Here is a 144,179-nt window from a genome sequence, read left to right as displayed (position 1 = left end):
TGTGCTAGTCAGTTATATATTAAAATAAAGCATAGGGATTGATGACTCATACACACAATGATTTATGTCACAGTTCTTTATCTTCTGGTGGCTTTGTGTATGTGTGTTGTTTGCTTTTTGGCAGTGCTGTGAGTACTTTGAAGCTATCACTGCAGAATGAAATGGCTGATTTCTGGTTCCATCTGAGGTGTACTCAGGAGTTCACTGGTGTGCAAGAATGGACTGCAACCAAGAGAATGAGAGCTTTATCTTTAAATATGCCAGTGATGTGGCAGACAAAGTAATCACTGCTACCCCCACCAATCCTTCTCTGGTGCTTTTGTCTGCCTTGGTCCTCTGCTTTCAACAGCTTTTCTCCAACCCTATTGGAGGTGGAGAAGTTGGTGAAAAACAACAGAGTTAGGAATGGGCAGGAACATCTGTTACTACCTTGTCTCTGGTTTGATAGTTGAGGTTAAAGCTACCTGCTTTTTCTCCAGATTATCGCCTGGAAACCCTCCCTAAATGAAAGTAAAGATAGGACAGCAGCACAGAAAACACTGAAATATAGGGCAGAAACTTATGGATTTTTCATAAAAAGTGATTCAGCAAAATGGTGGAAATTTCAAAGAAACTGCTAGGGTGCAAATAGCACTCTCTGATTTAGTTAATGGTAGGGATGGCCACATCTATAAATTTCAGTTTCTCTTAGTTTCTCTCACCCTCCCCTCCCCAATCCTAAGTTCAGGTCTCTAGTGTTCCATGCATTTTAAAAAATGTTTTCCTGCAAATTCAGCAGCAGATTCTTCCTAAGATACACCTGTTCACATGAAATTTCCCCTCATATTTTTAAGATGTTTATATTGTTTTATTGCGTGCTGTCTCGGGCTCCTTTTGGAGGAAAGGAAGGATATAAATTAAACTGTTATTAGCAGTGTTTCCCAAAATTGGGACTCCAGATCTTTTTGAGCTACAACCCCCATCATCCCTAGCCTGCAGGACCAGTGGTTACGAATGATGGGAATTGTAATCCAAAAACAGCTGGAGACCCAAATTTGGGAAAGATTGACCTAAAGGATATTGCCTGCTCTGCTGTTATTTCTCTCATCTTCTCTCTGTATCCCTGATTGAATTTAGTGTGCTCCTGCACAACTCTTGTTCATTTCAATGGGCAACTTGCAAAGGACAGCTCCCTAATGGCTTGCTCTCAATAGTCCACAGTGCAAACTTTGAATGCTGCATATATTTCTCGTTCGGAATAAGTATGCCACCACCAAGATCATAGGCAGTATGCTTCCAAATACTAGTAGCTAGTCAGCTGCAAGAGAGAACTGTTGCCCTGATGTTCTGTTTTGGGTCTTGCCAGAGGCATCTGGTTGGTCACTGTGAACACAGGATGCTAGACTACACAGGGCTTTGGTTTGATCCAGAAATGGTCTTTCCTATGCCATTGATACATGTTGCTTCTTCATATATATATTTGGTAACATTTATAGGTGTGATATCTCTTGACATTTTGATGTTTAGGTTCTTCATTGTAAAATATCAGCAGCCAATGAAGTGGGGTCAAGGTGTCATCACTTTAAAAACCATGCCAATTCACCTCATGTTTGCTTGAGTTAAACATAATGGGGGAGATTTTAGAAGGCCTGCAGGAGCTACATGTTCTTTCTAACGTGTCACTGGAGCCTTACTGGATTTTTAATATGTTGGCACTATTACTAAATATGTGTATATCTATCTATCATCTATCTCTATCTATCTATCTATCTATCTATCTATCTATCTATCTATCTATCATCATCATCATCATCATTTATCTAGCTATTTATCTATCTATCTATCTGTAAATTTATCTATGTGGATTTGCAAGCCATTCTATGATCTCAACACTTATAGACTCACTTCTGACTCTTATCATACATAAATTACATACTGTACTGAGAGAGTATGAATGGCTCTTTTTAGAATATAAGGATTTTCCAAAGCAGAGTGTAGCTTGGTTAAGTGCATGGTGTAAGACAAATTACTGGTCATAAGGTGTGAAGAAGATTACTGAAGTTAGCTTCAGCTGGAGTGGTGTTAAAAAAAAGATAATTTACAGTGCACACATGCCAATTATCTGTGGAGAAGAAGGCAGGCAATTTACTTGCATGTATAGTTGAGATAGATGCCAGTGACATCAACTCTCACAATTGACTAATGTCTTCAACCTTCGGTGGTATGCTAGAGACATTTGATTCTGAAAGGATGGATGGCCTTGAAATAACGTGGGTTATCTTTAGGAAAGTATCTTTTATTTCATTTGCAGGCTTCAAAGACATCTTTCCATTTTTCATCAGAAGTAAAAAAAAAGAAATGAAAGAGATGAAATCTGGAATGTAGAGGCTGCTTTCAGATCACACACACTTATAAGCCTTCTTCGGGCATTCTACTTGCACTTACAAGCAACACACAAGCTGTACAAATGTGCATACTTCTGACATATTCAGAATTTGCATCATCCGCCATAAATTACTGAAGTGGGGAGCCTCCTGTGTTCCTGGAGGCTCTTGGTGTGATCTAGAACTCTGGAAGATTACCTTATGCATTGCCTATGACAGTGATTTGCAAATCAACCTTCAACTTAGGAATCTGTGCAGACAATTTTCTATCCTATCTCTTGGATAAAAAACTGATACTCATTATAATTCATCTCACCTTTATCCTATCCATTCTCCAGAAAGCTCAAGGCAGCATATATGGTTCACTCTCTCTACTTTATCCTCAAAACATGTGAAGTGGGTTAGTCTCTCCCAATGACATCAAGGGAGCTTCATGACAGAATAGAAACCTGATCCTGAGTCTCTCTGGTCTTAGTCTGACAGTTTGTTGGGTTCTCTGTCTCTGTCTATCTCAGCTGATGAGTGGAGATTAAATCCCAGTGCCTAACCTGCACGATTATGTTTCCTGCTAGGAACAGGGTGGCACTGCCAATGCAGGATAAAAACCTGACCTTTTGCCCATCAGCTGATGTCACCAGTGACATCAGCTGATAGGTGTATGCCCTTGGTTTGGGGAAAACGGCCTGGCAGACCAAGATTGGTCTACAAGTCATTCCCCACCTCTGTACATAAGGTGTATGCACTCTGTAAAGTGTGCATACAAATGTATCTATTTCTGAAAATAACATACAGGAATGTATTATGTTACGGGGAAATGATTTGCAAACTGTGTTATTATTACTAATAACCAGAGCTTTTTCCAGGGGATACTCAAGGATACACAGTACCCTTTTTTTGTTGTTCAGAAGTGTGGCACTTACTATAACAACTTCATGGTCAGTACCAGCACCTATTTTCTAGGTGAAAAAAGCACTGGACTTACAAAGTCTATTAAAAACTTTTCCTTTTGTCTCTTAAAATAATGGTGCTGACCATCTGAAATAACATCACAGCGTTTGCTTCTTTGCAAGCAAATGTTATCCATCGCACATTGCAGCACCCCGCCTCCAACTAATGAGACAATTAGGTCATTGTCTCCTATTATGAGTCCTCTTCCTCCCTGAGAACAACTTTGCTTTCTTGCCTGTATCAAGATTGCATGGCACAATTAAAAGGACATACAAACTGTGGTTTCTCTAAGCACTTTGACTTCATGTGATAATAAGTACCTGCTGCTGTGGATGTTGCAGATGCTGACATTTCCCCATACTTCTTTCCCTGTAGTGTTGAATGCACAGCAAACAATAGATCACACTCTTTTCTCGTTGACTCCAGCTTTCTCTTCCAAAATAACAGTGCCATCTGCCTATGAAAATGTTGGTTTTCTTTACCACAAAAATTAATGAATCGCTTGAGCAGCTTACACATCATAACTCATGAAAGATTAATCTATCTTAGGCGTGTGCTCATAAAATGGTTTTTAAAGCATGCCCTATCATTTGTGTGGAAGTCACTGTGTATCTAAGGCTGCATTCACACTGCAGTTTATTCTGTTTTCTCTAACATTCCCCTAACTCTTCATTTTGGCATTATATTTCACACGATGTAAATGCCACTTCCAGAAATATAGCAGAATATTGCAGAATTTCGGTGTTCATTTATGTGTTATTTACAAAGGTATTTTCCCCCCTAAAAGCAAATAACACAGAAATGAGTGCTAAACTTAGCTCAAATGTTATGCTGAAATTAACTGTTAGGAAAATGGAATAAAACTGTTCTGTGAAGGCAGCCTAAGTTTATATATAAGGCTATGTGTACCAACAAATATTATATACGCACAAGGATATATCCTCAAATTTGGATTGTTGTTGCTTTTATCTAACAAGAAGCTATTTGTGAGGAAGTGGTGAAGATAAGTTTCTAAAAGGTAAACTAAACTTAGTGTTATTAAAGTTATAGAACATTTTTCTTCCCAGGTGCTGTATTCCCTTCTAGGCAAGTTCCCAGGGCCCACATACCAGTGGTGAGTGGAACCAAAATCAAATGTGGGTAGAGTAATAATTGTTAAGTTATTCAAACATTCCTCTCTAACCTTCATCCAAGCAAATTCTAGCCAGGTAAAAGCACTCAAGTGGGGTGCAAAGCAGGGCTGATGAGGGGTGTGAGAAGGTCCGAAAAGAGTCATTAGGGCTCAATATTTACAATTTTTGCACTAGATGAGTTTCACAATCAAAATGCGCTTTTATTTCCATGTACTTTCAAATTCAAAAATTCTGAGAGTTAAAATAATCATATTTAAATGTGTGTGTTTCTTGAGTGACTTATATTTGCTTTATATTTTTTATTATATTTGCTTTGTCACAGATTCAAGAATTTTCAGTTTTCTTGCGCTTTGAACATAAATCTCAGTTGGGATATAGACTAGACTCAAACACAGACTGCCTCTTCATCTACACTGATACATGGTAGACTAGGCTGCTCACTTAGCACATTATCTCACAACTGTTTTGAGAGACAGTATATAAGCTATTTCATCTCTTGGCATGAAAGATCTCCAGTGATATAGCCCTAAACAATTACTACTCAGTACATTAATTTCTTTCAACATACAGCTGCCTGGCCAAAAGCCAGATAGTTAACTTGCCATATGCACACAAAACACCTGATTTGCATACATGCATATTTTGCCTAATTTTGAAAATCTGGTTCTCCGCTTCTTTAGCACAAGCCAAAGCCATAATATACAGTCATGTGTTCTCCTGTAGAGAAAGAATTCCCTTTAAAGCTTAGAGGGATCCCATTCTATTCAATCCAGATCTTCAATAAGACTGCCAAATGCTCCCTCCCAAGCTGAACTATAAGTCTCATTGCAACAATGCAATGTGTACAAAAATAAATGTCAGAATTGTTATAGATTTCCCAATGGTTCATAAAAATTGTAAGCATTGCCAATAAATGTCAACATTTACCAGGTTTCTAATGTTCACTGTAATACACATGATACAATAAGGCCCTGTGTTAATTGTAAGCTTCGTACGCACAATATTTGGATAAACTCGGTTCTGAATGAATGGGAATTGTTTTCATTTCGTGTTCTCATGCCATTGGAGGAGGAATTTATTTAGTCCATTTCTCAAAGCAGTCCAAACCAATCTGAGACTGAAACTTGCTTTCAGAATAAAACACAGTCAGATTATGCATGTTTCCAGATATCAAAATGCAATTTCACTGTACAAACAGTACACACAAAAATGAGGCAGATGTATTGGGAAAACACTGGGGAAAGTGTATTTATGTATAGCTGCATATTTTATGTAAAAAGTGTAAAAAACTATACAAAATCCACACAAAAATGCCCAGTTTGAATGCATATGTTTCATGGATTTTAATAATAATGATAATAATTAATACCAAATGAAATAGGTGGAACAGATTTATGACTGAGTTCCAATTAAACTGAAATATAGTGGTACCTCAGGTTAAGAACTTAATTCGTTCTGGAGGTCCGTTCTTAACCTAAAACTGTTCTAAACCTGCGGTACCACTTTAGCTAATGGGGCCTCCCACTGCCGCTGCGCCGCCACCGCCCGATTTCTGTTCTCATCCTGAAGCAAAGTTCTTAACCCGAGGTACTATTTCTGGGTTAGCGGAGTCTGTAACCTAAAGCGTCTGTAACCTGAAGTGACTGTAACCCAAGGTACCACTGTAGAATGAATTTGGCTTCTCAGTTCATCCATACATGACGCATGGAGGCAATCAACATTTAGATAACCCTGAATAATTTTATTTTATTTTTTTACTGAGAGTCAAGACACGTTTAATAGTAGCAATGGGCGATATTTGTGTGGATTGTCTCCATGTTGCTTGAAAACAATTTATTTTTGAACATAACATTCACAAGTGCTTATTGTGTGATGACCTCAACATTTATGTGCATGCACACACAAACTGCAAAAGATTGCTAAGGCATGAACATTCATGACATGATACAAGTGTTCTATAGTGGGTACTCGCAAAAATTACTACCAGAAAGGTGATGCACACTGTAATCTGGTATCTAATAAATATCCATTGTGTAAATTATTATAAATACACCCAGTGTATTTAGTTACGGCTGCCCTGGTGTCAATCTTCTTTGAATTTCTATTATGTTCTGGATTCACTATATGCTTCAGCTAAATAATTATTAATATTATAGTGATAGGTTTGATGAATTCTAGGACAGAGTGTAAATGTTCAGTTTTGTTTGGTAAAGTGTGGGGTTCCAGATTTGTGTTGCAGTGAGGCAGAACATGAAGCAATGATAAAGGGTTCCCCACCCCCATCAAAGAGAGAGACATATTAATTGTTATGAAAAGAGGTGCAATGTTGTGACAACATTGTACGTTAATTTGTGTTCTGATTAGGTCTGAACCAATTAACTAACAGCTTAATTATGGAGGCCAAAGGCAACACTAATGTTCACAATGCATTGTGATATAGTAACAGAAGAACAGAGAGTAATATCTCTTGAATCAAATGAGTAATTTTGTACTATCTGGAAGAGTGAAAGAGGGACAAAGTTTTATGCAATTATGAGTAATGGGTCTTAAAATAAACAGTCTAATGGGCAACTCTGAACTAGTTTGTCGAAATGATGGAAGGCAGGCCTGATTTTGATGCAATTAAGCATAAATTATTTTCATTGGGATTGCAGTTGGAGATGAATCAGTTTGATAGATTTTTTTCCCCTTTAGGAAAGAAATGTCTAGATTGAGGGGGCTGTAACTCAAATAGTGCTGAACCATAAACCCATAAACCTGTCATCAGTAGACTGTACATATGCATGATGTAAGACTGCAGTGGATAATAAGTTTTCAAATACATAAGAAAGAGCCTGCTGGATCAGGCCAATGGCCCATCTAGTCCAGTATCCTGTTCTCAGTGTGGCCAACCAGTTGCCTATAGGAAGCCTACAAGAAAACCTGAGTGCAGCAGCAGTTTTCTGAAATGCTTAGGATAGATAAGCATACTTGTGTGGAGTCCAATTATGGCAACCTTTAGGTGGTACTGGCAGGAAGATAAGTTGTATTTACACAAATGTATTGCCATGTATACATGGCAGTTTGCCTGACAGCAGGCAACTATGCACATTTCCTGATGAGAATTCTAATTCAAGATATCAGTTCACCTCCATGATGAGCATACTCTCTTGAGGTATAGGTAAGAAGTGTGCATGCACATGAAAATTCATACCAATAACAAACTTAGTCGGTCTCTGAGGTGCTACTGGAAAGAATTTTTTTTTCTTGAGGTAAATATTGTGTCATTGGCTTTGAATTTGTGAACAGGCGTGTTCTAGTTTTGACCTCAAAAGCCCTAAGATAAATAATTGCTAATCTTTTAATGATTGTTGATGTATGAATCCTAGCTATTGGAAATAAGTTTAACAAACCTATAATGAACTGCAGATGCCCACACATGAGGTACTCTTCAATATAATTCTGTGATTTATATAAAAGTGTAGGTGTGTTGCCTTGGCCCTGTGACAACGGATGCCCAGCGCGTGCTGTGGCTCACTGTGGCATACATGAGTGATGTCAGCACAACCTGCGGCATACCTGGGGGGTAGTCCCTTCATTTAAAATTTGTGGGTGCTCGGGCACCCAGACCCAGGACCCTGGACGGTCAGGAGCCCTGTAAAAGTGTCTGAAAATTTGTGCAGGTTCCAGTAATCACTTACCACTCAGGCTGGGTTGGGACTGAGTTGGAACTTCCAAGAGCAAGAGCTGCTATTTAAAGATGGGCTTGAACACTCACACCCCTTTCTTTTGAACAATAACTATTAGGGCCATTCAAATAAAAAATTGATTCTTGGCATAGACTGAGGACTAAACAATTTTATTTTAATGCACATATTATTCAATCTACTATTTCTCAGAAATGTTGTGCATCTGAACATGTGATTATTGCTGTAAAATCACATACAGTTCAAATTACTGCCAAGTCCATCTCCCTCTTGTCATAGATTAGCAACCTTTGGGATGCTGCCTAGACCAGAACAAAGAAACTGCATATGTCATTGTCTGCAGGGGGAAAACTGGCAGCAATGATATATACTGATGGCTCTGGAGGAAGCGGATAGCTACAGGCCTTGCTTGTGCAGAAGCCCCAAATAATCAGTCCCCAAAGCTGTGACAATCTATGAGTCTATTAAGTATCCCTAAACTGAGAAAATTAACCAGCTTTATTCAATGCCTCTGCTCGTATCTTAATCTCAAACACATCCACAATATTCCATCACTACATGTGCACATGGCATTCCCAGACACACATAAACCATATTTCACAATATTTCTGTGCCGGGTTCAGCTCCAGCCATTCAGTGAGAATGCTTTCACTGTGCTCTCTGTGACATGGGAGTCCATGGCTGTTTGTCCTGAAGAACGTCCATGTTCAGAGGCACTATGGTTGCTGAGAAGCAGCAGCCAGAGAGCGCTACTGAGCCCTGCATGAGGATATTTCCCCTGTGTATTTCCTGCACCACCACCCTCCCCACAACCACACTGAGGAGAATCAACTCTGCTGCATTCTGCAGGGAGTGCAAGGGGGATTTTTTTTCTCTCCTGCTGGCAAGTGGAGGACTCAGTCCTGCTGGCTGCAGGGGACTGCTTCACCTGTGCATTCCCTGCACCGTGTTCCTCTGCAGTGCAGTCACACGGAGAAGGAAACACTGTGTTTCCTCCCCTCTCCCACATTAAACATTAGCCTTTCCCGCAAATTGATTTGAGGCTGGACCCAGGTTGGGTTGGGGATTCCTGGAGTTGGCACAACCTGGATTGGGTCACTGGAGCTTCGGCAGCTCTATTGTCCACTATAAACTGTTGTCTGTATGAATACCACTGTATACACAGAACAGGGCTAGGTCAGCCATTGCTAAACTCCCGCTCCCATCATCACTGTCCATTAGTCATTCTTGCTGGGGCTGATGAGAATTGGAATCAACAATATCTGGTGGACCACAAGGTGCAGCAACATATATATATATGCAATATTCTGTTGATATTAGGTTTATGGCATGGAATTTGGTGTCACTGAACTACTTTGAAGCAGCACATTTTGATGTTTACCCATTTATAATTTTAAATCACATGGCAAATCCAGGTATCAAAGCTTTGCAATCACAAGGTGTTAGAATGCCACTGAAGCGGGAAGATTACTTTTGCCATCTTTGAAGTAGCAACAGAAGATGGACATCGCAGCAGTGCTGAAAGTGAGAAAATTGAGAAGCACGTGTAGTGTTTATCAGTCTAGCATCTCAAGCTGTGGTTGACTTTGGTTGCATTTAACAGACAAGTGCTGACAAGCTTTATCAGAGAGACCCTTTGTGTCAGAATTGCTGCTTATCAAAAGGTTTTGTAGCTCCTGGTTGTGATTAAGTGATCTCACATGTTCCTTATGGAGCAACCATATATACACATAATATGCCTAACAATGAAAAGAGAGGCTATCATTCACTATCCTAGCTTATTAGAGAATGTTATGATAGAAGGACTATCAGGAGAGGTTGCTGCTACAGTTCACTAGGTGAAACTGCCAGTAGTAGCTGTGTGTCAGTCAAGGAGGAAATCAGAATTCTTAACTTCACATTTAGTGATGGATGGAGGAGGCGCCAGCACCGTTCAATAAATGGTTGTTAACTGAATGGTCCTGAATGATACCAGGAACAGCTATCCAGTCAACAGTGAAGCACTTACTAACACCCAGATCTCCCTCTACCAGTGTAAAAAAAGTATAAGGATAATAGTTCTCCCTTTGCAACATAATGGCTGTTTGCAGTTTTGCTCAGCAAAACCACTGAAGGCTACTCAAACTTTACCAAGACTCAGCTTTTTCAATGTTATATTTTGAAAATGAGTTATTCTAGAATTTACTTGTTTATTTTTGGTGCAGATAAAGAGAAATGGAAGAATAATTAACATACAATTGCTACACTTTTCATTACTTTTTGATTAACCATCTCTACTCTCTTTGTCACCATAATTCATGGTTTCGGTTAATTACAATTTAATTGTTTTTCTTTTAACAAAGCTTTTGGGTTTGTGTGTTTGTTTTTTTACTGCAAACAAGACATATGTTTCCTTAGTGAAAGTACTTTAAAAAGTAGTGTAATGCATATTTTATATTTTAAAAATTGCAAAACATCTCCCTAAAAAGGTTTCTTTTATTAACTTTATAATTTCTCCTTAAAGGCATAGTTTTCTGCAAACTGCTGTGTTAGATTCTGCAGTTAACTTGTGAGCATCAAGTTACTTACAAATTCAAATTTCAGTTCCAACAGACCAACTAAAGTGAAATAGCGAGCAAGGATGGTTCATATAGATGTTGCCCTTCTAGATCCAGTCTCACATATCCTAACGGTACTGCATGGTGTTTAGCACCCACATGTCACAATTCCATAGAGAGATCAGGACCTAGTGCTATTTTTCTAGAAAAAGAGGTGCCAGTACTCACCATGAACTCCTCCCTCTTTCTTTTAAAATTTCAATTGGCACATGCCTGAGAAGTGCCGAAACTCACCTGAGAGCAGCTGGAACTGAGTTCTGGTGAGTTCCCCCTTTTAAAAAAAACCCTGCCAGGACCTCAACAAGATAGCCTGTTTTATTCTCTAGAAAATCCTTCAATTCAGGAATCTGTTGGAATCTATATGTCTCTAAAAGGTAAAGGTAAAGGGACCCTTGACCATTAGGTCCAGTCATGACCGACTCTGGGGTTGCGGCGCTCATCTCACTTTATTGGCCGAGGGAGCCGGCGTACAGCTTCCGGGTCATGTGGCCAGCATAACTAAGCCGCTTCTGGCGAACCAGAGCAGCGCACAGAAACGCCGTTTATCTTCCCGCTGGAGTGGTACCTATTTATCTACTTGCACTTCGTGTTTTTGAACTACTAGGTTGGCAGGAGCAGGGACCGAGCGATGGGAGCTCAACCCATCACGGGGATTCGAACTGCCGACCTTCTGATCGGCAAGTCCTAGGCTCTGTGGTTTAACCCACAGCACCACCCGCATCCCTATAGGTCTCTAGGAGAGGACAATTTTAATGTGTCCCCCATTCCTGCTATGAGCAAATGATGTTGTAAAGCCAAAACACACCAAGAAGTGGCAATTCCATTTTGAGAACCCTCGCTAAACTACAGTATTAAGGCATGAGATTAAAAATAGCTGCCAGATTTTCCAACTTTTTTCATAGCAGGGCTCTTCTGCTTTTATAACAGCTATGTATCAAAACAATCAAACAGCAGGGATCCTTTTTCTCAGTCAGCAAATCTCTATGCCAGAAAAGAAAAAGTCATCTGCTTATATTTGCCACCTCTGAAGCTGTTAAAGACATGGGAGCCCTACTGGGATGTGGGGCAGCTGGATATCCCCAGAAACCATTTATTATTTAGACCCTTCACAGATGATTAAATAAAATAATGGTCTAATTTGTTTTCAGTGCTACATCTCCCCCGATGCTAATTACATGGATTTTAGCTGAATTAAATATTATTATTTTATATATAAACAGATTTCTCATGGTATGTTTACACATTGCTCCAGCCCACTGTAACAGCCTTCAGATGCCTAGATGCAGAAGCCCATTTTCAGAATTCCTCTTCTGAGCCTGCTTCATGCTCAGCAGTAAAATAAAAGTCTCTATAATCAATTTATGTTTCCTTCAAGCAAATCTTAAAATGCTGATCTCAAGAGGGTTGTCTTTTAAGTGTTGCATTGTGTTGCGCTGTCCTATTAGTCAAATGCTCCCTTTAGATTTGGCATGGCTTTGCCACTAATGATTGCTAGTTAATGGGCAATCACAATAACTGATCACCTGGGCCATTTAGATGGTCTGTTCAGGCTCATCTCCACTATGGGAAAAGATTGTGAAAATGGTTTGAGCAGTCACAATATGAGCTAAAGGTCAGCATACCCAGAACCAGAGACTGAGTTTGGATCTGGATGGTGAAACAGAAATAATTTATTTAAAACCTGACGCTGTATAAAATTGTTCCTTTGGTTTTGGGGTGTATGGGTCTGCCTATCTATGTATTGCTATCTGCATATTTGTAATGTTCAATGTGTATACACTCGTACCTTGGAAGTCGAACAGAATACGTTCGGGAAGACCGTTTGACTTCCAAAATATTAAAAAACCAAATTGCGGCTTCTGATTGGCTGCAGGAAGCTCCTGCAGCCAATCAGAAGCCGTGGAAGCCCTGTTGGACATTTGGGTTCCAAAAGAACGTTTGCAAACTGAAACAAGCACTTCCGGGTTTGCAGCGTTTGGGACTGTATTTATTTTTAAAACCATTATGGAAAGACATACTGGAACTTCCTATTTCTTGAGTCACTAAGAAGTAGGAAGCAAATAGATCTGAGCTGAATTTTTACCTTGGGAATTTTTCAGGATTACACGGCTCCTTTGGAGGTGGGACTCTAAACCCCTAAAAGCACCATTTCTCACTGCAGCTGAAAGCAATCCACAGTTCTTGCATTCCTATTTGATACTGTCATTTTGTTTCCCAAATGATACCAGCCAGTCAGGGAACACATAATGATAACATTATCAAGGAGCTATACAGCCAATCATATTTGGGCGCATGCAGTCACAGTAGTTCTACTTAGTTGCTTTCAGTCTCTGGGAGCTTGTGACCAGGACTTGTAAACAGGAGCACTTGTGAGGGATTGATGAAGGAGACTGAAGAGAGTGAGTTTGTATCTTTTGTATCATTAAGACTGGTTGCTTGTCTGAGCTATTTAAAGGCTTGATTGTGAATTTGTTTTTGGGTGTGGCTGTATACTCTGTTAGACCTCTGCTGCTATGACCCCCCCTTTAAATTGGGCACGGAAGGTGAGGGACTGCCAAGCTGTACCGGCAGCATAGGAAATCATGTCCTCCCTTAAGGAGGGCACATGTTGTGGTGAGACCAAACCCCTATGTTGTGGGTGGGTAAGATTGGTCAGCCACAACACCCGATTGGTAGGTTCCTCAATGCTGGGTTCAATCTGGCCAATGGGGCACAGTCCAAATGGTTTGAGGGACCTTTATATACCCATGCACGTGACCCAGAGCTTCCTCTTTCAGTGTGTGCATTCGGAATGGCAACAACGTGTCCTCTGCACAGCCGAGAAAGAGCAATTTACCCGCATGCAGGAGGACTTGGAAGAGTTGAAGGCAGCTCTTCCTGGACTCAAAATATTTTGGTCGCAGCTGCTGCAGCGATGTGTGTGGTGAGGTAGCTGATGCCCAGCTGCCACTGAGAGGGCCAGGAGGCGCGTCCCGAGCGCAGTGGCCAAGAAGGTTCTGGTGATCCATAACCCGGGCATTAACTTCCATGACGCATCCCTTTACAGGCTTGATGGGATTCATCTGTCTGTAATTGGGAATGATTTGTGGCTGACCTCCATGTCAGCATGGTTAAGCAATTGGTTACAGGTGTGAGTGGTTGGTGGCGGGCACTGGTGATAGGAATAGGAGGAAACTCTCGCCATCCCTATGTGAAGGGTATTCCGTTAAAGGAATCCAGGGACTCAAATGGTTTGTTCAACTCTTGAGAGGGGGTTGTGCCCTTTCCTGAGTCCAGGACGACATCTGGTTGGGGGACATACAGTGGTACCTTGTGTTACATACTCTTCAGGTTATATACGCTTCAGGTTACAGACTCCGCTAACCCAGAAATAGTACTTCAGGTTAAGAACTTTGCTTCAGGATGAGAACAGAAATCGTGCTCCAGCAGCGCAGCAGCAGCAGGAGGCCCCATTAGCTAAAGTGGTGCTTCAGGTTAAGAACAGTTTCAGGTTAAAAATGGACCTCCAGAACGAATTAAATACTTAACCTGAGGTACCACTATAGTCTGTTCCTGACTTTCTGCCTATCCAGGTGTTCAACCTTGGCTGACATATGCTGGAACCCTGAGTGAGCGCTACCTGCATGGCAGGGAGCTAGTCGAACAAGAGCCTATGCAACCACTCACTGTAATCAATAAAGTTGTGGCCTAAATTATGCCAAAAACCAAACTAAAATTTGAGTCAAGTGTGAATTTATTTAGGGGGGAGGTTTCTGGGTCTGAACACCCAAGTGCCAGTCAGTTAACTCTGCAATGGGATCATAATCAGCACCTAAGCATTTCCATCTCTCTCTTTTTTTTAGTTCCCCAGAATTGCCAGTGGTTATTCACAAAAAGTGTGTGTCCACAAACACCACTTTGGCTTAGCCCTAGAAACAATTTAAAATAAGTTTTGGGAAAGTCAAAAAAAAGTTGGGATCTTGCAAATGGGATGGAAATGAAAAGGAAACATGGGCAAAGTTTTGCTCTTCTTTGCTTTTTCTATATGTTTGTGAATCTTGAAACCAGCAGGGTCCTCCCTTCATATTCCATGGCAATAAAATGATAAAAATATAACTGGTACTTTGCACTGTTGGAAGAAAGATGCAGGCCTGCAAGCACCAGTTGCAAAGTGGAAACTGTAGGCCTACAGCTGTTTTGATGTAGCGAAGTTAAAGGGTCAGTCTCTAAAAGGCATTCTGCAGAGGTGGGACTTCATATAAATACAGATATCGATATAGAACCTGCTATTTCCACCTTGATTCAGGTTGGTCGCTGAGTTCAGGTTCACAGCTAAAATGGGTTTCCATCTATAAATAAACAGATGTTGCAAAACTTCACAGTTCTACAATGCTGCCATCCAAAACTATGATAGTAGAGGAGTATACAGTGATAACAGAAGCGGTAGCTTCAGAAGGATCTGCAAATATGCTTATTTGTTTGGTTTTATTTATTTCACACAAATGATATACCATTTATTGTAAAAACAACAACCAGCAACCTCAAAGTGGTTTACAAAAAGAACAAAACAATAAAATTATCAGGACCCCCCCCCCCCAGATAAAAACAACTTGTTCTGGTGCCTTGATGATTTGGTGTGGTTTTTTTTTTTTTAAAAAAAAAGATGGACTAAGTTTTGAAATAAAATGAATGTTTCTCATCTGTGTTTATCTCTTGTGGGAGAGGAGAGACAGTGAATAAAAACATTAAAGTAGATTCAGTTATTGCACAAGGATGCAGTAGGATTTGCTGATGAAAGCAGGTGTTGACACCCAAAGATTGAAGATAAGGCTTGGGTGTTTACCTGCATATGAAAGACAATGATCTTACTAAGTGACAGTGGTAATTTAAAGACTATTCAGGTATATCCTGCCAATGCTTAAGCAGAAACATTCCCGTAATGCACAAATGACAAGACACACCACTAACATGCTGTATTCCAAAGCTGTCTATTGATGCTATCTTTCTTCTGGAATAAATGGCATAGAGAAAACAATGATACCTGAATACCATGTCCAGATAAAAATGGTTATAGGAGCAATGGTGGTCAGTAATTATATATTTAAAAGGGATACCCTGGCTCATCACAGTAGCAGCTACCAATAGTAGGAATTCTGCCCCCAAACTGCTGGGGGTGGGGGTGGGGGGGCCATACCAAAGCTCTGTCTCAGCCCTGCCTCTCTTTTTCACTTTATTCAGGTGACACAGTGGATGTGCTGAAATCCATAATGGGATAAATCAGGGTCAATAAACTTAAACTCAGTCCCAGCAAGATAGAGGTTCTGTCAGAGATGGTTCATTTGTTCAAAATAATAGCGTTCAGTATTTTCCGGATGAAACTGCGCTCCCCCTAAAGGAGTACCATTGTTGTTGGGGGTGGTGAGTATGTATGCAGATGCTCCTTGATTCAGCCTTGTCACTGGAGAATGGGATACTCTTCATATGCCTTACATCAGCTTAGGCTGGTATTCCAACTTCAACCTCTGCTGTACATCAATAGCCTCTCGAACCATGTAGGACTGGCTACTGTAATGTCCTTTTTGTGGAACTGCCTTTGAAGACTCCTTTGAAACATCAGTTAGTTCAAAATACAGCCATCAAGCAATTGACTGAGAACAATTGGTGGGAACATAGCTCACTGGTACTGACAGGACTTCAATGGCTTCTGGTTGATTTCTGAGCACAATTCAAACTATTTCTATGTATTAGGACACACAGGTACTTAAAGGAATGCCTACTCTCATATCAACCTGCTCATGCTTTGAGGTGTCCCTCCAGGTGTCCCTGGCATCTATGGTAACCAGAAAGATGTATGGAAACCAAAGAATGTTTGCGTGCTCAGTGGGGGTCTTCTCTTTGTAGGATTTTTCTTTCTAGAAAGGCCCTCCAAGTGCCAACCTTGTTCAGCTTTTGACACTAGCCAAAGATGTTTATCCAGGCTTCTTATGCTTATTTTTATTTTTGAAAACATATTGTTGCTTCTGCATTTTATGTTGCACTTTCTAATTAGCTTGAGAAGTATATCAATGCATTAAGAGAGTACCCAAAAGGAAACCTCATTAAAATATTAATATTTTAAAAATAAAATATGAGAATTAATTTTATACTTTAAAAAAGTAGTTTTGAAATCATCTTTTTTAAGCAATGCCACCTTTTTGATTAAATTTCCTCTTGAAAAGGCTTCCTTGCTGTAAATATTGAATAATGTACTCAACGAAGAAACAGCCATTATAAAACTGGAAGTTCCTTTATATACTGAAACATAATTAATTTCCTGAGCCAAAAAGCGTTGCCTAGACAAGGAAGCACCCATTCATAACACTACAGATTTCACGAATGAACTCTCTATGCCTGAGAGAAAGGTTATACATGCACATGTCATGCCCTCCGGTACTTTTCTGCAATGTAAATGCAGCAAATGCTTCAAGAGCTATGCAGAACTCAGAACCCACACAAGTAGAAACAGAGCCGACAATTGCTAGGTGTGATATAAGATTATGAACTCTTGATTAGGAAATGCAGATGATAATAGCTCAAGATAATTGGCTTTTTAAAAAAGTGACACCTGCCTCCGCCACCACCAAAGATCCAAGTGTATTGCCTTATTAATTTAAACTTTTGTATTGTAATTTTTAGTCCCATCCTATTTTTCTAATTGTAAATTGTTTTAATTTACATTTATTTTTTTATTTTGGTACCCCACCCTAGGATCTAATGGGGTCTGTTTTTGTTGTTGTTACAGTTTTCATTGTGTCATCATTATCAATTGAATCACATCCAGCATTAATCATATTGCTTATATTTAATTGAACTTAATATTATAAAGCAAGGCTGTGTAGACACCACAAATTTAAAACACATTTAAAGCACACAACTTCCCACAGAGAATCCTGAGGAATGTAGTTTGCCCCTCACAGAGGTACAATTCCCAGTACCCTTAGCAAATTACATATGCAGCCTAAGAATTTTTTGTTGCCTTAGCCTTGTGATTCAGGTCTGTGCCTAAGCAAGTATAATAATGTAGTTCTGTGGAATCAGGAAAGTGGATGTGTGTGTGTGTGTGTGTGTGTGTGTGTGTGTGTGTGTGTGTGTGTAAGTGGCATCTGATCTTCCTACGTGTCCGGTGATATACAGTGTTAATCATTCTCACAGCAAGTTCATTGACATCAATGGAATTAGCTCTACTGATGTCAATGGATCTACTGTGAGTATGAGCTACTTGGAAATACACATACAGAAATGTTCAACTTGCAACCTTCCAGAAAGAAATCTGAGTGTGTCTAATGCTACATACAAGTGTAACCAGAGTGTTTCATTTGTTTTTAGTGACCTCAGATGTTGCATTTTGATGAAATTATGTAAAGCTAATGTTCTCTGCAGGGAACAAATGGATGTACAATCCATTTCTGTGATAATGAAATACAGCAAGACAAACAGAGAGAGAAAATACGTGATCTCGTTTGGGGAACCTCTCTATTGTGCACAATGGTACATCTCCTGCCAAAGAAAAGGCTAGTGCTGTCAAATCTGTTTACCTTATGAGAAATGGGAAACTTTACAGACTGCTAACAGGATTTCCTAGGCCTTCATTTGACTTTGCAAAATAATTTTTGGGGGTGCATTCAAGGCCTCATGACTGTCCCTCTGAGCTCCTCAGCTAGCAAAATTATTCTAATTGTACCTCATGCCTGTGGCCACAAGTTTGTTTATTTCTTCAGTGTATTTGTTTCTTCAGTGTATTTGCATCCTCCCTTTCCATTGTAAAACAACGCAAATGGAAACTCACATAGTATGAAACAATAAGAAAGTGAAGACCTGAAGCAGGTGGTGGAACTTACAGGAGGCTGGGGGAGAGGACCTGCTCCCCTTTGCTTCTGTCATCTTCTGAAGGTGAGAGTGGGCACAGCTCACTGTGGAAAGGCAGCACCTGAATTCACTCTAATAATAATAATAATAATAATAATAATAATAATAATAATAATAATAAATCACAGAGACAAAACATATTAAAGCAATCTTAGGGGCAACTCAAAACAAGCCATCAGAAAGAAACATCTTGGCCAGGGAGAGGACACTTCACTAGACAGAAGTTCCATAGCCTGGGCATGTCAAAAGCTAAGGGCTGCTCCCATTTTCCAGCTAGTTGCATTTCTACTTTTGATGAAAACTTCAGCAGCACTAATTAAAATACAATAGGGAAAGACGCAGACCCTTAGGTCTCCTGGTTGCAAACCATTTAGGGCTTTAAAAGCAGTAAACAGTCTGAAGCAAATTGGAAGTCAGTCACATGCTCTTGGGAACTAGCCGTTGTCAACAGCCTTGCTGGTGAATTCTGGGCCAGCTTGTGTTTGCAAAGACTCTTCAAAAGCAGCCCCTTTTTAAATACATCACAGTCGTCCAGTCTGTGTGTAACTAAAGCATGTCAACTTTGATCCAACCCACACAGAAATGGCCCCAGCTAGCAAACTAGCTTAAGATGAACAAAGATACACACCAGGGCACAGCCACCACTTGGGCAACAAGCAGCAAGGTTGTGTTGAGGATACCACTGGACCTGATCTTTCAAGGGGATTAGTACCTCATTCCAACACAGGTTCAGCCCATATTTCCAGATTAGTCATTTCAGTCTGTGCCTAGAATCAGCATCCCTCCTACAAAGACATCATCACATGTGCACCCCAGGTTCTGAGATGTTGACTTGTTCTTACTCCCAGGCATTACCTATTGCACAGATAGAACATGCCTTAAAGTCTAGTTTCATCCTCACCTTTGCTTGATCTGGGTGCATTCAAAGACATAGTCCTGTCGCTTCCATTGACAGCCCAATCTGCAAATCAGTAAAACAGAAATGAACAAAGTTTTGTATCTAATAAATTCTTGGGGCAGTAATATAAAACACATGCTTGGCCTTCTAGCAAAAAATGAGAGTCGGAGTCCAAAGGCTTTCCCCCATCTTCTGCATTTAGTTTAATTAAATAGTCAATTAAAGCAATTGTAAGTTTCTCTTGCACAGGATCACATTGTTTCAGGGGAAATTATTTCAGACTAATAGTGCAATGTAAGCAGCTCAAATTTAGATGACTGAACTGGATAGGAAATAATTGCTTTATGGGTGGCAACAAATAATATGTCTTAACATGCCATTTAAAATTTCACAGGAATGTTAGCAGATCCTGGCAGTGATGTGTGTACTATTGAGCAATTAAAACTAAACACAAAACCTTGTTTATAAGCAAAAGTGCTATTTCACAATGCTAGCATTTCTGGTGGTTACACCCATCGCTGCGTGTGTTCTCTCTTCAGAGAAATCATGCAGAACAATCCTAAGCATCTTTTACTCACAATTAAGTCCCATTAAGTTTTATGAAATTGCTCCATAGCATGTTAAGGAATGTGTCCTAATTATCCCATATATGCCATTCATATCTGCAGAGTCACAATGCTGTAATAGTTTTCTGAATACATTCACTTAACACCAACTTGTTCGCTAATCTATACTACCTTTGCAAGATATGTAAACTTGAAATTGGATTGTTAAAGATGCTTCTGTGCTGTTATAACTTCCCATTGCTGCCTTGTGAAGTTCTTCATGTGTCTTGATTTGACTAAAGGCATTTTCTTTCCAACCCCAGTTCAACCATAATATAGATGCAGGGCCAGAGTACAGAGGGCTCTCAGCACAGTGCTGCCAAAGGGCTTCGCACCTGGGCTTACCTTTCATATGTAGATCCATAAAATCTATAGACTGAGCCTACTTAGGTTTCGGTAACATGGTGGATGCCTTCCCAGTGCTGAAATGGGTCCAGAGGTCCAGCAAGGAGTGCTGAGTAGCAATGAGTCCCTTCTGTTTGGGGTTTGCAACCCAAATTACAGATGCATATTCTGTTAGACAAGCACAGGGCTAGTATACAGAGAGTTCTTGAACTTCCTAGAGATGACACTCTGTGTGTGGTCACTTCCTTTGCCTCCTCTGGGCAGGAACTCAGCAATAAAGGATATAATCCATCAAATTTCCTTCTGCCTGTGAGGAGACTCTCTCTTTCTACCATGCCTCTAAGCTGACCAGACATGCATGACTAAAGCTCCTTGTAACTTAGAAGTATTTATTGTAACTTTAAAAGTATTTTTTTCTTCATACTACTTTTGTTGTATATGTTGCTTGCATAGAAATGTAAGTAAACTAAAAATGTTTGGTTTGTTCTCTGAAACTGGGGTGAAGAGGGGGAGATCAACAGACCACAAATGTAAGGGATAAAAAAGTAACTGCCTTTAATAAGATGTAAAATTTATAAGTGTCTTACTCTGCTGAAAAGGCTTCACAGTCAGATTACCTTTTGTATTTCTCCCACACATGAGGGATAAGAGGTTTAGATCTAAATCTACATATTTAATCCTCAATCCATCTCCCACATATTAAGAGTCCCAAGGACCCTTGGTCAGTATCTGGCCTGGCCAACCTCTGATGCTGGTCCTGTGTGGATGCCCTACCCTGACCATAATTCAAATTACCTGCTACCATAACCCCCCATGTGTTGAAAGAGTATGTGACAAAGGCTGTTACTTTATGGTCTATCCCTGTCACTGCTCCACTTCCACACATACAGCCTACAGAACCCATACATTTGGATGAGATATTAAGGAGCACTATGCTGATATCCTCCACTCAAGGGAGAACCCTCTATCTGCACAGAATCCCTTTACATGCCAGATGACTATGTGGGGGGACAACATGGTCATTGGACACATCACAAATGGGGCACAGGTCTAGTTTGCAGAGCCCCCAAGCCCCCTTCTTGTGCTCTACCCTTTTGTCATGTGATGGAGAGGTTACCTGAAGCTTCATATTTGTATAAGCAATTACATCAATTTATGTACTAAGCATGACCAAGAGGTACCTGCAGCAAAATGTTGTGAACTTAGGAAAGCTCATCCTAAGTATGCCAGCCAGCCCTGCCCTTTTCTAGGATACCCCATCCCACTCCTCTTTCACCGTCTTTTCATTTTCTCCCTCCAATAGTAAGTCAGCATTCTATGGTCACTGAGCATGCTTAGTCCTCATCAACATGCTCTATGTTCATACTTTTATTCCTCCTGTTAAAGATTTTGTTGTACTTCTGCAAGCCTTCAGGTTCCCCCAGATCTACCAGTACCTACCTTCAAGTGTATGGATGGTGCACATAAAATGAGCTTGCTAGTTACGTGTAGAATGCCAAAGGAAGCTAAACAGATCAGACTCTGATTAGTGCCATTATGGGAGATTGCCCTAGAACCCTCTGTGCTCTACACAGCCATTATGACATTATGAGAACGACTTGTTACAACTAATTCAACCAATTACCTAATTTCTATGTAAAGGAATAGTTGGAGGAGTATGTACTAGGGATATGTACTTTTTAATTAATGTGATAGTTGTAAGTAAAGTAAAGTTGTAATGTGGTCTGAAGAAAAACTAGTTTGTGAGCTGAAGGACAAGGTGTGGCAAGAAATATGTTCTTTAAGTTGTGACATGTTTAGATAATAGGAAATGCAAGAACATCAAGGGTGTGTCACCAGTGGGAAAAGACTCACTGATAGATGCATTGTGCACTACACAATAAAGTTGTTAGCAGCACGAACATGACTGCATATTTGAAAGGCATTTAATTAATCAATATTTATTACTTCTATGCCACTATGTGCTGTGGAACGAGTGACAACAGTGATGTCCACCCATTTTGGCATGGAAGTCTGCTTCTGCAATAGGGCTCCCCATTTTATTTAATTTTATTGACTCTCCCTCTCTCCAGCCCCCCCCCCCCCCCCGTGTGCCCCAAAGTCTGATAGGCCCGCAATCCTCTACAACAGAATTTTGAGTTGCACATGGGTTGTAGGAGCAAAAAAGAAAAAAGAAAAAAAGGAAGAAGCAGTCCCATTGCATGCATGAACATCCAACCTTGCTGCAATGGATCTCAGTCAATGGACCCAATCCATTTTCGCTTGTGCACAGCAGACATGTATACGAGGGTAAACACAGGACTCAATAGTTCTAGTTCCAAACTCCATATGTTGGTGCTGGAACACAGCACATATAGAGCTATTAAGGGGGTTGTGAGGTTTGTATACCTTCTGTTTTATTTGTTTCCCTTTAGTAAGATGCTTAGAGGTTGAATAACTTGCACCAGGCTGAAGAAAGCCAGTCCTCAGTCAAGTGTTTCTCAGGAATGATGCATACTCAAGATCACTTTCACTGTTAAGTGATACCGTGATGTTAAGCGATACCAAGGTTGCCCTCTTGTTTTGTAAATTTGAAACTCATTGGTGTACCTCAAGGCTCCTTGTAGGCTAAAAGAAAACACAGCAGATCCTGCAAGAATTAGGACATTCATGGCCTATGAAGCAGGATTGTATCCCCTATAGAACTGGATTCTGTCCTATTGGGTCTGTAAGTTATTCTTCCATTCCTTGAATGGACTAGAAGGGGAAGGCTGTAGCTGTGGGGTAGAAGCTTTGCAGGCAGAAGGTCCCAGGTTTAATCCCCGGCATGCTCAGGTAGGTCTGGGAGAAATCCCTGTATGAAAACCTTAAGAATTGCTGCCAACCAGAATTGACAATGCTGAGCTAGATGGACCAATGGTCTGGCTCAGTAGAAGGTAGCTTCTTATATTCCCATGTTGTAGTTCTCATTGCAATGTGTCTTGCCTCTTCAGCATGCATTAGAAATTCCCATAGCACTATGACAGTTCACCATTTCCTTCTATCATTTTAATCATGGAAGCAGCAGAAGTCACCAAAGTTCCCATAACTATCATCCGTCTTAGGGATACTTGTCAAGCATTGGAGTCATGTCAATGACTCAAAAGGTAACTTCCCATTGGGATGCCAGAATTCTGTAATAAGCTTGAAAATTTGAAAATAGGCCCCAAACGACTTCAGACATCTGTGTGTGTCCTTTCTCACCGCCACCAGGAAAGTGTTAAGTACTTTATTATAATAGAGCCTCTCTGCAACAGCAAATAAAGAGAAAATAATAGGGGCGTAGCCAGTCTGACATGAAAATGATCATCTGAGAAGCATGTATTGCTTAAACTCATCTTTTGATGTCTTCCTTTTCTCCTGGATTTGTGAGATAAGCTGACAGCCTCAATTACCTTCCTCACAGATCATTGGCAAAGCTTTTGTGAGATAAACACAGAAAAACATGGAACTCAAGAGAAACTTCAGTATTATGAGATAATTTTAGTAGCAGGGATGGTAAATTGGCAGAGCAAAAGGTGGACTAAGTCTTTCAACACAGGGAATCTTTGTAAAGAGAATTCCTTTGTAAGGCTGGGTTCCACCCCACCCCTTGCCACGCTACACACACACACACTTTCTTTTCTCTGTGTTACCATTTTGGGATTTTGTTTCTGAATAAGAAGAAATGTTAGTTTACCACCAGTAACATAAAATAAAAAATGTTGCAGCTACAAGGAAACATCTGAACATCTTATTTCACTAGATTTCAATTACATTAGTTTAAAAAAGTACAGAGCAAGTTTTTTAATAACTTCATAGAGCAGCTATGTTCTAGTGCTGAAGGTTTGAGCTTCAAGTCAACCATGCTGTTGTGTTATTTCAGCAGAGGTGAAAAATGACTTTCTATTATAGCCTGTTTTATTTTCCTCCCTCTGTGCACTTATTTAGATGCCAATTAGGACCACATGCTATTGCTTTTCAAATATTCATTCCAGTTTACAGAATTCTGTTGGGTCACTATTAATCTCTACAATTTCCCATGACAAGAGGTACAAGCCAAGATTTCAGTAAGAACTGACCCTTCCTAAGAGCAAGATGTAATCTGCTGTTACAGTTCTACCCATGGTGAATTAAAATGCATTCTCAGATAGACAGCCATGATGTTCCCCAAATAACTCTGAGAGCTGAAGTTTGTTAAGGATGCCGAGAGTTGTTAGTAGGCCTTATTTCTCTCACAGAACTACAGTTCCCTAGTTCCTTGGAAATAGGTCTTGCCTGTAAACCACTGAGAAAATGTGGGCTGCATCACAGTCTTTTCTGTTATAGTGGGGTTGCCATATTTCCAGAGGTAAAAATCTGGGCAGAGTAAGTTGTTGAGGCCCCTTTGGCCGGCCATTACCGCTGAGACTGAACCCGAGCCTGAACCACCCACACTTGACAAAGCCCAAAACAGAACCAGAGCTGTCTGTGCCAGAGTCAGAGCCTGAACCCGAACCACCTGCATGCACACACAAACATTTTTAACCCCCCCCAATCCAGACATTTGCTTACATTTGCAACCCCCCCATGGGCATGTAGCCCCCCCCCAAAAAAGACATGTCTGGGATTTCCTGGGTGCATGGTAACCCTATGTTATAGTGACTTTTATTGCACTTCATGTTAAATTACAAGATATGCCTCTGTACCTATAAATTAGCATATGCAGATTTTATGCAGATCTGTATCCTCTTTTGATCCGATTTTTTATGATGCATTTCCTCTCTTTAGACAGCCCAATTCAAAATTACCAAAGAAATACCCCAGAAATAAGAATAATAAAAAAGCTCAAGGAAATACTAAGAAAGCTTCAGGAAAGTGGTAAAATTAACATCTGTACAGTGAATAGAAATTAGCATGCTAGTGCTGGTGCTGTGGAACAACAATCTTTAGCCAATGGGAAATTGCACTGGGAGTTTTTTTATAGCATTTTTATAGCTTTTTCCAGATCAGTGTAGATCCAGCCCTGATCAAACATCCCTGTCATCCTCAATGAGTTGGTGGGTAACTGTGTGAAACAGAGAGCCCGATTCTCCTTGTGCAGGCTTGCCATATGATGTAAAAGCCCAAATAAACATGCATCCAAGATCTGGCTTCTCAGGAAAGCCTATTTAGAGTAGGCTAAGGAACTTATTTTTGCTATTGCAGCTTTAGCTAAAATGATGTTAATGTGATTTTCTTTAAAAAGGGGGGGGGGGGTTTAAGCCACCCTGAAAAGCCACCCTGAACATTGTACAAAAAGGTAAAAATATTTTTTTTAAAAAAATCAAACAATTAAATAAACACATGTGAATGTGTGTTACTTCTGTTCAGAGCTTCAGGACCGTATGGCAAGTCTCTCACTGTGATGAGAATTCTTCCCTTTTGTGGCTTTAGCATAAGCAAATATAGAGCCTTGAGTTATGTCATTCAAGCTCATAGGAAACAAGCAAATATGATCCGGAACACAGCACATTCACCACGCTGTTCATTACAAAACCTCTTTCTAGATAATTATATATTCACCAAAAGGGCAAGGTAATTTGAGCATAACTTTTTATTGGTTGTTCCTTTTAAACTTCTACCATTCATATTCAAAGTAACAGTGTGTAGTAACATGAGTTGTCCTTGGAAATCTTTAAGGAGGTTTACAAATAATCATTAATTTTTTGTGCCCATGTTCTGCCTCCTGTTTCAGTGATAGATAGACATGTCATTACCTTTCTAAAATATATTCATGATTTTTAACTGCAAAGGTCATTGCTTTTCTCCTCTCCTGATTTGCAAAGTATTTGCAGTTTGTGCAGCAGCAGATTCACCTTCGCCAAACTTTCATATTACTGGGATATCAAACGAAGTGTACTAATGAATGGACTTTTAAATCCAGATAAATCTGCATCCCTTCAATGGCTCTTTCCCCCCTCATAATACTCTAGCTGAGGGCAGACAAGTATTTACAGAGGCATTCCATGGCACCATCAAGGCACACTCTGCTGCCCCCTTCTGCCATTGAACCAAGGCTTGAAAGAAGCATTCTGTTGTAGTCACTCAAATAGTCTGCAGTGAGTGCTTCGTTGTGGTTTGCGTAAGGTATCTACAACTTCAGTTTGCAAATGGACTCAAAAGGTTTGGCCATTTCTGCTCTAGGTGTTCAAAGAAGGTGCATGGGAACAAAATGTGGAGGAAGCAGGAAGGTGCCCATACATTATCCCCATTCCCAACATCTCATGTTGACCTCTATAGACTGAGACCGAAGGCGTGAAGTGGAATTATTTACTCATTTAGCTGAACATGCTTAGAATTGCCCCCATGATTGGGAACCTTGATTGTTCAGGCTTCCCATTTTTAGGGAGGATTCCTAATATATTTAGTCAAATGTGTGGTGAATCCCATTTTGACCTCAATGTGGTAAGATCTGGAATGGAGCAGGGCTATTTAGGATAGTGTGCTGGTGCCATGGTCTCTCTACACTTTATTCCAACATTTTTTTTAAATTTTCTTTTTCAGCGCCTGTGGAAGGCTTCTCTCCATCTCTCTTTCAGCTAACAGTTTTTCACCTTTGTCCTCCTGGCTGACTGCCACATAGCTGCCACTACTGGCCTTGCAAGTAGCATGGGATGAGCTAACCTGTCTGGGAGATCAGAAAGGGGGATTGTGCTGAAGCAAGAGAAGTACTTGCTATACCTATGTGGCTTCACTACCCTTCCGTCATTCTGCATATCAAAAGCTCTAAGCCATGAAGCCACTTTATGTTGACAGATTACTGCAATGTAATGATGTTTCACCCCTTCTCCTCTTCCCTTCACCTTCCATCCCAAATAAGTATTGTTCTGCCCTTTGTGGTAAGTGCAAATAGCATTCAAGATTTTGTCCATTACATGTCGTTCAACCTGATCTATCCTTCATCTAGGTAGGTCATTGACATGCTCTTGTTCTGTGGTGAAACTGAAGTGCTTTATGAGAGAAATGACCCTCACAGTCTGCAGTTGCTTGTTGCTTTAAGCTTCCATGAACCTTAAAGGTTCATCTTTCAAAATGTGAAATGAGAGCAATGTGGTACCTACTCTCTATCGCTGGAAACTTATTGAGGAAACCCTTATTCTTCTATTGCACTAGCGGTCACAGACCCTATTATTCTCATATAGTGGCAGAAAATCATTGAAACAAAACTCTTCATTGCCCTGCAATGATAAAGAAAAGTGCAATTCATCCCTGAGCCAGTGTATCAATTGTCACAGAGCACTGGCGGTATATGAAATGCTCGCCTGCTGAGCCCTGAGTCATCAGTCTGAACTTTTGCCATCCTCTTACTACAGGCACTTTCCTGGTATTCAGTCATTTGCCATCTTAGTGAGAAATGAGAATCTCAGTCAGTTCCATTGGGGAGGGTCATCAAAACATACAAAAGACACACAAAACAAAGGTGGATAGAAGGCAACAGACATGTACAAAGAATAAAAATATCACTGGAAATAAAATTGCATGTACATTTCTGCATTGTATATTTTCAGGGAGTTATTTGAAGGAATTCCATGCCCAGTTTTATTCATTGATAAAAGAGAAATAGGCATAAATCCAAAGAGATTCAGATCACTGGCAGTATAAACATTGATGTTTCCCTACCATAAAAACTGGTAGTGAATAAAATGAGGCTGAAAGCATGGAATTACTGCCTTATATGGAATCATACCAATGGTCTCTCTAGCAGAGGCATGTACAAAATTTGGATAGATATCAAATCCTGAACCAAATTGGGATGATTTGAAAATATTTGGAGCTTGTACCAATTTAAATGAGATACCTCTGAATTTCTCTAAACACAATTGGAAGCCTCCAAAACATACTGGAGTGCTGTAGGAGGCATATCTGGGCCAAACAGAAATATTTCTCTCAAAGCTTGACTTATAAGTAAAATGCCAGAATGAAAAGATGGTGGAGCACTAATGTAATAATGCCATTTTCATATGAAAATCATAGCTCACAAACTCACAATGAGGGAAGTTTTTTCTTTTTAATTCTCCCCCTCCACTCCCCAATTTTAAATGTGCCCAGCATGAAAACCCCTGGATTTCATATTTTTATGTAATACCAGAGATTTCGTACCTAGGGATAATCTTTATGAAGTAAGCATTCCCATACAAATTGTGAACAGAATAATATTCTTTCATAATCAATCCTTTTATAACCAACCAAAAACCATAAAGATAACCCTTGCAAACAAAAAGAAGAAAAGAAATAAAACCAAAACTTTGCAGATATCCTTTTGAAATATGGCAGGATTCATCCCTGCAGAAGGAGCTACTATGCTGGCAAATTTCATTCAATTCTGCCAAAAGGTTGTTGATCGTTTCATTAAACACACACACACACACACACACAAAAAAAAAACCCTTCAATGAATTCTACCCCACCCTGCAATGCAATCTGCTCCGTATCCTTGGGGATAGACTTAGGGGGGCTGATTTATGGAGTCCTGTAACCTACAATCACCCTCTTGTAACTGCGTTTACAGTGCACAGCAACCAGTCTGAGGCAGAATGAATTAAAAGGAATAAATTTCATTCCTTATTAGCATGAAAATGAATGCCGCATTTTAATACTATATAAGTACCATTTCTTTGAAATAAGGAATATGTGGCAAGCCTGGTCCACTAACACATCTATTCCAGCAGACAGGTTTTAGAAAGACTGATTACCAAGCTCTTGGATTCAAGTTTATAATTATTGCTTATTGTCCTTATTTATTTTTGCTCTTTTTTTCCTGCTAAAAAAAGCTTCAAAAATGTATTTTAAAAGAAAGAAACACAGGATTATAGTCAACTCAGTTCTGCTGAGAGTAGACACATGGAAACCAATAGGCATAAGTTAATTATATGTATCCATTTCAATTGGCCTACTCTAAGTAGGACTACTATTGGATGCATTGGAGACAAAAAATGGCAGAAGTCCGTTTGACTTCTGAAATGTTCAAAAACCAAGGCGCAGCTTTTGATTGGTGCAGACGCCCCGGAAACAATAACCGACAGCCACATTGGATGCTCAGCTTCCAAAAATCTTTTGAAAACCAGAACACTTATTTCCAGGTTTTCAGCATTTGAGAATCAAGGCGTTTGAGAACCAAGGCACCACTGTATTAAACAATCCAAGGTCTTCAGTAGCAGCACACAAACAGTTCCAAGCCAGGACACCAAACTTTTAAATCTGATGAAATTATGAGATGCCTTCTCATCCACCACCTTCTGGTTCTTTTCAGATGCACCAAAGCTGTAGAATCAATGCACAATGAAGAAAAAGTGCAAAATGGTCAAAGGCCTGGAAACGATGCCTTATGAGGAACGGCTAAGGGAGCTGGGCATGTTTAGCCTGGAGAAGAGGAGGTTAAGGGGTGATATGATAGCCATGTTCAAATATATAAAAGGATGTCACATAGAGGAGGAAGAAAGGTTGTTTTCTGCTGCTCCAGAGAAGCGGACATGGAGCAATGGTTCCAAACTACAAGAAAGAAGATTCCACCTAAACATTAGGAAGAATTTCCTGACAGTAAGAGCTGTTCAACAGTGGAATTTGCTGCCAAGGAGTGTGGTGGAGTCTCCTTCTTTGGAGGTCTTTAAGCAGAGGCTTGACAACCATATGTCAGGAGTGCTCTGATGGTGTTTCCTGCTTGGCAGGGGTTTGGACTCGATGGCCCTTGTGGTCTCTTCCAACTCTATGATTCTAAGAACCTGGATGATGTTTGCTCACCCTGTTCCAGCCTATGCAGATTGATTGTTTTTTTATTTGTTGAGTTTATGCGTACCCATGTTTTATGCACAGAGGCTTCTATGTGTGTGCAAATGGGGTTTTGTATGTGTGCAAACGTCTTGCATTTCAGCAAGATACCAGAATATGATCTGCTGCCATTTTCTTAATTTCCCTTTCTGTTACATTTTTAGAATAGCTGAACTTATTGTTGAAGAATGGTTTGGCTATGAACCTTTGAACCTCTACTACAAGAACTTCTACAGAGTCCATAATAAGCAGTCCTATCCTGATGGACTATATATCTCACATCTCGAAATGTTTTTCCCTCCCCATTCTGATTAATTCTGTTTTCTTAGAGTTTTTGAAGGACTAATAAAAGAAAATGGAAAATATATGGGAACTGTTTTTAAGAGACTGCCAACTGGTTGTTTGTATGTCACTGAAAAATATGCTGTATTAACGATGTGCTCAGTATCGACACCAAAGTATCCATGAATCATTCAGCCACAAAAGCAGAACTTTTAAAAATTAGATGTTGTAACATTATTCCAGTATGAAAGGCAACAAAGATTTAGGAAGACACTAAAGAGTCGATTGCATAAAAGTGAGACATTACTGAAAGCCATTCTGCTTTTTTAAAAGCTTTGTGTATAAAAGTGCAGATGTCTTCCAATAACTCAGAGGAAGGGAGAAAATGGTTCTTGTATAATAGGAATGAGCAAAAGTCTGGCATTTAAGATGTTGCTTGATGTGCTGGAAATCAAGCTGAGACACAGTTCAGTTCTCAGCTTGAAAGAATGAGGATACCAAAGTCCCTCACATGCAGATCCTGTGATCTAGCATAGATTCTGACAAAGCGTGTTCTCACTAAAAGGAGAGCACGGGTTGCGGATGGGGCTATACAAGGCACCCCATGATTGCTAGGCAAGTTAAAGCCAGGGCTTGTTTAGATGGGAGGATCTGGTTATCTGGGGAAAGTTGATGTTGCAAACTTAGGGGTGGGGTCAGTGGCTATTTAAGCAAGGTCCACAGCTTTCTCTTTCTCTTTTGCTGTGGACATCGGATCTCATCGGATCTCTGAGTGACTACAGCAGAAGTTTGGGTCGTATACCTTTTCCCTTTGTTTTTCTTCCTCCATTTTCTCCTCTTTCTTTAATTTGTTGCTGAAAGATCCTTCCCCACTTTATTTAATTTTCCTGTTTGTTTTAATTCCCTTTAATTTAGTCGGGGGGGGGGTGCTCGGCCTGGGCCCAGGGGCCGTGTGGGGAGGGCTTCCCTCAATTCCCCTGCCCTCTTGCAGGGTCGATCCCCAGTCAAGGGAACATTTCTTCTCAGTTTGTCCTTGCTTCTCCCTTCCCCACAGGCTTCTGTTGGTGCCGGAGTAGGCCTCCTGGGTGGCTTTCGCGCGATCCCCCCCCCCCCCCGCCGCCTGGGCCTGCAGGTGCCGGGGGCCTCCCTGCGATTTGGCGCTCCCTGGGCCTCCGGAGGCTCCGGAGAGGCCTGCATCGGCCTCCGAAGGCAAGCGGGGCCCCGATTCCCCGTGAGAGCCGGGGGTGCGCGCTTTGTGGGGGGGTGGGCGCGCTCGCGCCGCGACGTGCCGCGGCCTGTGTTTTCGGGCCTTTTTTCCTCCCCCCCTCCCCCCCCCCGCGAAAACGCTATTCAGGGCCTTTGCTTCCCTGCGGCTGGCTGCCTGGCTAGGGGTGGCTTACCTTGCCCTGTAGCAGGCCCTGGGAGGCCGGCCTGGTGTTGCTGGGGGGCTGGGTGCCGCTGGTTGTCCCCAGAGGTGCATTGATTTGAGCGGAGAGCTGTGAGGCCTCCATTTTGCAGCCTCATTAGGCGGGAGCGCCATTTTGATTCCTCTCGGCCACGTGGCGGCCTCTAGCGTTCAGGCCTAGTAATTGCAGGGCCTGGTGGTTGCTTTATCCTAGGCTGAGTATAATTGGTACTACTGCGACCTCTTGTGGCAGTTGATATGTTTGCAGGCAATTAATTTCTTCAATTGCACGCAGCCTGGACGGCTAGTGTAGGTGTGTGTGCTGGTAAAGAGCACAAGGTTGTGGTTTGTTTCCGTATTGGACAGCTTCTGATTTGGTGGCTGGTGCTCTTCCCAGCTGCTCCTGGGTTACCGATCTGTTGCATAATCTGTAAGCAAGGGGTTGCCTCCTGTCTACTGGTGCATCATTTTATAGTCTAGGTCTTAGTTTTAATTAACTATTTAATTCATTCTGCTTCATTTTCTTGCAGATTCTAGCGTCTTAAAGAACTTAGTTGGTTTGTTTTTTTTTTTTTGTTTTTTTTTGTTTTTTTTCCTACTTAATTTTATTTTCTTTTCTTTTCTCACCAGTAGTAGGAATGGCTCCTAAGAAGGCAGCAGGAAGGCCTGTTCCAGCCCGCTCCTCGAAGCGGCCTATAAAAGGCCCATCCCAGGCCTTGCGATCTCCGCAGCCTGGTCAGTCCTTGAAACGCATCCAGGCTATGGTTTCAAGTTTGTCTGGCGACCCGGTGACACTGGCAAGGGTAGAGGCGGAGATGGATGGCCTGCTACACCGTTGCTCGACCCCGTCAACGTCATCAGCATTCCCGCCTCCCCCAGTGGATGTTTCCTCTCCTGCATCATCATCTAGTGAAGAAGGGGAGCCACTGTTAGCCGGAGTTGGCTTACCTGATGCTCCGCAGGTCCAACCTTCGGTGCTGCCTGTATCGCAGGATGCAGTGCCTAGGGGCCGTGGTCGTGCCAGGGTCGGCGCCAGAAGAAGCGCATCGACCCGGGGCCGCGCTGTACGGGGCTCACCTGTACGGCCCCCAGCGCTGGGGCATTCTAATCCAGTTCATTCACAAGTTGTCTCTGTTCAGTCAGCCCCAGGTGCAGTGCAACAGGGTGAAGCGTCAGATTCTTCGATTGAAGACAGTCTTCCTCTTCCTCCAAGGTCCTCTTCCGGTGGGCATCGTCGCCGAAAAAGGGGCTCCAGGAGGCACTCTAAGAAGAGACGGAGGGACACATCGTCCTCCACTTCAGGTACTTCCTCCATCAGCTCTAGCAGTGATGAGGGGGCCCCCCTTAAGCTTTACTGGGGCTACGGGGAGTCGTCGGGGCTGCCAAAGTGGGTTTGGGAGCGTAGGGCAAATTCTCATAGGGCCAGGTATGGCGCCGTACAGGAGTGTCGAGAAGGGGTCCTGGTGCCTGACGTAAGAGTCTCCACCAATTCTGCTAGGGATATTATTCCTGGTGCCCACTTGTCTTCCAAATTGCGGTCTAGGATTCTGGATGGCCGCTACGTGGATATTTTCAGCTTGGCTCCTCCGCTTGATGGTCGGGAGCCGCTGGACAAGGGCCTTTCCGTTCCCAAAAGACGGACAATTGTAGCAAAGGCTGACAGGACTTTTGAACGTTGGATGGATAGTTTCCAGGTTTTTGCTGGTGTGATTTCTGCAGCGTATCCCAAGAGGTCTCTGCACCTCTGGGTTTATCTGTCTATTGTCCGTTCAGCTTTTACGATGGCTGGCGAGACTGCTGCATTATCATATGACCAGAACTTTAGGCGTAGGGCGGCCAAGATACCGACGGCCCGCTGGGACAGGAAGGACTTGGATGTGTGGACCACTTATGTGGCACCACGTATTGAGAAGAAGGCTTCTGAGTTGCAAAAATTCAAGCCTGCCACCCAAAAAGTTGGGCGCAAGTGGTTCTGCTGGGACTTTAATAAGGGCATTTGCCAACGTCAAGCCTGTAAATTCGCACACCTTTGTGACAAATGCTCTGGGAGCCACTCGGCTTCTGCTTGCTCCGCGGCCAGGCGGCCCTTTCGCAGGGGAGGGGGCTCCCAGCAGCCCCCCAAGGTCCCTGCCCAGCCTCCTGTTCCCGGAGCAGGAAAGTGATATCTTTTCTTTGGCCTATACTCCGGTTCGGCTACAGCCGTTACTGGCGTTACTGGAATCTTACCCAGACAGAGAGTCAGCGTCGTATTTGAGTAATGGTTTTTCGCTGGGATTTAGGATCCCAGTGGTCGTGGCCCCTGTAGCCCAGAATCCTAGGAACCAGAAATCCGTTAAGGACATGCCTGGTGTGGCGCGTAAGAAAATTGAAAAGGAGCTGGCTTTACGTCGTATGGCTGGTCCTTTCGCCACCCCCCCTTTCCTAATTTGCACATTTCACCCTTGGGAATAGTTCCCAAGAAGGCCCCGGGGGAGTTTCGCCTAATTCATAACCTCTCTCATCCTAATGGTACGTCGGTTAACGACGTAATTCCCCCGGAGCTCTGTTCGGTGAAGTATGCCTCTCTTGATCATGCGATCAAGATGATAAGGAAGTTTGGGCCTGGTGCCCTATTGGCCAAGTGCGACATTGAGTCGGCTTTTCGTTTGTTGCCAATTCATCCTGAGGATTTCTGGCTGCTGGGTTTTCAGTTTGACGGGGGATTCTATTTTGATAAGGCTATGCCCATGGGCTGCTCGGTAGCTTGTGCGGCTTTTGAGTGTTTCAGCTCATTCCTGGAATGGGCCTTGCGCGACAGAACCGGTTTGGGCGGGGTTACGCATTATTTGGATGACTTTTTACTGGCCTCCGCGAGGGACACGGGGAATTGCGTGGTTCTGCTGCGTGCCTTTGCGTCCCTGGCTGAAGACCTGGGGGTTCCATTAGCGGCAGAGAAAACTGAGGGTCCCACTACGCAACTTACCTATTTGGGTATCTTGTTGGATACCGTGGCCCAAACCTCTAGTTTGCCGCCAGATAAGTTAGTTGCTTTAAGGAAGGTCATTGAAGAACTGCTCCCATTGAGGAAGGTTACCTTGCGACAGCTTCAGTCGTTGCTAGGTCATTTAAACTTTGCTTGCAGGGTGGTGGCGCCGGGGCGCCCGTTCTGCTCTCGCCTGGCCAAACTTACCTCGGGGCTGCAGGCACCGCATCATAGGGTTCGTTTGTCCGCCCAAGTGCAAGCCGACCTCCGTGTGTGGCTGGAATTCCTGGAAGAATTTAATGGCGTATCACTGTGGCAGGACACTTTGAACCTCCACAATGATTTTCAAGTGCATTCGGACGCGGCAGGGTCACTGGGGTTTGGTTTGTTTTGGGACGGCAGGTGGTGTGCTGAACCTTGGCCCCAGGCTTGGTGTGGGGAAGCGATAACTCGAGACCTGACATTTCTTGAGTTTTTCCCCATAGTTGTTGCGGTACACTTGTGGGTCGAGCATTTTAAGGACCATCGGGTTTGTTTTTGGTCCGATAACCAGGCAGTAGTGACTGTTTTAGCTAAGCAGTCATCCCGGTCGTCTAGGGTTTCGGCCTTGCTTCGGGTGTTTGTTTTGCACTGTCTGCGTTTTAATATTGTATTTTCTGCTCGCTTCGTTCCGGGTATTTCTAACGAGATTGCTGATGCTCTGTCCCGTTTTCAGATGGAACGATTCAGGTCATTGGCGCCAGAGGCTCGAGACCGTCCGGAGATTTTCCCGGATCATCTCTGGAACCTTGGCAACACTTAGTTTCACAGGGAGTAGCAGCATCAGTCGCCCCTTCCACGCTAAGGTCCTATAAGAAGGCCTGGGCTGATTTTCTGTCCTTTAATGGCCAATCGGCGGGGGCGGTCATCACCCCTCATTCTACTGCCCAGGTGCTTAAGTATCTGGCACATTTGTTCCAGATGCGCCGGGCGGCTAGGACCCTGCGACTTCACTCGGCAGCAATTTCTTTCTTTAGCAGGGCCACTTTTGACAAGGACCCATGTAGGAAGTTTGTGGTGCGCCGGGCATTGGAGGGATGGGGACGGCTCACCCCATCGAGGACTGTTCCCAGGAGTCCCATCACTTTTGAGTTGCTGATACAGATGCGCAGTAAACTGCGGAGCATCTGTTGGTCCAAGTTTGAGGCCCGTCTATTTTCAGCAGCCTTTTCCTTGGCATTCTTTGGGGCACTGAGGGTAGGCGAGGTGGTCCTGGAGCAAAAACGGGATGGAGGTTCCAGGGGTTTGCTGTTGCAGGACGTGAGCATGTCACAGTCGGACCTGAGGGTGCATATCAGGAATTCGAAGACCGACCAGGTGGGTAGGGGAGCCGTCATTCGGCTCTCGGCAACGGGAGAGAAGGGTCCTTGCCCCGTAAAGGATCTTAAGAGATACTTGTCCTTGCGGCCGGCAGGCGAGGGGCCTTTGTTTATTCATGAAAATGGGCACCCTTTAGTCCGGCATCAGTTCACTAAGGTGATGCGCAAGGTGGTAGTGGCCTGCGGCCGCAAAGCATCGGAATTTGCTCCTCACTCCTTCCGTATTGGTGCCGCAACGACAGCTGCCCATTGGGGTTTGTCTGCAAGGAGGATAAAGGACCTGGGTCGTTGGAGATCGGATGCATTCAAAGTATATGTGAGGAAATAATGGTGGTGTGTGTACTGACATTTTTGTGTTTTAACCCTAGGTCTGGCCGCTATCCGTATTTGGATAGTGGGACACAGCATTGTGCACTGGGCCGCTGTCAGAGCTCGTCAATCTGGTCTGGGAGCTGGCTTGGGCCTTCCGCAGCACGTGCAGGTGTCCTGGATTTCCAGACGAGGGATGCAGTGGAGAGAATTATTGCCTCTCATGCACAGACGGGTCCTCCACGCTGGCCCCCCTACAGCGATAGTGGTGCAGCTGGGGGAGAATGATATGGTTTCCTCTTCCTGCTTTGGGCTGCGTGCTGCCATATTACTGGACTTGAGGGATTTGGCGGCCTTGGTGCCTTCAACCACACTAATTTGGTCGCAGCTGCTGAAACGCCGCATTTGGAGGGGTAGCCCTTGCCCGGCGGCCACCGAAAGAGTTAGGAAGCGGATTAATTCCGCGGCAAGCAAATTGGTGGTTGGTTTGGGCGGATTTGTGATTCCTCACCCTCTGATTTCGTTCAAGGCCTCTGAATTATTCAGGGATGATGGGGTGCATCTTTCCCCGTTGGGGAATGATGTCTGGTTGGATGCAGTGGTGTCCAAGTTGAGGGTGTGGTTTAGTCTGTGAGTGGTTGGCGGCGAGCGTAAAGGGCTCGGGTGGCGGTTAGGCATTGGTTAAAATTGGTTGGTGGAGGGGTATGGATAGGCTGGGCCTGCCCCTCCAATGCTGCACGGGTATTCCGTTAAAGGAATTCTGGAACTTACCATCCCCTTCGTCCAAACCCTTGGTGCAGGGTGCGGGCCGTGTAAGTTCCAAGGAGCATGCGGGGATTAGCTGAGGGTCTGTTTCGCAGCTCCAGTTGACCCTGATCTTGCTCTTCCGCACTGACTACGGAGTCAGGGCTGTCCCCAAGGCGGGGAGGACAGATAGTCTAACCAATGCCTAAGCAACCACTCACAATTTGTATTGATAATAAAGTTGTGGCCAAAATTATGCCAAAAACCTTAAACAAAAATAATGTGTGAAGTTTGAGTTATTGGGTTTGGGGTGTCTTGGGGACCTCAGCACGCAAAGCGTGTTCTCACTAAAAGGAGAGCACGGGTTGCGGATGGGGCTATACAAGGCACCCCATGATTGCTAGGCAAGTTAAAGCCAGGGCTTGTTTAGATGGGAGGATCTGGTTATCTGGGGAAAGTTGATGTTGCAAACTTAGGGGTGGGGTCAGTGGCTATTTAAGCAAGGTCCACAGCTTTCTCTTTCTCTTTTGCTGTGGACATCGGATCTCCCGCCCGCCCTCCCTTGTTGGGCTTCGCTTGACCTTGCTATGCCTGTCATGGGGTCGTTCGCCTTGGTGCGGGGGCCCAGTAGGAATTTACCTCTTGGCTGATTAGTGTGTGCCAATTGGGTTTTGCCTACTGCGTAGCAAATCGTCACAACTTGTAAGGTTGGCGGTTAGGCATTGGTTAAAATTGGTTGGTGGAGGGGTATGGATAGGCTGGGCCTGCCCCTCCAATGCTGCACGGGTATTCCGTTAAAGGAATTCTGGAACTTACCATCCCCTTCGTCCAAACCCTTGGTGCAGGGTGCGGGCCGTGTAAGTTCCAAGGAGCATGCGGGGATTAGCTGAGGGTCTGTTTCGCAGCTCCAGTTGACCCTGATCTTGCTCTTCCGCACTGACTACGGAGTCAGGGCTGTCCCCAAGGCGGGGAGGACAGATAGTCTAACCAATGCCTAAGCAACCACTCACAATTTGTATTGATAATAAAGTTGTGGCCAAAATTATGCCAAAAACCTTAAACAAAAATAATGTGTGAAGTTTGAGTTATTGGGTTTGGGGTGTCTTGGGGACCTCAGCACGCAAAGGATTTGTTAACCCTAAACTTCAAATAAAGTTTTTTGACAATGAAGTTCTCCTTCTGTGCACTAAACTAAACATGAGAATATACATCTAGCCTTCCTTCTGACATCAATGTATGAACCCCATGTTCCCCCTTTGGGCTCATTGGACCATCTAGCTCAGTGTTGCTCTCCAGGTTTTCAGGTGGGGTCTCTCCAAGCCCCACATGGAGATGCCAGGAGTTAAGCCTGGGACCTTCATGCTCTACTATGAAGTTATGCTGCTCCTTCATACAATTGGTTGCTTCTGGTAGCAGGAGTTGCAGAATGTGGTGATATCCAGACACATATTAAGACAGCTCTATGTCTGAGTGAACATTTTTTTTGCTCCAGAGCTTTCCCCACACCCCCCCCTTTAAAGCTGAATTAGAGGAAATGGCTATTCGGGTTTTATGTCGATTACTGTTTGCTCTGATTCAGCTTTAAAGAGTGGGTTTTCATGGGGAAAGCTCTAAAGGAAAACAAACAAACAGGCACTCTGAACTGGAGGTTTAAAGTGTGCACAGTACCAGGAAAGCACATAGGACAGGTAAGTGTGGCTAAGTTTTAAGTTCTACCAAACATTGCAGAAGTAATCTAGATAGGTGGCTGATGTTTCTGGAAGTGACCACGCATCAGATATTAGCGTCCAGATATTAGCATCTGCCAAGAATATATGAAGGCAAGACATGGCCAAACAGCTATTAACACTTTTAACAGTTGGATATGAACACACAAGGATTTCTTTATCAAAATTCCAGGAGGTTCTCTGCCGACACACAGAGCCAAATGGCTATGGGCAGCCTGATCAACACCCCCAGCTAAGTGGTGTACTTCTATTTCTTAATATGAATAAGATTAAAAACTGGTTCAAGAAGTACAAATTGCTGGCTCACAGAAGTCCCAACTGCAGCTACTTGGAGAGGGACACTTTGTCTGACATTACACATGTTGGTAGACATGTAACTGACCTGATGGTTAAGTTATCTTAACAAACTCTAACCTACCTCACTGTAACAAGACTGTAGACTGGAGATGTACTTTATTCCAGCTTCCCTCATTTAATCAAACCTTCTAATATCTGCATCTGTAGGGAGAAGTTCCCAACAGAGTCCAGTTGTTGTTTGTTTCTGATGCTGCCTGGTCTTAAAACAAAATAATCTCTCCCCATTCTTCAACAATATTACTAAATAATTGCAAATGAACAATAACGCTGTCAGTATTCAGGGAGATAAGACAAATGTTAAGTAAATTACACAGAGTAAATGAAAAGCAAGAATAAATACAGTCTCCCTCAGTTGACAGTATCTTGACTTAGTCTACAGTTCGATTGCAATTTAGAGGGAAAGGGCAGGATACATTATTTGGGTATGAGAAATGCTATTTTAAAAAGAGGCAGATTATAGGACTGGTAAATCAAAGTAGCAGTGTTAGAATGAGAAATGGACACATCCAGAGAGATAAATTAATCGTATTCTGGATAATGTTTATTCAATATTGAAACAACAAGACAACAGCAAGAACCCACTGATGGCATATGAATTGATTTGGCTTACTTGACCCAACAAGCTCCCCGCCCTCTCACAAATGTGAACAAACCTCATTGCAGCCAACCACAGACAACCAACCACAACCTGCCTCCAATACCTCTCACTGCCAAGGAAATGTAATAAGTGAATAGAAAGAGAACTGACCCAGTTGAAGCTGACACCAAACCCCACATGTACACTATATAAAAGAATATACGTTTCACCACCCCATCCCTCCTCTTCCCCCACCTTATACTGTACTCAACACTAATGTCTCATAACAAATGTAACTGATCTGTAGAAAAGATTTTAAAATCTGAAAAAGAGACAATGCACATAATTTTGCAAACCAAGAAATTTTTAAATAAAAAATATTTTTTTAAAAAATATTGGAATAACAAGCATAACATCTTTTGATTGTAAAGGATGGTGAACGATGCACATGGTAAGAAATGCTTGAAATGCACGTGTGGTTAATATACACACAAGAGGGCAAAGCAAACTGTATTTGGGACATAAAGCACTGCAGCGTCCATCCACTTTTCTCTTACGATTCTTTTTATTTTCTTATCATGATGAGCACATCCATTTTAAATTGGATCTTAGCATGAGAAACGAATTTAGGAAAGAGTTTGCCTAGCTGCACTTTCCTGTAAGTCTCCACTGTGTTGAATGAAACACCAGAAGATCAGGAGAGCCTAGGCAATTGGGTGGCTCCCTCCAGCACAATGAGAAAATTCAGAATGGATATGATGTGAATGTCCACTGAAGGAATGAAAATAAAGGTAAATGGGTGGGGGATTCCCCCCCCCATAACCATCCAGTTTCCCCTCTTAATTTCCTGTTCTACTGTACTTAGGTTCAAACCCAAACAGGGCAGCTTGTCAGATGCCCAGTGTCCAGCTCAGGGTGGGCCAACAAGGTCCTCGAGGCCTTTTTGGGTGGTCCTCAGCTACTGTACATTTGACCACCACCACCCAGCCCCTGCACTGCCTTCCAAAGCCAGCTAATCGAGGTTCCCTGGTCTAGCTCCTACTTTGTTGGAGTAAGTAGGAGCTAGACCAGGTGCCTTCTTCCTTGACCTACCACTACAGGACTGTCTAGAAACCATCTTGCCTTGAGGCAATGAGGGACCCCACCTGTCACATAACTGAGGTGTAGTAAGCAGCTTGGAAAGTGCAGACAAGAGTATCAGTTTAGGCTATTGATTTGGCTGTGGCAATCATGAAAGACAGCTAGATCAAACAGAAATGTTTTTTGGACCCTAGTTATATATGCATTCTCGCCGCTTCTAATATACCTCAACTCAGAGACTTTGCTTGGTGGAGAGTGAAGTGAAATAAACAAATGCCAGACACTTTTGCACAAGGCCCAGTGAAATGAATTGGAACCAGGCCTTAAACTAGTGCTTAATTCCCACAGATGTTTATAATTTTAACTCTGCCCTAGATTACGAACTGAATTTTATTTTGTGCTGTGATTTCAACATTTGGTATGTACACCACTGTGGAACAATGTAAAATGTGGACTAGAAATGCTCTAATTTCCCCACTAAGAAATGCTCAAGGGTGCGGCAAGTAGCTTTCAGCAGGGATGGCCAACTGATGGGCTGAAGTCAATTTTCACATTTCTGCCACCATGGTCATTACCTGTCAGATTAGTGGTGGCCTCTTCCATACTGCTGCTAACATGGGCAGTGTCAGCTGAATCCAGGCCCCATTCCCAGTACCCAAAAGTTGGCTATCCCTACTTTAAGCATGCATAAGCCATGCCACACAATCATGTTGTCTTAAAGTGCTCCTCCCTCACACAAAGACACCTCAAAATTCAGTGTTTCTGCAGGAGTCTCTGATATGGTTTCTGCTTCGGATATATTTATGTTTGATGCATTCCATTCATTTCCTGGCATGCATTAGTCATTTAAAAACCTGTTCAGAAAGGATACATAAAGTCTCACATTTGTATGTGGGTTGGTTTTTTTTATAATTACAAACCTCTGAGTTCAATTATTTTCCCCTGATCCAATTTCTGTATGACAGCAACCCATACAATAAAAGCAAATTGCCACCATTCCTTTGTGCATTTAATTTTCTATTTCCTTTATTATGGTGTTCATAATTTCATATACATATATATGGGAAATAATACCTGTTTACGAAAATGCAGTGATGTAATATTGTGTGGCTGTTATAAGCACAGCAGCTTTCCATTTTGCTTACTATTTTCAGGATTTCTGTCTAATCGCATAACAATAATTACACTAATTTCCTTTGATACCTTAAAAAAAAAACTTTAGGAACCAAGGAAAAACGCTGAAACAAACAGGTGATATAAATGGACTTTTGCAGCATTAGAAAGCAGCCATCTAGCAATTTCCTATCTATAATTTCCTTACATGCAGAGTATTAAATAGGGACCTCATCTTGGTTTTACCCTTTGAAGAGCTAACAAGAAATCATAGAGTGCAATAAATTCCCCTTATGGAGAATATAAATACATTGGGATGTATTATGCTATGCATTGATTTTTTCGAGACTTTGCTTTAGTGTGCTTATGGTAATTATGTCTGGCTCCAGATCACAAATCAATGGGAACAAAAGTAATTTGATTTCTCTCCCCCCCCCTTTTGTATAAAATTAAAGGGTTTCCCACCCCCAAACAAAATCTTCAGGAAATATAATTTTGTTTCCTTGGCAGCAAATACATGAAACTGTGAACCAATTTGTACTATCCATCCAGGGACAACCTAAGTCATTTTGCTGCCTGAGACAAAACAGCAAGTAGATTCACACACACAAGTAAATGCCTATGCTAGTCCAACTCACTCTTGGGGTAATAGACATGACTAAATTTGGTTCATTGAGCAGGATTCTTCTAAATAGTCACACAAATGAGAGCTAAAACAAGTCCTGCTACTGCAACAGAGTTTTTCCTCCTCTGCTCCCCCCTGTGCATGCCCAATGTGACCAAATCAGCTCTCGGGGTCAGGATAACGCCCCCCCCCCCCCAGAACAGCATGTTGTGGGAGAAGAGGACCATCCATCCATCCATCCAGCTCAGATTTGCCTACACTGACTGACAGTAGCTCTCCAGAATTTCAGTCAGCCATTTCTCCCAGTCTTACCTCAAAATGGCAGGGACTGAGCCTGGGACCTTGTCCATGCAAAGCAGAGGCTCTACCACTGAGCTATGCCTTTCTCAAGTACTTTCTAAGGGTGTATCCAGATTTGTCACTATTTTGTGGGAGGGATTCAAGCAAGCTGAAAAGTTGGGTTTCTGCAGCTCACCTGGATTAAAGGGTTCTGCATCCCTAGTACAACAAATCTGCTGTGAAAGAATTGGGCATTTTGCAGTTTGGAAAGTGATGAGGAAATGCAGTGTCGGTTGAATATGAAACAGAAAGATGTCTAAATGCCCTTTGAAGCAAATTAGGAGGGATGCTTATTGTTCTATAATTGCCCTGCAAACAAATAGGAATGTATGCTTGATAAAGACCAGATAGAATCTCACCTACATGAAAGCTTTGTGCAAGCAAATCAGGACAATTCCTTAATAAACCAGTCAGGGGCCATGAGCTTATCTCCAAACTCCAGCTTTGGGGTTGTTCTCTGCTTTCCACTGTAGTTTACCAATTTGGTCAAAGGTCCATGTTTTATTTCCTACTTAAAGAAAAGTAACCTGTCATATATAAGTAGTTTAGCATAACCCTTTGAAATACTTATATGTGCAGGAATTTTGTCTTATCTGACCATGGAGAACATGAAAGATTAATACTTTTCTGATCACATAGGAAATGTTTGGACATTCAGTAATAAATAGCCTATTTGGACATAATTTATGGCTGTTGGGTCACAATGTAGCATATGGTTCCAATGTAGTACAGAAATTGCACTCAAGTGACCTTTGATGTCTACCGTGCTCAGCTAAAGCCAGCTTGAAAGAAGTTTTTGTAATCTTATTAGAGAGGAACTGGTTTATAAATCTAGCAGCTGCTCTAAATCAAGCAACATAATTGATTTCTAAAGAGTTGGAGGAACACCACAATTAGTAGACAAAATAAAAGGAAAAGATCAGGTACTATGAATGGAGTGGGCCATTATGTTCAGTGCAATAATGTTATAGTTATGCATTTGAAAAGTTAGCTGATTATAATCTTGAGAGCATGTATAATTTCCAAGTAAAGCAGATACTCACTACTGATGGGGATGTACAATGATAAATACAGCTGATGGTTCATTCACAAAATTTGAGTTGCATATTGCAAAACAAATGACAAAATCCATGATCACACTGGCACCAAATTTACCAACTGAAGGGGGAGGGCAAACATCAGATGCATTTTCCAGACTGGGGGTGGGTGGGGGAGGCTTTGTGATCATTTGCTAGATAAGTAAGGGCAAGACTGTTTCTCCTCTAACAGCCATTTCTTAAAGGTTGTACACATCACATGACCATGTTAAAAATTGTTAAAAATTCCTGAGCTCAACCACCTGGAAATAATGCTGAGCCTGTTCTGCATTTCACCTCCTAATCAATACAGTGCAGCCCCTTTTCTATAGAGAATGATGAACCTGCATCCCTCCAAATGTTATCGGATGCCAGTTTTCATCAACAGTATGTTCAATGACCAGGCATGAAAGGAGTTGGATCCAACAACATCTGGTGGGCTACAGGTTCCCCATCGTGCTATAGAACCACCCCACCATGCCCTGTTCAGGTACGCTTTTTTAAAGAAAAAAAATATTTCAAGTGTTAGCAGCACCAGCAGGAATTTAATTTACAGCACTTTCCCTTTCTCCAGTGTTCTTGGCTAGGTTTGCACATACTGCAGTGTCATTCCTGCCACAGTACATGCTTCCCATGTGCAGATCCAACCAGTGTGGTGCTCCTGATTTATCACTTGCATGTAAAAATAGGCTTCATCCTAGGACAACTGATAGAGCAGGTAAACAAACTTCCTCACAGCCATTGGTGCTCTGAACTGCAAACATGGTCTGTACATTCTGAGGTGTTTGCTTCATAATTTTATAGAATTATTATACAGTGAATCAGGATATCAAGGAAAAGGGTGTTGTTCACCCATGTTGGAATTCTGTATTTGCCTAGCTAGCCAGCTCTTGCCCTGTGATAACAGCACTGCTAAGTCTTGCTTGTTCAAAGTACAGTGGTACCTCGGGTTAAGCACTTAATTTGTTCCGGAGGTCCGTTCTTAACCTGAAACTATTCTTAAATTGAAGCACCACTTTAGCTAATAGGGCCTCCTACCAGAGCACGATTTCTGTTCTCATCCTGAAGCAAAGTTCTTAACCTGAGGTACTATTTCTGGGTTAGCGAAGTCTGTAACCTGAAGCGTATGTAACCTGAAGCATATGTAACCCGAGGTACCACTATATTCCTAAATCCCTGACCCTGCCAAAGATCATGTAGGGCAATGAGAGAGCGCCACAGAGCAAAATCTGTTGTGGGCTTTTTGCAAAATAGCCAAATAACTAAGCTGAACATCACTATTTACTCTGGGTAATGTTGGTTTTTCTCCTCCATTCCCAAAATTAGCACTTTCTTAGAGTTAGTGACAATGTGTTGATCAAAGTCAGTCTAAAACATCTCCAGCAGCTTCTGCATTAGCAAATATTTTCAGTGCTTCCTCATGCTGAATTGCTGGTGCATTTTTTAAATATATATATATATATATTCTCTGCAGTCTCTTCAAACCTAATGGGCTTATTCAGGCATGCAATGAAGAGTGACCCTATCAGGCAATTGGCTACAAGGTTACATGAGCAAGCACATGACTCTCCAAACTTGTTTTCCTAGATTGCCTGAAATGGCTTTCTGTAACAGTTGCTTCTCAACATGTTGACACTAGAGTATACTATTCACAGACTTCAATACATGACACCATTTTCATAGATTCAGGTGAGGCAGTAGGGATGCTAGATTGATGTATTAGAACACCAATGGACTAGATAACTCAAACTCAACCCAAACAAGATGGGGGTTCTGGTGGTGGGTCGTTCATCTGACCATTGAGCTGGTGTCCAACTTGTTCAGAAATGAAGTTGGACTATCCTGTGAATGTAATAAATAAATGTCAGATTCACAGATTATGGGGTGCTTTTAATTCCAGCCCTACCACTGGAGGCCCAAATCAAATCTCTGGTACTCAGCATCTTCTACCAGCCAATACTGGTGCACCAGTAGTGACCACTTCTGCACAGAGATAGCAGCCCACAATTTACCTATGTCTTGGCAACCTCCAGGTTAGACTACTGCAACATATGCAAGGTTGTCTTCAAAGACTTCTCATAAACTTCAGGTAGCTGCAGACTGCTAACTGGGACCTTTCACAGAATATATATTTCACCAGTTTTTAAACATTTGTACTGGCTGGTGATTCATTTCTCTGTTATTCAAAGTGCTGGCAATTACCTTTAATTCCTTAAATGGCTTAGGGCTTTAGCTACCTAAAGGTCTATCTTCTTCAGAATCATGCTTGAACTTTATGACTATCATTGGAGGCTCTCCTTCAAGCCCTTTGAAGTTTGCCAGGCAGTGACTTGCAAGAGTACTTTCTCAGTTCTAATGCTTCATATGTGGTGCTTCACATTCAGGGAGGTTTGCCTGGTTTCAAATCTGATATATTTCCACTGCCAGGCAATGACCTTTTTTTTTTTATTTGTGCAGGTTCTTCAGCATATCACTGTAGATAAACTGAACGTGTATGCACTCAAGACTACAACTCTGGTTATCCCTGGTCATGGGCCACACTGACTGGGGCTAATAAGAGCTGGGGGACACAGTTCCTGCCATACTCCTGCCATAGATGGTTTAAATTTATAGTTTTATTGGTACTATTCTGTTTTATCCCTCAGCTGTGCTTCTGTTGATTTCTGTGGCATTTATTACTAGGTTTTATTTTGTATTTATTATTGTTTTATTGTTTTTATGTAATTGTATGAGGTGCCCTGGAACTTTTTATCTGAAGAGTGACATGTACGCACCTTAGATGAATCAATGGAGTCAATGCAACAAGAAAATCTTTCAGATAAACATCTGCCAGGAAGCCACATCCATCTCATAAGTCAATATGGTTTTGTCTTATAAGTGTGGCTGTAGAGTCCATTCAATATTCAGATTTCTCTAATGATGCACAAATGAGGCTTCTTCTGTAGCATATGGGGTCATATCCTACGGATGTTCCACTGTCTTTTGTGATCTCTGCAAGTATAGTTAATTGGGTCAAATATGACATTGTTCAGATATGCCAATATCCTTCAGATGTTCCAATAGGTGGCTGGACAATTATTTAACAAGTGCTAAATAATAGTTAATAAGATGATCATGTAGCTCCTTGGTAAGCCTTTTGTATCATCTTGCCAAGTGAGAAGGACAACTGGTCATCTGCAGCCTATGTGTATCAGTCTTGAAAAACCTACATAGTGCCAAACATGGGGGTGCATTTTTGGGGGTTAGTTTAAGTTTCATGTTTTTATATATATATATCAGACTTCAAATAAATTACACAAGGCTGGCTTGTATATGTCACAGAGTAAAAGATGAAATACAAAAGGTATGGCAGGACACCCCCTAAAGATTTCTGACATGGAGTTGGAAATATTAGCAGATTTACATCCAGCAATACTGAGAAGAGAACATGAGCTTAGATTCTTGACAATCTGCATGAGGAGAAAAAAATAAAATACAGATGGGGAATTTCATTTAGTCTTACTGAGTGGTTAGGAAAGAAATAAGCTGTTGTGCAAAATATTAAAGGAGATCAACATCTGTTAAAAATCACTACAAGCTCAGCAAAAAATCCAAACCTGTTTCTCAAAAAAAATCTTATCTATTAATTAATCTTCTGTAGCCCATTAATCTAGACAGGAGTGCAGTGTTCTATAGTCTCCCATACTATTCATATATTGCTGGAGTAGCTGGTTCAATTAATATATACTAGGAAGAACATGGATGCCTTTATGTTGTACTGGTGAAGGCCATAAGGAACCTTATAGTAACTCTGAACTTGTCCTTACAAACCAGATGCAGGGGAACCACTGTGGTAGATTTGAAGTGATAAACAGGATAGTGAAAGTGTTAAGCACCTTGACTAATACAAATCTAGCCCCCAAATGATATTTGCCTTTCTAAGGTATCAGACCATGGTTCCATATGCTAACGTGTTGAAATTGGGGAGGGATTTGATTCACTTCACATGTAAAGTTGAATTTACCTGATACACACTTTCTAAAACAAAATGCAATTTTTTAAAAACAACAACAAGTTCTGAATTTTGCAAGGCAGTTGTCCAGCCAAGTAATGTGTACAAAAGTACATACTGCATATTGTCAGTTATGGTTGGTTTTGGCTAACAAAAGAGTTTGCCCCAGACATGGGGCAAGCACTCTCTGGTAAGAGAGCCCCAGCAGATATTTAAAAAGCACAAAACATGCAGCAAAGCATGAAAATGTAGGCTGTTAGACCTTTAAAAGATCCCCTCTTTAAGTCACTTACAAGGCTTCCCCTTTCTCCCTCTGTAGCATAGAAAAGACCACGCAGTTTGGTAAGCTATCAAAATGATTTACTTACAAACTTGTCAAAGGTCAGCTTAATGTGTTTTCCCGTGCAACAGATCTCAAGCAGAAAACCTTAGTTACATAACGTGGTAAAATGTTTCTAAACTAGCTGATCCTTCCTCACTCAACAAGAGGGGGAATAGTCAATCTAGTCAAGTATGGCAAAACAGCTTACTCTATGGTCTTTACCCCTTTTTGCATTAACTAGAGCTAAGCATGCTGGTTATATGAGGCTGGATTTCCCACATATATTAGGGTAAATGTGCATGGAAATACATAAATCAGTGAAAATAACATGCAAACCTGTGTTCCATTAGGAGAAATTGCTTTGCAAAGATATGTCTGTTAGGCAAAATTGCATACCAAAATGTGCAGTTTAGGAGAAATTCACACTAAAATGTTGACAAATTTTTATGATGACTTAAAAAAAATGAATCACAAACTGATGGGAAAAGAAGAAACAGAAAGGCAGAAGTTGACATAATCACTCATCCCTCCTGATATGAAATGTAGCCGCATCTAGTATATCTATCTGTTCTCCCCATCTTTATAAGATCATTAGCATTCCTTTTTTAAATAAATGCTTACATTAGCACTGAAATAATATTAGATATCAAATAATCACTATTCAGTCTTCCATTCACAAGCCCTGCTTCACCATTTTTAAAATTAATTCCCCATTTCTGCCCTTTCTGCCCCACCTTGGGTTTCCATAGAATCATAACATATGAAAAGTATCTCTTACACCACTCATTTCATTACTAACACATTTTTTTTAAAAAAATTAAACCCTCAAATTGAAGTGATGCTTTACTTACTAAAGCTCTTCATCTTACTCATCTCTCACGAATAACTTGGTTAATTTATGCTGATGATTTTTAGTATCCCTGAGAGCCAAACTCTCAATCTGCTTAAATTTGCTGTCTTAGTGGCTCTGGGATTTCTACCTCCACCAGCATGCAAGGATGGTTAGGTAGGGAGGTGGGGATGTAGCTATTTATTTTTAGATTGATATTTTGCTTTTTGAACACATATCCCCAAGGCAGTTGATGCATTGCATATCAGGAGTTAGAAAGATGGATTGATTTATCATGACTTCTCATGCAAGGTAGCCACATGTTATGTGACAGACTTTTCCTATCATGATTCTTGACCCATCTTTAATATGTACACCAATTCTGCTCATCATCTGATACAACTATTTTTCCTCTGACAAAAAAAAAAAAACACAAGCAAATTACTGGGCAGCCGGGTCTTTTCTATATCTGCTGATTTCTTCTTTGTGCTTTTCATCATATCCCATGAATAAATGAGAAAAGAGATTGCATTAAAAAATAACAAAGGAGAGAAAGTGCTCGTGGCTGGGGCAAGAGTATTTGTTGTGCTGAGTTAGGAGTAGCAAACAAGGCATCGTCTAGATGTTATTGGAGTACAATGCCCACCATCCATGGCAATTGAGGCTGAATAGGAATTCTTTGTTTATCAGCAATTTGGCTCATGTGGAAAGGGAATTTATGCTTTCTTTGTGCTTATATCACAGAGTTAAGCGTGAAGTGAGTGTTGCTAAACAGGCTAAATTGGTCATATTTTGGCAGGTAGGTAGAGATGGGAGGATGGTAAGATGAACAGGTGAGCACCTTTGGAGATGAGGGACGTACCAGGCCCTTTCAGCTTGTGTGACTTGTGCTGCTTCCTGGACTCACCTACCAGGAGTTGTGTTTTGCTGGGCTAGGGCTGGAAAGTCTCCCTATTGAGGATGGGCCTTGTGCAAGGGGCTATGATCAAGTCATGGCCTTGCCCAAGTTCTGTGGAATTAGACTTGCTCCCACACATGGTTTACCTTCCGGTGACATTTGAATAAAATATGACCCTAGTTCAACCCCACATACGGTACTTGAGTCTTGCCTCTTCTTTATTGGGGGCCTAATCTGGTCAGTTTAATCAGGCCCCTGTGGCTCAACATCTTCAATCCTAAAAAAGGTCAACAACTTTGGCCGACCCCTTGGAGAGCCAGTATGGTGTAGTGGTTAAGAGCGGCAGACTCGTAATCTGGGGAACCGGGTTCGCGCATGCAGCTGCTGGGTGACCTTGGGCCAGTCACACTTCTTTGAAGTTTCTCAGCCCCACTCACCTCACAGAGTGTTTGTTGTGGGGGAGGAAGGGAAAGGAGTATGTTAGCTTTGCGATGCCTTCAGGTAGTGATAGAGCGGGATATCAAATCCAAAATCTTCTTCTTCTTCTTCTTGGTTGGCTTCATGGCCCTTCACTTCATCAAATCTGGCCTTCTTTGAAAAAAGTTTGGACACCACTGTATTTAAGCACAATGATACCAATTCAGACAGTCATAGCTTCTGCCAAAGAATTATGGGAGCTGTATTTTAATAAGGGTACTGAGAGTTGTTTGGAGATCCCAGATACCCTGCCAGAGCTACATTTCTTAGGCTGGCTTAACAACCAACCCCTCTTCATAGGAACTCTGAGAATTTTGGTTCTGTGAGAGAAATGGGGGTCTGCTAACAACTCCCAGCAACCTTAATGAACTATAGAATTCTTTAGGGAAAGCCATGATTGTTTAAAGTGGCATCATGGCACTTTAAATGTATGATGTGAATGTGGCCTTAGGCATCTTGCAATGAAAATGCAAGCTCAACCCCACACCCACTAGAATTCTAAAATAATTCAGAAACACCCTGGGACTGCGTCAGAAAAACAGAAGCCTCTTCCACAGATGAAGAAATTTTTGTGGAAATTGGAGGCCAGGTTGTAGCACAGAACTAATAAAAAACAAAACCCTAACCTTTTCTAGCAGTCAAGGGACCAACAGTATCTTTAGCCTTTTTCCTTACTTCCAATGTCCTCATGGAATCCCACCTCCCCCGGCACACATTTCTAACATTGCTTTTTAGCTTTATAACATTTTGTGTTCTTCCTTGCTGGTATTGAAAATGCATGCTTCCTCTATCTGTATGAGGTTTGTGTGTGTATTCTGTGGTAACAAATTCAAGGCAGAAATGAGATCTCATTGGCACAACAAACAATAATTAAAAAGGCAATTGTGGAATAGAATAGAAAAGGCAAACAATGCACAGTACAATCACCAACTTGTGTATGCATAAACAAATGAAAAAGTCACCCAAGTGAATATTTCTGGGATGTTCTCCACCTCTTCAACATTAGCATGGCAACCTTACCCGGACAGTCTGCTCTGCATTGACCAAGATGGTACAAACAAGCTCTAGAGTAGCCTTCTCCAACTTGATGCCTCCAGATATTTTGGACCACAACTATAGTGAGACATGGCCAGGGATGGTGAGAATTGGACTTCAAAACACATGGAGGGTGGTTGGATTCCAGGTGGAAAAATCGAAACTGGAGATTGAATTGTTAGAGCCAAAAAGTAAACTACTTTCGAGAATGTATAACTTGCTGCTTAAGTGGAATACACAGGATGAGACAGTCAAATCCGCCATGATAAAATGGGCTCAGGATGTGGGGCATAACATTATGTTTGCAGACTGGGAAAGGTTATGGAACACCGGTTTGAAATTCACGGCTTGCACTGCCTTGAAGGAAAATATTATGAAAATGGTATACCGGTGGTACATGACCCCAGTCAAGTTAGCTAAGATATATCATCTGTCTGACAACAAATGTTGGAAATGTGGAGAGGCGGAAGGGACATTCTTTCATCTCTGGTGGACCTGCCCGAAAGTGAAGGCCTTCTGGGAAATGATCCATAATGAACTAAAAAAGGTACTGAGATTTACCTTACCTAAAAAACCAGAGGCCTTCCTTCTGGGCATGGTGGACCAGAGAGTGTTTAAGAAGGACAGAATCTTTTTTATGTATGCTACCACAGCAGCAAGGATCCTGATTGCAAAATATTGGAAGACACAAGATTTACCCACGCTGGAGGAATGGCAATCGCAGTTGATGGACTATATGGAACTGGCTGAAATGACTGGCAGAATCCGAGACGCGGGAGAAGAAACAACTGAGGAGGACTGGGAAAAGTTTAAGGACTATTTGAAAAAACATTATAAGCTGTATGAATGTTAAAAAATGCACCTTTCAGGAAATTCTAGCTTCAGCAAATGTAAGTTAATGATATGAAAATTAAGACACAAGAATTCAGAGGTAAAATAATGAAACAACTTTATTGTGTTTAATACAAAATATATAAGAATTGAGCTACAGTAAAATTGAAAATAGGGAACATGATAAAATGGAAGCTACAATAAGTTTTGAAATAAGTTAACAAATTGCTGATGCTTTATAAGACAGAGAACGCAGGGTTCGGAGGATGTGGGGAAGTCCTATAGAATAGATGGAAAAAGAATATGGAAACTTGTTATTTATACCCTATCTTCTTATAACCACTCTTTATTCTTTTTTCTGTATTTTTAAAAAAGCAATAAAAAATGTTTATAAAAAAAACAAAAAAACAAAACACATGGAGGGTGGCATGTCAGGGGAGCTGCAACATGGGTGGAAGTAGGGTGTCCACCTGAGTGGATCTGATCCCTACTGAAAGTAGCAGGGCTCACATTTGGCTTTGCTGCTAAGGAACTCTCAGGAGTGCACTATTTGCATTCAACACCATTTAAATCCATCACCCCATGAAAGTCCTGCTGCTTTCCGGTGGGCTCAGATCCACCTGGTGCAATTATGATGTCAGTTGATTGACAAGTATGGTAAGTGGGCCAACCCAACAGTGGATCACAGAGTGGTGACCAGCTTGCCCACTCTTGCCCTAGTAGCTGTGAGGAATGTTGTAGATCTGGTCTCATCTCTTTGGCAAACTTTCTCAAGAGGTGCAGTCTTCTTCCATATTGTCTTTGGAAAGAGATCTGGAGCAATAGCTTCAAACTCTGTGTTGCCTCTGGCTTGAAAGTCCTCAGTGGGTTTTCTTAAAGCTTCTTTCTATGGGCTTGTGTGGGGACAAGGAGAGAGGAGAAAGGAGTCTGATGTGGATCAGTCTCTCCTGAAATGGATATTTAGGATCAGTCTCTCCTGTGACTCATGATACCTTCACACTCCTTTCTTTCCTCCCCCAACTATTTTCACAGGATAATGTAAGCCCATTGACTCCAGGAACCTTTTTGTTAGATCTTTATGGCTGCAGCTGGTCCATGTCCACCCGGCAGAGTGTGAGAAAAAGCCTCACACCACCTCTTGCTCTTCTGCATCCCAGGTGGACTGCAGCCACTTTAAAGAAGCAGGTGACCCTGAAATAACCAAGGATGCTGTGAACCTTGACACTTTGTACTGAACATCCCATTAACTTGGCAGGCATGTTTCACCACAACTTTGCTAGAAAATTGTAATACAACAGGCCATTTACAGGAGCAAACCAACAGGTAATAAGGGGTGTTTAACTCCTTCCCTACCACACACAACAATTCATCCCTAAAATTCTCCCTCCTGGTGGTTTATTTCTGTTCTTCAATTCAGCTGGAAGAAATGCAGAAAGAAAGAAAAAGCTGGCAGAAGGGAATAAATGGTGGGTCAGGACTTTAAAAAACAAAAACAAAAAAACTGTTCTCCAGCCTGTAAGTTAGCTATGCAACTGTTTCCCCTCTCCTGTTTCAATGACCTGAGATAAACACAGGCATGGAGAGAAATGTGTTTATTGGATAGTTCTCTGGAGTGTACCTGGCTGGAACCATCTGGTCAAACCCTTAATGCCATTACAATGAGATGGGTCCCCCCCCCTTTCTTCAAAGAGCAGGCAATCTGAAACATAAAAGGGAAATCTAAACACTGAAAGTTCAATCCAGAGCAATAACTAAATAAAGGTAAAGTATTGTTAAATATAAGCAAAAGCAGGAAATCAAATTAGCTTAAGGGCTTAGCTACACCCCAGGAATAAAGGTTAGTCATTGTTTCAAATACAAAGCAGCCTCTGACTAGTCTAATTAATAAATAGAATTTTGAGTCGTTTACAATAGACCTTTCAACTCTTCCTACGCTGCAGGCTCCAAACAGTATCACAAGGGGGTTCAAGGTCTATTGAACTAAAATGGCAGCTGTTCTTTTGCTCTGTTTGTTCCATACCACCATTGTAAAATGACATGACCTGACTTAATTTCTCTCTCTCAGAAAAATGTTATTCTCCCTTTGAATTTTCCAAAGTGGAAGGAATTGCATTTCCCCCTCATATCAATTCCATATTTCAGATTTTGAATCATTATGATACAAATGTCAGGAGTACAAACTTAATTGTACAAATTAGCAGAAGTGTATAAAATGGGCAGATAGGTACACATATTTCCTTTCTGTCTGTACATCTAACTATGATATTAATACTATTAGTATTGTTAAATCTATGTTCCATGGGTACCATGCCCAATACATTGGTAAAACAACAGTAGGCGTTTATATATGGTTTAGATAGAACAAGTGGGTATATGTCATGTATATAAAATGTGTGTGTGTATGTGTGTGCAAGCTGTTTAAGACTTTTCTCATGGACACAACTTATCTGACTTAGAACTATTTCCTACAGAACAGAGATGGGGAATCTGCGGCCTTCCAGATATTTTCAGACTACAACTTCCATCAGCTCCAGTGAGCATGGTCAGTGATCAGGGATGGTGGAAGTTGTAATCCATCACCTTCTGGAGGGCCACAGATTTCCCATCCTTGCTTCAGAGCAACCATCAAATTGAGGGAGATTAGAAGGAAAATAGAAGTTTTAGATGTATAGAGTAAAGGGTCCTATCAGACCAGGAATTTAAGATTAAAGACAACACATTTTGTCTAATTTTCTTGCACATGTCACACTTCTTAGAGTTATTCCATCCCAAATATTAATCCCTAATGTTTTGCTGTGGAAGGTGGAAGCCAAAACATGTAACTACACTGTGTTTGATCTATCTCATTTTTGACATTCACTTGCCTTTCATACAGTATTATTTAGTGATTGACAATTTCCTTCTAGGATAGATAGATCCAAACTTACCTTATTCTATACACCCCCATTTTGAACAGTTTCTTCTATCAAGGTGTGTCCAAAATGAAAGAGTTTCATGTATTTTTTTGTACGAAGTAAGTAGTATGAAGCCGCTGGGAGAGATCATCAGGGGGTTTGGGCTGGGTGTCCATCAATATGCAGATGATACCCAGCTCTACCTCTCTTTCAAATCAGAACCAGTGAAGGCGGTGAAGGTCCTGTGTGAGTGCCTGGAGGCGGTTGGAGGATGGATGGCAGCTAACAGATTGAGGTTGAATCCTGACAAGACAGAAGTACTGTTTTTGGGGGACAGGGGGTGGGCTGGTGTGGAGGACTCCCTGGTCCTGAATGGGGTAACTGTGCCCCTGAAGGTCCAGGTGCACAGCCTGGGAGTCATTTTGGACTCACAGCTGTCCATGGAGGCACAGGTCAATTCTGTATCCAGGGCAGCTGTCTACCAACTCCACCTGGTACGCAGGCTGAGACACTACCTGCCTGCGGACTGTCTCGCCAGAGTGGTGCATGCTCTGGTTATCTCCCACTTGGACTACTGCAATGCACTCTACGTGGGGCTACCTTTGAAGGTGACCCAGAAACTACAACTAATCCAGAATGCGGCAGCTAGACTGGTGACTGGGGGCGGCTGCCGAGACCACATAACACCCGTCTTGAAAGACCTACATTGGCTCCCAGTACGTTTCCGAGCACAATTCAAAGTGATGGTGTTGACCTCTAAAGCCCTAAACGGCCTCGGCCCAATATACCTGAAGGAGCGTCTCCACCCCCATCGTTCTGTCCGGACGCTGAGATCCAGCGCTGAGGGCCTTCTGGTGGTTCCCTCATTGTGAGAAGCAAAGCTACAGGGAACCAGGCAGAGGGCCTTCTCAGTAGTGGCGCCCGCCCTGTGGAACACCCTCCCAGCAGATGTCAAAGCGATAAACAACTACCTAACATTCAGAAGACATCTTAAGGCAGCCCTGTTCAGGGAAGTTTTTAATGTATGATTTTAGTTTAGTAATTTTGGTTTCTGTGGAAGCCGCCCAAAGTGGCTGGGGAAACCCAGCCAGATGGGTGGGGTACAAATAATAAATTATTATTAGTAGTAGTAGTAGTAAAATAGTAATTATCTTATTTTAGAGACTGCATATTGACTACACACACTTAAAATGAATATGGGGTGTTTTTCCTATCCAGTAGGACAAGACTGGCTGCTGCTTCTCTCCACTTTTCTTAACCTTTCTTAATGCTTATAAAAACCTTGGAGAGAATAATATGACATCTTTTCACCCCTGGTTCTGAAAGGATTTCTACCATGAACACATTTATATATGGAAGGTCCCAGGTTCAGTCTTCTGTATCTCCCTTCACCAAGGTCTTCCATCTGAGATCTTGAAGTAGACAGTGCTAGATTAGATGGACCCCACCAGGGCTAGCCCAAGATATTTTGCTGCCTGGGGCAAAGGATAATGTGGAACATATCCTGTTCTGTGTTCAAAAGCTGACCATACTGGTAGTTGAAACATACTTCATCTCTGGCAATGGGACCACACCCAACAACAGCAGGCTAGCTTGGGTGGCTCAGAACAAGTTGTGCACACAGCTCTGTCTTCTAACAATTTGCCACATGAGTTGTGCTCTTCACTCTGCCTAATGTAGGGTTGGCTCAGGATCTGACTATATTTGAGAGAGTTTCACATGAGAAGGAAAACTATTTCTTTAAAGAATTGTTATTTCCAATATTTGCCAAGGAGAAAAGACTGTAATTGAAGCACATCACCAGTTCATAAGCATAATGCTTTTTCCTGGATCAAAACGCTGCAGACAATAGGAAAATACAATATAGCTAAAAAAATGCAACTGTTTCTGAGCTCTAGTTAATTTCTGCTCAGTCTCCCTCAGTAGTGGAAAATCCACCTGTTCGGAAGAAAACCAGAAAGGTTTTTAAACTCCATAAATGTGAATTGCTACAATTAGGATTCAGCTGCTGGCTGTGCTCTGGTTTTTTTTAATAAAAACTCGAACACATATCTTAGCAGCTGGCTGACTCCATTCCAGTTGCAGAGACTGCTTTGCTGCTTATTCATGATCACATAACAACTGCAGTGGAGAATATAGAAAAGTGTATATGTGCTAATAGATGCATACATGATGTGAAAAACAATGAAATAGTGCTGCATCCGCCTAGATTTTATATCCTTGTGGGATTTAACACCTACTCTGAAATGTATATGTAAATAAGTGGCTGATAAAACAAAGCTTGGGAGCAGAACCAGCACCACAACCTACCTTCTCATTATTGACACAGAAGCTTAGCATCAGAGATGGAGAACCTTTTTCCGGAGGCAACATATCAGTGGTGGTCAAGGTTGGGAGGTGGGAGGACCAATGGATGTGACTCTCTTAGCTTTGTACAGTAGGTTGGAGGCTTCTGCACACATGCTCCCCATCTCTCCATCCCCTTTTCAGGCAAGCAAGAGTTCAAGGGCATACTCCAGGCGGGAATAGTACTCAAGGATGGCATGACCCATGGGGAGGGGCATTGCATGGTGTCAAGACTGAGACAGCTCTAAGCGAAAGGTTGCAGTCTGCTGAAGAACAGAGAGAGTCAAATCACATATAGGCTGAGCAGAGTTCACATCAGACAGGGGTAACTCCACCGTCCCTTGGAATGCAGGTTGGCAAGGGAACTATCTTGAGTGAGCAGGATCTCAGCCAGGTCTCTCAGGGAGAGGGAAAAGGCATGGAAGAGAAGACTGACAGTCTGTCTTCTCAGGAAGAAGTTGGAGGGGATCCGATGAGCCCTGAGAGTTGTCGCTGGGGGAGGGTGTATGACAGGAACAGAATCAGAAATGTAAGCATCATAGGTTCTGTTTATGTTGGTGTAGGAGGAAAGACTCCTTAGAAGGGTCATCATGATTGATGATGGCAGAGGCTGAGTTAGAGCTGTCCGGAGTTATCTGTTTGTTTCAACAATAAATCATCTTTTTAATGAATTATGTTCACTGTGTTATCAAGCCAGGGACTGGACTCCTGACATGTGCGCAGGGTCTCCAAGGCCAAATAGAAATGTCTTCCTGAAAAACTGCATTTGACCCCTGAGATAGGTGTCCCACCCCTACATGCATATAATATGTAAATAGGGTTAGAGTTGGATTTTAAACTGAGCACTGGTAACCAAGGCGATATTTCTAAGAATCCTCCTGGAGATAATACGCAGGATATTGATATCTGCCCTGTGATGTAGTGGCTAGAGTGCCGGACCAGGCCCTGGGAGACCAGAGTTCAAATCCCCACTCAGACATAAAGCTCGCTGGGTGAACTTGGGCCAGTCACGACCTTTCCACCTGATCTACCCTATAGGGTTTTTGTGAGGTGAAATGGAGAGGGAGTAATGTGTAAGCCACCTGGAGCAACTTGGACGAAAAATGTATGTGCGTGCATGCAGAATACAGTTTTCTTTAATAAAAAAAAGTGAAAGTTGAAGTATTATCCTCCAGCTTAGGGCATTGGGTGTTTAAGAAATGTGCCCCCTGCCCCGCATTTGTCACTAGCCCAAGATTGGATGACTTTTCAATTAGGAATGCTTTTTTTATATCTGAAAGGATACGGTCACCTATATTAAAACGTCTTGCAAGAGGCTGTTCAAGCATTTATGCTGTGATTGCTGACTTGTGATTTCCGCATGGGGCAAAGGTCCATAGATGTTTTCCTAGCATACTGCATGCGACATCCAAGGCATTTGCACTCTGTAACATATATTACTATGCTGGGCTTGCAGGTGATGTAATAGGTCTTGCCAGCCATTCTGCTTTTGAAGGTGACCGTTTTCCTAAGATAAGTTCCCCCTAAGATAAATTTGGCCATTGGATTTATAATGATGCCATTCAGAATTTATGATAGGCAGATTTGGTTCAGCTCTAACAAGTCATTTGCATAGATCTGGAGACAAGGAGAATGCAGTGAAAGGAAGCATACCTATAGCTTTTTTAAGATGTTGTGAATTGGCTGCCAAGGGGTAGTTTTCTGTAACTGCAAAAGTTTAGTTAGAAGATACTGGATGAAATTCTATCGCAAAAGGGACCCAGTTGTTCCTTTTTTTGTATTTTTTTTTTGTTTCCTTTGTGGAGGAAAGTTTTAACTATTTGTTTGTGCTTTTATATTGTATTTTTATCTTGTGAACCATCCTGAGATCTTTTTTATGAAGGGTGGTGTAAAAATCTACTAATGATGATGATGATGATTCTCGGGATAGGATCCCCAGCTGATGCTACAGTCAATCAATTGGATCCAGACTTACACTGTTATCCCAACCAAGTCTACTGAAGTACACTGAATTGAGTGGAGCTTAATCCCAGGTCAGTGGGGTTAAGGTTGGAGCCTGAGTCACTTTTAGAGTAGACCCACTCTAATCGTGACTAAGTCTGAATCCAGACTGGGGCCAGGAAGCAGATATTATCTGTGCAGCGAATATATCTGGGATCGTTTGGAGTAAATTTCAAGGTTATTACATAAATGATTTTGAGGAGTTTGTTACTATTGTTTGTTTTTTCTCTCCCTTCCTGAACACAGTACCCAAGGCAGTTAGCAACAACAAGCAAAGACAATACCATAACAAACATTGGTAAAAAGAGTGAGATTAATTGTCAATGGTGCTTTTGTGTGTAAAGTTGACTTTTGGGTGGAAAAAAATGGAAAGAGTTTGGAAATCTTCTCAGCACTCTCTCTCTCTCCCCTTCCCATTACAAAGCTGTAAACTGTGTATCACGTTGTGTATCACCACAAAGTTTGGTTTGTTGGTGGACGCTTTAAGGATGATGTGCTTATGTTTGCTCACTTAAACACTTGGCCCAATGTTAGTGAGGGGGTGGGTGATGAGTGTCTCTGTGTTTCATGGAACTGGAAAAATATTCACAGCAAAGTTAAATTTCACCTGATTTCATAAGTTTACAGGTGCAAATTAAACTTTTCCACACAGTCGCTAGTAATCTGCATTCCCAGCTGTTATGCTTTGAACCTGAAGGGAGTCCATTTCCATGTTTCTATGCAAAACATTTTTGTTCCTCTTTAGCAAAGCAAACCTTGGTCCTTCGCAATGCATTAGTCCAATTCTTGTATCAATTACTAGGAGTTGCCTTAGCACTTCAGTTGACTTAGAATTCAAAGTGGCTTCCTTGCTAGTAGTACTGAATAGTAGGTGTCCTTACCTCTGCATTCTGAGATTGATGACTTTTTGAAAGGATTGCAAGCCCTTCCTGGATACATTTTGTACCCCATTATACAGAACCACCACCACCCATCAAGCTGTCAATACTGTGCTTGTTTTCTGCCTGTTGTTGGTGACCCACTGAAGGAGGGGAGTCTAATTATTGGTACTTTATTATTTATTGGGCTTACTAGTCCTTTTTTCTGAAATGTTAACTGAAAGCCACTTACAACTCAACGTGACTGTGAAATCTGCATGACCTACTTCCTGCCATATCAAAGCAAAGAACCTCCTGGGAAAAGGTCACTTTGTTTATGAGTGAAGTCTTCCTATCCATTCCACCAGCTTCCGGCTTGATGCCAAAACACCTAATCAATAGTGCATGTACCCTTAATTGCCAACTTCAGACATTCTTGGATTATATGGATCCCAGGTTTGGTACTGATATTTAGTTATCCTGATAACCTAGGTTAGAAAATCGAAACATGCAGCCCTGAAAATTCTCCTGGGCCTCTTGGCAGCTTTTGATACTATTGGCCATGTCCCCCACCGTTCTGAACAAGTTGTATTGGATGGCGATTGGTTGCACACTGACAGCCAGTTCCAGGAAGTGGTTCTGGAATTTCACTGATCTGTCCATGATACTATGTGCTAATGACACCCAGCTCTGTTTCTTTTTATCTGATTCAGGTGATGCACTTGAAACATTACATCAGATCTGATATGCATAATGGCTTCAATAAAGGGCAATAAAATGAAGCTCATTTCAGACAGGATGGGGGTAAGGTTGGTAGTGAACCAAGGATTGAGTTATTCTGGACTGAGCTGTATATTTACCTAAATGATGAATTTTCAGGTTTGGGAGTCCCATTGCTAGATCCAGCTTTGTTTTTGGATGCCCAACTGGCACCTGTGGCACTGTGGGTGCTGTGCCAGTTGCTGCCTCCACCTTATTTGTGCTCTAGTATGATCCTGTTTAGACAACTGAGATTCATTATAGGTGTGGTGCTGCATTTTGGAAGTACTTGGATATTTCAATGGGTCCTGAACACTGCTGATAGATCATTGATAGTTAACAGTAAGACAGAACACATGACTGCAGTATTTAAATAGTTTTACAGGCTATCAGTCCATTTCACAGAACAATTCAAAATACTGGTCTTAACATTTGAAGCTTGTGCATCTAGGAACTCCAACATCTAAAGGTCTGCCTAACCCCCCACAAACTGTACTAATATCATGTGCAGAGACCCTTCTCTGGGTATAGTGAGGAAAGTGGCAATCAGGGAAAAGGCCTTTTCAGTAGTGGCAGCTCATGTATGGAACTCTTTCCCACAAGATCAAGGCCTGGAGCCAAGTCTTTTGGATACCTGGCAAAGACCTTTCAATTTACCCAGCTTCACCTAGATCTTTCCTTACCCAGATTTTTAAATATCTCATCTGCTATTACTGGAAATTGCAGTTGCATTACCTTTTTAGTTTGCTTCTGTTTTTATCCTTTAGTTTTTGCTTTAATTGATGTTTCAGTCTCTTTTATCTCTTTAATTGTATGCTATCCTCAATTTAAGCTGAAGGGGGGTATGCTAAATTATGTGGGTAAATAACCAACCAAACAACTTTTTAATATATGGAAGATTAACACAGGAGAGTGATTTGTCAATTTAAGGTAAGATGGTAATATTCCAATTCCATTTTAAACATATGACCTGTATGTTAAAGAGAAGATAAGCCCTGGTTTATTGCCAACTTGTGATCACTTTATTCTAACTCCCTATTCACAGGAGATAAATGGATGTTTACTGCAGAATAAGCCCTAGCTGATCGTCTTTCATCAAGAATTGCACTAGCCTCAGCTTTGAGATGCCTTAATGCAAAAGCACCATTTTATTTTTTTAAGGAATATATGTGTGATTATTTTTATATCCTCTTTATATAAACAGCTGCAAGGAGACTAAAACAAAATTTCCAAAGAGACAATCTGTTGGTAAATCTCCACCTTCTCCCATTTAAGCAGAAGAACAAACACCTTGCATAGTCAGCACCAGGCATACCATGGTACAGTTGCAGTCAGCAGTTTGGAGAAGAATGAGAGGCTGATCAAAAGCCCATTGGCATGAATGGGAGTTTTCTATTGATTTGAGTCCACTCCTCAGCAGTCCCATTAACTCAGCCACCAATGACAGTGAATGGAGAGAAGCAATTCTGTTAGAACTATTTGAAAACGATTCTGGGTGCGTACCAGAGGGGAAAGAGTAGAACTAACATATTATATATTTCTTATTCTTTAGTTAACTGTTCAAGAATGTGTGGGGGGGAGGAGGGTTTAAGAAATACAGTCTTTAAGCACATTTGTGTACCAGGAACTGGGAAGAACAACAAAATAGGAATTGATGAGCCTTCTCCACCACTTTCAGAAAGGCAAAGCTGTACAACTGCTGTTGCATTGGAGCGCCTGGTCAGGAGGCTCAATGCAAAAACAGTTGGATGAAATAATAAGCATCAAAGTGTCACTGCAGCATTGGTGCTGCCATGTAACACTCTCTGGTCAGGATAGAGTCCCTGCTTTCTTTTCTCCCAGACAATACACCAAAGCAACGTCTAGGCACTCTACTGAGCTGCCCACCTCTAACTCACCCTTGCTTCGCTCATGCTTATTCTGTGGCTTCTTAGCCACAATTGCACTCATGCAGCGAATGCCACACAATTAAGGGGAAGTGGAACTGTGTATGCCATCTCCAACCCAGAATGTGCCTCCTTGCCCCCTACCCTCCAACATCTGCACATTGACTATGGATAGTTGAATAGCAGAAGAGATCACACAGAAGCTTTTGCACCTAGAGTTCTTCTTTTTAGGCATCTGTGCTCAACTTACAGAAGTCTGGGGGCAAGGAAGCTCATGAGCTCAGGGCAAGGGTCGCCCCACTTCCTTTTAATCACATGGAGCCCCCTTGACATTTATAGGACATGAAGGACACTTCTGTATTAGCAGAAATACAAGCCACAGAACAAGCTTCCTCAACCTTGGCCCTCCAGATGTTTTGGGGCTACAATTCCCATCATCCCTGACCACTGGTTCTGCTAGCTAGGGATCATGGGAGTTGTAGGCCAAAAACATCTGGAGGGCCCAGGCTGAGGAAGCCTACCATAGAATATACAGTACAAGAAAACAGAGAAAGGGCCTATTACCAAAATGAACTTCAAATTTTGAAGTTTTTTCCAAGTGGTTAAAACATTTTTTTAATATATTTTTTACTGTATTTTTTATTAAAGATTTCTTGGTTTACAAAAGTATGTGCAATGTCTTTTTTTTCAAGTTACATTTTCTACAGATCAGTTTCTACATTGTGAAGGATGCTGTCAGGCATATTTACCCTGTTTTACAGCTTTACCATATTGATTTCCATTTCACTGCTGCTGGTAACTTGACTTTCAGGCAATACTCTTAGGAACGAAACATACAAGGCCTTGTGTGGTAATATGTGAAGAGGTAAAAAATATGACATGGCAAAAAGGTGGCATGGAAGTGGGGAGCTTCTTCTCAGTAGGAATTAAGAAACTAACACATCAACATCCTTTCCCATCACCACCACCATTTCCAACATTTTTTTAATTTGTTGCAACTATCAGCCTGCATTTAAGCCCCACCCAATGCAAACCATTCTCAGAAATTTTCTCAGGAAATTCAATCCAAACAACTTCATAGACATCAACAAGCACCCACTGAATATATCCCCTTTTGCAGCCAGAGGGCCACATTCTCTTTTTTAAAAAAATAATAATAATAATTTTTATTAACCGGCCAATCAAATCAAATTAAATCACATCACATAAATTCCGAATTACAAAGCCGAATTTTAAATTTTGTTGGGGGGACCCATATTTCAAGATCTGAAGGGGGATTCTGATCATCTTCTTGCTACTGTGTTAATGTCCAAATCAATCCAAATCAGTCCAGAGTTCATAATTCTATCCAGTCTTATCTTGCTGTTTCCACATCACATCTTGTTCATATATTTTCTCTTTTTTCTTTATGATCTCTTCTGATAGTCTCCTTAAGCCAATAAACACCAATAATAATCCTGTGTGAATTTTCCGTTCTTCCAATCCTCAAATCGAGATGGTTTCCATATATACCTTCATAGATAACATCGCTCTTTCCATCATTGATCTCGTAAAACTGTCGCTCTTAAGTCCCTCTGAGGAGTTTCACCCACAATATATAAACAGCTCTATTTCTCTCTTTCTCCTCCCAGATTCAAGACCTCCGACAGAACTTCCCAATATGGCGACGGCATTTTTAACTGCGTCGTTCCAAAGCTCTTATACATTCCATACTCTTATTAAAACATGCTTTGGTTCGAAAGTTTATCTCCACACAGCCTTAAATCCACAGCTTAAGTCCTTAAAATGACAATTCTGACTCGTGAGGGGAGGGGATTCTTGTTTAATCACATAAGGAAAGAAAGGAAAGTTTTTTCCCCTCCCACATCAGTCATTTGCCATACCGTATCTTGGCGTATCTTCTCATGCTTTATTCTTGTCTTGTTTTATCAGAGATCTCTTCTGTTAGCAGTCTTTACTCCCCCTCCTTCCTTGAAATATGTGCATTCCTTCATCCAAATTGTTTCTTTTGAAGTTCTTGCAGCTAGTGGCGTGGATCAGGGACAGCGTCCAGGAGTGCCGGAATCCCACAGGAGGGCTTTGTGCCCTCAGGGGTGGTATAGGGCACAGCAGGCAAGGGCAGTCCCCCCCCCACCATCCTGGGGGGGGGAGGGAGGCTAATTACTCCCATCATAGCCTCCAAATTACCTCGTGTGGGTTGGAGAGATGTTATTATCATCCATCTTCCGATGCGCCCCCTAGTGGCCCCCCAGAGGGCCACATTCTCTTCTAGAGGCCACATGCTGGTGGGGCCAGAGGGCAAAGGTGGGCAAAGTAATGAATGTGTCTCCGGCTTTTTTAGCGTGGGCTACCTTCCAGTCAGTCAGAAGTCAGAGGTTTTTACACCCACACGCAACACATGCCTCTCTTCATCCAACCAAGCCAGAGGCATTAATGCAGTTGATGGACACATTTTGACCAAGAAAGAACCCTGGAAGAGAGTGTCAATCAGGACCGAAGGGGGTATGGTATGGTGAAAGGGGAGTGTCCTGGTATGGGAGTGGGGTAGGAAGAGTTCAGAGGGAGATGGAGATGATAGATAGATGATAGATCGATAGATGATAGATAGATGATAGAGATAGATGATGGATAGATATAGATAGATAGATAGATAGATAGATAGATAGATAGATGATAGATAGATGATAGAGATAGATGATAGATAGATAGATGATAGATAGATAGATAGATAGATAGAGATAGATAGATAGATATAGATGATAGATAGATAGATAGATAGATAGATAGATAGATAGATAGATAGATATAGATGATAGATAGATAGATAGATAGATAGATAGATAGATAGATAGATAGATGATAGATAGATAGATATAGATAGATAAATAGATGATAGATAGATAGATATTGAAGGCCACATGTAGCCCTCAGGCATGAGTTTCCCAGTTCTCAACTCCTGGAATAGATGGTTACTCCTGGAGAATATGGATATCTGGGGAGCAGCAGATATAGGAAGATGTGGATTTGGGACTTGTGGTCACAATATACCATAATCCACCCCCTCCTTAGCGGTTCTTAAACAAGCACTGCACTTCTTTCTGACATAAGGAATCTGCATCAGCACCTGAGCTACCTACACTGTCGCAGCCACAAGTACAATTTTCATAATGATAAATAATGAGAGTTCATTTGTGCTATCTTTGACAGAGTAATGTGAACCCTGAAAGAAAAGCAAGCAATTGAAATGTTCTATGAGCCTTTGAGCCTCATTTGCACTCTCCACGTTCAGTGAAGTAACCTGAATGTTGTTCAGATTTCAACCATGATTGGGTGGTGGGTGGGAAAGAAAAAGAAATGTGTATTAGGCTGTACAGGCACTAAAGTGGTTGCCTGAGTTATAAACAGGAGAAACGTACCCTGTATACCCTTACCTGGAGTGAACCACTATAGCAATACATATCACTCTATGCCACATTCATATATCACTCCATATCTGGCCCAGATCCTACTTGTTGATGCACCTTTGGGTGGAGCCAGGGCCAGTTCCAAGACATTTTGCCACTTGAGGTGACTCAGCAGCAGGAAAGCCCCTCACTCATTGGCTGGGACCAGTCCTGGGGGCTGGCACAGATGACAGTGACAGGAATGGTAGCAGCTGGGGCCCTTGTGTGTCTTCTCCACCTCTGACCTGTGGTGGCCCCTGTAGGAAGTCACAGGCTGAGACAACTGGAGAAAGCCTGTGGAGCCACCAGGCCCAGATCCCTCCCAAGGCGGGGAGTGGCAAGATCCTTGCAGCACTGCATCTGCAACTGAAGGAGTGGAAAAGGTAAAGGAGAATGCCTATCTCTTTCCCTTTCAGGTCTGTCACGGCTGCCAGCTCTCATGAGCCTGCCACTTAGGTGACTGCCTCAGCAAGGCTTATGATCAGGCTGGCCCTGAGTGAGGCATATTGTGACACAGTACAGTGCTGGCACCTCTATGGTGGTACTGTGATTGTGGAATGCTCTCCACTCTGATGCCATTTGCTTCTCTGTACTGACTGACGCCATACCATTCACCCATGCATTCTTGCAAGACTGGTTGTTAAATAACTGGCTTTCCAGCTTCTTCCATTACTGACTGTTTCACGTCTTTGTCCAGTGCTTTATATTTTTAGACTTGTCTTTGACTCTTTGTGTAATTGTTGCATATGTTTTATACTGTAGCCCACCCTATGAACCAATGAATCACAGACTAGAAGAGCCTTTCTCAACCTTGTGTCTCCAAATATTGTTGGACTGCAACTCCCATCGTTCCTAGCTAGCAGGGCCAGCAGTCAGGGATGATGGGAGTTGTAGTCTAACAACATCTGGGGAAGTAAGGTTGAGAAAGGCTGCTTTATAATAAAAGGGATGTTTACCCGTGCATGCATCCCATCTTGTTTCTTCATTAAACACACAACAATTCACAGTTAAATAGGTAATTTAAAATGTATGTTATCTCAAAATACACATATTAACTGCATATCTGGTATGTTTTTGAGCCAAAATGTGTGTTGCAACCTTCAGAAAAATGAGAAATCCAATGGATAACTTTGTCGCTATCTGCACATTAGTCTGGGAGGTGCACATTAGATCTGTTTGTCCTGTAATTTGCAAAGATCAAAAGTTCCTCAAGCATCCCTAATTGCAGGCAACAAAGATCACCAGCCAAGGAAATCCACAGGACAAATGCTTCATCCTGACCTTTGTAAGATCTTCTGGGTCAGGTTAGTTCACCAATCTGAGCAACAAAGATATCAGTTCTTGCTGTCTGCTGACTCCTTGACCTCGACACCCCCTTTGCTGCCAGGATACTGCCTCGGATCTACAAAACCAAATTAGGTTATAAAAGCCATGCTGTGACATGTACTAAGCTTGAGCAGGTCCATGCACAATACACTTTTGTGTTTTAGTTAAGTATTTCCTGATTAAAAATGAATTAACCCTAAAGATTAAAATGAAAATAAAAGAATGGACTTTAATTGCCGAGGATAAAGTTATATTCACCACGTCAGGCCACTTAGCTGCAGGGCAGACAAGGTTCACAAGGGAAAACTCGTTCATTAGGCAAACAGTGATACATGCTCAGTCAGGTTCCTTTATTTCTTATTTGCTTTAATGAAACAGGCATGTAAGAAACATTTTGTTGTTAGAGAACCCTTTCATACAAGAGAACAAAATTAATGCAACAATCCTATTCTTGTTTTTCTATTGCTCTCATTTCTCCTCTCCTTATAAATTCACCAATGCCACACACACACACACATACACACACAGAGAGAGAGAGAGAGAGAGAGAGAGAGAGAGAGAGAGAGAGAGAGAGAGAGAGAGAGAAATTGAAAAGCAGATGTATAGGGGGAAATAAAGTGTTTTGACAACATACATTTTTGATCTATTATGATTTGATACTACAGTTGTGTGATTAGAGTGGTCAGATGCAAAAAGGAGCAGCAGGGCTCCTGCATCTTTAGTAGTTGTGTAGTGTGTGTGTGTGTGTGTGTGTGTGTATCCCTTTGTGTTTTAATAATAATAATAATAATAATAATAATAATAATAATAATAATAATAATAATAATAATATATACCCCACCCAACTGGCTAGGTTTCTACAGAACTCAGGTGACTGAATATCATCAGCCTCATTATTTTCTATTTACAGTGCTATTTTAATAATAACTAACCATTCAGGATCTCATCTAGAGAGAAAAGAAAAGGAAAAGGAAAAGGAAAAAAAGAAAAGAAAAGAGGTATTTCTAGGCAAGCTGGACTCAACTGAGGCACTCAAACAATGCAAAGCCTGAGATGACTAGTCACTTTGGAAAACCTTTGTCACCTTGTCATCAGGCATCGTCAAAATGTCATTTGGAATACTAAAGATATAACCCAGTTCTGTCACTCTTATTTATATTGATGCACACATCCCAGAACATCCTCTTTCACACACACACACACACACACACACACACACACACACATATGATTGTGCACTCTCACACACTCCCCTGTTTGGATAAAGATAAGCATTATTAACTTCATTGAACTAACATTTAAGCTGTAGCATGGAATTAAGGTTTCTTCTCCAGTCCTATTTTGAGAGTCTCCCTGTGTATACAGAGTTCACAAGCAGGACCAGACAAGGTGTTTTATTACCTGAAATAAAGGATGAGAGGGTGTCTCATCCCCCAGTTGATATACAGAAGCCAACTGGGCTGGCTGTTGAATCTTACTTTAATGCTGAGGCCAGGGCAGTGTCCTCCATCATTCCCAGGGGAAGAAAGCTAGCTTAAGCCATGTATGTCTTTCAGCACCTCACTGCCACTGCCCTGTGCTCAGCACTGCCTGGCTGAGACAGCCACCTTGCTCTTTCTAATGGTAGGGCTTGCCTTGCCACTAAAGCAGGAGATAGATCATGAACCTAAGCTACCAAAATTTGAACCTAACCGTGTTTCTGACTAGGCCACAATAGTAAGGACAAGAAATGTACCATTTGTAGTTTCTGGAGTACAAGGGCATTATTCATACAGGAACTATTTACAGGATGTGTAGAGAAGAGAGAGAGAAAAGGCAGATATCTGGTATCAACATGTTGGGAAAGAGAACCAAAAAATAGCTCAGGTTTAGTGGTGGAGTTAAACTGGACAAAGAGGCTACAAGCAACAGCTGGCTAGATTACTAGACAAACTGTCTCCTTATGTGGTTTAAAGTAACACATGCACTTATTAGACGTTCAAGAGAAGAAAATGTATTTGCTCTTCTTGAATACACCCCACTCATGAAACAAGTGTTATATCATTCCACTCCCTATAATTGGGACAGGGTTTAGGGCAAGACATGAAGAAATCAGAGGTGGAAGGGTATTTTTTGTAAATACAAACACTTGAAACACATACCCCAGACCAGTATTAATTATGTGACTATGGGTTATGGCCAGATCTATCAAAAGTCAATGTGAGACTTTTGCCTCAGGTGGCTGATGGGGAGAGAAGCAGAGCAATGGAGTCCCCTACCCTGGGTCACTCACCACTGGCCAGCTGCCAGTGACACCGTTTTTCTGTCTGGACCCACATGTTGCCTCCTGATGTCAGGAGGCAGTGGGCAGATGTGCTTGATGGAGCACTTCCCCAATCATCCTAATGGACACAGTCTCAAGTACAGACAAGTTTGACATCAACCCACCCTGTGCTATATACCATAGAGTTCCTTACAATGGACTGAGCTGTGCAGTCTGAGTACTCCTATTTATGCAGAAGTAAACTTCATACAGGTCAATGAGGCCTACTTCCTTGGAAGACTGCAGAGGAATGTAGATTTCCATTTTTTTCTTTTTGTCTCATCACTGGCAATTAAGAACACTTTAGGAGAATAGGTGGTAACAGATGTAGTTAACCTTTTCCATCTCATACAATTAACCTTAAATTTGGCCTTCCAGGTAATTTCCTGTTCAGTTGGTCCACAAGGTTTGAACCAAGGTGTTTGTTTGTTTGTTTGCCTAAGCCCACCCAATCACCCTACCCCATCAGCAAAATGTAGACTGAGCTGTTAGACATGAAGGCAACTTCTTAAAATATGGCAACAGCTTGTTCTTCTTATTTACAATCCTAATCACATCATTGATTTTGGTAATCTTTCCTGCACTAAGAGCAGTTATTAATCCTCTTGAAACAGGACCAGGGTGTTTGTTTGTTTGTTTGTTTTGTAAGCCTAGATAATTAAAATTAAGCTGAGTAATGACACCCTAGAGATTTCTCTTAGAACTGCTAGGAAGACCACATCTAATGTTAATGGAGAAACTACAGCGAGAGCAGAATTTCCCATTGTAACTGAGAGCATGTATGCTTCAAAGAGTATTTAGTAAGATTGTAGTTTGAAATCCTTACTTTATGTAGCATGCTATACTGTCAGGTCAGACTAAAAAGAGATCCTAAGAAACATTTACTTATTCAGTCAAATGAATCAGAACCTGTCTTGAACCTAAAGGAGTAATAATCTGCAATATTTCTGTAAATTGTAAGGACTGAAAACAAACAACCCCTGATTTGTTGCATGAGTCTGAAATTGAATTGCCATGTTTTTGTGCATCATGGTCACTTGGGGAATTCAAGTAATTTCCTCCTCTGGTCAATATTATTGTGTAACTAAAGAGAAGGTACTAGGGGGGAAGTATTTGCCAGAGCTTTCAAAGTCCAAATTCAAGGATGATTGGTGCAAACTTTATTAGCTTGCTTATGATCCTTCAAGCAGAGAAAGTCTCTGCATTTAGTGATCTTTTGACAGCCAAATAGTTTCAGTATTATCATTTCTTACAATCCAATTTTCACAGTGATTCCGGTCATGTCTGCTTTGCAAGTAAAGTCAAAGTTCATAAAAAGAGAAGATCACTGACAGGCTGTTACCCCTAATGCAGTTCCTTGGTTATGCTTAACCAAGAGCATCATGGTAACAGTATTTGAAACACATTGGAGATTCTAGTAAAATCATTATCATCATCTATGCAGGAGTAAAGTCAGATTGTCCCTGCCTTTATCTGATAGTCATAAATACAGCAGATAAATGGTTTCTAGACATGATAGTTATATATTAGAGGCATGCGTACCAGTTCCTGAGAAAGAACAGGAGAGGGCCTTGTCTGTTGGCTTCCCACAGCCATGTGGCTGGCCCCTGCAGAAAACAGGATGCTGGACTAAATAGGCCTTTAATCTGATCTAGTAGAGATAATCTTCTGTCCTTATGTGAAATGTTCTCCATCACACCATCTCCATTACCTGCTTGAATTTATGCTTCTTCCAAAGCCCTGCCAGAAGAAAGGAGAGCCTCAAATTAATACATGTCTAGGCAACTAATAAACCATTTGAGTACCAATTACTTGCGACCCTTGCCTTTTCTCCACACAAAAGATCTTCATTGGAATAGCTATCTTACAACAAAAGATACACAGATGTAAAATACTGTCTTCCATCCCATTTAAACAAAATCTATTTCAAAATATTTGGGTTAAGCTTAAATCTTTTCGTCTCTCGAGGGCATTGAGGTTTATATCCTTTCACTAATACTAGTCACAATTACAAATTACTATTGTCTTGTCTCGACTCAGAATCAATGATTTAATACAAATTAGATTTTCCCATGAAAGGGACGTGAAAAGTTGATTAAGAGACTGTTCTCTAGCTGCCACAGTGCCACTATTCTTCAGCAAGTTACAACTGCTTTCTCACCATGAAGTGATTTCTGTCCAGTTTGTGTGACATCTTGTTTGCACAGGCTGCTGGGCCTATTTTGATTCAGTCACAAAAAATGGGTTCCATGTGGATATCCTCCAGAATAAGATTGCCAAAGGGTCATGTTGTAGTTAGAAAATAGTGGTGTGAATTACTTCGTGTTCACACTTAAATCTGTTTGATGCATCCATTCCAGGCACCATAAAGGCAGAGTAACTGCTGACTCCTGAAAAAAGAAAATGGTAAGGTATCCTTTGAATACATCATGTATTCAAAGGACTTTTTTCATACAGGGATATATAAATTACTCAAGAATGCTTTCTTCCATGGATTAACCCATTCGTTGAAGTGGGAAAATGCAGTGGTAGATCAATCAATTGCTTTCATTTTTAATACTCCTGAAAGTAAAGTCCAAGGTCAAGAGAGATTGTGACATTTTCCACCTGTTGTTCTTCAGATCATTGACAATAAATAGAAAATGATGGATATTTAGGTCTTGCGGACATTGATGATTCCCAGAAAATAAAGGGGAGAGGAAATTCTATTGGCTGGCACACATGTTCCATTACAAAAACAAAGGGTAGTTGAATAACACCGTGTGCTGAAATCATCTTTTCGTGATGCCAAAGTCTTAGATAATTGCAAAGAAAACATTTTTCTGGAGGCAAAGGAGATAAATGATGATCAAGAAGACCAAGGCACTTTACAAGGGAGGGAGGAATCTGTTGCTAATTTTCCATTTCAATCTGAAAGGTGGATTTACCAGCCTGGAACCATTTATTTGCATTTCTAAGTGGCAGCATGGAGCAAAATGTGGTTTTGCAAAAGATTAGTCTTCATTTGTCGAAGTAATTGCTGCCTAAAACGATGACATATGGAGGAGCTGACAGGAACTGTGGCGGTGGGGTCGATTTTCGTCACTTGCCTCAGAAATGAAGAAATAAATAAAATAAAATAGAAAACCTCATTTGGTGCTGGCATTTAGAGAGAGAGAGAGAGAGAGAGAGAGAGAGAGAGAGAGAGAGAGAGAGAGAAGAAGGCATATGTGCTGTAAAACTAGGCCTGGACTTCTTATTAATCAATAGCTCCTATTGAAGAGAGCCATGTACAGCCTCGCAGCTGCAACAGTATTATTAGAAAATGATATAGTGAGCATTAGGATGTATAATTCATATTGCCTTCATTTGCTCAGACCATCGTGAAAATCCATAAATCATTTTCTTGTTCATGTATTGCCTAAGTGCAATTTGTCATTTTGCATTAGGGGGCTGCTTCAGATCATCAGTGCTTCTAATTCACTATTTAAAGCTTAACAAAATGCTGCCCAGCCCTGTCTGACAACTGAGACTATATGAGAATGAAGTGCCCAACCATGGAGCTTGGACAAATAAAGATAAGAGATGCGCAGAATGCCCTTTGCAGTTCCAGAGTCTTTGTGGAACCCGAAGCCTTGTTTATGCATATTAGGTATAATCTACTGAGATCTTACCCTCCTGTGGAACTACATGGAAATGACAGGGAATTGCACAAGACCATAGTTTGGGTGTTTAGGTGCAATGTGCACAAGATTGTGCGACTTCATACGAAATGCTTATATACGAGAACTTCATGTGTGTTTTTAAAAACCTATAAGCTTTCCAACCTATCTCCATCATAAATAAAATTTGAATTAAGGTATAATCAGATCTTTCCTATGGAGAATTAGAAAAATAATAATACAGTGGGACCTTGGGTTAAGTACTTAATTCGTTCCAGAGGTCCTTAATTCGTTCCGGAGGTCCGTTCTTAACCTGAAACTGTTCTTAACCTGAAGCACCACTTTAGCTAATGGGGCCTCCTGCTGCTGCCGCACCGCCAGAGCATGATCTCTGTTCTTATCCTGAAGCAAAGTTCTTAACCCGAGGTACTATTTTGGGGTTAGTCTGTATCCTGAAGCGTATGTAACCTGAAGCGTATGACGAAGATGCAGATACGGTGACAACAATCTGAAGGACATAATTCACTATAAGCATCTAGAAAAGTACAGTGAAAGATAAAGTGACTCAATTTTCTCTGCCTACAACACCCAGCTTTTTTTATATATAAAATAAAAATAAAATCCTACATCCCACAAATTACCCTCCATTCACTTCAGGATGGCATCTAAGTACTAATGGCCAAACATGCTCTCTGGGGACACAATGCCACTGCATTATTTCATAAGGGTTAAGGGACCCTTTATCAACCTGAAGGTCATTTGCTGGCTAACCTTCTGGTGGCTACGAGCCTGTGGTAGGTGGCATGAGAGGCAAAAATAGATGGAGAGGAAAAAAACTGTATCTTTTTTTAACCTTTCTACACACACACAGGGACGCAGGTGGCGCTGTGGGTTAAAGCCTCAGCGCCTAGGACTTGCCGATCGAAAGGTCGGCGGTTCGAATCCCTGCGGCGGGGTGCGCTCCCGCTGCTCAGTCCCAGCGCCTGCCAACCTAGCAGTTCGAAAGTACCCCTGGGTGCAAGTAGATAAATAGGGACCGCTTACCAGCGGGAAGGTAAACGGCGTTTCCGTGTGCGGCTCTGGCTCGCCAGATGCAGCTTTGTCACGCTGGCCACGTGACCCGGAAGTGTCTCCGGACAGCGCTGGCCCCTGGCCTCTTAAGTGAGATGGGCGCACAACCCCAGAATCTGTCAAGACTGGCCCGTATGGACAGGGGTACCTTTACCTTTACCTTACACACACACCCCTCTCCATCCAAGGAAGCAAGCAAAAGCACATTCAGATTTCAAGGGCAGTTTCCAGCCAGGCGAGGGAGTGTGCGAAGCAGGGTTAGTAAGGGGCCTGGTGCAAGTGAGTGCGGCTGATTAGAACAGGCATAGGCAAACTTGGCCCTTCAGATGTCTTGGGACTACAACTCCCATCATCCCTAGCTAACAGGACCACTGGTCAGGGACAATGGGAATTGTAGCCTCAAAACATCTGGAGGGCCGCATTCGCCGATGCCTGGAGTAGGGGATGTGGTGTGGGTAGTATCCTTTAAGCCAGACAGAGAGGCTGAGGCTACTCACCCCAGCATTAATATGGTTTGTCCTTCCTGCCCACATGCCTCTCCCATATCGGCCGCTGTAACTCCAGTGGTTCGAATTCATCCCTGGAGGCACACACTTCCATTGTCTCCCATGACAGACAGATGCCAACAACTACAAGATCTATAGCAGGCATAGGCAAACTCAGCCCTCCAGATGTTTCGAGACTACAATTCCCATCATCCCTGACCACTGGTCCTGTTAGCTAGGGATGATGGGAGTTGTAGTCCCAAAACATCTGGAGGGCCGAGGTTGAGGAAGCCTGATCTATAGCATACCTGTGAAGGGATTGTGCTTACTATACTAATTAATTTATCTACCGCTTAGTGCCCAGATGGCTTCTAAGTTGCTTACAAAACATAAAAAACCAATTGCACTACATCTATAATCATGGGAGGGGTTCGAAGCCTTATAAGAAGCTGCCAAAAGAAGAGGGACTGTGAGCAACATCACGGGAGGGACCAAGTGAAACTGTGACGCTCCCTTGTTATTTTTGCTATTGCATGCTGCATGTGGTTTAAGTAATCTTGTTATATTTATAGTACTGAAATATGTATTTGTATGTTACTATATTTGCCACTGTTTTACTATGTTCTTAAGAAGTTATTATTTTGCTATGTTATGAAATCATTACTGTTATGCTTTGCTCTGTTATCATGAAATTATTTTGTAGTGTTTGTTTAAAATATATCTTGTTTCTTTATTGTAGCAAGCCACTTTGAACATGATGTGTGTGTCTCTGTGTGTGTGTGTGTGGGAAAGCGGCATAAAAATAAAATGAACGAATGAATAATACTAACTGGCTGGGAAGTCTGTTCCTTTGTCCTTGGGGAGGGGCTGTGGCTTTGAGATTGTGCACATTGCCTCTGTGCACCCTCAACCTAACAGGGTTGTTGTTGTTTAGTCGTTTAGTTGTGTCTGACTCTTCCTGACCCCATGGACCAGAGCACGCCAGGCACTCCTGTCTTCCACTGCCTCCCGCAGTTTGGTCAGACTCATGTTGGTAGCTTCGAGAACACTATCCAACCATCTCGTCCTCTGTCATCCCCTTCTCCTTGTGCCCTCCATCTTTCCCAACATCAGGGTCTTTTCCAGGGAGTCTTCTCTTCTTATGAGGTGGCCAAAGTATCGGAGCCTCAGCTTCAAGATCTGTCCTTCCAGTGAGCACTCAGGGCTGATTTCCTTAAGAATGGATACGTTTGATCTTCTTGCAGTCCATGGGCCTCTCAAGAGTCTCCTCCAGCACCATAATTCAAAAGCATCAATTCTTCGGCGATCAGCCTTCTTTATGGTCCAGCTCTCACTTCCATACATCACTACTGGGAAAACCATGGCTTTAACTATACGGACCTTTGTTGGCAAGGTGATGTCTCTGCTGTCTTCCCTGTTAGCAGAGACCTAACAGGGAAGCGGCAATTATATTGAGGAAGTCTGCAGGAGTCTCTTTGCCAGGGATGGGGAACCTACAGATGTTGCTGGACTCCCAGCTCCCATCAGCACCAGCCATGAGCATGCCCAATGGGTCTAGGGCAGTGGTTCCCAACCTTTCTTTTAGCCATGCTCCACCCAAAATCCTGATGCGCTGCCCCCCCCCAACATATAATTCTTATTATTCAAAATTGAACTCCTATTCACTTGGAGGAAGCCTAAAAGGCCATTGACTGATTAATAACTCATTCTCAAATTGCCCCCCCCCCCATAAATCAAATTGTCCCCTTGTGGGGCATGTGCCCCACATTGGGAACCATGGGTCTAGGGTGATGGGAGATACAGTCTCTGGCTCTATGCTGTTGTGCGGTACTCCATTCTGGTCAATGGGCAGTTTGCTTTCCAGGCTTTTTCTTATCTTTTGCTCTAACATTTCTTATTTTCTTCACCCACATGAATTTCCCCGAAGAGATGCTTGTGTGTTTTCCTTGTCCCTTGTTTATTGGTTAATTATCCTAGTTGGACTATCTCCCCCAGCCTCTTTCTTCCTTTTTCTTGCTTTGGAAAATGCCTGTTTTTATTATCCCATCTGGATTTCCTATTTTTCCTCAATTGCTCGGAAAAACGCCTCTCGCCAAGCCCCGAGCCATGCCACAATAATAAGAGGATTTAGGAACAGATTGCTTTCAAGTCATGTTAAATCACCACAAGCAGCCATTTATCCAGATGTTAACAAACTGCCCCCCTCCTTCTCCCAAAGGCTGCAGAAGACAGAAAGTCCGTTCTCCAGTCCACCTCACCGTTTTGCCAGAACTCCGAAAAGGAACATTTGGGGCAGTATTAAAACACACACACACACACACACACACAGAGAGAGAGAGAGAGAGAGAGAGAGAGAGAGAGAGAGAGAGAGAGAGAGACGATCAATCAAGGTAAAATAATAATACTCAAATCAGTCACCTAAGACCCAAAACTGATCCGGACATGTGTGGCGCAGTAACTCTGTTACCCTGGTCTGAAGGAGGCGAGTGAAGCTTAGCAGCACCTCAAGCCTCAGCTGTGATCGGGACGGTAGACTGCCCCTGTTTTTGGAGGGTCGTGCTCTCTCGAGGGCGATGCTGCTGAGCCGCCGGGGCGTGGGGTTTACGGTTGTGCTGTGGCCACAACTGCCTTCGAGGGGCACCGCGCTGTTTATAATATGCACCACGACGCTTTATAGCCGTCGTTATCCCACCCGTGATGTAACTCCCCTTTCGTTGTAAATCGGCGGGCGCTGCCCGCGAAAGGAAGAAAGGGGGACAGGAGGAAGAGTCACGTCCAGGCGAGAGGGAGGGGGCCGGGGGAAGGTGAAGACGCTCAGACAGGGAGACACAGCCAAGGCAAAGCGATGCTTTTTATAGCCCAAGGGGACTAAATCGCATGCAGTGCTGCCTCCTCCGTAGAGGAGCCTTTCACAGCAGTTCTTCGCTGAAGAGGCGAGACTACAAATACAAATAGGCTCTTTCGAAGAGGGGAGGGTTGTTTGAACTGCTCACACCAAGGGACGGAGGAGTCACACTGCTGCTGCTGCTGCTTGCTACTCACAACTCTTTCGACGAAACGTCACGTCTGCAGCAGTGGCTCGCTCTGGCCGCTAGGAGGAGCCTGCTGCTTACATTTGCCAAGCGCGCGCCACTTCCCCTGCGGAGCTGGAGGAAACTTAAAACGTCGTGGCGGTAGATATCGTGGATTATTTACCACCAGACCCGTCCAATCCATCTCTCGGCGGCGCATCCCGCTTTCCTCTCCTTTTAAGCGTCGGAGTCAACGACACTGAGCTTTCGAGCGCGCTTGTGTGTGTGTGTGTGTGTGTGTGCGTGCGTGTGTGCGCGCGCGCGTGTATACACTGACACACAGGCAGGGGCGGCTCGGGTGTTCTCTTCGGGGCAACCAAGGTGCCACAATAAGACAGCGTTTTAAAACCAGGACGGAGGAAACCGGATAAGCATTCGCCACCCAACGCACACGCGCGTCCCTTGCCAGTCCGGAGAGAGGGTGTTGAAATCGACGGCGTTTTCTTTCGTGTTAAGTACATAACGGAGGCTGAGGGTTCAGCAGAGTCTCTGATCCGGTGGGGAGGTTCAAATAGGCACCCTGCAGGCTCCCTTCCCACCCCACCAGCCTCTCCGGCTAAGCCACAGGTCCCTTTTCAGCCGGCTCCCCGGTCCCTCCTCCCCTGCTGCCAGCGTGTGACGCTGCCGCGGTTTTCCTTTTGGCTCTGTCTGGCCGCCCGTAAATTTACTGCAGCTGTGAAAGGACTAGCCATTTTGTCTGTCGCTCCCCTCCACCCCACCCCCTCTCTTTTGCTGGCAGAGAGGCAACCCAGGGTTTTGACTGCTCAGAGACAGGAGGACCCATTCACGTGAAAAGAAGCGGAGGAGGAGGAGGAGGAGGAGGAGAGCAGCCCGCAGTGAAGAGAAGGATGCGCGCAGCTAGGCAGGGAAGGATGTTTAGAATGGGTGGCTGGCGGCGCTAGGCAGACGAGGCGGGGAAAGGAGGAGAGGGAGACGGCCGTGGCGGCGGCAGCAGCCGTCTTCGCGAAAAGAAAGATTCCCCAGGAGGCTGGGGCTATTTGGAGTCGGAGACGGACTATTATACCCGGGGAAGTCATGCTTGTACAGATCTAGGGTCATGCCTCTTTTACTACCAGCCCCGTCCCCAATCTAATATTGCCACTGCTCCTCAAATATCCTTTCCGGAATCCTTTCTTGCGCTTTTACACCATCTTGGGCAAATGGACCCTCGGCCCGAATTAATGAGCGGGCTTAGAGCCAAGGCATAAAGCGGCTGCAGATCAAAAGGCTATCCTCCTCCAGAGGACACCAGGTATCCGATAATGTGCGCTATGCTTTGCCAAAGGGCTCGCTTGTACATTTTCAAGCAACCAGCCCCAAATTATAATGCATCATAAAGAAAAGCGCCCGCGCGCGCGCGCCTCAGCTCCGCGTCTGCGGCTGGGGACCGAGAAGCCGATTCGAATCGACTTCGAAAGAGATGCCGAACGTTAGGATCCGTGTACACACGGATCCATTGCCCCCGCCCCCGCATGTGTATTTAGAAAGCAAGGTAGTCCTGGAAGCACTGTGGGAATGGTCTACGGAGGCTGCCGTTCACAAGCCACTTACTCCGGAGCAATCGCATAGCGATCACCACTTTTAGCCCGAGAGCACTAGTTTCGGTGGCCATTTCCGATTGACTCTGCATTGATTTTAGAGGAAGACGTGAGGGCAACTTGGAGGAATGACTGGTGGGTACATTTCCCATCCTGTGACGTCAAACCATCCCCTGCAATCCTAAACACCTTGCTTCAGACAGAGGAGCTTCGCTGAAGCACTACCCAGTGTGTAAGCCTATGCACGCCTACTCGCAAGTAAGCTCGTTGAGTTCAATAGGGCTCCCTCCCAGGTAAGGGAAGCGTAGGATTTCAAGCCTATGTTCACCGGAGAATGAGTCCAAGGGCTCGGTGTGGCTTACTTCCGACTAATAGAAGATCGTACTGTAAAAATGACGTGAGAGCATTTAGTTGCTGAGCTGCATTTTGCACTTTGACAGGCCACTTACTACCGCTGGCCCCTCTTCTCTTTGATTCCGCTCCTCAAATGTAATAAATTATGACGCTCTGCGAGTGGGCGGGGGGGGGTGTTAGACACAACGACCCGGGAACGTCCTTTCCCTACAGCGCGAAGATGCTTTTCGGGAGGCGAGTGGGAGCCTCTCGCGGCTCCGTGAAGTTCAAAGATTAACGTGCAACAATAAGGCGCAAAAGCAAGGCAGCGTTGAGCCAAGGGAGCACCTACGTTCAGTTGCTATAGTGCAATTCCTCTGCGTGAAGGAGCCTTTAGTCACTGCGCGAAGGCAGGAGAGCCAATCGTAGTAAACAGACTCTGTCCCGCGGGGCGTCGAACGGGGGATTTCACCAGTTCGCTTTTTTTAGCCTCGCTGATCGTAATCTCTTCCACCGTCACTGCCTCCAAAGCACTTTTAAGAAAGCAAAACAGAAATCCCAACTCGGAAAGATGCTCCATTCAACTCGGCAGAACTTCTGAGTATACATGTTTTAGGCTAGAGTCGTCGACAGTGGGAGAAAAAGTTTGGTAGTCCGTCCATTCACAAGTTTCACTCCTCCCACCCCAAGTTTCAGCAAAAGCATGTTGCCCCATAATCTTTTTTCATCAGTAACTAGGGTGGCTGTTAACAAGGTAATGAGCCACAGGAGCCAACTCCTAAGGGGCGAGGGGTCTTTGCACCCCCATAAAATATTCCAGGGTGCCCCCTCAAGTTGATGAGCATTGCCATTCAAATGGGGGGTGCGCGCGCGCGCACTGGGTCATGTGATCGATTATGCAGGGTGGAGCTTACCTGGGGGACCCCCAATATTTTATTCAAGTTGGCACCCCTGCTCCCCACTTCTACAATTCTAGCACAGGACACTGGTTATAACCATTTAAGCACCTACATTTAAACTCGGAAACACAGGATAGCCAACGTGGTGCCCTCCAGGAGTTAAGGACTACAGTTTCCATCAGCCTTGCTCACTGGCAAGGCTGGCTGAGGCTGATGGGAGTTGGAGTCCATAACACCCGGAGGGCACCATGTTGGCTACCCTTGTAGTATGATTTTGTAATATGCTTGAATATTGCCTTGCATCAGATGGGCTCTCTAATCCACAATTACTGTTTTTTAAAGCAACAACAAAACCCCATCCTATCAGATTCTTGGCTAGACATAGAAACCGAGTCAGACTATTGGTCTAGGATGATCTCTACTGACTGGCAGCTCCTCTTCAGAATTTCAGAGAGGAAACTCCCCCAGCCGGACCTGGGTGCGGTGGAGATTGAACCTGCGACCTTCTGCTCTGCCCTGCCACTGAGCCATAGCGGATACGATGTTCATAGTAGCATAGGTGGCCTGTGGATAAATTCGTTCACCATATATTGTTATTCAGTGTCATCATCACTCTGCGAGCGCTTGTTTTGTGAAATCGATTAGAAGATAAGTGCTTGCTGTTAAGGACCTCCCCCCCCCGCCCAAAAAAAAAAAAAAGCCACAGCAGGCAGTTGGTGGAAACTCCAAGTGGCTCTCCATTGCGTCTCAAAGACGATCCGGCAAAGGAAAATCAAACCGCGGGGAAAAGAAAAATAAGTAAGGGAAATGTATGTCAAGTTTTCCTTGTTGGCGATGCTTTCCAGAGCAGAAAGGTACCGAAATAGGCAAAGGCGAAAGGGAAAGTCGGCAGCAGGTGGAAATTCCATCTCCACGGAGCAGCTTGTTTATTAGCGTCATGGTTTGCATTGATGACGAGAGGTGATCTCCTCGCTCAGGAGCCGCGACAGGGGAATAGTAACTTTCCGAGGCAGAGATTCCCCGGCAAGCGCCTCGGGAGTGGCAGGGCTCTTCTCTCTGCCTGAGACCGGCGCGCACGCGCGCCCTCGCGCCGAGTCGACTGGAGCGCAGGGTTCTCCCGGGCTCCCTCCCTCCTTCCCCTCCTCCTCCCCCTCCCTCTTTGCTCCGTGACGACAGCTGCTGGACGTGCGGCACATCCAATGGGCTGCCGCCCTGGGGCTGTGACGGCGAGGCGATTGGTTGGCAGGAGCAGGTCGCTGCGCAAAAACAGAAGAGCCGAGCGCTCCGAGCTCAGAAACTGCCAGCCGAGATCGCGGGAGCTGGAGCTCGGGACGGGAGGCGGGCGGGCGAGCTAGCGCGAGGAGCTGCAGTAGCAGCAGCAGCAGCACTGCTTAGTGAATGTGCTTGCAAGCCAGCGAGAAAGAGGCAAAGCAGCCGAGGAGGAGACGGCGGAAGGAAACTGAGCGCAAAGGCATGCAAGAAAGAGCTGGAGATTTAAGAGCATCTCAGCAAAGCCCCGGAGAAATTCAGGGAATTTAAAGTTTGGGGCTGCCGCTTTTCTCCCATCCTTCCGCTGGCTGTCATATTTTTGTGTCTCTCTTTAAAAAAATGTTTTGAGAGAGAGAGAGAGAGGACCTTCCCCGTCTCTCATGCTTTTTTCTTCATCGGAAGGGGGCATGCCCATCGCTTCTTCCCGCAGCCTTCCGCGCTCCCGCTCCGACCAGGAAGCCCAACGGAGGACAATCTTGAAACCGACCAGTTCCTCGGAATTTGCCGTGGCTACCGCTGCCTCCAGCGCCTTTCTGGCTGCCGCGGTGCAGTGCCAGGACTCTGGGAATAAATTAAAGCGGGCTCCTGTGTCTATATAGCCACCTACCTATTGCCTCCAGTTGGTCATTTCTTGCGAAGATCACCGATGAGGTGGGAGCTCGGCTTGGCTCCCTCCCGTGCCCATCTTGGGTGATATTTCTCCTCAACCCCCAGCTACCCCCACCTCATTTTTTAAATTTATTTTAAAGGAAGGCGATGGGGGAGAAAAGAGAACATGAAGGGAAAGGAATCATAAATCCTTTCTAAAGCTCCCATCAATCTCTGGCGCTCCCTCCCTCCCTCCCCGCACAGACACGGTGTTTCTCGAAGGAGGAGGGTTTTTTTTTTTTTTCCTGGAGAAGGGGGAAGTGTTAGCGTCGGGGAGGGGGGGAAATCTCTTTTCCCCTTTTGGAGATGGTCGTGCTATTCGTCTTTGCCTTAATCTGGATGGTGGAGGGAGCCCTTTCGCAGCTTCACTACACGGTGCAGGAGGAGCAAGAGCATGGCACTTTCGTGGGGAATATCGCCGAAGATCTGGGCTTGGACATTACAAAACTTTCCGCTCGCCGCTTCCAGACGGTGCCCAATTCGCGGAGCCCTTACCTGGACCTCAACCTGGAGACCGGGGTGCTGTACGTGAACGAGAAGATTGACCGCGAGCAGATTTGCAAGCAGAGCCCGTCGTGCCAGCTGCACCTCGAGGTCTTTCTGGAGAACCCGCTGGAACTCTTCCGCGTCGAGATCGAAGTGCTGGACATCAACGACAACCCGCCCGCCTTCCCGGAGCCCGACCTGACGGTGGAGATCTCGGAGAGCGCCACGCCAGGCACCCGCTTCCCTTTGGAGAGCGCCTTCGACCCGGACGTAGGCACCAACTCGCTGCGCACCTACGAGATCACCCCCAATGGCTACTTCTCGCTGGACGTGCAGACGCAGCCCGACGGCAACCGCTTCGCTGAGCTGGTGCTCTCCAAGCCGCTGGACCGCGAGCAGCAGGCGGTACACCGCTACGTGCTGACGGCCGTAGATGGCGGGCAGCCCCAGCAGCGTACGGGCACAGCCCTGCTCACCATCCGCGTGCTGGACTCCAACGACAACGTGCCCGCCTTCGAGCAGCCCGTCTACACGGTCGCCCTGCCCGAGAACTCGCCGCCGGGCACGCTGGTGCTGCAGCTCAACGCCAGCGACCCGGACGAGGGCCAGAATGGCGAGATCATCTACTCTTTCAGCAGCCACATCTCGGCCCGTGCGCGAGAGCTCTTCGGCATCTCGCCGCGCACGGGTCGCCTCGAGGTGAACGGAGAGCTGGACTTCGAGGAGAGCAGCGTGTACCAGGTGTACGTGCAAGCCAAGGACCTGGGCCCCAACGCCGTGCCCGCCCACTGCAAAGTGCTGGTGCGGGTGCTCGACGCCAACGACAACGCGCCCGAGATCAGCTTCTCCACCGTCAAGGAGGCCGTGAGCGAGGCCGCCGCGCCGGGCACCGTGGTGGCTCTGTTTAGCGTGTCCGACCGCGACTCTGAGGAGAACGGACAAGTGCAGTGCGAGTTGCTGCAGGGCGACGCGCCTTTCCGTCTGAAGAGCTCCTTCAAGAACTACTACACCATCGTCACCGAAGGACCCCTGGACCGCGAGCAGCCCGGCGGAGACGCGTACACGCTGACGGTGGTAGCCCGGGACCTGGGCGAGCCGGCGCTGAGCACCAGCAAGTCCATCCAGGTGCGCATCAGCGACGTGAATGACAACGCGCCGCGCTTCTCGCAGCCCGTCTACCAGGTGTACGTGAGTGAGAACAACGTGCCTGGCGCGTACATCTACGCCGTGAGCGCCACCGACCGCGACCAGGGCGCCAACGCGCAGCTGGCCTACTCCATCCTTGACAGCCAGATCCAGGGCATGTCGGTGTTCACCTACGTGTCCATCAACTCCGAGAACGGCTTCCTGTACGCCTTGCGCTCCTTCGACTACGAGCAGCTCAAGGAGTTCAGCTTCCAGGTGGAAGCCCGCGACGCGGCGGGCGGAGGCGGAGGACCCGACGACCCCGACGTCGAGCAAGCTCTGGCCGGCAACGCGACGGTCAACATCGTAGTGGTGGACCAGAACGACAACGCGCCCGCCATCGTCAGCCCGCTGCCCGGGCGCAATGGCACGCCGGCGCGGGAGGTGCTTCCCCGCGGCGCCGAGCCGGGCTACCTGGTGACCCGCGTGGCGGCCGTGGACGCGGACGATGGCGAGAACGCGCGCCTCACCTACAGCATCGCGCGCGGCAACGAGGCCAGCCTGTTCCGCATGGACTGGCGCACTGGCGAGCTGCGCACCGCGCGCAAGGTACCTGCCAAGCGCGACGCGCAGCGGCCCTACGAGCTGGTCATCGAGGTTCGCGACCACGGGCAGCCGCCGCTCTCCTCCACCGCCGCCCTGCACGTGGTCTTGGTGGACAGCGCCGTGGAGAGGCAGGGCGCGGGCGCGGGAGGCGGCGGAGGCGGCGCAGGGGCCGGCGGGGGGCTGGGTCCCGGGGGCGCTGGGGGCCCCGGCGGAGAGCACCGGCCCAGCCGCTCGGGGGGCGGCGCCGGCGGCGAGACATCCCTGGACCTGACGCTGATCCTCATCATCGCGCTGGGCTCGGTCTCCTTCATCTTCCTGCTGGCCATGATCGTGCTGGCCGTGCGCTGCCAGAAGGAGAAGAAGCTCAACATCTACACGTGCCTGGCCAGCGACTGCTGCCTCAGCTGCTGCTGCTGCTGCCCTTGCTGCAGCCGCCAAGCGCGGGCGCGCAAGAAGAAGCTCAGCAAGTCCGATATCATGCTCGTGCAGAGCTCCAACGTTCCCAGCAACCCGGCCCAGGTGCCCGTCGAGGAGTCAGCCAGCTTCGGCTCCCACCACCACAACCAGAACTACTGCTACCAGGTCTGCCTCACCCCCGAGTCGGCCAAGACCGACCTGATGTTCCTCAAGCCCTGCAGCCCTTCCCGCAGCACCGACGCCGAGCACAACCCTTGCGGGGCCATCGTCACGGGATACACCGACCAGCAGCCCGACATCATCTCCAATGGCAGTATATTGTCCAGCGAGGTAAGGCTTCTGGCTGCCCTCGGGGCTTCTCACAACCTCAGGAGCCACTTACTACAAGGGCACTACTCCCCCTCTCCCTTTGCTGTAGCCCTTACTATCTTTTGCTAGACTTACAACAGGCCTGCCTTTCCTCCCTGGAACTGCAGGGGGCACATGTTGTTCTCCATACCAATTTTCCCCTCACAACAACCTTTAGAGGTAGACTAGGCTGAATGATGGTCACCAAATGAGCTTCTTGGGCCAGAAGAGTTTTAAATCTAGGTCTCACCTGCTCCTAGTCTGACACCCTATTATATCTGACTGGCTCTTGAGCTGTAACAGTTACCATCTATCAGTGTTGGAACCTGATGCGCTTAAATCAGGTGGAAGTTCCAAGGTGGTCAAGTGAAGAGTAAACAAATATTTACTCATAAGTAAGTCCCATTGCCTTCTAGGGGGCTTACTCCTGAGCAGCTGCACACAGAACTCTCACTTAACTGGTTGCATATTTTTCTCTAATTATTAATGTTACTACTGGTATTACTACTGGTATTAAGTGTTACTAGCATTGACTTGCCTTATAATCTCCCTGTTCAAATGCTTACAGGTCTCCAGACTGTCATTTATTAATTGGCACTATCAACCTGCTGCTCAGTTCACTTCTCTTAAGTGGGCTGTAGATTACTACTACAGTTGTGGCAAGTAGTAGCAGATGAGTAGTCAGCTGATTTATGCCCTCTCTCCAGCAACACATGCGTTTCCAGCCACTGTACTGCCATCAAACTGCAGTGCAGCTTTCCTTCATCTGCACCATCTCTAATTCCTTCACTGTTATGATGTGCAGCTATCTGGGGAAAAGCTCAACTGAACATAAGGGGACTTACTTTTGTATAGACTTGTAGACATGCCTTGTCCACCCCCCCCCCCTCACACACACCCCTCCTAAATATCCATCTTGCTCCATCCTGATGCAGGGCAGGCTACTTGGACAGCTCTGTGTGTTTTGAGGCACCTTTTGGTTTCAGCCAGTAAGTAGCTTCTTTTCAGAGGCAGAAGCAATTGTGCACTGGGGAGCATCTTAGAAATGGTTGCAGCCAAGCGCCCACACTATGTGCATTTGAATGAAGCTAGCCTAGCTTCTTCCTTTTCTGTATCAAAGCAACACAGCCCTGGGTCAGCTGCCAGTTTTTATTTTCCCTCAGTGCAGACCAATCCATGCATGTCAGGGAATTTTTTGCTGTTCGTTTGGTCCTTTACTTATTTTATTACTCCTTTCAGGAACAGAAAATCTGAAATAGTTTCTGTAATGATGCTTCTATTCAATGCAGTAAAGTTTTTGTGTGTGTGTGTTTTAATTAAAAAGCTGCCATTTACATCTCAAAGTGCCTGCCTGTATGATTAAGGTTGTGGGGGGGAGTGGGGGGGTTTCTTGTGGTTATGAACATCTAACTATCAGGCAGCAGTTTTAATTAATTCAAGAATTAAGGGTTTATTAATTAACTTTTCATGACTCTAGCAGAGTGGTTCCATATGAAGCATTTTTTGTTATAAAAGAACCATCTCAAAAGAATGCAACTGAAAGCTTCTATCAAAGCTTAACATTCTGCCACATTATGATGTTTTGTGTTACCCTGGTGTGTAAAGAATTTTTGCAGATCACATAATCTGGACTTAACATTCTTCGATTAAAATGTGGTCTGCTGGGTATTTAATTGAGTGTATACTCTCTGTGTCTATTACTGAGAGAAAACAGTGTTTTGCACCTTGGAGAAGCCAATGAAGAATTTTTGATAATATTTGAAAAATTGTTCTTCTAGAACTTAAGAAGAAATATTCTCCTTGTTCATCTTTTTTTAAATAAACAAATAAATTTGTATTTCTTCTTTCCATATGCTGCAATGAAATACACAGTGGTGTTCAAATTGTAGGTTTATTATTCAGAATAAGTAGTACCTCATTTGACATTTTTCACCCATTGCTATTCAGTATAGGCATGGAATTCAAGAGTAATCTTTGTTTATTTGCCTTGGGGCTAATATTTCAGTCCTTGCCAATGTAAGGGAAGTAAGGAACTCATATACACCAGTGATACTTGTTTCTTGGGTATTATATGGCTTAACTATAATGCACTTATAGATCCATTATAATAATTATAGATACATAAACTGGTTTTGCCTGCAAAAAACACACTGGGAGTTCAATCATTTTTTCTAATTATTTTTCTAGACTAAACACCAGCGTGCAGAGCTCAGTTATCTAGTTGATAGACCACGGCGGGTAAACAGGTAGGACCTCCTGATTTCCTAAATTATGGCCCTAATTTTGCACAACCTGAGATGTATTTCAGCAAGTATGAAGGAGGACGTGGAAATGTGTTTACTGCAGATGTCGAATAATAGCTGGGGAATATAAAAATGAATTTGTTCAGACAGGAACATTAAGCAAAATAAATCGGCCCTGAATGAACACCTTTGAATTATGGCTTTTGGTGGGTCTTGCAGAGATTACCTGAAAAGAGAGTGGAATCTCATTTTGTGCTGGTCTGAAACGTGCCTCAAATACTTATGAGCCTCTCTTCAAGAACTGGCATATAGTATTGACTTCTCTGTGCAGAAATTAGCTTCCCAGTTTAAGCAAATTCAGCCAAATTATTCATAGCAACTCTGTAGCACAGGCAGTGTAATAATGGCTACTGACTGTCCAGATGGATTATTAATGCCTGGAAGTACAAGTTTTGTTTCTGATGGAAAGAGCTTCTCAGCAACAGCAACAGCAACAGCAGCAACAGCAACATCAGTGCTGTGAGCGGGAGGTCTGGCTGAGTGCAGCTCCACATGTGGCCATGTGATGGCAGAAGAATGTTTTATGACTTTCCCTTTTTCCTGGGTGTTCAAATATTAAGCACTTTTTTATGTTTCTAGTTCTGCATTCCAGGAAGCAGACATAGTAAGCTCTAAGGACAGTGGTCATGGAGACAGTGAGCAAGGAGACAGCGATCATGACGCCACTAATCGAGGTCAATCCTCTGGTAAGTCTGATAAGGGGGAATCTAAATATTTGATCTTTTAATAAGCGAGGCAGCAAGGGCAATTACAGATAGATAAATAAATAATAGGCCTGAAAGTAATGGGATACAGAGTGTTTGTTGTCTTTTTCTGCAGATGCATGGATGGGTTTTAAGAGTGTTCCATTTAATACATATTTATGTGTGTGCGATTTTTAAAAACACACACACCACAACCTTGGCTTGCTCTTGAGAGCTACAGAGTTTTGGTATGTTAATCTGTGTGGTGGACTTTCCTTGCCTATTAGGGGTACAGAGGTACTGACTCATTTGGGAGCAGGCAGAAAAAGATCTTCTGAAAAGCTGTTGAGAAGATTTCAAAGCAGTTTGCAGCATCAACTGGATAGCTGGCTTTGTTGAGTGATGCACAAGGAGTGTGCCCCTAGGGGTTTGAATGAGAAAGAGCGAGGCAGCAAAAGAGTCATGATTGAATGGCAGCTGGATGGTGAAGGTTTGTGTGTGCGCGTGTGTGTGGTGATCAGTAGCTTCTCACAGGGCATTTTGAATATGTGATGCCTTGCACTTGCAGGATGCTACTTTCTATCTCGTTTACCTGGCTTTTATAAGCCAATAAGTGGGCTGCATCTAATTGTGATACTTGGATTCATGATTGTGTGGTACATGGTGATTTGCTCTTCACCGGCTTCTGGATGAATAGAGAGCATAGTCTTGTGGTGGAGGTGCTTCCACCAGTTTGAGAGGAGCAAGGATTCTTTTGGCATTTACATGGCTGTTATGCACACCCTACAGTATTCCGTGCCAGCTGTTTCTGAATTGTCATCAGCTGAGGTCTTGGAATCCAATCTTTGTATTAATAACGGCCAAGTCACAAAAGTTCAAGGGGTCTCCTCTTGGTTGTTACAGTCACACCTTTCAAGGTGATCCTCTGAGGAAGTGTGTATGTCTCACTTGCTAGAACAGCCTTCCTCAGCTGGATCCCTTCCAAATGTTCTGGACTACATCTCCCATGAGCACCAGCCAGTGCTGGCTAGAGCTGATGGGAGGTGTAGCCCAAACCATCTGGAGAGAGGACATGAACGTGAATCCCACCCTACTCAATTTCCTCAGAAGCACTGAGAGCCGGAGTGGAGGCTGGCTGGTTGGTTTTTCAGCCCTTTGCTCTTCCAAGTGTGTTGTTTCTTTTGCTATGAGAAGCCTGGGCGCGTTGTAAGAAGGGGTTGGGTGGGGGGAGAGAGGAAAGCCTGTTCAAGGGCTGCTTTATATTACTGCAAGTCATTAATATGCAGACCTAATGAGACTTGAGGAAAGCCAAGAGGCTCTGAGCTCCCTGCTCCTTGCAGGGCTTCATGCTTAGTGAACAGAGCATCTATTTTGTGTCTGGGAACCTGACAACAAACCAGCTCTTGCCAGAAGTTTACATTGGAACACAGAGCCGCTCTCTCTCCCCCGCCCTTCTTTTCTCTTTCTATATCTGGCATATGGTTCCCCATACCCCGACTTCCAGATATATGCATTTTAGGCTCCTTCCTCCTCCAAGGTACCCCTAGTTGCTTCATTTCAGAGGCAGCAGTATTCAAGCATGATAAAATCCCCCTTTGCCTTCACCTCCCTGTCTGCTTCCTCCCCACCCCCTCCCAACACACATTTTATTGCGGTACTCATCTCTCTGAACATTTCAATCAGTTTATTCTCTCAACATAATGAACCATAATAACCAAATAGGAGAGAAAAGAATAAACATCTGTACAAAGGCCTGGAATGGAGAGGCAGAATGCGGGAATATAATCATCGTAATGCACATCAAGCAAAAAGCCATTTTAGTTGAGAAGCATCTACCAGTGTACTACACTTAGCTTTTTGTTGTTGCTGTTCTCTGTGTGTTTTTAATGGATTATCTGAAATTAGGGTATTTATGATGACCTGAGACTTTTTATCTGTTCTTGCATTGCCCTAATGCATTGATGCTATTTATTTCACAACGTAGGGTCCAAACTTTAAAGGCTTCATTTTGTTTTAATCTAGTTATTTGTGATTTCAACACCAAAACCCAACAAGCTAAAATGCTTGAATTTAAACCAATTCTGATCCATTTACTTAAAAAAACGCATGGTCTGTGGTATTCTTGACTTGTAGACTTGCCTGTTAAATTACAGGCTTGCGCAAATAAAGTGGAGAGGAATAAATTATATTGAACAATTTCTTTTGAGTCTAATTAGATTTAACATTTTGAATTGAAACTTTGACTTAAGTTAATAATTGAAATAACCAGTTTTGAGAAATTACTGCTAGGCATTTATGGCTATCGCTTTGCATAAGGATTTTTGCGGTATACTGACACTGTGTGAATCCATATTCATGGAGTGTCCTGGAATATCTCACCTTACTCCTGTGACTGACTTTGGGATACATATATTAAGCTCTTTGATAAATGCAAGACTTCCATTTTCTTCACATAGGTCACGTTTTCCCTAGCACCCTTTCTAACAAGTGGATCCTGCTTTCACTCTCACTCCCGTCCATTTTGCCTGGTTTATTCTATGAAAGAGAGGGAACTAGTTTTCTTTGAACTTCAGTAGCTAACAACGATCTAGAGGAGTGTTCAAGGGCACTATATATTTTCTCGCATACACACACACACACACACACACACACACACACACATGAATGAAAAACAACAAAATTAAACTGCATTAAAGAAGGCTCTATATATGATGCAGTCAAATAGTAATATTTAAATAAATGAATTAAGTTAAGTGTTTCAGCCTCCAACTTCATCAGTATTCTAAATATAAAAAAGAAGAGGCTAAGGCTGGAATATCTAACTATCCCCGTCTTCTTATCCACTTACTTACATATACAGGTGTGTGTGCTTGCATTATTTATTTATGGATGCAGAAGTTCTATCCATAGCAAATGACCACAATGTCTTTCTAATCCCCGCTTCCACTTTTGCTTTTAAAAATAGTTCATTTTCACTCTACATGTCTCCTAATGCTGCTCTCTTGCTTCACAGTTTGCTTGTTTTCCTGATTCTGTTTAGTTTCATCTCATTCCAGAAGTGCTTGCATAATAGCACTGCACCAGTGATCTAAAACTGCTAATAAATGAAGTCACCTGGAAATTAAGGGGGGGAAATACATAAACCCTCAAGCCCTTTACGTATATGCCCTGTGTTTAGCATCAGGTAGAAGAAAATGCTGTAGTGTTCACTTTAGAGATGTCAGGTGTTTGTGGCAAGCTTGGAGAAAATGGTTCTTAGGGTTATGCCAGCAGGGATGCATAGCAACCATGGACCTGGTGTCAGTGGCGTAGCGTGGGGGGTGCAGGGGGGGCCGGCCGCACCGGGCGCAACATCTGGGGGTTAGGGAAATCCATGGGTTAGGGGGCGCAAATCCATGGGTTAGGGGGCGCAAATTACTTGCCTTGCCCCGGGTGCTGATAACCCACGCTACGCCACTGCCTGGTGTGAATCCTCTCTCTTGCATGGTGAATTCACTAGATAGCCTTAGGCAAGCCATTCACAGCATCTAACTCCTCTTCAAATAAGCACACAGTATACTTAGGTACACCCGTAGGATTGCTGTAAGTGTTGCAGCTCGATAATCCTTGTGAAGTGCTGGAAACATTGGGAAATAATATACAAATATTAAAGGTTGTATACAGTTGGTGTCCTGCAGTTGATGGAAGGCAGTTAGTGGACCAGAGAGGGAGGTGATTCCCACTATAGCTCCCTGTGTCCCCAGATCTTATCCATAGGGCCCACCAAAACCCTGAAGCAGATTTGGAGAGAAATGGGGGCCAAAAATTACCTCCTTCCCCATTCCACTGACAGATGCCTTCTGTTAGCTGATACCAAATGGTATCCTTAGAATACCACCCTTAGAATGTGCTATATACAGCTACTGAATATACCTAGATTTCCCCTTTTTCATTAAGTGTTTCAGCACAACAACCCATTACCTAATGCAACTACGTAAGCTTAACAGTGGCGTCCTATAGATGTATAGTCATTGAGTTAAATGGAGCTTGCTTCCAGATAAGTGGGTCTATGATTGCCTCCTTAGTACATGTAATTGAAGGAATCCCATATTATTTCCCTATGTAGAAAGGGAAAGCGGGTTGGAACAACCTCCCTATGAAGCCAGGCTACAAAGTTTGGGGCTTTTAAATATAGTGGGAGCGGGGGGGGGGGGGAGTCAGCAAGGGACATGATTTTTTGGTATCAAATTATTTTTGGTGGGAAGAAAGTGGATAAAAGTTTTTCTCACTCTCTTATACTGCTGGAACCCAGTCTCCTTCAACAAACCTGAATTTTGGAATACAGTGGTATCTCGGGTTAAGTACTTAATTTGTTCTGGAGGTCTGTTCTTAACCTGAAATTGTTCTTAACCTGAAGCACCACTTTAGCTAATGGGGCCTCCTGCTGCTGCCGCTGCTGCCACTGCTGCACGATTTCTGTTCTCATCCTGAAGCAAAGTTCTTAACCCGAGGTAATATTTCTGGGTTAGCGGAGTCTGTAACCAGAAGCGTATGTAACCCGAGGTACCACTGCACAGTATTTGGGAAGGACAAAAGGAAGCACTTCTTCACACATCCCATAGTTGAACGATGGCATGTGCTACTGCAAGTTGTAGTGATGGCCACCATTCTGGCTTTTGGACAGCTTGAAAAGGGAGGAATTTGCAGACGATAAGGCTATTAGTCATATTCAAGGAGGGTGCCAACAACAAGGAAGATAAGACTGTCAGTGATTTATTGCCACTTGTTCTACTGAACACCAGTTGCTAGGGATCATGTGTAGGAGAGTGCTGTTTGGTTGTATTTAAGTATTTAAGTAGACTCAGTGAAATTAATGAGTCTAACTTAGTTATAGCCATTAACTTGAATGGGTCTATGTTGAGTAGGACTAGCATCTTCCCAGTGTGTTTATGTTCTGCTTATGGGCTTCCTATAGACATCTGGTGAGCCACTATGAGAACAGAGTGTGTCATCCAGCAGGGCTTCTCTTATTTTCTTACGTTCTGTTTATACTGCCTGAATTTCCATCCCTCTGTGTTGAATTACAGATTGTAAAGTCACTGGACATGGCTTTGCCTTCTTTTACTCTGTAAAGCATCATGGACACCGATGGCTTTATACCAGTACAACATAATATTATATGTATTTTGTTTCCTGAAAGATGGAATGGTATATGATCTAAACAAAAGAGTCCAATTCCCTGCTGCAACTCACTGAAGTATTGTGGACTAGTTATTTGATTGAGATCAATTACAGCTCAGGAAAATTGTTGGACTGTTCAGTATATTCCCCACATAAATGTTTTTATTGGGGTTTTAAAAGGGGAGGAATCTCAAGAGTCTAAAAATAAAAAGTAAAAAAAACAACAACCCAACAGGAAGAGTACAACAAAAGGAGAGAGAGGGTTGGGGGGTAAAGACCCCAAAGTCAACAAATGAATCCTCATGCTGTAATTTTAGTGTAGACAATAAATTTGACACAAAGTAAGGTTGCTAGATTGTGACTTCAGGTGATATAATTGTTGTAGCTTTTGGCAGGATGTGCTCCATTAAATAAACACTTCCTGCATGTAGAATTATCTCCTGAAGATAAATCTTTTTAGGAGTGCATCTAGTGGTGTATGTATGCCTCTTGGTGTGTGTGTGTTTTTTTTAATCCATGAGTAATTAAGTTCTTGGCTTCTCTTCTGAGACTTCCAGCATAGGTGCTAAGTACCACTCTCTGTGTTTGTTTGCATTTATGCTGTGTGATATGAGCACCTGTCTGCCAGGACTTGGACCTCAGCCACCACCTCATTGCATCTAGATGTTCACGGAATAAACATACAAAAAGTACGCTGACTTGAGAAGGCTAGATTTTTCATAGGGAAAGAAAAAGGCAAGGGATCTTCTCAAACTTGAACATAGCTACAGTACAGAAGTTTTTTTAAAAAATGGACTTGGATTGTAGACAAAATTTATGGCTATGCTTTTGGGCACAGATCTGAATGAAACAGGGATAGAGTGACTGTCCAGTGTGTGATTGGCTGTACTGCAAGGATTTATGTTTAGTTTTTGTTTTTAAATCTTTGCTTGCATCTGAGCATCTTAAGGGAATTGCCATTAAAAAGCCAATGACCAAGGTGTGTGTGTGTGTGTGTGTGTTTAATTTAGCAGGATTCTCTTGTCAAAGGATTTAAGGAACAATTCTTAGCTGCTCAGATAAGAACCAACAGGGTTCAATTCAAGGAACTGGAAAGAGAATTGCATTGCTGTTACTGTGTGAAGAATGAGAAATGAAAATGCCAAAATTCCAAAGGAGCATAGATTGATATTTCTTATTTTTCATCCCAGGTTGTTCCTTGATTTGAATATCATTTTGGTGCTTTTATTTTCTGGGAAGACTTTTGTATCTGTTAGTTGTTTCCGTGTAGATGCTATCCTTAAGATTGTTCACAATCCACTGGTCTAGATTCTGTCATGACGTTACTGTAATATCTAGAAAACCTTGCGGTGACATAGAGCACAGATGGAAAAAAAGATGCATGTAGTTGAAAGCAAACTTTGAAGACTACTTTTGCTGCCAAAGAGCTGGGAAGTGCCTTTTATTATTTAAAAATGTAACTGTTTTGGAGAAAGTAGGTGCAGTTGGCGGGTGGGAGGAGGGGAGGAGGAAAGAAAGTCTGGCATACTTATTACTTACAGTTGCAATTTTTAATTGGATAATTAGAGACTGATACTTTGAAGATTATTCAAAATCTCTAGAGGCTTTCTGTGCATACTTTTCTCTTTCTCCTCTTAATTTAATTTAATCAAGAAGGAACAAATCTCAAAAATGCCTAACGTTTGAAAGCAAATCATGTTATTTCTTGTAAAATTGAATGCCTTATAAAGGCTTCGTTACTGTGAATAGCTAGACTGCTTTAGCCCCATTGAATTCAATGGGATTGCACTTCCACACGTAGTTATAACCTACTTCCCTTTTTAAGTTCTCTTGCAAACTGGGTGTTGACTGCGGGAGGAGTTTCAAGCATACCCCTTTGTTACTTCAATCAATACTACTGTTGACTGTAGTCTTTATAATCATGGCCTTTTTGGTTTCCCTAGTTTATACCCCATGATATGGCTAGTGGCAGTGGAAATTGTTCAGAAATATAGATGGAGTGTGAGAGACAAATTGTTTGTTTGCTCGTGTTTTTTGTTTATAATAAATGAGATATACTGAGGGATATTATTGACAAGTAACTTGTACTAGTTGTTAGAAGAACCCTTTTGGCACAGCCATTGAAAATCCATAACTCTCATTTACTTTTAAAATCCCAGTTTAACATGTAATGGAAATTTCCCCTTTTTTTCAAATTCAATTACCATTTTTAATTCAATCTCCCCCAATGTAGATTTGGCAGGAATAGTAGATAAGTTAGCAGAGAGAGACTGCACATCATGTTAGATTTATGACAAAGTTGAGATGGAAGTGTTTGAGTGACTGAACATTTCCTTTATATATAAATCAGTAACGGGATTCTTGGTTTATTGAGAAGTTCAGAGGAAGCAACCACTTCCTTAGTCCTTGGCAGGGCTCTTTTGCACCGAAGTTTACCAAATAGTGAACAAGCTGTGTTTTAGTGGTAAATCAACAAGTGTTAGTGATAACACCAGCCATTCATTGACTAGTTGTTTATTTCTTGCAAAATAGCTATCCAAGTCTAAAGAAATGTATAATTACTATGATTTCCGGAACATCATAAGCCACCAACATGTTTATTTGGTTTTGCTGGGTTTTTGTTTGTTTGCAAGAGGAGAAGTTACCCACATTCAGTCTTTTGGGGTGGTACAGGCTATAAATGTAATGAAATAGATGGTATATGAAACCCAACCTAACACTGTAGCAGTTGCCCTCTATCCTAAATACACACTCCAGGCCATAAAAAGACTTTTGGTGACATTGCATAAATGGAAAATGGTATTATAAAACTTAAAGAAACTGGTTTTGAGCTTGGTGGTTTTAAATCACTTATTTGAAGCCACAGCGCTTAAAATCTGTCAGTTTTATGACTGATTGTTTCTACATCTGTCTTCAGAGCTGTTACAGAAAACAAAACTGCAATGCAATAGTGCAATAGACATGGTGCATAACAACAATTATAATATTCCTACTACACAATGCAACAATTCATTCAAAATGTATCAAAGAAAATTAAGACAGCATATAAAGCAGGTTCCTGGGAACCAAATGTGGCCCACCAGGCCTCTGTATGTGGTCCTTGGGATTCAGGCCACACCCCTTCCCCAGGCTCCACCCCTCACTGAACCTTCTCTGCATCCTCCTCTTGTGGTTTTATCTGTGACAATACGTCTTGCTTGCCTAGATGGAAGGTGGAGAGTGGCATGTATTGCAACATACCCCACTGGTACGTGGCTCCCAGAAGGTCACCTTTGAGATATTGTGGCCCTTGGGTTTGCAAGAAGATTCCACATTCCTGGCATATATTACAAAGAGGCATATGACAAACTGTGAAAATAACCCTAAGGCAATGAGATTAGTATATAGCCACCCCCTTTCCCAACTTCTGTCCTTCTGTCGTCTTCTGATAAAGCCTCCTAATGCAGGAGAATAGGGCATAGCAGGTGGAAGCAGACTTTCCCTGATGGTAGATACGGTCTCTCTTTCTGTAAAGTAGAGCACAAAGCCTAATCTTGTTTCTTCCTCTAAAAGGTTTTCATTATTAAATATTACATGAGAGTGACAGAATGTGCAATCCTAAACACACCAGTTAGGGTATAGGTCTCATTGAATACAGTGTGACATGCTTCAGAGTAAACGTGCATAAGATTGCTAGCTTGCCATAAAACTACATTGCAATCTGATCTGGGGGGAAAAACACACACACCCCAGAGCCAATTCAATTCCCAGACACTGAGCCATTCACAATCTCTCTGTTTACTGAATCTATGCATCACCAGCTGTGCTTCTATTGCTCCAATTCTAGGTCATTATGACACCATGAAGAAACACCTGTTAGAAACCATTTGGTAAAATGTCACCCTGTTATAGACTGCTTAAAAATAGGAGAATGCACAACTTGAATTAAAGTCTGCATTTTTGCCAGTGCAATTTCTGAACCAGAATCTTCATTTCTCTTTATTGTATTGTAGGATGTAATGGTCTGATCATTTCAGTCTTCAAGGTTTGGGTGGGAGAGACATTTTGTTTTGCCTATTGCTAAACAATTGGGATTTTGTTGGCTTTATGCTAGCAAAAACACATTTGCTAGCACAAGGAGAGCCACCCAGTTTTCACCACTGGATTTGGCAGTAGAAGTTGGTGGAAACCGGGTCTTGAAGAAACATTTTTGGTTGTGCAACCTGCTATTGGCTACAACCCTAAATCCATGCTTGCCTAACTTATGTTGTGTGTGTGTGTGTGTGTGTGTGTGTGTGTTAGGATGTGACTCAGGCAAGGTTTTGCACCTGAATTACAAACATTATACCCCTGGGAGTAGGGCCCATTGAAATCATTGTAGTTTTTCTGAGCAGAACAGCATTTTAAAAGTTCCTGTGGCTGATAACCAACATTAGTCATGTTCTGGGCAGATCCATTGAAATCAATGCATGAAAGTAACTACAGTCCGTTGTTTCAATGGGTCTATTCTGAATGTCACTCTGTTGGATAGCACCTGTTATTATCAGTTACCTGATGACATGGGAACTTAAAGTGCTTAACTAGGGTTTGATTATACCTATTTATAGTAGCTATTGTATCGTTTCCTATTTTGCATTATACTATATTATTGCACAGCATTGTACAACATGTTTAATTCACTGCATTTAGCAGCAAAAATCAAAGGAGTTTACAATTTCATAGATGTTTCACAACTGCAATTGGGGGAGGAATGACCTAGAAGACAAGGAATATAATATAGTTTTACTTGTTTTCTCATGTCTTTGTGTCAGTTTCCAAAACTGAAATTTATTTTCAGAAGCCTTTCTGAACAAATACAGAGATTGTGACTGTAATGAAACTTGAAATCCTTCTGGATAATATTATGACTTATTTCTTTATATTTGCTTCATTTTTTATGAAATATAAATGTTAAGCTATGTTTTAAAAATCAGCTTTGCAATTGCAATATCTGCTGGAAAGTTACTAGTTGGATTTATTATATAAAGAGAGGAATATTGCTGGAGAAATGTTGAAAATGTCTCAGAATGCCTTTTCTGTCCACCCCTTTTCTTTACCATTGTGTCAGCAAAGAAATAAGCTAGCCATTTATTTCACAAACCATTTGTATGTCTCAGATGCTATTCCTCCCCTAAATCTTTAATCCCAGCTGCCGTTCACGTTTGCATTCCTCAACAGCTCACCGATTAGTAATTTACTTCCAGACTTCTGCATAGCAATTATCAGTAGAAGGTTACAGTCAAATCCAGACTTTGTATTGCACAAAGCTTAATTTAAAATAAAACTGTCATTATAAAGTGAGATTAATCTTGAGACAAATCCCCTTGTGTTTCTCTAGTTATCAAGCACTTGTTGGTAATTGGGTGGGATACCTTATTTGCAGAAAATTTGCTAAGACACTGCTTCTACTTATAAAAGCTGCAGCAGAATTCTTAATATGAATCTTTGCTTGGAGGGTAGTGTGGGTGGGGATAGCTGATACTTACTTAGGACAGTGGCTACATAGTCTTTTCTATAGTAGACATTTCTCATCAGGAAAATGTAATCTGTAGGAACCAGTTGCCATTCCCGAATCCTGACACAGAGGAGCTGTACACTTTAAAGGTCTTGTGGCAGATTATTCCTTTCTCTGCAGTCCGCAGCCTGCCAACTGACTTGCAAGGCTGCCATGATGCAATGCCAGTGAGTCTTGGCTCTAGGTTTGGGAAATGACGATCTGCGGCTTACAGTGATGAACATCTGATGGTGGCCAGGCTGTGTGGATCATTTTGTTGGTATTGAACAGTATCTTTAGTGTTAATGAGTTTTGGTGTTTTGTTGGAGTGGTAAGCTTTGTGTTAGGGAAGGGGTGTGTGATTTTATTGCTGTTGTTGTCCAGCCAAGTCAACACGAGGCTTTCTTCCACTGTTACATGTACAAATTCAGCTCTAAAACCTTTCAGTTCTTTCTCCAAGCAAAGCCATGAAAAACAACTTTTGACCACTGAATTCTTAAGCATGCAGTAATATCACTCTTGAGCAAACATTGGTTATTCCATTCCACTCTTAACGACTTCAGCCATCACTGCTCCTTCGAGAAACCTGTCCTAGTGCCTTGAAGGAATCAGTCTATTGAAATGCCTATCGGAAGATAGTCTCACTTGTCATTTAGAATTCTAATAGCTTTAAAGGATTTGTAAGCAAACAGTTTCATGTTGGCAGGGACCAGTGTTTGCTGGTATAGAGTAAGCATTAACACGTTTGTCAATAGTATCTGGATCTGTGTCACATCAGGCTTCAGCTACCCTTAGTGCCACTAATTAGAGTAATTTCACAATAGGCTTTTTTTATAGCTACTAATGTGGCTTAAGGGACTGTAAAGTAGATGGTAGCAGAAAAAATAACTTGGAAGAAATGGTGCCAAAGGCTGGCTCTTTTAGGTCATGTTCCTTCCTCCAAAGTAAAGTCCTTAATCTTTAGCCTATCTGTATATTGACATTTTCCACTAGTCGAACAAGTGGAATTTCATTCCACTTAGTTACATCCCTTTCTCATCTTTCCTCCCCACTATGCCACCCTTTTTGTGTCATACTAACCCCTTGTTGATGATTGTTGGGCATCAAGCCGCTGCCATTACCATCAAACACAGTGGGACCAGCTCCCAGATAGCTTGATGGAGGAAGTTCGCAAGATTTTATTATATATATAATAACAATCTTTCCTGTCATCTTATGCTTGCTTTGCCATTTGTGGAGCATTCTAGCACTTCCTTTCTTTTTAAATGAAGGTGCTGTCTTTTGAAGACTGAATGATCAGATTCTTTACTGGGAGAATGAAGGTGGTGAAAAAAAACACCCAACTCCTTTTTGATCACCATACATCTATCAGCAGCTGGTCATGATGCTGAAGATTATATCTACAGTTTTTCTCTCTTTCCTGCTTGTAGGCATGGATCTCTTCTCTAATTGCACGGAGGAATGTAAAGCCTTGGGCCACTCGGATCGGTGCTGGATGCCCTCTTTTGTCCCTTCTGATGGACGCCAAGCTGCGGATTACCGCAGCAATCTTCATGTGCCCGGTATGGACTCTGTTCCAGACACTGAAGTGTTTGAAACACCAGAAGCCCAGCCAGGGCCAGAGAGGTCCTTCTCCACCTTTGGCAAAGAGAAGGCCCTTCACAGCACTCTGGAGAGGAAGGAACTGGATGGACTGCTGTCTAATACACGAGCGCCTTACAAACCACCATATTTGAGTAAGTACTGTTCAAAAGGCTGCTAGAGAGTTTTCCCTTGATGGGAATAAAACTCCATTCCCCAGGGTGCTTGCTAGGAATAGAACAGTATACCAGAGGCAATGGGGGGAAAAAGCCCTGAATCCCTTTGGATTAAGAACCACTGAAGAGAACAATGTTGATATATTATTATTATTTTTAAAAAAGAAAATGCCTATGGCGTTTTTAGTTTGTAACTTCTAGGACCTTGTTGAAGATGGATTTGTTTTTTTTTTTAAATGCTGTTTTTGGAACTGTTGCCCTAATGAATTTTTTAAAAGTAAATAGTTAGCAAGACAAGTATTTCCTCACATTTGTAAGCTGTTTGTGGTGCTTCTTCATTGGGACTACTTGTGGTACCAAATTTGTTTTGTACCCAACAGCTGCTTTGTTCCCCATTGAGCAAGGCTTGGCATTCATTCTCCGATTCATATTTCTCTGCTGCTGCTGCCATCGCCTTTTGTTCTCTTGACCATCCTTCATGGGATGAACTTTTAACAATCTTTTCTGGAGCTTTCTGAATTCTTGAGACCATTGTAAGTATGATGGTGCTTGTGTGTGATACAGAAGATGGTGCATAGGGTTAGGTGAAAGAGGAGAATTCCTTATTCATTTCTGTGCCAAGTGGAGTGCCTTGAAATCGCTCTTTGGCCCGAGATTCTACATTGCGATGCTTACCGGCCCATTATGTTTTATTAGGAGATCGTAAAGTCTTCCCTTGATTATAAGTGCTTAGGATGAGTCTGTGTGTCTGGAAATGAAGAAAACCAGTGCCTTCATTTAGGAAGTGCAGCGGCTGCAAAGGTTGCAGGGATCTTTCTGAAAGAAAGAAAAGCAAATCTAATTGATGAGAGTGGTAATGTCACCACTGAAATACAATATAGCAGTGCTTCCTTTTCTCAGTTCTGCCGTCCCCTCCCCAGTTCTGTCCTACAGGGATCCCATCTTAAAGTGGGAATTTATGCTTTATTTATGCTTATTTTAGCTTTTAGACTAAGAGGCCAGACATAGCAGAAGCTTCTGATTCCAGCTTTGTATATTTTAGTTTCTAGCAGCTGATGTTAAGGCACATCACTTGTTTCAAAAAGAAAAAGAAAAAAGCCGAAACACCATCTAGTTGTACTTCTTGTACCTGCTGGGTTACCTTTGAACTTAATGATCTAGAGGAGGATTGACAGATCTTTTTTTCACTGTTCAGCAGATCAGCCATTCCAAATGCACCCTTCACTCTAGAGATACTACTTCAGCCATGCATTCCTAATAACCTTTTCATGATTTTAGGTCATATGTTTCAGACCTGTAGCATTGTACATTTCTTTAAGGTGATGCCTGAGCTTGTTCAGTTAAGGTAGTGTATCTTTTTTCTTCTAATGGCTGAAAATGAACAGCAACTTTGCAGTGCCAAACAGCTATAAGAGGTTTATCATCCAAATTCAGCCTGTTCCTGTTGCTTCTGCCTTTTAAAATCATAGACCAATCTGCATAGCTGCCCCTCTAGTTTGTTTATTTTCTCATAAGTTGTGATGTACATTTGAAGATTTTTAAGCCTGCGCAATGTATTGGTGGTATCTGAAAGACATTTAAAGGGGAATAGGGATTCAGGGCTGTTTTTTGTTGTTTTTTTGCATCTAGACTTCAGGATAAAGCTATATTAAATCTAAAATCAGACAGGTTTTCCCCTACGTGCAATTAATGTTTTCTTTTGTATGAGGTTAGGTTTTGAACTTCATAACAAGCAAGAGTTATTTTAGAGAGAGAGAGAGAGGTAGGTGAAGGAGAAGAAACCAGCTACTGAAGAGCATGATGTTTCATAGAGTTGACAAAATATTTTACAATGAATAATTTCTTTTTTGAACACAACAGAGAGAGAGAGCCTATTCTCAGTTGCAATTCTAAGAGAAGCAACTGAGTTTATTCAAGTGGTAACTAGAGTCGAGCTATAGTGACCACAGGCTAATTAAGTTTAACATTCTCTTGGGGCAAATTGTGCCCCCCCAAAAGTATCAAGGAGCTGTTGAAAGCTACAAAGGGGATTTAAAACAAACAAACAAACAAACAAAGCTAATTTAGAAAACTCTTAACAGAGCAAGGTATGCTACCCATGTCTGCAGCTGTGGGAGGGAGGGCAGCCACACTTGACCCTACAAATAAAATGCCTATTGTTTAAATTGTGTTATTTCTTAGCTTCAGGATGGGAGGAGAGAAATATATTATTTGCATATTATTAAACAAGTTTAATTATTCAAAGGACAAAGAACAAAGCAATCCCAGAAACAGAATGGATAAAGTCTAGAACTTCAGTCTGTATTTCCACCGGGACTTTTGACTCTATTAATTTCCCAAGAAGCCAGTTCCTAGGATTGAGGGAGAGCTACCCCCAAACTCACACTGCCTGTGCAGAAGCCTCTGGGTGTGCTTGAAAATGTTTCCCTGAGCAGCCTTTGAATGGGAAACATACATTTGGAGAAATGATAACAGGGGGTGGGGAGGGGGGCAGTGCAACAGGCAGCCATCATGAAAGCTCAGGGATAGGGAAGCAGAGCTGGTGAATGGCCTGGATAGAGTGTTTGTTGCTGAAGAGGTTGTGTGGCAGGAGGAGAGCTGTAGGGCCATATAGAGAGGTTTGAGGGACCACATTTGGCCCATGGTTTCCCCACTCCTGTGATAGCCAAAGGATGTATACTTAACCCGAAATGTAAAAGAGGCATATACATTCTGCACCGCAAAACTTCAAGATGCTAAATAGAGCTTCACAGAGTAAGTCAGGAATATGGAGTGGGTTAGTGAAAATTACAGCTAACTCAATAAAATATAGCATATATCTCACATAACTAATAAATGCCCAAGCCTAGCAGTTGCGTGTTTAAAAGGTAGTTGGAGCAGCATAAAAATAATTTAGTTTAGCAGAGATCGACTCATAAGATTAAGCAGATTTCAAAGTAGCTGTTATGACAGTTGCATTCATTTTATCTGTTCATGTCAGGTAATTAAGAGGCCGCATCTGAGAATAAGAAGTCAAGTGACAAAGTGCTGGAACATACTAACACGTTAAATAAAAATAAGTTGCTTATACCAGATGGTATTCATCCAACCGTTGCATATGATTTTCGGGGGGGGGGGGTTGACTTTATTTTCAACAGAAATAGTCCTGTCCCTTGTTCTAGATAAATTAAACTTGGAAAATGTTTCAGTTTGCAATACTTTATAATCGCTTTGGTTATCAAATCTCATCCATTTAGAATGGCACTACTGAAAATTCAGGAGACGTCATAAGGATTGAGAGACATGAAATGTCTAAGAGAAGAGTAGTCCTTTTCCTATCTGGCGACATTTGTAAAGACAGAATATGGGCAAATGGGTTCTGGGTCATACAGATGCAAAGCACTATTCCTGCAATGGTAGGAATGATTAAGTCTGTTGAAGCAGAGAGGACAGACAGCAGAAAGGATTAAAGGACATGAAGTGGAAAACCAGATGGGAATAGAGTGGGAAAGGGGACAGTAATGAGTGTATAAATGGCAGGGAAGTTGTCCCCTTCTCCCATATGGACAGAAAGAATCTTGAGACTGTTACATATAATTTTAGCCCCAGATTGTAAGTATCTAGATAATAACGGTATGTTGCGGAAGCTCTGTAGCTCAGTGGTGTGCAATCAGTTCCAACATCTCCAGCTAGGGTTATGAAACTCTCCTGTCTGGAGCCTTAAAAAAAGAGCAAATGTGATATTTATTCTTTTAGAGTTATTTAATGATACTAAAGAGTAAAAAGGGACGCAGGTGGCGCTGTGGGTTAAAGCCTCAGCGCCTAGGACTTGCCGATCGAAAGGTCGGCGGTTCGAATCCCTGCGGCGGGGTGCGCTCCCGCTGCTCGGTCCCAGCGCCTGCCAACCTAGCAGTTCGAAAGCACCTCCGGGTGCAAGTAGATAAATAGGGACCGCTTACCAGCGGGAAGGTAAACGGCGTTTCCGTGTGCAGCTCTGGCTCGCCAGATGCAGCTTTGTCACGCTGGCCACGTGACTCGGAAGTGTCTCCGGACAGCGCTGGCCCCTGGCCTCTTAAGTGAGATGGGCGCACAACCCCAGAGTCTGTCAAGACTGGCCCGTACGGGCAGGGGTACCTTTACCTTTACCTTTAAAGAGTAAAAAACCAAGTACTGGGATTCTAAGATTGGACTGAGACCAAAACGGAAGTTCTGTGAACTTACCTCAGAGGCAAGTCCTATTGAATGGGACTTTCTACAGTCACTAAAAGAGATAATTAATCATGGCAAAGACTTGAGACTAGATGTGCTGATCGATAGCTGGCTTAAAAAAGGTTTTCAGGTTGCTTGTCCAGCCTTTGGGAAAAGTGACCAAAGGTCATTTTATGAGACTCAAGTTGGCATCTGCCTATAAAACTTGAGATGAGGAGCTGATGCTAAGTATTTGATACAGCCTTGGCTCTGGTCTGTTCAAGTCAGGTAGAATGTAATCATATATTGGAAAGCCTTTCTTCTTCTTCTCCAGCTGAAGAGATAGGAAAGGTGGCACTCCAGGTGTTGTTGAACTATACCTAGCTAGCATGGCCATTGATCAGGAGTGATTTCAGTTGCAGTCCAAAATAGTGGCGGGCACCAGGTTGGGGAATTTTGAATTAAGCATAGGCTGAGTCTTTCCAGATCACCCGTCTCACAGCCGCCGCATGTTTTGAAAGTCACTCCTGAAGGTCAGTGCCCCTCTGCAGTTAAAGAGGCTACAGTTAAAAGTGAGGATGAAGAAAGTCTTTTATAATTTGTGATGGCAACAAGCAGAATCCACACAGGGCTTTTATTTAAAGATCCTCTGTATTTGAACTAAACCCTTGCTGACTTCAGTGGGATTATTATGCTACTCAGACGAAACCACATAATTCAGATGTTATAACTGTAATTTGGCCATGGATAATGGCATGGTCAGAAAAAAACTTTTGAGAAGACAAGCTTTCAAAATAACAACTCATGTAAGTGTCTGGACCATATCAGGATGTAAAAGAGACCTTTTACTATGCCAGATATACTATGTGCAGAATTTCCCACATTTAGTCCACCTGCATTTTGAGATATTAAACCTATAATTCTATACATACCATACCTAGCAGAAGCAAGCCCCACTGGCCATGCTGAGATGTTCTTCTCAATAAACATGCATAGGACTGCCTGCAGTTCTAAAAATCACTGCTTTTAAATAAATAAACTAATCTTTTTTTTCAAAAAAACCAAACAAACAAATTGAAAAATTTTCCCCCATACCAAACTAGTGTTGTTGTTCATTTTTATGGGTTGTAATAATGTGATCTTGTAAAAATCATTTATTAAACTGTTATAATGCACAAAAAGATTTTCTATCTCATATTTTATCTCTTGTTAGTAATCTTAAGGAAGCAGTTACTTGCCCTCTCAGAGGGTCATAGCCATGGGATTGTTGGAATAACAGGCAGTGAGGAAATAGTTATGTTGAAATATCCTGAAAATTAACTTCATTTTGGGAATAAAATTACATATAAATAATATTTATTCCATGTATATTTTGAATTCTGCTTAAAAAGAACAAGAAAAATCTAGAAAAACAGGAAGGGGAATATATCCACTTTTCTAGTTTTAAATATATGATAGACAAAGCAGCTATTTTATGCAGCTATTGAAGCAGCTGCTTTGTGTGGTAAAGATGCTGAAGAGAACTTTGCAGTATGATGTCTCTATAAAATGCAGCAAGCACAGAGATGATTCAGTGCCATTTGCGTAGTACTTTCAGCCACAATGACTATAAGCTTCTTTGCAAAACCAAGAATAGATAATGTTAGTTCATCACCAAAAGGTGGAGAAATTATATATGTGCTAATAGTTTAAGAAACCATTTAGTTGCACAAAGAAACTGAAAATTAACAACTGTATTAGGCAAACCAGAAATATCACAAAATAGCATGCCAGCTTCCACATTCTCCATAACTCGTGGTCTGACAGCTTGCCATCACCTCTGTAAATTGGCAAGAATGATTTTAGCATATTATGGATTGTTATGGTTGTTTTTCAGAATTTCAGGTATATATCTTACCGAAAAATGGCACTGCACCACAGTTTTGAGATAGTACTAAAATGAGGCTGTCATAATGACTTCATTTACTATAATTCAAGCAGTGGAGATCATAACTAGGATATGGAATAGTTGCTCTTAATTTGGGAGAACATGAGTTAACAGGGTACACAGCTAGAAATTTTTAAGCATTAGCATTACTGATTCTTACTGAGCATTCCCCAACCCCATAAATACCATCTCTATTTGTCCTTTATGCTTGGAACACCTTCCATGGAGTATGAAATCCGTTGATCTCAAGGAGGTGTATAGTAGAGCTTCCTGTTGCAATGTTTTTCTTGTTTTTGGATCTGTATGATAGTGAGGAAACCCAGCTGTTAGTAGTTAAGTTATCTCTCAGCAATATTTTCTAGGTATCATATTTTTAATTTGTTTAATTTGTTATGTTTTTCCTAATACTCTGCCACTAATATCTTAAGGTCCCTGGTTCCAAAACATCCACCTTCATTTAAGAAGACTTCCTTTCAACTATCTTCGTCCTGCAGAAGAAGCAACCGTATGAAGAGCAGAGAATTAAACTAGCTCTTGGAGAGGCCCCTGTTTATGCATGCATAGGAATACAAGCTTGCATTGGACAAATCGATTGAGGAAAAAGAATACTGTGAACGGGTTATGATTTGTAATCAAAGAGATTTAGTTGTCCTAAATCTGAATCCAAACCTTCTTCCCCTGGTTTCTGTTATTCAAAACTAGATTTCATTTTTATACCAAAGATAATAGTTACACAAACTTAATTAGCAAGGGATGTTATCATAGTGGTAGAACATGTGCTTTGCATAGGTTAAATTCTTGGCATTCCTTTTGTTTTTGTTTTTAAGGATCAGGCAGCAATAAATGTGAAAGATCTCTGTAAGAACCTGAAAAGCTGCTGCCAGTCAAATTAGGCCAGGCTTTGTCACGCTGGTGCCCACAGATGGTTCGGACTAAAACTTCCCTCAGCTCGGCCAGTAGGGCTTCTTGGAGCTGATGGGAATTGTAGACAAAAACTGCTGCAGGGCACCAGTTTGGCAAAGGCTGCATTAACCAATGCTCAGCCAAATGGGCAAATAGTCTAACCATGTAAAAGTCAGTTTCCTATGTAATCACCATATAAAATACTTGTGTTCGTTTTGGTTAATAATGTTTGGCAGTAAATCATATAGTGCTATGCTACTGTTCATCTGTGGGAAGGTAGTGGTGGGGAACACACAATAATAATTGAGGCATAGTGATTGAGAGCAGCCTTCTCAAAATGTGAAACAGAAGATTTATCTGTGGGGTTAAAAGCACAAATGAAAATAACATTCACTTTGCCATAAGTGTGTATTTAATTTATGTACTCGTAGAGAAAAATGGAAAAGGATGTATGTAGTGTCAAAACTAAAAAGGAGAAAATGAAGCTTATCTATCTAAATGACTGCCAACGCTATTTTAGTAAGAACGAAAATAGTTAAGTGCTACATTATATAATGAAGAACATGAATAAGTCAGGACTAAAGTCTTCAATATAACAAAGTTGTTAGGTTTAACATGCATTACATTTGTCATTCATCTACCATGCATTTTCTACTCTGTGGCTTGCTTCTGATCCACATTAAAGCCTCACTCTCATGACTGACATGTGGGCTGTTGTGATGAGCATGTTATGCAGGCGATTGTGCCTGAGTTAAATGTATTTTAGATCTGGGGTACGTTCGGGGACATTGTCGCAACCAAAGATACATTTTGTGCCCTATCCACCCACCTGGCTTGTATCATGAGCAACTGCTTCCCATAATTGGAATTAAATATTCACACACATTGCAGTTTCTTGGCAAACATATTTGCATACTTGAACTGGTGTTTTGATTTATTTTAAAGCAGAAAATTCTCAAAGCAACTTTGTTTCTGTGAGGGGAAAATGGAAGGAACTGCATAGGTTTATCATGAAGAAGAGAAGACCAGGAGAGGTGAGGGATAGGGAGAGAGAGAGAGAGAGAGAGAGAGAGAAAGAAAGAAAGAAAGAAAGAAAGAAAGAAAGAAAGGCAAAGTTGACTACACAGCAGCAGCTTGCTGGAGTGAGGTGGTGGAGAAGTTTGTACTGTGTGGGCACATCAGCCAAGCCGATCCGGCACTCTCAATAAACCCACCACTGCACCCATTTCTCTCTCCCTCCTGCTAAGCTGTAGCGACCCTACTGTGGGAAGGTCAGGTGTATGCCTCTCTCTGCTGGCTGCAACAGATTTTTGTGTAGTCGTTTAGTCATGTCTGACTCTTCGTGACCCCATGGACCAGAGCACACCAGGCACTCCTGTCTTCCACTGCCTCCCGCAGTTTGGTCAGACTCATGTTGGTAGCTTTGAGAACACTGTCCAACCATCTTGTCTTCTGTCATCCTTCTCCTTGTGCCCTCCATCTTTCCCAACATCAGGGTCTCTTCCAGGGAGTCTTCTCTTCTCACGAGGTAGCCAAAGTGTTGGAGCCTCAGCTTCAGGATCTGTCAATCCAGCTGCAACAGATAGCAATCTTCAACTACCTGAAAGGTTGTCATACCTAGGTGAAGTCAAATGGGTTTTTTGCTTCTGCCTCAGGGGAAAGGACTAGATTCAGTGGATTGAATTTACAGGAGGATGGTTTTCAGTTGAGTATTAGGAGAAATTGTAAGAGAAGTTACAGATAGGTAGCCGTGTTGGTCTGCCATAGTAAAAAAAAAAAAAAATTCCTTCCAGTAGCACCTTAAAGACCAACTAAGTTAGTTCTTGGTATGAGCTTTCGTGTGCATGCACACTTCTTCAGATACACTTCAGTATCTGAAGAAGTGTGCATGCACACGAAAGCTCATACCAAGAACTAACTTAGTTGGTCTTTAAGGTGCTACTGGAAGGAATTTTTTTTGTTTTGTAAGAGAAGTTCAATGATGGAAGCAGATTACTGAGGGAAGTGGTGGGCTCTCTTGAAAGGAAAATTCAAATGGAGACTGTGCAGCCATTTGCTGGGAATGCTCTCTAGCTCTGGGTTTCCTTCTTCTTGCAATGAGATGGACTAGAAGGGCTACTGGATTCCCTCCATTTCTGTGATTCTACATCAAAATATTTTTAATCAATCTGTCTGGAATACATTAGGAACTAAAGCAGAATCTAATTAAAAGGCAGGAGGGACTGTTTGAATGTGTTTTTGGGAGGGGGGGTTATTGGTTTGTGATTGTTGCATTGTGTATTTTTGTATTCTCATTTTATGTTTTTCTATTGTGAACCGCTCTGGGGATCTTTTGATGAATTGCATTATACAAATTTAATTAATAACTACTATTACTGCTACTATTCAGCACTTCAACATGTCCCCAGAAGTGGTCCAGAAGCCAATTCAGCTGTTGTAATAGGGGACTTCCAAGCGTTGAATGAGTTAGCACTCCAGGTGCCATGTTCTGAACCAACTGACAACTTCACATAGCATACTATACATTGCATTTGATGTGGTTAATTCCTGACTCTGATCTGGCACTCCAAGCACTTTTTTTCACCCACCCACCCAGAACATACCAATTTGGGCAGAAACTGACACAAAAAGTCAAAGTAGACACAGCACTTGGGGATTTTAATGTAGATGCAAATTGTCCCCTCCTCTATCATCAGATTGACCATATGATGAGCAGGGTGGAGACAGTTGTCCCTTCTACAGTTTATCTGCATGAATCAGAAAAAGAGAGGAGAGGCTATAGTTAGCAAGTGGCCCATGCAAAGCTGGCCAAAGGTGAAAGTTTTAAAATTTTAAAATACCAAGCACCTTGTGTTGCATTAATTATGTGATTAGTAATTGCATCATTATTGTTAAACCAACAAATACCAGGTAAGGGAGGGAGGGATGGGCATCTCCCTGCATTCCTTTGAGTGGAAGGGTGGGATATAAATTTAATAAATATTTTACCACAGTTTTAGCTTGTCAAGTTTGCCAGGTGAACACAGAGACTTAGCTAACTACAACCTGCACATGGCGGATGCTGCAGAGATATTTGGCCCATCATTTCTTAATTTACTACATAATTTAATGTATTTAGCAGAATTTAGCTTGGACAGAATGTACATTAAATGGCTTAAATATGCCAGGTGGCTATGTTTTCCTTTCCTTCTTGGTACTCAGGAGCCTCTTTTCCTCATTCGTGATTTTACAAGAAGCAAAATGAATTGATTTCTTTTATGTAAACTGTCTTTAAATAATAAATTATAAAAAGAATTGAGTTGTTTATATTTGTAGTAGCCTGTCCTGTAACAAAGATTCAGAGCTGCCTGGCCCCTTTTGCCATCTTAAACCCAGGAGGCAGTAAACATTTTGTTAGGCCTACCTGTGTGGGGCACAGAAATCTACAGCGTTAAGTTTGCCCAATTCCAAATCAAAGTCATTGTGTCAGTACCTTTTTGTAGTTAAATAAAACAAGAGCTCAGAAATATAGCTTGCGGTAACAAAGCACACTAATTGTTGTTATGATGGCCTAGTGTCAGCGATGAAGAGGATAACAAGTGGCCTATTTCAGGCATAATATGACTCATCAGTGACTTAGACATTGCAGTGAAGAGTATGCTAATCACATATTTAAACAATACAAGCTTGGAAAGGATTGCAAATCTTTTGCGGAATGCAATTAAGTACTCTATAATCTTGATAAATTAGAAGGACGGGCTGAAATTTGATAGGATAGCACTTCAAAACACGATATAATTGCTTTGCTTTTGAACACAAAATCAAAGACCAAAGCGGATAAAGAAGTGACACAAAAAAAGAAGAAGAAAATAAGGACGGGTAACTCAAATGTGCAGAAGTCTAAGGAAACACTGGCTGGATTATGATAATGCTGTTATCTGAAGATCTGTGCTGTAATAAATAACAGCCAGCATGGACGGAAAGCATCATTGTGGATATGTGAACTCATTTTGTACCTTTAAGAAAAGGGTGCATGCAGGTCCCACCTGCAGCATCCCTGCCAGAGACCTTCCCGTGTTGTAGAACCTAATTTATTCCGGAGGTCCGTTCTTAACCTGAAACTGTTCTTAACCTGAGGTACCACTTTAGCTAATAGGGCCTCCAGCTGCTGCCGCACCGCAACCATGCGATTTCTGTTCTCATCCTGAAGCAAAGTTCTTAACCCAAGGTACTATTTCTGGGTTAGCGGAGTCTGTAACCTGAAGCGTATGTAACCCGAGGTACCACTGTATGGGAAGGTCAGGCAGGAGCATTGCAAGAAGGGCTGGCACATACGTCCTTCAGGCACAATGCCTGAACAGGGTTGATGTTTCCTGCAGATTAAAAGAAGAAAAAAGGAACTTGAAGCATGAATAAAACTTGGGTGCTAGACAGAAGGATTTGCTGAAACATTCTCCTTGCCATGTTAACTTTCCATGCGCAGGGATTTTTTAAATGCATTGAAATCAATGAAACCATCAGTACCAGTTGCATTTTAAATTGGTTACCGTTCTTGGAGGAGTGCACATGTTTTCCCCAAATATGTAGATCTACTCTTTGCTTTTTCATTTCATTCCCACCAAGTGTTAACGTTTATTTCAGAAATTGTATTTTAAGTTGAGAATTGAAAAGGGTGAGAATTGATTTGATAAGACTTTTATCATATTGGGTTTGAAATTGGACTTTTATAGCACTGTAGTCCATGTATCCCTGCAAAGCTGCACCTGAATGTCTATTGACGCTTCAGATTGCCTGGGGGAGGATTTTTATGTGGCCAGATGTGTGTGTGCTTGTGGGGAGGGGGAGAGATCTGAGAAATGTTGGAGGGTATGTTTCGATCTTCTCTGGCACGACTGCAATGGTATGTTGGATCCATGCCAATATCCAGCAAAATATAGGAAAAAATGAGAGACTCGTCTTTTGATGTGCATATATTATTCAGCTAACCCTTTGGGATATATTTTCACTGTTACTGAGCGGCAAACTTAGTGCTGCAAGGAAAGTGTCGCATTTCCATTGTAAAATGCAGTGGGGTTTACTTTAAGAATATAGGTAACAGGAGCAGGACTATGGCTGGACAGGAGATGGCTATGAATGTTAGCTTTTCCAGAACTTTTCTACTGCATCTGGAGAACAGTTTGGTGGAGTAATCAGATGGTTTGGCGAGCTAGCCCTACACATGAAGAGGAAGAACCTCCATTGCTGTAGATGATTTCCAGGATACAAGTCTATTTGGAGAATACCCACTGACAACCCAGGTCCAGAGGATCAACTCTGAAGGGAATGGTACCCCTTTGGGTTGCTTCTTTTGGATGTGACAAAGGCGAGGACACTTTCCATGAGTTATTGCTTGTAGGTGGTCTTACTCCTATGTGACAGAGTGAGCAGTTGGCGGGGCAGGGATGTGAGTTAACCTTTCCTCTATCAACTGCCTTGTCATCCAAAGGTCCAACCACATCCTTAGCCAATTTCCTGCTTTAATGTATTTATCTATCTATCTTTCTTTCTTTCTTTCTTTCTTTCTTTCTTTCTTTTCCCTCATTGACTGCTTACATTTCTTTTGCTAAAATTTGTATACATTTTCTCATTTGGACATGACTTCCATTTTCTGAAGGAAGCCTTCTTTCCTCTATTAGCTCCCTTGAGTCTGCTAGTTAATCACATCAGCATACTGTTGGCCCTGGTTGGACCCTTCCAGATCACCACCTTAGATTGACAAGATGGAATAGCTGGAGGGCCTTTTTTCAGCTGCCCATGCCAATGGAGGCTAAAGAAATACTGGTTTCATTGGTATCTCAACATTCCTCTGCATCCTTGTGGCAAATATTTGTGTGTTTTGACTGAAATAATCTATATTTAATAAATGGCATAAAAGAAATAAAGCAGAGACGATGACATGTTTATTGTACAAACTGGAGTTTTATATTGTATATGTGTATCCCTATATACATAAAAATGTAAGACGGTCACCATGTAGCCCCAATTGGAGGATTTATAAAGAAGAATACGGTAGGATGGTGGCTTCATAACTGGCAGAAGTTGAAGAGGGTGCTTAGTAGCTGCAATGTGTGTCATGGGTCACAAGCAAGAAATCTGCACAATTTAGTGCATGTTTTTGAGTATTTGTGGCCTCTTTTAATAGGCAGGTCCTTTTATTTATATGCATGAATTTTTAAAGTTTTTATTTGTTTGTTTTCATGTTCATACTGTGTTGTAAGTCTGAGTCAATTTTGTGAGCCAAGTCAATAATATTATTAATAGCAACAGCTTTATAAGTACTGAGGGCTTGTGTCCCCTCCCCAATATGTGATGGACTGATAATTCCAAGGGGCAGAACTGCAGTAGTATGTCCTTTGGCATCTTCAGTGAGAGAAGGTAGACAGAAGTGAAAAATCTCAAGGGCCCAGAAGGGAAAGTGTCATGCAGGCATGTTGGCTTGAAATCTGGACAGCAGGGCTGGTCTGCCCATGAGTCAATGTGAAGCAGCTGCCTTGGGTGGCAGAAATGTCATGAGAACTCGCACAAGGTCTCACAATTTTTTTTGTAAGAATACATCATCGTCATCACTGTTTCACAGGCATTGCAATCCAGGTAAGGGAGGCTGCAGAAGTGGTGCAGCAGCACGTTCTTGTTTTATCCCAGGCAGAAAAATGAGATGCATCACCCCTGCTGGACAGACTGCTGAGATGGTAGGACATGGGATTATAGGATCTGGGAACATGAGGAGGATGTGGTGAAGGTTGTGCAGCTTGGTTGCATATAACCTCTGTTGTTTACATTGGGGGAATAGAGTGGAAGATCTGCATTTAGGAAAAGGATAGGGATGATGCTACATGAAGATGTAGAAAAGCTATGCTAATACGTTTTGATTTCAATCCTATGCCCACCTATCTGAGTAATCCCCATCAAACTTAGTGGGACTTAGGTCTGAATTCATAAGATTCATAAGATTCATAAGATTGCACTCCAAGTTAATTGCAGTCACATTTATCTCACTTCTAGAAAGTTTCTTTAAGCTTTTCTTTTAGCAGGTATTTTGAGCAGTGATATGCAAGCTTGGTAATTAGTTAAACGTTGCTGCTAGTTAGAGAGATCTTGAAGATGTGCTAATATGTGCTTAAAGAAGTCACCACAACAGAAGCACTGAATAATCAGTTAAAGGCTCTGAAAGCATGGGATAGCTGTCACAAGATAATCAACATCAGAGGCTACATTTCAAATACCTATGTACAGTAATATATCAGTGTGCAGTAATTATTTGCGATATACTGTTGAGTTTGCGGTGTTCTTTATGGAATGTGTAGCATGGTCAGGATAATTGTTTATGTATTTCTTTACACAACTTTTTCCATCCCCCGCGTGTTGAAAATTTAGGAATAGGTTGAAGTACATTACTTCACACTACTGACCATAAAAAACCTAACATTTTATGCTGCATCTGGAATATCAGGATCAGATTTGTCTCATTCATTCACACACACACACACACACACACACACACACACACAGTGGTACCTCTACTTATGAATGCGACCCATTTTAGGGTGCCATTCACACCCCAAAAAGTCCATAAGTAGAGTGTCGCTACTGCGCATGCGCAAAGCGCAATAGAGCACTTCTGTGCATGTGCAAAGTGCGCAGATTGCTTCTGGCGTGCTCGCGGGACGAAACCCAGAAGTATACACTTCCAGGTTTGCTGCATTCGCAACCCGAAAATCCACAACATGAAGCGAACGCAACTAGAGGTATGAGTGTGCGTGTGTGTATTCACACACACACACACACACACACACAGACAGACACACACACACACACACACACACACACACACACACACACACACACTTATATTCTAAACATTAAATGCTTGCTTAATTGTCAAGACCTCTCCTAAGGGAAATCAGTGGTATTAAGTGTTTGAAATGAATGCATATGAACAGCATAGACCAATGAATATTAACTCGGTAACAAGTTCGGTGATGCTTAGTTGCAGGTAAGTGTAGATTAGATTTTAGCCCCAGAATGTAGTTCTTACAAAAAGGCTAACATAAAGAGGACTTTTTGTCCTCTTATCCGAATTCTACTAGATTGCCTGAATAACCTAGACTACCAGACTCATCTAGACTGCTAGGATGTATTCTGTGCTGGAATTGATGAAACAGTCTGTCTGTCTGCAGAATTTGGTTCATAACCCTTTTTAGCAAATTCACTTGATTGCTGGTCCAGTATCCACAAATATGCTCTGACAGAAAAAGTGACCTATTTGCATTTAGATGAGCCATCTGCCCCATTTTGATGGTGGAGGTAACAGCATCAGCATCAAAGTCATTTTGATGGATAAAAAGCTCTGAATGGTTAGTGCTATGTCCATCAGTGCCTTTTGCATCCCTGCTTATGTTTGTATCAGTGTCACCAAAATGGATTTGAGTTGATTTGGACAGCAATATTACACATGCACTTACATGCAGCAAGATGAAGGACAGGGTTTTATTCCTGCTGGGGGCAAGATAGCTTTTGGATGTGCTTTTTTCATTATTTTTTTGACCTCTTGAGTATGGACAAAACCACTGGTACACTGAATAGAGATGAAATGATCTGTTGTATTTATATATTTATATAGATGAAAGCAAGGATGTTTGTTGCAAAGGGGGAGAAAACAGCAATTACTGCAATCATTGTTTTATTGCACAACCCAAAGAGCTGATGCTCACATCTCTCATTTGATTTTTACACAGCTTATAAATAATTGTACATGTCAGGGTGAGCATTGCCGGCTTACTTTAGAGTTTCCTATGTGACTCTTGGACTTTATTCTCAGCTACTCTGGAAGCCATGTGACAAACTAGATGTTTGCTAGACATGTAGCATGCCGCTGCTAAGCACCTAGTTTTTTTCTTAATTACAGACACGGTGGGTCAACCCTTATGGGGAAGGCAGCTCCTAGGGAGGTACGGTTTATATCTCGCGACCTCAGCATGATTAGAGTGAACCTCCACCCCCTACACATAGCTAGGAGCCTTAAGAATAATGCTTCCCTTTGTGTCAGTGGGGTCCTTTTCTTTTAAGACTCCTAACTGTTTAGGTGTGTAAAGAGTTTAACTCCAATAACACGGAGGAAGGATGCAATATTCTCCCTTCCCATATGCAGCCTTTTCAGTAAGTATCTCAGTCCCCACTTTGTTGTTGTTGTTTAGTCGTTTAGTCGTGCCCAACTCTTCATGACCCCATGTACCAGAGCACACCAGGCACTTCTGCTTTCTCTTGCCTCCCGCAGTTTGGTCAAACTCATGTTGGTAGCTTCGAGAACACTGTCCAACCATCTTGTCCTCTGTTGTCCCCTTCTCCTTGTGCCCTCCATCTTTCCCAACATCAGGGTCTTTTCCAGGGAGTCTTCTCTTCTCATGAGGTATTGGAGCTTCAGCTTCAGGATCTGTCCTTCCAGTGAGCACTCAGGGCTGCTTTTTAGTACAGGTGGGGCATGTAATATCAGAACTACAGTGAAAACAATAGAACAATCAAGTACAAGCAGATTAAAAAAAACACAACAGATTGGAAGCTAGTTTTAAAAAAAACAAATTAATATTAAAATCCAGAGCTGCAGAACTGCTCAAAATTACTTTTTGTTAGAATGTTGAGGCAATGTAAGCCATATTTGGAGTATATTTTAAGATATGGCACCTTACCTTAACAGCTTATACTTCACATCCATTTTAAGAAGAAGAAACAAAATGTGGAAGGCATTGAAAACTGTTAATATACTAATTCCAGCATGCCCACAGAACCGTATATGAAGTGTGTGTTTATGCTTCCTAGGGCTAGTTACCTAAAAACTCACATGCATTATTGATTTATTAATACATTTTATGAAACAGTGCACATCTATCCACATCTACAGTGCACCTCAATATATGTGGGTAGATGGGGGGAGAGGCGGAGGAGAGTTCACATTCCAGTATGCATTAGCATTTATGAATACATTTAAACTGAAGCGTATCATAGCTTCTTCTTCAATACGCATACAATTCATGCCTTACCAGATGAAAACTAAGAATTTTCTTCGGTATTTAATATTTCAGTTCATCCAGGATCACAGCCTGAGAGGTTTTCCTATTGCATATTTCTAAAGGCTCTTCTTTGCCTTCTCTATCTAGTATTTCTCTATGCTGCCAGTAACTCAGTGAACCAAGAATTTGAACTTATGTCTCTCCAGTCTTAAGTCTTACACTATAACTGCTACACAACAACAGATCTCATGGTTAGCGTGTATGCATATAGTCAGCTCTGATCTTGCGGTGTTTGACATCATGCAGCCATCCTTGATTCCTTTCTCGTTCCTTTCCTCATCATGCTTCATTTTTCTGCTAATTTGCTTTGTGCTTTTGTGTGTTTCAGGGCTCCCCAAAAGACATAAAAAACCATTTCTGCAAAGTGTGGCAACATGCCTATTTTTAATTTCACCCTTGTCTTCAGAGAATGAGCCCCAAAGTGGAAATTCCTTCCTGCTCTTCATTTGAACTGTAGCAGGAAATGTATTGTTAAATAACTAGCATTGTGACAGTGCACATAGGGGTCACGGTAAGAAAAGGCTTCAAATGGCTCTTCACTGCTACATTTAGCTGCTTTTCAAACACTGAATAATGTTGCTATAAGGACTGACATTGTATATGTATTCCAGCATCACCAGTTGTAAGCATATCTGTTTTTATTTTGGGAAAGTAGTCTTAAAGAGAATACATAATTTTCCAAGTGCTCAGCAGTCATCCATAGCCTCCAATGACAAGAACACAAGAACCTAAGACAAATCTGCTGAATGAGGCCAGTGGCCCACCTCGTCAAGCATCCTGTTCTAAATGCCTGTGGGAAGCCTATAAGCTGGACATGAGCACAGCAGATCTCTGCCCACCTGTAATTCCCAGCAGCTGATATTCAGGGACATGCTGCCTCTGCCAGTGGAGGTAGAGCATAGCCATTATGGCTAGGAGCCATTGATAGCCTTGTCCTCCTTGATTTTATCTAACCCTCTTTTACAACCATCCACGTTGATAGCATCCTACTTCCTTTCATTCTCCACTGCAGGCCCCCACCCCCTGGGTTGGGGTTCTGGGCCATTGAGAAAGTTACTCCAGTACACAAACAAGTTGAAGAGTAGATGCCACTCATCTGACTGTTCATCTTGGCATGCCCTAAAGTAATACACCTAACGTATATTTACAAAAAATCAGAAGAGATGTTTTGATGCGTCTTGAGCCACACCATTTCATCGAGTGGTCTTCAAAAGGGAAACAGCTTCTCTGCCTGTGAAAGCCTGGATAGGTCTTTGGATTCTGGCCATTCATTTTTTATTTTGGAGACAAGTGAGTCTCTGCATCGCCTTCTTACAGGTATCTCGTCCTTCGTCATGGTATGTTTTACTTTCCCGAGAGAAATAAGTAGCTAGTATTATTTTATTTTCCATTCCCACATCATAACACTAATGGGAGTCTGTTTGTCTGTGATGTTGGGGGTAGCTGATTTTAAAATCTATTTGGAAAGCAGGTACCCAATAGCAGAGGACATCATGCTGGGAAACAGTAATGTACTGGGCCATTGATTGCTTGGTGCTTTAGTTGTAAAGCACATAATGACTAATGCTGAGGTTTCTGTTTGGATGGAAATGGTATCAACAGACAGAGGCAGCACTACCTTTAGGCAAAGGTCACATCCACATCATACGTTTAAATCACTCTTGTACCACTCTTAACAGTTACGGATTTCCCCAAGGAACCCTAGGAACTCTAGTTAGATAATGGAGAGGTTCTGATGGTGTGAATGTTACCATAGTGAGGCTACTATCTCAGGCAGTTGTTTTCTTGTGACATGAAACACAGAAATTTGTTATTGATTGATTATTATATTGTTTCATTATTTTAATATTTCACTTTATTACCTTTATATTTATTTTCCATTTATGGATCCTTTCTTCATGGAACCCAAGGTGGTGTACATGTTGCTCCCAGGAGGTCACCCACCCAGGCACTGACCAGACCCAGACCTGCGTAGCTTCAGGAAGGTGTTAACCTCAGGCAAGGTGCACCATGCCTTGGGAGTTTATGGTGTTTGCTGTCTCAACTGCCAAACTAACTTAGCTGGCTTGGGTACTTTGCTGTTTTCAGGTAGTGAAATGTAAGGTTAGGTTTTGCTTACAGTCTGGCCTTATTGCTGTAGCTAAGAGCGATCATCTGTAGTCCCAAAATTAGGCATTGGATATTTCCCTGTCCAAATGGTACTAGCAAACAAAGTGAGTCTGTTTAGGACAGACTGTTTACTAAACTGCAAGGAAACAATAGACACAGATTTAGTAGTAGATTTCATAATGCCGTGCTTCTGAATAACACTGTTAACAGCTAGATGGAAAAAAGAACTGGTGTTTGATTGGCGCAGAATGACTTTTTAAGTGTCTACTTGTGTTTTGAGACTTCATGACTTTATTTATTTGTTTCTTAAATGTATATCCTGCTTCCCCACCAAATGATGTTGAAAGTATTTGCTTGAATAAATCCTGGAACATACCTGGAGGTTGTTTCCTTTAGATTTCCTGATCTGGTTCAAAAACTAGGATGCTACACATTTCAGTAATAGATTGGTGGCTAGTCCTCTGTTGAGATGGCTTGCGAATAATGGCCTAATGAGTCTTCCATTCCTAGAAAGGTTTTATGAGTCAGTGCTGTTGTAGATGCATGTATTTCTTGACACTTTCAAATAAATGACCTCCTTTGATATGAGAGCTCCTTTGATATGTCAGAGTACCAGAGAATAGCCTGAGCAATCTCCTTTTAATTAACACCTTTTTGACCTCATTTGCTAGCTCCCCACAAGGTGCCAAGAGTTCCATGGTGCTCATATAATTGGTTGAGCCCACCTGTTTGCCACTCAAGCTAAACATCTCAAAGATGGAATATGATCCCCCTATTCCTTTTCACCTCTTTTGACCATCCAGGGTTTCCTGTCTGCTGAATCTATGCAGAGAAGAGATGGTGGCAGAAATCTCTTAAAAGGATAGATGTTCAAAACTAGCCTACCCTACATGGTACCTGTAAGCACAGCTTTGGTATAGACTCTTCTTTCATCTTGCAAAATAACGTGTTTCTCCTAGCTAGAATTCATGCATCTAATTCTAAACAATTGCCAGGATTTTGTCATAGTCTTCCATTGATGTGCCAAGTATTAGGATCCCATCCATGGGGCAATTGCTCCTTTTAAATCTCTTAAGGAGTTTTGCCACCTTTCTTTGAAATTTTTTTGGAAGCGTTTGTTGTTCCAAATGGCAAGCCTTCAAAAAGAGTGTGATGAATGTAATCAACTTAGCACTCTTGTTTGTCAAAAGTATTTGCCAGAAATCACTTGAGGTATCCAAATTGACAAATATTTTTATTCCTGTCACTTTTGGGAAAGATACTAGTGTTGGAAGTACATATTTTTTTATTAGAGTGCGTCTTCATTCAGCTTTTAAAGATCAATACAGATCTTCTTCTTTTTTCCACCTCTCCCCCGATGACTAGGAACTTTGGTGCACACCACAAGGTAGGCTTGATTTCCTTAATTATGCCATGTTCCTCCATCCTTTCCAGGTCCATTTCCACCTTGTGGAGTAAGGGAATGGGTGTTCTGCAGGCTGTTTGCATGCTGTATGGTTTGGTGTCAGGTCTTAAAACGTTCATAGGATTTCTTTTTATTAGACCAGGGTGTCCAAACCCTCCTTAAATTTATCCCACTGTTTTGCGCAGTCCCATTCTGCCATTGCTCCACATTTGAGGAGATTATCCAAGTTTTGACTTCATAGCACTTACATAGTATACACAAGCTGCTCTTCTATGCAGTTTGTTTGTACGTTAAAGCATCCAAGACAATTTAGAATATTCTCTTGTCTCTATAAAACAATCCCTGCCATATGCAGATCTCAGGAGATCCTTTGTATGTCTCTTTTGAAATAACTGTGACACCAGTTCCTGAATCTTTTTTTAAAAAATAGAAATCAGTTGTCCTAGAAATCTATTCTATAGAGACCACCACTGGCATTCAAGAAAATTTGGCTGTCCGCTTGCATCATGTAGGTCAATAGCTCAGTGATAGAACATGCTTCCTAGATTCAGTCTCCAGGTACAACTGGGAGCGACTCTTGCCTGAAATCCTAGAGTCACTGCCGGTCAGTGTAGACAATATTGAACTAAATGAACCAATGATCTGCCTCGCTGTAAGGCAGCTTCTGGTGTTCCTAACACATGATAGCAAAATGTCTTTTTTTGGAACATTTGGAACTGTGCTCCTTTAGCTGACAAAATTCCTCTATTGTTATAAATATTTCCACATTTTTGCATGCTCTCTTGTCTTGTTGTGTCTGGCTACAGAATGCTTTTAAAATGGCTGGACTGCTTTCCTTTGTGCTGCTTTTGAAGAGAAATGAAGAGTGAATTTGTGGAATGGCTGCTGCTTCTAGTGTTTTGTGAAGTAAAGGTTACGTCTTCCAAGTTACATCTCTCACTCTCTATCTTTGCCCTGATCTGTTTTGGGATGGGATCTGGAGTGCATTGGATTCTGACAAATCCTGAACCAAAGTGGGCTATTTAAGACAGTTCTGGGACTTATTTGAACTGAAGCAAGATCTCTCCTAGGTGCCCTGAACTGAAGTGGGGGCCTCCATAATGCTGTGTGATGCTTTAAAAGCTCAAGTGTTAAAAAACACACAACACTACAGACAGCGTGTCTTCCAAAAATGAAATGTTTCTCCCCAAGTTTGCCATATAAAGAAAATGCCAGAAAGAGAGAGCCCCTTGTGTGACCAGCAGATCTGCCTTCTCAGAGGACATTATGACCCCATTTTAAATGGACATTGGCTATTGGATACGGAGGTTTTGCCATTTGTTGCAAAATACTTGGGGTTTCAATACACTGAGATTTCTTCAAAAGTCCTTCCCCTGGATTCACAATTGAATATGCTTCTCCCTAGCCTGGGTACGAGTCCCCTGGGACTCCTGAATGTACAAAGGAGCTTAACTTTTCCTTTTACCATTGTACATTTTCAACATTTTCAAAAAAGAAATGTGCTCTTTATTTGATCTTAAATATGGTTTGAAGCAGCCTTTCTCTGCTGCTTGTCGGCTGCTGGCTCCGCACAAGTAGCAGGTTGTCTGCTTCAGTTTGGAAGAGATGGTTGCAATGTTCTTTCCTGCTAGTATCAGCCAGGAGCCCCCCAAAGGATGACCCAAATACTCCATCACTGCACTGTCAGATCTGAACAGGAATAAATACTTAATTGTGAGTCATAGACTCCCTTGAGCTGCAGCAGCTGATTTTTGTACATGCTGTGCTTAGAACATGGGCTGTATGAAAACTCTACAAAGGCAGGAAGAATCTTCTGCCTTTCCCTGATCTAACTTACTGAGATGAGGACAGCCACAAGCTGCCATTTACCATAAGCAGGGCTGCATTTTTCTCTTGCCAGTTTCCATCAAATAAACCCTATGGCTATTTTTCCAGACATTTAAATGTCTATTTGTGAAGCATCACAGCTAAGGACCACAGGTTGTGAACAAGCTGCATGCAGGACCTGCTGAAGATCAGATCTTGGTTTCTTATTCTGATTTGTTTAACAACATTAAATGAGAGTTTCCTGATTCAGATGCAATGGGTGACTCTGGTCCAAAGCAAGCCAGGATTTCTGTATCAAAGAAAGTGAGGAATATACTGCCATGGCATGTGGTCATGCATCATAAACCGTGGTTTATGGAGCCATGGCCAAACATCTGAACAGCTACTATGTTCAATGAAGCTTACATCCAGTAAGTACCTAGGGATGGAGCTTTAATCTGGCAGATCACTATATACAAGCATTTAAATAAAAAGCAGGGTTCCCAATTTCCTTGTTGATAATGGGATTCATTAGTTTTCTCCTATGCATATTGTCATTGCCTTTTTACAGACTCTCACACACATAGAAATAAATGCACACATTGTTATAAATACATTTGCTTTTGGGTGGTTGCTGTATTATATTACATCCTGTCCTCTCTGTGTAGCTCTTAAAATCCATCACCTTTTGGGATAGAAACTGCTTTATATACCATACTGTGATTTGTGCCTTTAAAATATCCGAACTCTTCTTGGAATAAATGTGTTAAGGTAGAAAACCCCTGAACAGATTTAAAAAGCCTTTTCTCCTCCTGCTTCTTCTGTGTAACTGATTGTTAATCCCTTGTCCCCCTAGACACATATTACAGGACCTAGTTTGTTGTGCAAATATGGTAGCAATTTTATTTAACTTTGCTAATGATTTAATAATAAGAAATGAAGCAAAAAAAGGCATCAGACTCAAGGGATAAACAGAAAGCTATTCTCTTGATTCTCTTTCGGTGAACCATAATGAGGCTACTGTAAAAAGCTTCAATATAGTGTGAGCTAGAATTCTTTATTTTTGATGCGAACTCTTGTAATAACCGTTATGCTTTCCGCCTCTCTAGGCCTTGCCATTTGTGGATCTCAAAGTGGATTATAAAAGAATAGTGATTTAAGGCCAGCAGATCCTCTCTCTGTGAGATAGGTAAGCATTATTATTCTCATTTTACAGATGGGGGAATCATGGACAGAGAGGTTTAGTGATGATTTCCTCCCCCAACCTCAAGACAAAGCCAGAAATAGCTCAGATATATTGTCTTCATATCTCCTGCTTTAACCACATGGCAATCCTTCTTTCCACATAACCTCTCTGACTCTATTTCCCCAACTGTAAAGTAAGGATAATAATACACGTTCAGACAGATATTTGTGCAGGCACATTTCTTTGCCTGCTGGAAAGTGAGACATTTAGGTCTGACCCCACCTTTGAGGCTGGTCATATTCTTCCACTTGAAGTTTGGAGTGGAAAAAAGCTCTCTTAAATTTTGTGGAAAGGAATTAATTCAGCAGGATATTGGCTAACTTTTGTTGTATGGTGAATTAAGAGTTTTTAAAATGGCAGAATTATTTTTTTATGAGGTGATTTAGAAACGGTCAGATAGAGGCATCGTTGTACTCTGAACTGCTGAATTTCCAAAACTGGAAGAATTTAAATACAAGTGTTTGTTTGTTTTTTTAATATAAATAACGGTTCAGTATCATCCCATTGATGGCCAAACTAATGAAGCAGTGAAGGAGTTTACAACAGATGAACATGGATCATATTTTTATATAGATAAATTTAGGCAGTTAAATTTAGGCAGTTTAATCAAGATTCCAAAGAGCATTTTTACTTATATGGAAGCCACAGGCAAACAGAGAGTCCTCAGAGACCAAGCAAAAAGGAAAATAAAATCCCAGCAGAAGTGTGTTATTACTCGAGGAAAAAAATCAATATTGATTAGACTCAGAAGGGACTTTTCTGACAACAGCTTATGTCTAAGAATCTCTTCTCCATGAATCCCCAAGATCTGCAGGGGTGGTGGTGTTTGTTATGATGGTTATGATGATAAAGGTAAATCAAAATCCTTAGATGAATGCCAGTTTATTCCCATTGGTCTAAATGGATTTAAATGTGCATACTTCAACTCCATTTGTTGTGTGAATCCCTCTACGCATCCTTCATTGGTTTAGTAAAACCAAATGGCTTTTTGTGCATGTGTATGGCTCTGACTGCCAAAACACTCCAGAATTTAGCAGTTGTTGCCTATGTATACATGCAGCAACTAAATGAATGGTAAACATCATGTTTCCTGGAACCAGTTGGTTTTGAGATAGTGATAATATTCAAAATGCATACCATTGACATCTGTTTCTTGCAATTGTAAGGAAATACTGGTTAATTGTTTTATCGTGATTTGACATTCTCAAACTATTTGTAATAATATTTCTTTTTCAAAGATTTTTGTGCAGATGCTTACATATATACGGTAATCATTCATTAACTGATGAAAAGCAAAGTGATATATTGAACACACTAAGTATTACATTTCATGTGGTTGTAGTTAGCAATGTGCAAGCTTCCCCAGACTTAGTTCAATCTGGATTTCACTAAAACACCTTAATTTGGACTTCATTACCATCAGGGACCCAGGAAGTTCTCTGCCACTAACCCCTACCCAGACAGCCTTTGCTCTTGTCTCTTCCCTTTCCAAACCAAACCTGCATAGTATTGCAGGATGGGTGTGCAGACATGGCCAGGTGCATTCATTACACTTCTGCTAAAGATACAGAGGCAATTACATCTCCCTTGCTTCCTGGTGGCTGTAGGTGCATTAGCCATTAAGGCCAACATGGAGACTCAGATGCAATTCCTTCCCTGCATTATTTGGTAAGCTTGGTTAGAGAAAGAAATAGGCAACAGTTATTGGCTTAAATGATGACAGCCAAGCCCATTACGAGCTAAGTGCAAACTTCAGGTGGTGGTGGGGTATTGGCTTGGTCTGTTATTGGCATTAGATGTCCCAAACTGGGAGAACTGATTCCCAACTCCCTTTCCCCATTTATGACCTTTTGGCAGCATCACTAATTGAAACTAACATTTCCACCGTATCTTACATTTACTTTTATTTGTTTTATTTATTTAATTTGTATACCATCCTTCATCTGAATATCTCAGGGTGGTTCACAGCAAAAACATGCAAGATGAAAACACATGTGTAGCTTATACTTGCATTTAATCAGATTTATACAGATACTGGTGATTCATGTACTTAATTAAGACCACATAAGTAATTAAGAACATTCACGTAATTAAGACCATATCATTTTACTCTGCCCCTACTACCAGGATGCTCGTGGAAAGATTATTGCCACATTGCTTAGAAGAATGTCCAGAAGTTCTAATTTGGAATTGTCTAGATTACTTCTAGAAGATGGAAAACCAGAGACTACAATATTAGTCACAAAATTTTGCACATCAGCCTATAAAATCAGTCACTCTTACCTACTGGATATATATAGACTTCCTATCTCTCTTTTAAATTATTAAGCCTTCAGTTTTACTTACTTACCTTTTTGTTTTACTTTATTTGATCCCTATTGGTACTTGTAGCATTAAATAGAGTATGCTGGTTTTTAACTAAATAATAATTTCTCTCTCTCTCTCTCTCTCTCTCTCTCTCTCTCATAATAAATCAGATACTGTTTCATACTGTCAGGATTCATAGAGTTTCTGAATTTTTCGAGATTCTCCCAGTTGTGGGGGAGCTGTTTATTTATAAGCAGCTCTTGCAGACTGGCAGAATGTTTAAATGCCCTAACCTTGTGGGCCGGGTTCAACTGCATGAGACTTTCAGCCCCTCTCTTCTTCCATGATACCAATTTTCACCGGAAAGACCCATACAATCAGGCCCCATCCATATGGTCAGGCTGGTTTCCAGAAGCCTTTTAATCATTCTCTGAACCATACAGCAGTTCCCACATGGATTGGATAATATTGTCCCTAATAGATACCTTTGTCTCAGCAAGCAAAGAATTCTGAGACTACACACTTTTTCTGGCTCTTTTGAGTGATTCACAATTCAGTCAAAACAAAAAAAAATTCCTTCCAGTAGCACCTTAAAGACCAACTAAGTCAGTTCTTGGTATGAGCTTTCGTGTGCATGCACACTTCTTCAGATACACAGAATGGTATACACAGAAAGGCCCAGCAGAGAATTTATTTCCTCAGACTTTTAAAGAAGAACAATCTGAGTGAGAGACTGCTGGTGTCCTTCTACCGAGGCTCCATAGAGAGCATTCTCACATACTGTATTTGTGCCTGGTTCTCCAGCTGTACAGCTAGGAAGAGGAAGGTGCTCCAGAAGGTCATAACCACAGCCCAAAGGATTATTGGTCATCCCCTCCCATCTTTGGAAGAACTGTACGGTTCCCGTTGTCTTAGGAAAGCAAACAATATCCTGCAGGATGCATCTCACCCGGGACACAGTCTGTTTGTACTACTGCCTTCTGGCAGGAGATACAGAAACATCAAGTCAAGGACAAATAGACTGAAAAATAGTTTCTATCCAAGAGCTGTGGCCTTCTTAAATGCAGTAACTCGATAGTGTGACCTGGGAGTTTGATGGGTGTGGGTGTGGGTGTGGCTGGAATGTGGTTTGTTTGGTTGTTGTTGTTGTGTTGCTTTTGTTGTTTTTAAGGGATGGCATCCAATTTCGTTGCACTTGTGCAATGTTGCACTTGTGTAATGACAATAAAGAATCTATCTATCTATCTATCTATCTATCTATCTAAAAATAAATAAATGCATATATGTAAATTTTATATACTGTCCTTTAGTAAAAAATAATCACAGGCTACATAAAAGTAAAATGCAAATAAAGACATAGGTAAAATAAACAAACAAGTATAAACATAATAGATACTAAAGCTGCATATTCTTTGGACTAAATATTATTCCAACCTTTTAGTGTGTTTTGTATAATTTTGCCATAGTTTCTTTTAAAATTATTGATAGGATCATATTTGTTTTTTTATTATTATTACAATTTATTACTTGCCTTTCACCCCAAGGTCCCAGGGTGGGTTACAACAATTAAAACACAATATCAAAATGTGTTTGAAACAAGTTAGGGTTCAAAGCAATTTAGGTTTACAACAAACTAGAGTGTTCAACAATATTTCTGAAAAAAGTTTTAATTTATTGCCATGTAGCAATGTTTTATTAAAGCAGTTATAGGGATTTCTTTGTATTTCCTTCCCTCATAATGAAGCTTTTTTTTTTTAACCCAACCTTAGAATCTGAAGACACTGAAACCTTGGAGGTTAAATTTCACCCCATAAAACATGTTAATGATGATTCTTCCATGTGGCCTTTGATAGTTTGATGGCAAACCGTGTATTGACACAAGTGTAATATTTTCAAAAAGAACACTTCAAGAGAGCAAGTTTCTTTCTCATCTTAGTTGCAGGCATGCGACTCAGATGAGAATTTGATTTGGTGTCTTTTCTGAATGCCGCTACAAATTGTTTGTTACCTTTGCTCCCAATTACAGTCAAAATAGCTGATGTCTAGTGCTAACAATACATGGCTTGCATAGCTGGCAGATTTGGATACCCGTCTGCTAATGCGCTGGCCCTTTTCACCTACAAAAAAGAAGGTCAATTTTCAGTATGACAGTAAATGCCTGGATTTGAATGGTGGGATTAGTGCAACATATTTTCGTTTTCTGTCAGTCCCAGAAAATACATATATCTGTTGGTGACTACGATAATGGTTCAATTAGAAAGGGAAGGAAAAACCAGTTTAAGATTGTTGTGGGATCTTTAGCTTTAGCAAATAGGAGAAAGGAGAAAGCAAATTGGTTTCAAAGTGATACTTTTATAATGCTATATTGAAGTGAAAGTGCGCTTCTTCATCATCCAAAATGTACAAAAAGCATTACTGAATCCTTGCCATGGCCTACCAGATTATTTATCGAAAAATAGAGTACCACAGAGCCTACAACAAGTGGAGTTTGTTCCTCAAGTCCAGTTGTTTCATTTGCATTCCCATATAATCCTACTGGCCATTTCACTAGGATTCCAGCAGTCATTTCCTGAACCAACGATTGTCAGTTTAGGAGAGACAGTGGCTCCCTGGCTCTGAAGTTATAGTATCCCACTATCAATCCCAGGTGACTCCAAGTACCTGAGATAGCAGAGAAAAGTTTGACTCGTAAATCCAGAAAGCTGCTATTGGTTAGCCAGCCAGTCCTAGGTCTAGTGTAGGCTCCTATACATATACCTGATATCACTTGAATTGGTGTTTTCAATGAATTTTTTTTAGTGTCTTCAAGGTGAATGTGGTTGATGTACAGTGGAACCTCGTATTACGTACCGTCCTCCTTGCGAACGCTTGCGGGTTACGAGCTCCGCTAACCTGGAAGTAGATGTTCCCGGTTGCAAACTTTGCCCCAGGATGCGAGCGGAAGTCATGCGGCAGCAGTGGGAAGCACCATTAGCGAAAGCGTGCCTCATATTATGAGCAATTTCGGCTTAAGAATGGACCTCTGGAACAAATTAAGTTCGTAACCAGAGATACTACTGTAAAAGCTTTCTCTAGCCTGGTTTGCACATAATGCTAAACTTTGTTTCTTTAAACTATGGTTTGTTTGGTTGTCCAAGCCCTGTCCAGCAACTTAACGAGGGTTTCTTTACTGTGAACAAACCACAGTATGAAGCCATGGTTTGTTGCTGGCATACAGACCGTAGTTTGCTTTAACTATTTCTTGGTGTTTTGTGCAAACCCAGTACACATCCTTAACCATAGTATGTTAGGCCACCCTATCCCAGACATGTAACCAAGCTATAAAGGCATGAAACAAGAGCATCTGGAATACAATAATGCAATCTTGGGATAAACAATCATGCAGAACTATCATGCAGAAATAGATGGTGACTGGAACAATACATTGTATAGATTGTCCGTGTTCTTCAGTCTAGATTACAATTCTACATAGGTAGCTATAACCAGGGCCACCAGAGAAGTCATAACAAGAAGTTGGGTTTCAGTAATGTAAAATCACAGTAATTCTTCTCTCTTAAATCCATAATTCAGCATGATCCTATACAAATCAAGAAATTTGTGATGCTTCAATATACTTGGGAGCAAACCCCCATGGAAATTGGACAGAATTTACCTAGATTTATGCTGCATGACCTGTTGATTTCAGTGGGGAAGAATAAAGCACATGCTCAAATATCTTCAGTTTTACAAATGGGACTTTAAAACACTGTAGTTTTGCTAAACCACATCCACTTTGTTGTAACAACTTTACTATTTGCCTATCAAAATGGAAAACTACTGAAAGAGAACATTAAAGCCCAGTTATCACTGCTACCTATGGAGTACTGAACTCTGCCCACTGATGTTTCTTCTATTTAATATAGAGCACCAGCTATGTGTTAACATGCCACAGAATTATTCTTTGTTTTCTCAGAAGTTTCTTTCTTTCCCCCCACAGCACGGAAAAGGATATGCTAGTCAATTCTACGGGACTTACCTGAAGCAGCATGATTTGCACAAAAGTCGACCAACAAAAGCATCAACTTTTCAACGTCATTATCTTGGCCATCCGATTCTGTGTAAAACTGAAGATTTACTGTGCTGTTGGAGACATCTTGGCCAATAATAGGACCTAATTGCTCTCAGCAGGCCTGAGAAATGAGTTGAAATGTATGGAACTGTAGAAACTTCAAGGGGCAACTGACTTTGCCTCCCTGATCAGTGTGTGCCTGTTTACAGCACTATATCGCTCTCTGTTTCTCTTTCTCTCTCCAAAATGTCACTGAGCCCTTTAGATGTTTATATTCGCCACAAGAAGCCAATCGTACAGATTTTAAAAAAGGAAACGTGCATTATAAATGCAATATCACTGTTTTAAACTTGACTGTTTTATATTATTTTTGTGTGATCAAGTGTCCCCCAGACTATTCCAACTTTACAAAAGAAATTGTGAATCATGTTCTTTTCACCTGTGGGTCATGGAAATGTTGTTAATCTGCAGACCCACAAAATATCAAAGACATTCTGTAGTTTATACACCGTGTTGCAAAGTGTTTACTGTACTATTTCAAAGCTTCTAAATAAATATAAAATATATATATTATATTACATATAATTTTCCGGGAAACGTGGTACCATTTAGTTGATTTTTAAATGAATTCATACAATCCGCACCATACACTAAAGCGAGAAGGTAATTCAGGGTCCTTAAATTATCCTTGCCTAAAAATAAAATAAATCTTTAATAATACTTCCCAAATTTTTGTACTTTGGTCAATCCTGTTTGTCCTTGTTAAAAAAAAAAAAGCTGTAAGCAACAACATTTTTTTCCTGAAAGTTGTACTGAATTTTCAATGCCAAAGATACAGCTGTCAATAATTATGAAAATGAGCACTGACTATGTACTATCGAAGTATATATATCAACCTCCATTATTTTGCTTCTATTTCTATGGTTTTTAATTTGGAATCAAAAAACTTTTTATAAAGGCTCTATAAACTCACATGTATATGTTGTTAAAGAGTACACTGGGTGTCTGTACATTTTGCAATGTAAGATATGATGTTAAGTGAAGATAACTATTTTAAGGCAATCTCCCCCCACACACATGCGCCACCAGACTCATAGCTGACAACATATATCATCCTTTAACCTTGTTTTGCACAAATACATCTTTTCATGCTGACTTGCAGTGGTTTTCAAAGAAAGACCAACCACAAAGTCATACATGTTGCCAAGCCATTAATTTGATTAATTTCTCTTTAACATAAAAGCGATTTGAAGTTAGGAATAGTCAGAACCAGCTTCAGTGGTAAGCAGGTTAGTCCTGCCTGTGTTATCGTTTTGTAGTTTGGATGGTTTGAAGCGTCTCAGAAAGGATATTTTTATCAGAAAAAGAATAAATTGTCAAAAATTCAAAATGCTACAAAGTAAAGGCTTCCTTTACTTTCATGGCCTCTGATTACAAGTACCATTGAAAAAAGAAAGGTCAAATATAGTGAGGTTTTTCGTTTGTTCTTTCTGTCGTAATGCTACTGTCTTTTTCTTTCTCTCTGATGACTACCTGTCAAATGTTCAGGAAAACAACAACCATAAAAGCATGTCTTGTGTTTCAGTTGGAGGTAATGGATGCAGTGCCCTTTTGAATGAAGGATAAGAATCCACTCTTTTTCTTTTGGAAGCTTTTGGTTCATACCCTAGGACCAAAAATTGCTTCCTTGCTGACAATGAATTCTCTTCACAGGGTATATATGACTCGGTATAAGTAAGGGTGGGGGGGAGTGAAAATACTATTACACTATTATTATTATTATTATTATTATTATTGAGTCTGTGTATACAGCAATGCACACATGAAGCTTCCCTGCAGGCAGACTTCCTCATTCACTTCTGTGGTGGGGGTAACTGTTTGCAAGCATATCTTTGTACTTCCAGGTGTGCAAGGGCATCAGAGTCCCAATAGCTGCAAATTGTTGCAGAGCAGACTGATACCAGTAGTAGCTACAAGAATTTATTCCGCCAATTATTTTCTGCCGTATTCCCATTGTGTGAATGGGAACTGCGTGTACAAAAGTTGTTGACTTATAAGCAATGTTAGTTTCCAAACTCGTAACGAAACGAAACAAAATATTCCTGCTAAATACTTTTAGTGCATATTTCTAAATTATTTATATATTGACAGGGATTTCTTGGGATCCATTTAACAATGTGTATTATATATGAATCACAGAAGAAGAAGAAAGCACACAAATTAACTATTAATTTGAGCAAACACAGCCGTAAATTCTTCTTTAGCTTTAGGTAATGGGAGTTCTGGTCACCTATATGCCTTGTTAAGTTTTATGGCGGGGAGGGGGGAATGGGCTATTAATAATGAAATGTGTGAAGAATATTTCATTTGAAGAAATCTGTCAACTTGAGAGTGCTTTTAAGGCAAGAAATGAAATGCCCCTCCTGGAACTGGTTTTGCTTTATTTTTATAGCCTCTCTATACAGAGGTGTATACTGTAAATTAGGGTTGTTTCTAGTCCTGTGGAGAAAAAAATATCACTTTTTCTTTTTCTTTTTTATAGACTATTAAAGGTGTTTTTATTTACTGAAAATCTCCCTCACATTTTGCCCGCAACTTTTTTGGGGAAAGTATTCATAATGCTGTTATTTCACCTGTCTTTTCTAGTGCATTTATTCCATCTCTCTCTATAATAGATTATGAGTAGAAGACATGGGCATGCATCAATTCATTTCATGCTTTCGCCTTTCCTTATTCTCCTGTTTCTGTATATGCTCAGTGCAACTGAGGTCAGTGGGAGACTTGTGCATGGAAACATGATCAAGCTGGGCTTTTAGATACCTAAACAGAAGATGCTAACTACTACAAAGGGGAATGGTTCAAGGACAACTTCCTTCCCCAACCTGGTTGCCTTCAGATGTTTTGGCCTAGGACTCCCATCAGCTCAAGCCAGCATGACCAATGGTCATTCATGGAAGATAAGTCTTGTAGTCCAACAGCGACTGGAGGGCATCTGGTTGTGGGGTAACCTGATCTACTACTGTCGGTGATTACTGTTTGTTACTACAAGGTGTCTTCTGGTATATGTCCCTAGCAGAGCGTTTTCTGGTATTTGTGGCCTGGTGGAAACTCAATCCTATGTTTTTAAAAACCAGTAGCACATTATGCAGGTGAAACAATTCACCACATGGACTGATGTGAGAAAATCTCTTCATTTTGAAGAAACAATTTTAGAAAAATTTGACCTGCTGGAGAAATTAAGCATATTCCTCTTGCTCAGCAGCAGCCAATGTGCTGACTTCCAGATCTATGGGATTTCAGCTCTAATAATCCTTGACCATTGGCTGCACAGGTTGGGTTAGAAGGAAGTCGTAGTCCAATTTCATCAGTAAAGCATCATGCTGGCCACCTCTGCTTTAGCTATTGGATAGACAAGAGTGTAAAATATTCAAATAACTTAACTACTAAGTTTGTTGACTTGATGCACTTTTGCTCTAGGCATAAAGGCAACTGGGATTTTTTTTCTTTTCTGATTTCCTTGTGAACCATCAAATGTGGAATTTCATTTTCTTTCAAGACTCCAAATTCTCTGCACTTTCACTCATCCAAAGACTCTTGGGAAACATTCACAGCAGCTTCCAATACAGTATGAGAAGTTGCTGTGAAAGATATAGAAGTTTCAGGTGTGATCCTAAAGGACTTATCCAACACAACTAAAACCAACATAATCTGCTTAAAGAGAATGGATCCTTCTAGCTTTCTGCATGCCAAATGCCTGCACAGGTATAGAATATCTGAGGTGGTACAAATGCAGTTCTGCAGCTGAAGCTAAGCAGGTTTAAGACTTGTAAGCTGCCTGATGGGAAACCACCCAAGTACAAGAGAAAAGTATGTTGTGGACTATTTGAAGGAACTACAGGATGTCAGTTTCTCAGGCATGGTAGACTTGCAGCAATGCAGCTGGGGGGCGGTATTGGAAATGCCAACATGCAGCTTCTTTTAGAATAGTTTGCATCCACTTATTAGATAGCATATCAATGTGTGTGTGTGGTTTGGATTTTTCATCAAAATTATATGAATGGGCCCCAAATCCCATAACAGAAGGGTGGTTTTAAAAGCCAATATATTTTATTTTGTTTTGTTTTTACTTTGAGGATCTTTCCTTAGAGTAAAAATAAACAATTTAAACAATTCCTTGCATTTCTGAACGATGTTTAAGTTTTCCAATATTGATGAAGTATGTAAAACGGCATTTAGTATTTCAGCCTCAGATTCACAAAGCTGCATATGGCACAGAACCTCAGCTTCCTCCTTTCAACAGCAGGCCCCTGATAGGATCTGCATTTGATCTGATCTGCATTGTCCAGCAAGATTCTCCTGCACCTTGCCAGAAATTTCACAGAAGCCTCCAATGCAATGTGAGGAGATTTCAGCTGTGAAAAATTGAGCAGGTCCAGGTTTAAAGCTTGAGTAGGTTGCCTTGAACCTGGCCAACACAATTGAATTATAATTGCTTTTGGTTATGTCACAGAGATTGTAAACAGATGCAGCCTGACATGTTAGGAACCCTGGAAAGCTGCCTTATAATGAATCAGATCATTAGTCCACCTAGCTCAGTGTTGTCTACACTGACTTGCAGTGGCTCTCCAGGTTTTCATCCTTTCCAAGCCCTACTTGAGATGCCAGGTAAAGACCCTTGGACCTTTAGCTTTCAAAGCCTCTGCTCTTAACACGGAGCTGTGGTCATTCACCGTAATGTTAAGTCAGTAGCAAGAGTTCTCATGGCAACATTTTCCAAACTATACTTTCTTTGCAATTTTTTTTTTAAATTTTGTTTAATATCATGGTTTTAATATCCAACAAATAGTTCAAATGTCCAACAAATAGATGGAAAACAAGATTTAGCCTTTTTATGTTACGTAGCTTAAGCTGCAACTGCAACCTCAGTTAATGGAGAACAATCCAACCACCATCACCACCACGTATTGGGTTGAGTAGAGGCAAGCTGGCTTCCAGATCTGTGGGCAGGCAGCACCCCACCAGTGGAAACCAGTGAAGAGGCCCCAAATGGGGCACTCTGGGGCAGGGAAGGGACTGAGCTGGCTGAGGACCTGCTGACTCCCAAGCCGGTCTCGCAGCTTTGAAAACTGACATTGGGCCCAGTGTGGACCCGATGGTCCTGCCTCACACATTCCATTGTGGCTCCCATAAGTAGAGTTGACACATGTCTTGTATAAAACAGGGTAGTCCCATATTTCAATGTAAAATGCTGTGTCCTGTATTGATACAGCTTTGTCCTGTATTTCAAGTCTCTTTCTCTGCCCAGTTAAGGATCCTCTCCAAATGCATGTGTTTGAAAACGTGTGTGAAAGGTCATGTCTTTAAGCTCTGGGTAGTCGAGCACAGACAGATTTACAAACTCATGTTTATGTGCGCATGTGTGCATGCGTGTGTGACAAATTCCAGAGGAGCCATCCTATTAGGCTGCAATAGATCTTAATGGATTGCTTTGAAGCCACCTCAGCACTAGAAGAAAAAAAAGATGTCCCGCCCTGTATTTTGCCAGAAGAAAGATGGCAGCCATACCCATGAGACTTCAGAAGCAGCTGTGGCTCCATCTCTCCCAAAAGGCACAAAGTCAGGGGTTGCAGGGAGTTTGGATTGCAGCCTAAATACAATTGAACACACTTCAATATACTTCTTGCTAAGCACAACCAAGCTTTTATTTAATTTATTTATTTTAGTTATTGCCCATCTACACATTCTTCTTCTTATTTAGGACTGTCTCACTCATGGTTCACACACACATGCAGCATATATAGGGAAGGATCTTAGCTTGGTGACAGAGCACGGGCTTTGCATACAAAAGTTTCCAGATTCATACCCTGGCAACAAGAAATATGCCTGTATGAAACCCTATAAAAATGCTGCCATTCAGTATGGACAGTAATGGGCTGGAAGCACCAATGATCTGATTTAACTGGCCCTTGCCATTATTCCATAAACATAAGGGCTCTGCTGGATCAGGTCAAAGACAAATTTGTCCAGCATACTATTCTCACAGTGACCAACCAGATGGTTTTAGAAAACCTGCATTCGGGACCTGAGTGTAGTAAAACTCTCCCCCACATGTGTTCCTTGCTATTTATTATATATTGCATCCCAACTGTGGAGGTAAAGCAACACCATTGTGGCAGGTGGTCTTCTAACACACTATGGAAAATTTGCAAAGTTTCCTGAAGGCCGCTACTGGCCAAGCGCCTTGATCCATCAGTTCATATCCAAGTGACCTGTTGCACACACAGATTCATCTACCTGCAGGACTCTTGTGAAAGCAACATGCACACATAGATTCCATTCTTGAAAGGAACAGCAAAGTCCTGGTTGTAGGCTTTACATGTGAGCCTCAGTGAAATGAAATACTGTTACATCCCAACAAAAGGTGTGATTCCCATTAATTTTGATGTGCCTTGGTCAACAGCAGCTTCTAATGGGTTGTGTTCACAATCCTGAAATTAATAATAAACTTGAGGGGTGGACCAAATGTATCTGGGAGTTGTGGATTAAATGGAGAGAAAAAAATGGTGTAATCTGTCCAGTATTCCAATAAGACTTCATATAACCAGGGATGGAAAATCTTTTCAAGAGCTCTCCCATCTTATCGTGCACCCCACATGTCTGCTAATATGCCTCTGGTATAAATGGAAGTGTGCACATAAATACTGTCTTCCTCTCGCACACAGTCCATTGCTGATTACCAGCAGGTGAGGCAGCCACCTCAGGTGGCAGGATCCACAAAGGCAGCACATCCGGTCTCCAAGGGATGCTGTTCCATAGTGGCAGCAACAACTGTGGGATGCTCCTTAGGTACCAAATCTGCCACTTCCTCAGCAGCTCTCTCCTGCAATGCCATCTGTACAGCAGGGATGTAGCTAGCTGCTCTGGCACTCACAGGAGCAGGGTGATCCAGACATGGGGGCGGGGCAAGCCACCCATGGGGGCGCTGCAGTGAGCTGCCCACGGAGTCTACCTGCCGTACGCAAGCCCAGCCCCACACTGCCGTTTTTAACAGCGTGGGGACTGAGCCACTGCGTCACTCCCAGGAGAGACGTGTGGCTCAGGCACACTGCAGGCCAGGACCCTTATGGTGTGCCATTTTGTCACCCCCCTCAGGGATGACACCCGGGGTGACCTGCACCCCCCGCACCTCCCGCAACCCCCTTCCTACACCCTTGTTGTACAGCAGCCTTTGGGTGAATAGGAGACACTGCTGGTCTCCCCCCACCCTTGTTCCCAACACGGATCTTTATTACCTCCTTGTTCCTGATGCAGATCTTCACGCACCCCTTCTTCACTGGCAGAAGCTGGCTTCATTTTGTTGTTCACAGCATCTGCCCAAATGTATTGGGCTGGCCCTAATTATCTGTGTCTTTGTACATGCTCTTCTGTGTCACATGCACAAGTATATTTTGACAGCTTTCTCAAATTGAAATTGTTTTAGCATTTGAGTTTGTTAATAAAGTCCATGAAACTGTGTGTCCTCTTATGGCAGTGATGGCCAAACTGGCCCTCCAGCTGTTTTCGGACTACAATTTCCATCATCCCTGACCACTGGTCCTGTTAGCTAGGAATGATGGGAATTGTAGTCTCCAAAAATCTGGAGGGCCAAGTTTGGCCATCACTGTCTTATGGGCATATAAATCAATGGTCTCTGTGTACAGTTCTCTTCAATGACTTCAAAGGTAGAAATGATATACACTTTTAAGAATAAGTATGAGCAGGGACAATGCATTTTTCCATGGGATAGTTATATTGTTATATTGTCATTTCTGGCTTATTAGGTCAAGGGTCTACTGAAAACAAGCAGTTAATCTAGTGTAATCTCATCAACAATGGAATTCTTTATTTAGATGATGTTTGTTTTTTTAGGATCTAGGTTACTGAGATGAAATAGAACTGAGGTCTCTGTAAAATATCAATTGTAAGAAATCATGTTCCACTGTTTCAATTTAGCCAGAGTTTTATCCTAAACCAGGGGTGGGGAACTTGTGACTGTTCAGATGTTTTAGGACTCCAATTTCCATTAGCCACAGCCAGTATGGCTAATGGTCAAGGATGATGGGAGCTCTAGTTCAACATCTGGAGGGACCCAGGTTCCTAATCTCTGTCCTAAGCATTCTGAATCACAGTGAACCAGCAATGACGGCTGTGCACACAATCATTTTCCCCCAGCAAGCTCACTGTGGTCCTACAGATAACCAGAGTGCATGGTGTATATGTATATGGGTGGGGGGGGCAGATAATGGGTGTTTCTGTTATGTTTTTCTTTATTACCAGAAATTAGAAGTTTTTGTATGTTCCTCCATGTAGATAGAAACAGTCTCAAGATACATTAAAACCATGGGCCACAGGAATTTCAGGCTGCTTATAATGTTCACCTGCATCACATAGACACTATCTATCTATCTATGCCTGTTCTCCTGAGTGTTCTCAATACATTGCTTATTTTTGCTTCTGGCTTCAGCTCCTGATGCTATGCCAGAGCTGCTCTAGAGGGGTCCCTGGACCCACAAGGAGCTGCACCTGGGAAATTGAGGGGTAGTGGGACATGCACATGTAGAAGCCATATTACATTTATTTGGTTCTATATTAATATTTCCTCCCCTAGATTAATCTCTGTCCTGACCCTAGGGGCTACTTCACACATGACCAATTTACTAACTGGAAAGTACATCTGTGTAGGAAGAAGCATGTTAGGCCTATGGAGGTGGCTATGCATTATAATGAGTAACAGATTATTCCCTGCACAGATCTTCCTTATGAGCGTTTAGAGTATTAGCAAAGAGTATGTGTGATGTTTGTATATTTCTCTGTTTGGCTGCATATATAACGTATATCAGAAAAGACATATGTATGCATATTTTTCTTATTACACATAAGTAACATCTGTGCAGGAAATCTGTTAGGTTTGAAGCATCCCTAAGGTTTGCAGTGAAAGAACAAAATGTTTGAACTGTGGTATACAGACAGTTGCACAGTTTTATGTATGTGTTGACGTTGCAGGAATGAGTTACCAATATTTCAGAGAGAAAGCACCAGGGAATTTTTTTAGGATCCGGGGTCAGAGGAACTATTTTCAAAATTCAATAATTTGGGCCAATAGAAACACATCTGCCTTAGTTTGCAGATTGTCTAAAATAGTATTTTTAAATAAAAATCTCCATGTCATTGTGGAAGTGCTGTTGCCAGGAATAAAGATAGCACTTCATTATGCCAGCATTAATCCACTTCGAACAGCTTTTTGAGACTTGACAGTACTGTTTGTTGGTTTCTTCACAACATAATCCAGTCCAGGTCTGCTCCAACTGAAGTCCTATTGAATTTCAAGGGAATTACTCCAAGGTAAATGGCATAGGCTTGCAGCCTAAAGTAGAGCACAGGCTTTTAAATTAGCATAGAGCTGAATGTATTGTGGTCACATCACCTTTAGCTTTATTTCTTGGTGTGATTGATTGCACAGTTTTAACTTTTTATTAAGATTGGATTGTTCTCACTGTGAGTGTTAATGGGCAAGTGTCTGTTGATGTGCAGAGGAGAAGAAATGAGTGTCTATCTCTCTGCGGGTGCTCACCTTATGCAGCTCCCAAGCTTCTCCCCAGGAATGTTTAAGTTATGTGAAAGGGACTTGCTAACTAATTCTTCTCAGAGCTTAGAGCATATTTAACATACTGTGTGCACTGTGTGCTGTTAAAATATGTAAACTCAAAAACACACAAGTTCAGTGTGCAATTCCCACAATCATATTTTATTCAGATTCATTCACCTTCCCTGAAATGATTAAAACAGTGTGTGTGTGTGTGTGTGTGTGTGTGTGTGTGTATGACTATGACTGAAGATCATTTTTTCCTTAGACAAAGCTAAACTATGCTTTTCCACCTGGGAACAGTATGAGTCGAGAACAAGTTCGAGAAAAGCTTTGTGGCTGGTTTTGTTCTGCTAATGGCTGATGGATAAGAGACATTATGATGATGGTATTGTCAGGATTCCGGCCATGAAGGCTGAGACAAAATATGGATTCAGACTGCAGATTAAGTCCAAGTTATCAATCCATTGGGTTAACAGGGTCATGATATGCACAAGAAATGCATTTGGATTGCCTCTGTGAAGTTCTGAGCAAGAGTCATCTGCCCAGAGCCAATCTAGACAGCACAATTTGCAAGTTTGAAATATACATTTTGGACAAGGCTTGAGTTTGAGGCCAAGGTTTCTACCAATGGGTTAGAAACTGAAGATTCAACTGAGTTGGGTAATTATACAAAGTTGCCTTGCCACAGAGATGCATGATTGTTTAGACAACCAGACTAGTAAAGCTAGACAAGATAGCACTATGACAAATCTACCTTTCTCCATGTTTGTTGTGCAATGATCAGTTTCTTAGGCCAGGAATTCAAAAAGATTTCAGTTCCACAGATACCTACCTCTGATTATGTTCATACATCCTTCACTCAGCTGCTGCTAAATAAAGCTTGTGAAATCAGAAAAGCAAAGCACCAGTATTCTTCCACCCTAGCTCAGGGATGGGGAATGTGGCTTTAGACTCCAACCCCCCTGGCCTTATCCAGCAAGCCCAATGTTCAGGGATGATGGAAGTTGCAGTTCAGCACCATATTGAAAGCTACCAGTTCACCATCACTGATCTAGCTGTTCTAATGGTTTCCATTATTTGTGCCTGAACTGTATTAGAAGACAATCTAAAATCCATGAATTATATAGGCATAGTGATAAACTTGCCAAGGAACTAACTGTATGGTGCCATATAGTAGCACACTGTGTGGAAACAAATGTAGCACTAAACTGTATAGTAACAAGTGAAGTTAACCATTTGTTCGGGTTTTGTTGACTTCCCTAGGTACTATTAGCTGCCATATGTAGGCTTTTGCTTATCAGCAATGAAAACATCATTAAAAAACAAAAAGTTAGCCTACCAAACAATCTGTGGAGTTTGAAACAGTTGCATAAAATAGAGAATGCAAGAGAAGATGCCCAACTATCATCCTGATAGGTTATTCTGAAAGACAATTGTCCAGACATTCTAGAAGATAATTGCAAATAGACTAGTTAGAAAATGGTAGTAACAGTGCAAGCCTATGCATGTCTCCTCAAAAGTAAATGCTATTGAGTTCGGTGGGATTAGCTCACATCATGTAAGCATTTATAAAATCGCAGCCTTGAGGTGATAGGGGAGGCTTGGAATAGAGGAGTGTAGCATGGACCAAAATTTCTAATGCAATCTTGGGAACAGAAATATTTCTTTTAAAATACTTAAGCATTATTGTTTTATGACCCACTTATTGGGAATTGCTCTTCCATGGAGAATAATAATTCCAGGCCATATTGCAGATGCAGCTCCAGTTACTTTCACCTTTTAGAACAGCATGGACAGATACTGAGTCAGTAAAAGCAAAGCAATAAAATATTCCACTAGAGGACAAAACAGCAATGACCATAAAGAACTTATGACTGCTATATACTGTTTTGAAAGTGTGGACATTAAAGGCAGATGAGATTTTGTTTGCTTTTGTTTTGTAGCTGTTGGGTTTCAGCATTTAATTTTTATTTTTCTACCTGTTCTTTCTTTTTCTGCTCCCCAGTTTCTATCTATGAGTGATTCCCCCCCAAAAAACCATTTTTAAATAAATAAATAAATAAATAAATAAATAAATAAATAAATGGTTATATTATTTTCACATTTCCCATTAGAATATATCTCTAAGCAGTGCCAATATAATATCATATAACATGATCTATTTTGACTAAATTGTCTATTCCAAAACTTTAGAAATAAATTTCAATTATTTGTTAATCAAGTTCTAGCCTTCATGCATGGTGCACCACAATAAAAGGTTAAGTAAAGGTAAAGGACCCCTGGACGGTTAAGTCCAGTCAAAAGCAACTAAGGGGTTGCGGCGCTCATCTAGCTTTCAGGCTGAGGTTTGTCTACAGACGGCTTTCCGGGTCATGGTGCAACAGAACCGCTTCTGGTGCAACAAAATACCATGATAGAAACCAGAATACACGGAAACACCATTTATCTTCCCGCCGCAGCGGTACCCATTTATTTACTTGCACTGCTAGGTTGGCAGGAGCTGGGACAGAGCAACAGGAGCTCACTCCATCATGGGGATTTGAACTGCTGACCTTCTGATTGGCAAGCCCTAGAGGCTCAATGGTTTAGACCACAGCACCACCCGCACCCCACATTACCCTCAGCCAATCATCAATAGAGAGCTCCTTCCCTTTTCCATCTAGTCCTTGCCATTATAAGAGAATCAATCAATCAATCACACATTCTCTGCAGTCCTTGTATCATTTTAAATACACCCAATAAAACCAGTACAATATTGGGAGAAGCTCTCATTTAGTGGTTTACTTTATCACGTCCTTCTGCAAAAGAA

At 42.0% G+C, this 144,179-nt stretch overlaps 1 protein-coding gene and 1 long non-coding RNA gene across 9 annotated transcripts; one reads left to right on the top strand and one right to left on the bottom strand.

Moving 5' to 3' along the window:
• Positions 1-69,835: 69,835 nt before the first annotated feature.
• LOC310852552 lies at positions 69,836-78,240 on the bottom strand. Its single transcript, XR_014568253.1, has 3 exons — positions 78,009-78,240; positions 72,555-72,783; positions 69,836-72,133 (listed from the first exon to the last, which is right to left on the bottom strand). It is a non-coding gene; the product is annotated as an uncharacterized lncRNA (long non-coding RNA).
• A 4,490-nt stretch (positions 78,241-82,730) lies between these two features.
• On the top strand, positions 82,731-134,317 carry PCDH10 (protocadherin 10). Of its 8 annotated transcripts, none has more exons than XM_083755476.1 (6): positions 82,731-86,312; positions 88,518-88,576; positions 89,213-89,319; positions 101,419-101,724; positions 122,299-122,320; positions 131,674-134,317. In XM_083755476.1, exons 1-6 carry the CDS (start codon positions 83,655-83,657, stop codon positions 131,714-131,716), a joined length of 3,195 nt encoding a protein of 1,064 aa, XP_083611602.1. In that variant the 5' UTR covers positions 82,731-83,654; the 3' UTR covers positions 131,717-134,317. The 8 variants fall into 8 exon arrangements, with proteins under 8 accessions (XP_083611602.1, XP_083611603.1, XP_083611606.1 ...); XM_083755477.1 differs by lacking the exon at positions 131,674-134,317 and adding an exon at positions 125,254-125,338; XM_083755480.1 differs by lacking the exon at positions 101,419-101,724.
• Positions 134,318-144,179: the final 9,862 nt, after the last annotated feature.

Source organism: Podarcis gaigeae, assembly GCF_964106915.1.
Source record: "Podarcis gaigeae genome assembly, chromosome: 9".
Classification (NCBI taxonomy): Eukaryota; Metazoa; Chordata; class Lepidosauria; order Squamata; family Lacertidae; genus Podarcis; species Podarcis gaigeae.
This window is presented reverse-complemented; position numbering and strand designations above follow the sequence as displayed.

Coding starts and splice junctions, on each gene's coding strand:
- PCDH10 (XM_083755475.1), top strand. CDS start 83,655: ATGGTCGTGCTATTCGTCTTTGCCTTAATCTGGATGGTGGAGGGAGCC. Junction 86,313..88,517: donor GCAGTATATTGTCCAGCGAG/GTAAGGCTTCTG, acceptor TTATTTTTCTAG/ACTAAACACCAGCGTGCAGA. Junction 88,577..89,212: donor AGACCACGGCGGGTAAACAG/GTAGGACCTCCT, acceptor TTATGTTTCTAG/TTCTGCATTCCAGGAAGCAG.